The sequence below is a fragment of the Pseudopodoces humilis genome, chromosome 7, assembly GCF_049639895.1.
Source record: "Pseudopodoces humilis isolate 2021_Gansu_Grassland_sample_001 chromosome 7, ASM4963989v1, whole genome shotgun sequence".
NCBI classification, from domain to species: domain Eukaryota; kingdom Metazoa; phylum Chordata; class Aves; order Passeriformes; family Paridae; genus Pseudopodoces; species Pseudopodoces humilis.
Window position 1 is genome coordinate 35875366 of NC_142206.1, and position 121896 is coordinate 35997261.

Genomic DNA, 121896 nt, shown 5'->3' on the forward strand with positions numbered 1-121896 from the left:
CAATCTTTCTGGTTGTTCTCTGGATCAGGTTAAAGTTCCCTGCTCCCTCCAACAGTCTCCTGTGATCTCCCCCTCAGGCAGACAAACAGGCAGACAGGCACACACACAGCTCTCTGGCTGCTTCACCCCATTGCAAGCTAGTCTGGGGTGATCTTTGCTACCACTCACACACTCACCCAGCGGCTGCACATCCTCCAGTTACTGGCACCACAGACACACAGACCCTCCAACCCACAGTCTACCCACCCAGAGCCACACAGACACACATGCACACAGAATAGAGAGTCCCCCACCCAAGAAAGAGTAGGGAAAGAACCAATAAGAAGATAGGACAGACTGCATTTTTCAGGTAAAGGTGTGATCACACAAGCATACCCACAAGCAACTGTTTATGTTACAGGCCCTTTTTATCCCTTCATTCATCCTTTTTTCCCACATTTCCCACCTAAATTCTTCCCTTTTCCTGCCATTAGTTCCTTCCCTAAACATCCCATAACAAATCCTGTGCAATCCTGAAATGTTCTTCTCCTTCATCTCATATGTCCCCTACCTTTAGGCAGCAAGTATGAGGTGCTCCAGCATTAACTCTTCTTGTTGGGTTTCCCACCTGGAAAATGAGGCTCAGTCTATCCCAGAACATGTGTGATAGGATGCTTCTTCCATCCTTACTTTGCATTTCTCACCTGGTTTTGTGCCCCTGTGCTCCTCTGGTCAACTGGAAAGGGACCTTTGAGTGCGGGATGGCTTTTGGGATGGGCCTAGAACAAACATCCCCCAAAAGCCATCATTTGAGTATGCAGAGGAGCATAACATAATACATTCTACAAGTAGGCTATATAAGAAAGGATTCAGCAGACAAAATATCCTCAGAACACATCATTCTCAGAGCAGCACAGACAAGAAGTTGCTGGACCTTCAGTATGGGTTTGTGTAGTAACAGTAACTAACCCTGTAGCAGTTACAAGGACAGTTCCCCTCATATCCTGCAATACTTGGGATTGGAGCATCATCAATTGCAAAAAATGGTTCCTAAAACTTTTACCTATTATCACAAATAGAAGCAGAAGTTTCTTACAATTGCCTGAGGATTTTGAGGTAAGCCTTTAGTGCATATTTAGACTAAGGAAGCAGGACAGAACAGTCCCAGGGAATTTGCTTGCAAAGTGGAAGTCTAGTTGTGTCCTGTCTCTTTCTGATCTCTCTGATCTCTCTGGAAACATGAAATCAGGAAACTTGCTGAATTTTCCTGCTTGGCAATTTTTTTCCTGTTTAGATATTCCTTTTTCTGTGTTCATTGTAACACAGAGATAAATACTAATATTTTGTTATTGAAAGTGGAAATGTGCTGCAGAACACTTCAGTGTTTCACTTTGGTTGTTTCATGTTAGGCCTCCCCCACTCTCAACCCTTTCATAATCACCATGCTTTAAAGGAGAGAAATGTAATTTATTGTCATCAGAAACAACATTCTTGATACGGCACCATGAATGACTGTTGTTGCTGTTCAGTCATCTCTCATATTCTGAGAACTAGTTTCAATAAAAGCATCCTTTATTCCCAAGAATGAACATATAGATCAAAGTATTAGCAAGGCTACCGTAGCTGATCTCAACTATAACATTCTGTATGTCTAAAATTATTATATTTTATTTATGTAAACACCCTTTTAAAACTTACGGACAAGTGTTAACCAGTTATTATGATGTTTCACAAGACCTTTTTGAAAAGAAACTTCTCTCTGCTGCTAGATAAAGCAAGATTTTTAATATATATTATTCCTCAGCTATACTGGTGGTTTCTAAAGGAGCAGTTACCCCAAATATCACTGACAAATCACAGTCTTGGGGTAAATTGCATGGTACTATAAGATTTGTAATTCATCACATTCTTTTTTATGTTTACTAACTTTGCTGTTGATCCATGAGTAGGATATCCTTCAAAGAATGAAATCTATTTTTACGGCTGTTTCAAAATTGATTGGATTGCAGGCACACCTACTGAAATCAATCAACTAATTGAAGAAAGAGAATGAGATTTTTATTATAAGGTTTCAGATAATACCAAGTCCCTTGTGAAAAGTATGTTATTTCTTCTCTTTGTTCTGCTTTTGGAAAACTATAACTGTGAATTGGTGGTTTTTTCAATTGTATAGGTCATAGGAATTACAAAGATTTCCAAAGCAAAATCACTGAATAATCTCTGACAGAGTGGCTTACAAAGGTATTTAGTCTGCTGTATATTATCATCATCAGTGTTCTTTCACAGACATAGGAAGATGTCCTTTTGCTATCTGCTCAAAGCAATTCAAATATTTCAGTTTTGATGATTATCTAACCATAGAAAGTTTTAGCAAACATTTTAGGATGAGACTACACGATACATCACACAGCCATTAAGGATAAAAATCATTTTTGTTAATGTGATAACCAAAGCTGGTTCCATAAATACGGAATTGAAATTCTCCTGCCCTTCTAATTAAATTCCTTTGGGTCAGTCTGTTCTAGAAGAGCAGTGGGCTCAAGGGATTTCAGCATTCATATATTCATGAGCTGAAGGGGCAAAAAAATAACTATGCCATTCAAAACCAGCTGACTACAGCTGAAGAGTTGGAAAAACTTGGAATTTTTCTATCAGAAACCTTGAGGTCTATTTGGTTATAGAAGCATTATATATTATATGGCACTGAAGTTGATTTCAATGTAGGTTTTCATGTACTTTTTTTTTTTTTTTGGAGAAACTTTTCTAGTATCAAGAGATACATTAATTTAGCTGCATTTTCTTGAGCAAAGTAATGCTCATTCATCTGAAATACTTGCAGTCATTTACATTCTGTAACTTCCGTGTGTTAAAATACTTTGTTTGAATATATCTATGCTAATGCATATTTAAAATGTGTAAACTTGTCTGTATGCAAATATAATAGGAGAGTTAATTTATACTGCCCTTATAGGGCTTTCAGCACTATCCAAAAGCCAAATGAGTAAGGCAAAAGCCTATGAGTAAGCTTACTATGCAGTAAAAGAGCATTAAAGCTTAGGTGGGTGACAGAGATTGCCTTTAATCCAATTTACACAAACAGGAAGAGCAACAAAATCTCACAGACTTTTTAGAGCTCTTCAGGTTTTCTGGCACCCAGGATGCATGATCTCAGACTCCACTGTTTGAATTTCCTATTTCTTGATACTTTTTCCCTCTACTATAATCTCTCTCTCTCTCTCTCTCTCTAAAGTTACTACCATTTAATACAATTTACTAAATTAACCTTACTGGAGACCCAAGTTATATTATTTTGCATGAAGTATGTTGGAAGGTCCTTGACATGTGCGAAAGTTCACGTGGACTAATCTTGTCCACAGTAGGTGTCACTTTTTAAACACCAAGGATACAGCCCAGATTTAGCTGAATTATCACAGACTAAATCTGTATGAATGGCTGAACTGTGATTTCTATCTCTGAGGATGTTCCTAGTCTGCATAAAATTAAGGAAAATATGACACTACTAAAACTGAAGTGAGAAATTGACTAATTTACTACCATATAAATATTTACGTAGTTACCTGCAAAAGAACACAGTTTCTAAAGTATCCCCTTCAGAAAAAACACCAAAACATTGTTGAAAAAATTATGGGTATTTCACTTAATAATCACTCTTTGTATGTTTTGGTGTATGTTTTTATTTTCTGAGCTCTTTCATAAAGATAATTAGTAAAATTAGTAAACTAATTGATACTTTTGTGAAATATTTAAACGTCCCTGTGAGTAAGAAAATATGGGCATTGAAAGGAATTTAGGCAAAATCTTTTTTATTAATAGCATACTCAGTTACCATAGCTCAGCTGGCACATGCTTAGTTCCACTGTGGTCTTTTTATTTTTAGTCCAAGGCTTTACTTTCTTAAGCCAGACCTTGCAGCACTAAATGAAACAATTCAATAAAACCAATTTGGATACAATACTCAGAACTGCTACTTACTGCAATATCCAGTGCTGGTGACAGGCTGCCTGGAGTCCTGCCAATGCTGATTTAGCAGTATATGCCAGCTCAGTGAGTCAGAAACAGTTTTTACATGTGCCAGCTCAATTGTGCAAGGTTGCTCAGAAATCCCTTTCAATATCCAGGCAGAATAATTGCTGTATTTCCAATCTACTTTCCTTAGGAGAAAGGAACAAAGGAAAAGAGAAGCATCAATAGAATGGCTTTTACTATCAGTTTTGTAGCCTGCTGTGGAAGGTCACTGCTTTGAAAATATTTCACTCAAAGTGAATATTTAGGTCATGTGATAGTGGGTGCAGCTCTCTCACATTCAAGTATGCAAGAGAGAAAAACAGTAATTGAAAGGATAACTGCTTTGGAACAGTAAGAATAAAAGTTTAAAAAGTCACTTGCCTAAGAAAAAACAAGTTTAGCGAAGACTGAGGAGTGTACATGTGTAGTTTGATGTAAATTTAGCCCACATATCATAACAGAACATAAAAGAAAAATGGAGCACAGGTACGATCTTTTAAACATGCTTTTAATAAAATGATGTGGTAACAGTACAGCTGCAGGAATATTACTTTCCCTTAGTATAGAACGACTTTGTAGAAAATTTCTGTTTCAGACCAATTTCTTTAGAGTTCCTCTGTTCAGCTCGTTATGAAATATGAAAAGGAGCACTTTTAAGAGCCAAGTCAGAATACCTACTCATCATTTGCCTGGGACAGTGTCATTACTGATGAGTTGCATAAAAAGCAAATGGTAGTTTAGGAAACCAGAACCCAACTGGAACAGATAATGTCTTGTTTGATTTAAAAAATAGTAATAAAACTGTATAAGAGGATATAATTTACACTAAAATAGTCACTGAAGCCAACAACCATCACTTACTGAGTACCTATCAGAAAACTGGTTCAGTGTAAAACAAAGAAAAGTTGCCATCTCCTCAAATTTCCTTGTAATGAAAATAGAATCTTAGTTAGAGAAACATTGTCTGAACACACAAACCCTATCCCAAAATCAAGTTACAATAGCTGGACTAGGTGATTTGGAAAAAAAATCCTCCACTCCTAGGCTTTGAAACAGTAATCAACATACTTAGTAACACTGTTTTTCCCCAAGGGGTGAAGAACCTCTTTGTACTCTCACCTGTTTTTCCCTACATGACAAGTAACTCCAATGCGTTTAAGAGTCAGAAAACTCCCTACTATTTTTAACCTCTGAAAAATACCTGTCAGCATTTTTGTACCAGCCTCTCTTTCTTTTCTGCTTCCACCACCAACTCTAACAAAACTGGCTGACCTTCCCATCGGAATTCATCCTTGATGAGTTTTATATGCTAGTTTTCTTTTATTTCATGTCTCAGCTTTATACAATATCAGGCAGGCCAAGGCCTAGTTTATGCCATTCTAAACACTTGAAACACTGAAAAACCAGTTGTCTTTAATTTAGTCCTAAACATTATGTACCTTTTACCCTTCTTCAGAAGGAAGTGCTCAAGAATTCTTAACAATTTATGATGAGGTGATTATAATAACCCATTAGATAATAACATCAAAGCAGCACCCAAAAAACTTTTAAATGCTGACCCCAGTTCCTTCTTAAATGTGGTTCACAACAAATACTGAAATAAAAAGATGGGTAATTTTTTTAAGCTTACAATTATTTTCTCATTATTTGTCAAAATTAGCCTTTTAAGAAAATCATGTATTTAGATTAAATTTCAGTAGAGTATAAATTTAAAACAATGTCAGTGTAAGTAGTTGGATTGGATGGGGTTAACTCAAGATTGGATGGGGTTTGGGTTGCTTCAGCTTCTCCTTTCTAATACTGCATTGAAAGATACATTCAAAAATGCAAGTCCAAAAAGTGTTAAAAACAATAAAGTCAAATATCTTCAGGTAGAAAGAAATGGATATAAAAGCTGAATTAGCAAGTGTCTTATAATCTCTTGTCTACAGCTTTGGTTGTTCACAAACCTCATTTCCACGATGCAAAATTTAGCTCATGATAGAAATTATAATTTTCTCAGAGAAACTTTGCCATCTGAGGAATGTAGCTGGGGTGTCTGGAAAATATTGGATCATAGGAAGATATTACAAGTGTCACAGTGATGCCAGATTTGTGGTCTGGAGGTCTGTACAGATCATCTTCTGAGCTGTTCAAATACGTAAGAGAGACACAGAGCACTATGCCCTCTTTTAATGATGGAAACCAGGCTCTTCTTTGAAACAACAGAGAAAAACAACTTAGACGTCATTTCTGGATTATAAGTACTTTCACCAGGGATAGATGATGTTCAAAGGCTATAGGGATCAGTTAAATTCAGCTTTATCATGCGTAATCTCAAACCCCAATATTAAAATAACTTGTATGGTCATCTTTATTAATCAGAATTTTTCATTTTTTTTCTATGTTGAATGAAGTCTTACTACTAATGAAATATCACAAAACATTTCTGCAGAGTTGCTAATGAAAGTGAATGTGTTGGTCAAATGACTTCTGATATAAAAGATCAAACCTTCTGCAATAGCAGCTTTGAAATGACTGACATAATAGGGAAAGTTTGACCATGGGTGTCATCTGCAGTACTGGGCACAGTATGTTAATTATGTAGACTGTATAGATGGCAGGTTTTTATGAAATTTGTGCATGTTTGTGCAGTTTAAGAAAAGAATAAATGTGAGAGCGTGAAATTTTGATAGTGTTGGATCACTGAATTCCCAGGAAAGTGTGTTGGTGGTATTCTCAAGAATTCCCAACATAAACATGTGACAATCATATAAACATTCCCATGTTTTAACCTCCTCCTGCAGTAAAACAAGTGAAGAGTGGAATAAGTCCAGGAAATTAACTTGGAGGATATGAAACCATCATCCACTAAATTGAATTTTATTCCAAGAACTAAAATGTGAAAGGCTAGGTGGCCATCAACCTGTAGAGAGAACAGATATACATAGTATATGTGAGTTAATGTGCAATGATTGGACTGTGAGAGACAATCTTGTCCAGCCATTCTTTTCTCCCTATTCATATTAATGTGGTTCTAGCTGCACTGGTGCTTTTTGCTCTTTTGAGGAAAGTAACCTAGGTTATACTGGAAATCAGTCAGAGAAGAGGGAAGCTTTTCACCAATTATTATTAAAGGTGCTTGTTGAGAAGAATTAGTTGGAAGTTAGCTGTGATGGGATAAGTAAAATCAGGTTCCGGAATGTGGTTGGGAATGAGCACTGTGTTCAAGGGATGTGATACACTTTGTTAGGAAAGCCTTTGCTGTTCCTTCTTCATATGATATCTTTTTCAAAATGAAAAAATTTGTATCACACTTCAAAGAGAAGAGCACTGAGTTTGTACAAGTGAGACAATTTCTTGTAGTGGCCCTTTGGAACAACTCTCGGTGTGTATTTTTGGGTATATAAATTCAGGCACTTTTTTTCCTCCTGTTTTTCCTTATCATTATGCATTATACCTACATTATACTCTAATATCCAATAACCCCTCTGTAGACAAAAGTTGCTAGAAAAAAAAAAATCTGTAAATTGTCTTATGTAGAAATTTCAGGGCTTCATTATAGAACTGCTCTTCAAAAATGTTTATGCCAGTCTTGATTCTGCCTCTGATTTGCTATAAAATATCAAACTCAATGTTCTTCCCAGATTTTCCAGTAACAGTTTCTGTCCTTTCTAACAAGGCTCTTTTAAGATATTGGAGCCATTTTGCCTACTACTCAGAAATCAAGATCCTGTTTCTACTGATTACACTCATATAATATATTCCCACAGACCAGAAGGGGATGAGATCTGCTTGAGAGCTTTTGCAGTCACCAAAAGACCATGAGGCTTTCAGTTGCTTGTAGCTTGACTTGCCAATTTGAGCAATAGCGATATTCTCATTCAGGATAGAGAGCCATAAAGCCTAATGTTTTCAGATTGCTCAGATGTTATGAGATAGGGCACCCCTGTTGCTGATTAGAGTCAGGTAAAATAATTTGAATAAGTCAAAGTAATTATATCTGAAAGTTCTTGGCTGTAAAAATCAAGATTGAATGTATGAATGGTAAGATTGTACCTTTGGGTTGTTTTCTGACAGAGGCAAACGAGCACTATTTTATCCTTAGTGAAATCTGTTTACACTGGGTAGACTTACTTACTTATAAGGAAGCAGTAAAGTAATGGTCCTGACAAATTAATATTCAAGTTTTGATTTTAGAGTTTCAATTTGAAGTTATTGAAATATGCAAATCTGAAGGAATTATTGGAATGGAGAGAATAAACACTGAATACAAGGAATCTTCAAGTAGGATGACATCTTTATTATTTAAATGAAGAACATACAGGATTACATCACAATCAAGACTTTATGTGTTCAACTGAAATGTGTGAACCTACAAGGGCAAAAATGTATATATTAAACTGATAGAAACTTTCAAATTTACCCTCTATAATTTTTTGTTTTACAAATACATATCTGTTAAGCTCATGATTACTTAATGCAGTTCTGACACATTAAAAAAATGTCTCTGTGACAAAGATGAGATGACTGTGAACAAGGCCAATGACACAGAGCTACAGCAGGACAGAATAAAGCAGAAGGTTTGATAATGAGAGATTACACTTTCCAGCTATTCTTGAGGACCAGAGGGAGGGAATTATTTGTCTTATGCTGGCAGCAATTTCCCTAAACCATGTGAGATGGCATACCTCAAGCTGTTGTAAATGTAGGCAGAACAACCACAGGCCATGGCTCTTGGTTGGATCTAGGTTCCCCAGGGTATAAAATATATTGAAAAGGCTCCTAAATAGGGGCTGAACACTTAATTTGCCTGTTTGAATGGAAGTCCCTATATTTTTCAATCACTAACCCTTGTTCACAGCTCCCTTGAAGCTTAATAATCAATTCTGGTTATTTTTTTTAAATTAGATTAGCTGCTCATGGTTACAGTTTTACAACTGTAACATATCAGATGTGTTAAGCAGAACTTATGCACTGTCCCTTTTTTTAGGTTCTGTAAAGCTGCAATGGACAAAGGTTATTAAACTCCTGCTGTGTTTAAGTTTCCTACAGGTTAGTTTTAATAAAATGTTTGTTTCTTCAAGATTGGGGCCACATTTATCCCCACTCCTTGAAAATATGAAAGTTAAGCCTAGGTTTCCCAAAGCACATCTGAAAATAGAAATGTATTAGTATTTATTTAGAGATATTTTATTAGCCCATGATTCATCAGTTTTCTGTAAGGAAATTGTGGTTAATTGCAAAGATTGTGTTGTGCATGTTTCTGACTTGCTAATACTTAAAGCTTTTTGTCCTTTATAATATCACTGAAAAAAAAATCAAAGTTTTCAGTTTTAGTGAACAAGAAACACCTTTATCAGAATACAAAAACCATCTATTCTTACGCAAATTCATGTGAGACATCTAAAAGACCCCTTTTGTCATTCCTCTACAGGAGCTGATTGATTCATGGTACTAGTTTAAAATATACATACAAATCAGAGCACTAAGAATATTTTTTATATCATATAGTGTAAACTTCATTATAAAATGCTTCAGTATTACATATATTTATTGCAATTCAAACCCAGTCGAGTGTTCTGTAAGGATAATGTGCCTTAGACTGAAGTAAGGCATTATACTAAAAATGTATTGACTTTATGCACCTTATTCTGTGAAGGTAGATAAGAATGTAAATGTGTATATGTGTGTCTGCTTATGTGTGTATCATGCAGACCATTCATAAATTGTCATAAAGATTAGTCACCTAATTAGTTGCTACTCTATATTATTTTTTTTAAAGATCCAGATAGAAGATACATTGGCAAATGTTCAGACCATCTTTATGTTATTACATCTAATTGTAAACATCAACACATTTAATTATCATGCAAGCATGAACAATTATGCCATTACTTTGTAAACATACATGGAAGGTTATTCATCACTGCCATACATTATAAAATATTAGTAATATCATGAAAGACAACCATACCAAACTTCTTCCCAGTCTTTGGTTTACTCGTCATCTGAGAAAGTCACAATAATGTGGGTAGTGACATGGAAGATTGTCTTTTTCTGATGGAGAACATGTATCTGTTCTATCTGAAACATTGAGATTTATCTGTATTATTTTTCCCATTAATTCCATATTGAAATTACTTATACAAGTTTTTACATCCTTAGCAATATTTAGTAACATACTTGCCATCACAGGAAAGGGAAGCAAACATCCATTTCCCTTCTGAAGAGGCCTTATAAAACCTGAATTATACATGTTTCAAGGTATGGGGAGAAAAGAACATAGGATCATAGAAACCATAACGTGCTTTTTAGTTTGTTTGAAAGCAGATAAGCAGTAGGCTAACAAAAAAGTAACAGTTTTATGTTATCATTTTTACACATGCTCCTACACATAGAAGACACTAATTTTAAATAATATCTAGACTTAAGGTTGTCTAACACTTTACTATTTTAGTATTCAAATTTGACTTGCATTTAAATTTCCTAAAATTTCCAGCTCTGGACTGAAAGTCTCATGTCAGGTGTTGGCTGCTGAATATTTTTCAAATATTTCCTTATACTATAAAAATCTTTCATAAGGAGTTCTCAGCCTATGTCTGCTTTGAAGCATAGACTTGGTTTTGTCCAGCCAAATAAGGCCAAGTTTGAACTTCTAGATACTACAGTTCATCTTGTAGTAAGGAATCGTACTAGATCTTAGTAGGAAGCTTTTAGGATTGAGCAATGTCATTTCCTGCTCAATTAGCATGCATAACTCAATAGTGCATGACACTGTGCACTAGACATGCTTCAACTCTACCCAGCAGCCAACGTGCCCATACAGTCCAATGTATTGCAATTTAAATAGTCCAGAAGTGGTTTAGGCATGTCAGCTCCAAACTGCATCCATTCTAACACATAAATTCTTAAACACTTAGCCTGTGCTAAGACCACAGGCTCATTAGCTCCAGGGCTTCGGTCTGCCAACATAACTATACTATTTCCAGCTTAATTGCTCCAGAATTTTTCTGTTGTGAGAAAAATCCCTGTGAAGCATGCTGGGAATATGTCTGTCACATCAGCTTAAAAAGAATAGCCTATGACTTACCAGCTGTTTTTCCAGATAGGCTACTAAAGTTCTGTGGTGTGGATTACATGCAAGATGCAACATGGTTTCTTTGCAGCTAATTTTTGCTATTTATTTTCTGGGGAAAAAAATGAACAAACAAACCAAAAAAAACTCAAAAACTGTATGAATTGCAGTGCAAGAATATTAATTTTCTACATTCAAAACTTAGTAAACCCAAGAATTAAGGTTGCTTCAGCAATGTTAATTCAGGCCTTACATGTATACTTTAGGTGGTAGGTCCTTATTTATTTGTTCTTGGAAGAAGATTTTTCACATTTTGCTTAATTGAATAGAATACACACTGTTCTGGAAACATATCAAGGATAAACTGCGATGGAGAATAAAGATCAAAAGAAAACTGATTCATCCATCATGTAACTAGAAAAGTCTGTAGGACCAGAGAGTGTCTGGAAATGGCAGGTGAAGGATAATGGATTTGAATTGTGACAGTGAGAACTGAATCTACCACAAAGTTCTAATGTGATGGTAATTGAGACACTTAAATTAAAATTTTCATATGGCTGCTAATGGCTGCTAAAAATGGCCACATTTTCTAGGTAACTATTTGAGTCATCCTTGGCAGATCCATGCAAGTGTCAAATGATTGCAGCTGTGATTGAAATGAATTGGATCTATGATTGTTTTTTAAAATGCTCTGAAAATTTGGACCGAAATGCATTCAATTAGCAAAATATTAGTGAAAACTTGATCATTTTAATCTCTTTAAACTCTTTTAATTTCTTGTAGAGATTCCTCAATACTGGCAGATTTACTTTACAAGTTTTAATCATGTTATGATTTTAAAACAAATTTTTGTTGTTGTTTTGATGTAGCTTACATAGGCAGACTTGAATGTTCAGACTCAAATGATCTATAACCCATCAAAATGTCTGTGCCTAGTGTCAAATTCAGAAATTACATCAATGCTTGCAATACTGTTTTCCCTTGCAGCAAGCCAATTGAACCTCTGAATGAATTTAGCACTGTAATGTTAGACTGACTGTAAACCTTAGCTGGTTAAATGAAGTTTCAGACGGGCATAGCGATGCTATTTCTATTGCATTATCCAGGAAGTTCACTTTCTTGCTTGTTTTCACTGTTCCTACACCCACTGGAAATGTGGAGTGTCTTCACCATTTTCAGAAACTTACAGACAGCATCATGCAAGGACATATGTTGAAGACTGAGATAATCAAGCATACATCAAAGATTTCAGTTTCTGACCTCTGGGCTACTTCCAAGCTAGCTTTCATCTGAGATGTGTTTCTATTTTTTTAATTAATTAAATTAACTGACAGTTTATTTCCTGGTGGTAACAAGATCATATTTATAAACAGGATATATTCTGTATATCCTACTTTGCAGCAACAGAGTTTTAGCAGAAAAAATTTGGCTGTTTCTAGATAATGAAAGAAATAAGCCTGGGAGGATCACAGAATCATGGAATGGTTGAGGCTGACAGGTCATTACACCCATGCCTTACTCAGGCAGGGTGAACTAGGGCAGGTTGCTCAGGACCATGTCCAGCCAGGTGTTAAGATTATCTCTACAGATGAAGACTCCACAACCTCACCATACTAACCTACTTGTATTCAAGTTAACTTATATTTGCCTCCACTTTTTTTTCTTTCCCCTTTTTAAATTATTTGAAGTCCTCCCTACTAAATGTTTATACCATTAAAACATATTAGGGATGAACACTCAACCTCTAACCTACCTCTAGGACAACTACTTCATTAAAACAAATGCAAATTAAACACAGAAGTCAATAGTCTGATAACCAGAAGCAGATTGAAACTTTATAGAATTAAAGACACAATTAATTTGACTGAATTTAATTCCGTATTTGCAGATTTCTACTGTACAGATTTAAATAGTATAATCTGCATTTTCTACTCATGTACCAGGGCTGTAAAGGTGTAATGCATGCTTAAATTTAATTGATTTTATCTCAATTGAATCCCAAAGCATTAAAGCTTTCCATGTGGCCAAGTTTCCATGTTTCACCTGGCTGTTCTGCCATAGTAGAAGAGCTGGTGTTTGTGGTCTGAGAAACAATATTTTGTTGAATAACATCTTTTCTTCAAATTGAACTTTGAGCCCTTACAATTATGACCATTTATAAATTGATAAAGATAGTATTCTTACTGTGATAGGTTGCCTGTCGTTCTATTAGGAACGGCTGGGAAGAACGACATAGACTCTCATGGAGTCAGAACAGGAGAATTCCTTTAGTTTATTGCTTTAGCTTTGTTTTATAGACTGGTTTGTGGAAAGTACAGAAAGGAAACTCTTATTGGTTAGTAAACTGCTACATCACCATCATTGGTTAGTGGTGTACACCACCTCCTGACTTTCTCCTGCAAAGAAAACAAGAGACAGACAAACAACACCTGCAAGGGCTGTTTTCTGTCTTTGAGGATTGTTTTTAAATCCTCCCATGAATTTCTCAGGCTAGCTCTCAGACAGGACTGAGAAGCTATGAGGCCTGCAGTTTCTGCAGGCTCCCTGCAGCTTGCTCCAGAGCTAGCATCCACAGTTGCCAACTACTTTCTTTTTAAACTCTAAAATATTTTCCAAGTTATTGCTGGATAACTGTCAGGCATTCCTCTGCCATCATTGCTCTGGGTAGGTTTTCTGAATTCTTTTGTGACTGCTTGCTATCTTTTGCTAACAATGTATTGAAATATGGTATTGAAGTGGATGTTCTTCTTCTTATAAAACTCATAGTTATTGGTTCTGATTAAATATTGTTAAACATAAATATTGTGAAAGTTCAAGAGGCTATTCTCTTGGGGAGAATGAAGAGGTAGAAAAGTCTGTTTGTAGCTAACACAGGCAATCTTCCTGCATGCAAAATTCATCATTCCCTTTCAAACTATATGCTCAGACTCTTCAGTCAGTATGTGGTTGTGCAAAATAGGGTATGCATGTGTGAGATTTAGGGCTACAGTGAGGTTTGGGCTTTATTATAAAAGAAAGTGAGTTTTCAACCAAATGAAAAGCTTTGGTCTTGAAAGAGAATACAGAAAAGGAAAGAGAAAAGAGTTATAACCTAAGCCTCAAAGTGTCAGATGGAAGTTTCAGTGTTAGTCCTAAAATGATTGAACAGGAGGAAGGGAAATCATAACATGAAATGGGATATTTCTGAAGACAGAGCTTAATTTATCTTGGAGATCTTAATTATGAGTAAAAATTGTTCAATTATGTTGTCAAAACTCAGCATAGAAAAAAAAAGTAAAATAAATTGCATACAAAACTGATAGTGTGCATGTTGACGTAAGAGGACAAGGCTTGAGCTAGATGTGAATGAATGAATTTGAGAGTGAAGACAGGGAAGAGGTGACGCATCCAACCTGTCCTTACTACAAGGTGTCCCAGTTTGCTATTCTAGCACTGAAAGTAAGATGAAGAGTGCCCCCTTTTTCTCTTTTTCTTTTTTTTTTTTTTTTTTTCTGAATTCCTGGCCAACTTTCTTTTCCCTGTGCCAGAATGTTTCCCTGAGAACCCCTGAACACAACACCCCAGTTTTTCACTTTAAAAATACGATCAGTCTGCAAGAGGATAGAAAGAATCTGCAGATTGCTACTGACTTACCAGTTAGTTTGGCATCGTTTTCCACATGACCTATCTTGGGAGATACTTTAACTCACATTCTGAGTGATGCTTCCGAATGGAAACCTCGATGTTTAATGGTTGATTTTGCAGCACCAGACAGTCTCATAATTTTGATCTGAGTAACATCTTGGTCTGATGCTTTTCATATTTGCTATCTTTGCTTCCAGTTACACCAGTGTAATATGCTTTTATTGTTGAGTGTGTCAGTCTACTGACACACAATTTATGGTGAATACTGTATCAAGAAGGACAATAGAGGTTCAAAGTACACACCAAGTTTCTAGAATGTGGTTAGTCTTTTAGTAATCATCCACCTTCATTAACTGAATGAATACTTATTATATCTATCTGACAGATTTTTCAGGAAAAATGATTCCAAATATCTGTCATCACAGCTAGAAATCTAGAATCTCACTAAAAGTCTCTGGATGTAAATGTAGATTTGATGTTTTAAGGATAGAAGCAGATGGTCAGAAAGCAAAATAAAACCAATGATCTTTGACAGAAAATATAAAATAGATTCTGACTTCCTCATCCCTAGTTACCTAGGAATTACTTGGAAATTCCTTTTGACCATAAATCTAGTGGGAAGGAAAAAACACAATCTACATCCTCTTGGATCCTCAAACCTTTGCCATCCTACTAAAATGATGGTGTTTCTCACTATTTGGGCAGTGGAGGAAAAGGAAAAGAAGTTTCTTTATCTGTTTGTGTCAGACAATATATTCCACTACCATTTGAAATGCAGTTTTCCCCCATAATGAGTGAGCCATAGTATTTAGCTTCCTAAAACAGCCTCTGGATGGAAGTGCAATGTGTTCCAATACAGTTTGCTTTCATATGTGCAATTTGTTTGTGACTCATGATTTCCCATCAATATGCCTTCTGTAGAAGATGTTATAAATGCCATCAATCCTTTATTTGTATTTGAATCACATGCATAAGGCACTGAGATTTTGTAAGATACCAAGCAGATTTTGAGAGCACAGCAGTTTTCATCTTCAGAAAAACAAAAAAAAAAAACCACAAAACAAACAAACAAACAAACAAAAAATATGTGTGCAAGATTTTAGTGAAAAGTCAGTATGAAAGAGCAACAGAAATTCCTGACAAAGCCTCCTCCCCTTGAATCCCTCCCACTGCTTCTCCGTTGTCATCCTTCTTAAGTATCACCTCTCCTTTCCATCAGGACTGGCACTCAAGAATAACAGATGGCAGCCTCAAGATTGTAGCACCCTTTAATGTCTGCCCTTTACTGTCTGGCAAAAGTGTTGACATTTCTGCCTTGAATGAGAACTGAAAACATGTAAAAATATATTCAACATGAACAGTCAGTGTCTAAGATGTTGTTTACACACTGCTAATGGGCTTTGACTTTAATAGAATGATCCTTAGGTCTGCAGAACCCACAGTCAGGTGTGAACTGGATATTTTCTTCTGTTATTTCCCTTTCATTAGAGAAATAACCATCTTGCTGTCCATGGACTCAAGAGCTGTCCCTACCATTTCCATCAGCAAATATGAATGCATTGTTGTGGGTTTTCTTGCAAGCATCAACCAACCTATAATCTCCTAGAATTGCCCCAGGAAGCTCTGCCTCCTCCTCTGGTAAGAGCTGCTAAATTGGTAGGGAGAGATGAAATAAGAAGCTCAAGTGCTACTAAACATCGGAGTCTTAAGTAGTTACTGAATTTTGATATTCACCATCAAAGGTTTTTCTCTTTAATAGTGTATTGATGTTCAGAAGGTACAAATGCCTCTTCATTGCTGAAAGCAAAGTTTAGTTATTTGTTTGCTGAACTGAACACAGAAGTAATGGAGTGAATTGTTCATTTCTAAGGGTAAACTTCAGGGAAATCTCTGGAATTCTTTTTTTCTGAAGTACTCAAAATAGGTACCCAAATCCATAAGACCAGTATTTTCTGTAAAACTTGAAATAGTCTCAATGTGCAGTAGAGCAGAGTTACATCATGGTATTGGGCACTGGCTGAATGTACTCCTGGCACTTTTGAAGAAAGCACTGCAACACTTGCAACTCATTTATAGCACTGATTTACTTCTGGTGGACATTAAAAATTTCTTCCTCCTCATAAACTATTAGATAGTTCTTTCTAAAATGTTTTTGAGACAGCATTTCATGTTTTATATGTTTGTGGAGTTTTGGGTTTTGTTATTATTTATCTTCTAATTGTTCCCAGTTGTTATGAGGCAGAAAATTTCCATTAACAAAATATATGGTTCTTTAATCTTCAAATATGTGGAACAATTCAAGACAAACAGGTGACAATTTACCAACAAATCCCTCAGATTAATGTATACTGCTTAAAGATTTAGCACAGAAGGACTACATATGTCTGGGAAATGAGTACTGCTTTCTGCTTGCAAACCCTGTATTTTGACAGGCCGTATTGTCTTGAGATAGAACGTCAGAAAAAGAATGAATAATTTAATCAGAAATAAATGAGACAAATTGTATAACGGACAGTACATGGATTTCCTTCTTGAAAGCTGAAGTCTACTCATGCTTCACATGACTGGACAACCATTCCACACTAAACAGTGAGCTGATCAGAAGCAGGTTTCTTCCTGCCAGTTTTTAAACGAAATAAATAAAACATTCAGATTGCTGGCAGTTGCAGGGAAATGTTAAGGAGGCACATGGCTTTTAACACCCTTAATAAAAATCTGTAAGGTGATTTTAAAATTAAAACTATTACCGAGTTGATTTGAAAAAATGTTAAGAGTTTTTTTTTAATTCAGAAAACCAATGAAAATTATAGGTTTCACTTCTATAAAAATATTACAAGATTTACTTTTTGTATGCAAGCTTTTATCTGAAACAATATTCCATACAATTTGCTTATTTGAAAAAATTTAATACCTCTGCACTTTATTAGATATCTTCCTTCTCTTCCTCAGCAACATGAAAAGCTGTGGCACAGAATTATTTTTAGATGGAGTGAGCAGCATGAGAAAATCTGTCTTATTTTGGAAAAAAGTACACATATTAAGAATTAAATGTGAATGGTCTCTTTTGATCAAAAGAGTTGGAAAAAGCATGTGGGGCACAAATGTTGGATGTCGAGGCATGCTGTTCCCGAATTTCCTCACTGTTCTTTCACATTTCAAATGCTGTTTTATTTCATCCTCACATTAGAACATACTGAGCGATAGGGTTAGAGAGACCTGGTGGTTTTAAATTCGCACATCTAAGCCCTGTTCATTGGTATTTTGCTGACATCTTGTGGTTACAAACCGGTTAGCCAGATTTCTGTCCTGTACTGATGTAGCAGGATCATTGCTTTATGAAGAGTGCTTGTAACTGTGGGTTTAAAGCTGGAATTTCATAAGCTGAAAAAGAAAATGCTCAGCAACCATTCTCTTCTTTCATTGCCTAATCATAGGGAATTGTGAACTTCTGGTACTTTCAAATACAAAGGAACTGTTGTTCTTGTAGATTATTCTAGAATTTCGAAGTCAGGTTCCACTAGTGTTGTCAAAAGCAATAGCAAAATAGAGAACTAGAACCAGGGTTAGATGATGCCATAGTGAAACCTTGATAGCCAGCCTGTTCTTTAGTCTCCACCCACTGCCAACAAGTTAAAAATATTGTGTGCAAATTGGAAGTGTTTGCCTGCAATGAAGAAATACCTGGTGATGACAGTCGCATGGTGATTTGGGACGTGTTGAAATCAAAGAGAACAAATCTCAGCTGCCCTAGTTGTGAATATCAAACCAGTTACATATATTATATGGCTGCCTTTGTTGGAATTCACGTCCATATCTGCAAAATCAGTCTCAGGCCCAATGTATGCAATAAAATAAAAAAAGGAATCAAGCTGTGAGCATTCTCTTTTCTCTTCCTCAGAGAATTAGTGTTGAATAGAGATACTTTGGTTGAACAGCACTATTTTCTACAACACAAACGTTTTATTTTTAATAAATATTTATGAGGAGTTGGCAGGGGAGAAAGAGGTTATATTTTGATGATTAGAAAAAACAGTGATTCAGTAAATGACATTAAGCTACTGGCTTTTCTGCTTTTGTTTCAAAACTATGAATATGTAGTGAGAGAGCATGTGAGAGAGCGTGTGTGTGTGTGTCTGTGTGTGTGTGTCTGTGTGTGTGTGTGTGTGTGTGTGTGTGTGTGTGTGTGTGTGTGAAAGAGAGTGTGTGAGACAGGTGGCAGCAGGGTTGCTATAGCAATTACTTGTCACTAATGATAGGAGGGTAATTACTGCAGCAAATTCCCACATAGCTATTCAGCACACAAGTTAGACTATTTCCCATCCTAAAATATTCTTTCTGTATGTGCAAGATTACCTTTTTCACCAGATGGCTACCAGCTACATTTCTAAAATTTACAACAGTATAAAACCAGAAGTTCATTAATTATGGTCTGAATGGAATCAGAATTCAGCCACCACCATCGGTTTTGAAAGATGTGGTGTCTTTTTGGGGTATACTTTTCTCTCGATGCAAAACAAAATTTTGTTTGCCAGAATGCTTTTTGTAAATTCAATGTCAAAAACATATTGAGGTCACCTTCAATGCAACATTCAAGAAATCAAGATTAGTAAGTGATTGAGGCTGACTCATCATTTAATTGCACAAGATGTAAATCAGGTTTTTCTGCAGTGAACTAATAAAATTAAACTATTAATAACTGTACAAACAGCTACAAATCAGGCCATGTTTGAAGGAAAATAGACTCAGGCATTGAGAGAGTCATTGAGAGAGTTTCTTTGCAACATCTTCATAAGTATATTTTTAATTTTCTCTCTTTCCATGATTTGTAGCTTAACAGTGGCTTATCATCCTCTGCAAGTCAGAAAACAGTGTATATTTTATCTTTAGGCTGCTTCATTCTGCAGTGTTTGAAACATTCCTAAACTAATAAAACAGAAGCAACTTCTTTCCTAATATCTACAATGAAAATTTTTATTTTGTGTAATCAGCATTAATAGAACAGTCTCAAAGGTGTCTATCTAATTTACACAAAAATGTGATGATACCTCACCTACAGTATTCCTTAATGATTCTCTTTTCTTTAATGATTCTCTTTATCCTTTTATTTCCTTTGGAATGAAAGTATGGATTACGGACATTACCTCTTAACTGATGGCAAATATGTAGAATTACAAGCTGCTTTAGAGAGTTCATTTTTTGCCCCCCAGCTGGCTGGACTGTTATGATTTGAGAGAATGCATAATATTTTCTCTCTTTCCAAGAAGTAATGAATTTCAGAGCTAGGAGCTGGAAAGACAGCACTTGGGCTTCCTAGGTGGATGAAATTGTCATAATTAACAACTGTTTGATGCTTTCCTAAAGTGTATTTCTTTTTGATTCACTTGTTATGGAAAAAATGTGCATCTCCGGTTATTAATGTTAAAAACACTGCAAATGTGCTTAGCTGGACTTTGCTCATTTACCATCCTTCAGACAAAGTATTGATAGTTTGTATCTACAACAGCTCATTTTATTAATATTAAAAAAAGATAACTTTCATTTGGCATACTAATATCTCTAGAAGAAACACTTACAAAATGCAACTGTTTTCAGATAGTATTTAGTACTACTGAGTTATTTCAATTCCTAGATAAAAGTAGGTGAACATGCTGAAAGTTAAAATCCAGCTGGTCAGATGGTGACTTTGTACAGTAAGTAAAATAATTATTGCATAAATAGGTATTGTTTAAAGAAGGACTGTCACTATTTTTTTCTTTTGTTTATGCCACAGTTAATTTATAATCTGCTTCTGATGTGTAAATCAGTATATTTTATGAATCATTTTATCCTCAAAGACAGCACTTGAATTCCAAGAATTTAATGAAAAGCACTTCCCATTTTTCTCACTAAAAATATATAGTTTGGTGCCAATTAAAATTCAGTGCACAGTGTATCCAGTAACCCTGATAATCAGTAAAAACATGTCAGAGAGCAAAATGGTTTCTCCAACTGAATGGAAATTTCAACGAGCAGTTAAACTACAACAGGAAGAAATTCATTACTGGAATGCCTTGCTGCCTTACAGCAGCTGAAATCTGATTAAAGAAATAACGACATGAAACTATATAAAATCCTGGCAAAAGTGGCAGCGAAGACAATGACACATATTTCAGCTTGAACCAATACTTATTTTGGTGCAGAACAACAACAGAAAATATTGATCAGACTGCTATGTGTTAGATCAGTGTACAAGAATGACAATTTCTTCCCCAAAACCCCACACTGTTTTTATTGTTTCAGCTCTTTGACTCTTGCTGACTTGAGTTCAAATCCCAAATGGACTTCTGATCAGCAGGGTAGCTGATTTCAGAACACACAGAGAGAAAGAGAGAGAGAGAGAGAAAATGTGTAAACTTTGTGAAGTACCGCACAAGCTCCAGCTTGCAAACCTCACAGAGATTACAGCCCATCCAGCTCACAAGCTCTCACCTAATACAACAGGCTGTAAGTTGTGAAGAAATGTGTTTAAGTATAAATAGTCTCTACTGGCTTCAGGAAGTAAAACTGTTCCCTTAGTTTAGTCAACATATTGCTTGCTGGGGAAGCTGAGAGGCCAATGTCCTAGGCTCACCAGTGATTTCTCCCTGTAAAATAGAAGTTAGCAATAATTGTGTGTATAATATTGTCTATTAGGTGGTGCATAAGGGCTTGCATTGTATGTACATACTGTAATTCTATAGAAAACATTACAGAGTGAGCCTGCTTTTAGCTTGATGCCTCATACAGTGGTAATTGTGGAGAACAGTCTTTTGATTTGCCACTATTTGCAGTTCTGCAGGAAAACTAGGTTTAGGCTATCTTGTGCTGTGCATTGTTGCCTTGTTTAATCTTCTGATTCTCTAGGAACAATTACATGCGACACCTATAGGGAATTTAATTCCTCTGCTCCTGCCTCTATGGCAATTGTAATTATGGTGCAGTACTATTTGGGGGAGGGGGGGTGAGAGAGAAAAAAAATGTTGTGGTTTTTACAATATAGCACTGAATAATGCCAAGGTTGGATTTATGCAACAGCATAGCTCCAAGAATTTTCTTCCAGAATTAACCCTGTGCTTCTTTTCAAGATAGGCCAGACAAAATAAAAGCATTGGTTATTGCAAATATAATCATGTAAATCTTTCCATTTAAGCCTATCAAATGCTTGTATCCTCCTAACATATGTGGGAGTTATCACAGCTTCTTTTTTTCCCCCTTCTTCTCCAGCTGAGGAAACTAAGGCACAGAAATGTTCTGCCTGATTTGTCTTTATGAAAAATCCAAAGGAGAGAAAATTAGTATGTGAGAAATTTTGAATTTCTAGCATTTCCAAGCTCCTTTTTCTTTTAGTGGATGCAGCTTTGAAGGAAACATAATGGGAAAAACACATAGCTTTTTAAGCTATAAGACCTTCAAAAAGTCTGTGAAATGAAACATAATAAATGAATAAATGTTTCTGTTTGCTATTCTGTGGATAAGTCCTCTTGAGCAGAATTGAAGATGTCATTGTCTGAATCACATATGATCCAAACCAAAGGAAGTTGTAGACAAGGTTATGCTCTTGCATTCTGAAGGAAATTTTATAGAGAATCCAAAAAGCAATAGTGTATGAGAACTTCTTTTGTTCCTTATAAAAAAAAGAAAAAATTATCTCTGCTTCATTTGCAGTAAGGCCTTTTGATTTCTTTTATCATTGTGATGATTTTCAGAAATGATCTTGATAGCAATTCAGTTAGAAATTAAACTGTCATCGAGAAGTCCTCCAGTGGCTTCACAAGTTAATGCTCTTGGAGAAGTGGTGTACAGATTCTATCAGGACAAATGTTCCATGTAATAGAGCCCATTCTGGCTGAAGAACTCATTTAATAATAATGCAGAGGCTTATTTGCCTTAAATAAACACTAATCATGCAGAAGTGAAATGCACTCACAATTCTCCATGAGCTACCTGTTCACCTTCAGCACCTGCAATAGTCCCCCTGAAATGAAACACAACATGGCCAAACATGATCTATAGAAAGCTAACCCATGCCATTGCATAATTACACTGTACAAGAAATAGTGGTTTAAGATAACTACTAGGTTTTTCTCTTTGCAGTCTATCCTGCATAAGTTTAGTCATGCCAGGGAAGGTATAATGCTATAATTGCCTGTATGAATCTTGGTAGACAATGTGCTGCAGAAGTGAAGGTGCACAGCACATACCCTTGCAGATCTGCTTCTGTGATTAACCTGAGAAATTTTCATGAAAAAGAAAGTAACTAAGAGAAATGTGTTTTCTTTGGGTAATTATCAACTTCTTTTGATACTGACATCAACAGAACTGACAAGATCTCTTTGAACATCAAGATTACCTTTCTGTGCATTCTTTCTTATTAAAAGAAAAAATACCTACATTGACATTTTAAGCTTTTCCCAATTTTCCTCTTAAAAAAGCAAAGGAATTGATGGAAGATCTTTTCTAGGCCAAAGGGAATAAGTCTCAAACAAGAGACAGTTTAGTTTTTTCAACACAATCCTTTTTTTTTTCTTTCAGTTATGAAAACAGCTAGCCTTTTCACTGAATAGTAGTTCCATGTGTGAACTACCCATGTCCATTATCCCTACCATGTAAGATGTTGTAAAAGACTTCTGGACTCGTATAAGACAGGTCAAGTTTTCCACTCAGAAAACAATCTGTGTGTTCACAGCCAATGTGATGATCTCCTTGAGAAGTCAGCACATGGGAACTGTCATTTGAAGACCTGCATTTTGCCACCATCTGGCCAAACAGCATTGAATAAGTCACTTGCAGTCTTTGTTCTTTGAATTTCTCATTTATGAAGCTATTATCAGCTGGTACTTGCACAAATGTTTTGTGCTTCTGGTGTACATTTTAAGTCGTTTTTGTCTTTACGATGCCTTAAAAGAATTTTTTGGCCTTGTTTTCTCCAAATTTACATATCTAACCCTCAATCTAGCCTGAACTGCATCCCTTGTTTTGTAATATGTGTGGGCATAGTACAAAAGAGAAGAGACTCCAAACAGTGAATCTGAATGTACTTTTAAACATACTTTTCCATTGCAGATATTTACAAATGAAACCCTGTGATGCAGCATTTAATTCCCACGAGAAGTGTTATTCTCATTATATCTTCTGTCTGTATACAAGCTTCTCTGCTGTGTTACTTGTATTGCCATTTTCAGCAGGGACTCAGAAGAGAGAAAGGATAGGAACTCAGACAGAATTACTAAACTGAAACACAAAGATAATGAACTCTAATGCAACAGGACAGCAAATTAAAAGACTGGGAAGTTGTTAGCCCATGCAAAAATAGGAAGAAAAAGAGCTTTATTCCATACTTTTGAAGCATTCTTCAAAGCTCAGAGAGCCTACTAAACGAAGCAGTCCAGTTAATCTGCCTAGAGCTCCTCAGTTTGGCTCTCTTTACAAAAGAAATCCAAGCAGACATTTTTAAGAGCAATTATTTTTTTATGAAAAGGAAATAACTAAGACCTAGAAAGGCACATTAGGGGCTAGAAGACACACCAATCAGGAAATGGTTTAAGATGCCCATTCAGCTCAATTTGTTTTAAAGTTTTTCAAACCCCCTGAATACAGCAAATTCTACAAATAACCAAGTGGCTGGGAGACATAGTGTATACTGCCAAACAGATTTAAATGCAAAACCAAGACTCCTGTTTCCCAAAGCTGTGGAGGGTGATTATAACATTGTCTAGTCTTAAGGAAAAATTAGTCTCTCTGTGTCTTGGTTTGTTTCTCTGCATGTCCCTCCCAGAGTCCTAATGTTCCTCCTGTGTGCAAATATATCCACAAAAGAACAAACTTATATAGAAAATTGGTATAATATATATTTGGAGTATAAACTTATATTCCAAAAACGGTATGGATTTGGAAAAATTGTGCCCTGGTTCACAACATTATCAGAGAGATGTATACAAGCATTATAAAACACCTCCTGTCCTTTGCTTTGGGATCAAAATTTTAAATACTTAAAATTATGCATGTAATAACACATTATAGAATTTTATTTACTTTTCATTTTGAAAACCTTGTGAAAATCTATATAATATGTTCTTGGTTTTTTTAGAAACAAAGTCTATAAATTTGTCTTTTTATTTTAAAAATCCTCAGATTCCCTCTCTATCCAAAAAATTTTAGCAGCTGAAACATACAGAAACGCAGCATGTATCACAAGACAGTGAAAAAAGCTGGAAGATCACAATATTGGATCCATTGGCTGCACTTCAGTTTTATTGTTCCAGAAGTTTATGGGTACTGTCACATGAAAGGGTACAAACCTACTATAATACTGACTTTTCAAGTAACTGAAAATGTTCTGACACTTATCTGGCATCGGAAGAATTTTCTTTTTATTCTGGAAAAAAAATAAGTTCTCTAATTCTCTTAGTCTGGATAAGAACTTAAGAAGTAAAAGAAATGAAGGCAATGTTTCCAGATTTTTGTAGGGGAAAAAAAAGCACTATCACTCAGGAAATCAGATACTCAGCTGTGTCTGCCGGTTATGGAAAGCTACGATACAATCTTTCTGCAAAATGAGAGTCCTTTGCAAGGCTTGCAAGACAGAATAATACAGAATATTTCTAACAAGAGTATTGATTGCAAAAGCACATTTTCTTTCCTCTTACCCACATTTCTGATTTTAAAGGCCCACACAAAAATGGTGAAGTATATGAAGCTTAAAGCCCAGTAAAAGCTGCATAAGGAATCCCTGATGTCTGATCAAAGGCAAGCTATTTAAGAAATTTCATGAGCAACCGCAACTATCTGAAAGATAAACTAAAACCATCTATTGAGATATAACATATGAAATAATGTCTTTTAACTAAAAAATACTGAATGGGCATTAAAGCAGACTATGAATATAGTTAAATGGTAAATATCAGGTTTGTTTCTAAGGCACAGAGAAACAACTCCACAGATTTTCAGCAAAGAAGCACTGAGTGACACACAATAAAAGCAGTCAGCTTCCACGTTTCAGCACAAGTTGCACCACATAATGCAAGGAACAGCAGGATGGTATTAATAAGCATGTAACTACAAGACAGAGCTGTTGTGATGACTGCAGTTGTGCAGAAAAAGATTCTTTATTGTATTTCATAAAAATGTTCAAAAGTTATTTTTCAGATTACATATTTGTGATATTTTAAGTAAAGTAATATCAAAGACAGGTCAGGAAATAAGATGATCTAGTGGGAAAAGGTACGAATCGTGCCTCTTTTGTATGTCAGTGCCTGTTTCAAATTCACAGGGGCATTTTTCTAGAATACTGTCCATCCTTTCAATTGTGAGATAAAAGTCTCCACAAAACCCAGAGTGGGTTCTCATTATCTGAAGAAAAAGGTGTGAAAGAAAAACACCTTAACGAGCTTAATGACATCCAAAATTAGCATATGTGAAATATCTATAGTACTGAAAACCTTGTGAAATACTTGTATTACATGTAAGATTTCATAACCATTCAGACTAAGTAAAAGCTGACCATGACTGAATTCTCAATCATATGACTGGAATATCAGTGTTTACCACACTAAAGTGAACTATTCAAGAAGTGTTGTGGAGTAAGAGCTCCCAGTAGGTGAACACCTATCTTTTCACAGAATAGCTGCAACCAAAGATAAGGGAATAAACTTTCCACCCCAACAGGTAGAACACAGTTACCAGACATGGGTGTTAAAACAGAACTACAGCAACAATGATAATTACATGTAGAAGAAAAGTGGTGACTTTAACCTTTGAAAATAATGGTGAAGTGATTCATTCCATGGTCATGATAGCTATTCTTGCAGAACAGTATAGTCACATTCATTCCAGAGGATCAGTCCAGCAAAAAGCACCAAAGCTAAAGAAAACTAAAGCTAATAATGTTTACAGTTATATCAGGATAGTCAAAATACTACAGCCTATGTTCCTTCACTGACAAATTGTTACCTAATCACTAATAGAAAAAGTCATGGCATACACAGCAAATAAATGCTATGATAGGAGCCTAGATGAGTTAATTGTTTGGATTCATTATTTAAACCCTATTAACAAATGTACAATGAAACATAGAATCACTTTGGCTACAAATTCACATCTTCTGGACAGATATCAAAGTGATTTTATTGGGTATTTGTTGCTATTTTTATTTGGCATTATGTTTAGATTTCACTTGCAGTAAATGGGAAGCAGAATGAAGCTTCAACATAAATGTTCAATTAGTTTTATTTAAGCATTAAAAGAATTTCCTGGAATATACTTTCATTTGAGCCAGATTTTATATACATTTGCCATTATCTTTTCCTTTCTTTATCTATCCTTCAAATCATGTTTCAAGTAAAATGTTTATAAAACCTCATTTTGTTCTGCTAACCCTGCAAACTAAATATGTTTCATTTATTTTTAAATTAGGTGAAAATTAGCCAGGTGTGATAGATAAGTTTTCTATACACAGGTCTAAATATTGACAAAAGAAAGCGTGTCACTGGAAAAATCATCAGTCTAGCAATTATCACGTTAGCATGTTAAGTGGAAAAAGATGTGAAACTTCCAAATGTGTCAATACAGATTATTTCATTTCCACCAGCTATCAGCTATACTGTGAACATCAGTTCCTTAGTGTCTATTCAGCAACAAGTCAGTTTTTGCAAGCAAGTATCTTAATGTGACATGAAGAATTGTCAAATCTCTGGCAAAATTATACACATCCCCTTCAGAAATGGTCAGCCAAGCAAATATTACACATTTCTAGAAGGACAGACAGTACCAGGACAGAGCCAAAGGCCAGGAACTGGAACAACCAGTCAGCAAGTCTTTCTCTCAGACATAGCAATGATTTTCAGGCGCTAATGTGAGTGGACAGGGAACAGAAGAGATGGTCACCAATTTTTTCCACTGCTGCTGTCCATCAAAAAATGTTCCAAGAAGTTAAATTAAGGGGCATTGATTAATGAGCAGCAGGAAACCAAGAAAGATAGAATAATGATCCTTGTAGCAGAACAGAGTGCATTTAAAACACGTATTTTTCTTTACAATGTAAATAATTAACTTCAAGAGCCCTGAGTAGACTACTGCCTAAACCAGTGTTTAACTCTTTCTCTTGTCAATAATAGCAGTGATAATTTCATAGCAGCTTATGACAACCACAGCTCACAGAATTCATTATTTTGGAGGGAGAACTTAGAGACTCAACCCAGTGAGAAATAACAGCATGAGAAAAGGACATTTGAGATGAATAATACTTTCTTGCAAGGATCCTGCAATATTGCAAGATGTTGGATCTCAATAAACAAACTTATCTCCATTTTGGAGAGGTCTTGGAGAGGTCCCAGCTGACTGGAAGCTGGCAAATGTTACCCCAATTTTCAAGAAGGGCAAAAAGGAGGAGCCCAGAAACTTCAGGCTTGTCAGTCTCACTTCAGTGTCTGGTAAAGTTATGGAAAAATTATTCTGTAGCCATTGAAAAACACTTGAAAGAAAAACAGTCACTGGTCACAGCCAGTACAGCTTCATAAGAAGAAGGTCATGTTCATCAAACCTGATTTCCTTTTATGACAAGGTGATCCACACAGTTGATTGGGGAAAGTCAGTTGAAGTAATCCTTTTGGATCCTTTCAGTAAAGCCTTCTATACTGTCGATACAAGATACTTCTGGACAAAATATACAGCTCACAGCTAGAAAAACACATAATGGAATGGGTGAGCAACTGGCTCACAGGTCAGGCACAAAGTGTGACGGTGAATGGAGTGACATCAGACTGGGGACCTGTCACTAGTGGGGTTCTGCAGGGCTCCATCCTCATCCCTGTGCTCTTCAGCATCTTCATAGGTGACTTGGATGCAGGACTGGAAGGGATACAAAGTCTGCCACTAATACAAAACTGGGAGGTGCTGTTGAACTCCCCTGAAGGCAGGGAGGCCATGCAGAGAGACCCCAACAAATGACAGGGCTGGGCAGTCACCAATCACATGAAGTTCAGCAAGAGAAAGTGCTGGATTTTTCACCTGGGACAGGGTAATCCTGGATGTACAAACAGACTGGGGAATGAAATGCTGGAGAGCAATGCCATGGAAAGAGATCTGGAGGGTCCTGGTCAATGGCCAGTTCAATCTGAGCCAGCAGTGCCCTGGCAGCCAGGAGGGCCAACCCTGTCCTGGGGTACATCAGGCACAGCATGGCCAGCCGGGCAAGGGAGAGGATTGTCCTGCTCTGCTCTGGGCTGGGGCAACCTCACCTTGAATCCTTAGGGCAGTTTCGGGTGCCACAATATAAAAAAGACATTAAGCTGTTAGACAGTGTCCAAAGTGGGGCTATAAAGATGGTGAAGGGCCTGGAGGAGAAGCCTTAGGAGGAGTGGCTGAGGTCACTTGGTCTGTTCAGCCTGGAGGAGACTGAGGTGAGACTTCACTGCAGTTCCAGCTCCCTGTGAGGGGCAGAGGAGGGGCAGGCACTGATCACTGAGCTCTGGGATGACAGGGACAGGACCCAAAGGAATGGCCTGAACCTGAGTTGGGGCAGGTTTGGGTGGGATATCAGGAAAAGGTTTTTCTCCCAGAGGATGGCTGGGCACTGAAGACGCTCCCCAGGACAGTGCTCACAGCACCAGCCTGGCAGAGCTCAAAAAGTGTTCAGACAATGCTGCCAGGCACAGGGTGTGACTCTTGGGGCTGTCCTGTGCAGGAATAAGAGTTGGATTTGATGATCCTTGTGGGACCCTTCAAACTCAGCATATTCTGGGATTCTGTGATCTCATACAATCTAAGAATTTTTAATGCAATTTTTAAAAATTACTTTTAGAAAGCCAGTGTTACACTGATGTGTGCTGAAAACACCAGATATTCTTGGTAATGATTAATCCAAAAAGTATTAATATAAGGTAAGCAGAACGGGCAGTGCTTCAAACACAGTCTGGGGACATCTACAGAGAGAACACCAATTTAAGTGTCATTGGGCCTGACCATTACTGAATGACTCCAAGCCACAGGTTCAATTTGTATGGTTTTGTAAAGAGCCACAGTACACCACTATTCTGGTTGAATGATGTCCCTCCTTTGCAAACTCTCAAGGACATCTTCTAGAATATATGTGGGCAAGATAGAATTTGTGCTACAGTTTAATCACAGAAATTTGGCTACTGAAGTGCTGATCTTGCTTATAACCACATGCATTGTACCATGGTCTAACAGATCTTCTTAGGTGAAGAAAAACAATATATTCTTAATTTTATTTGTATTGCTTTTTCCTCTGAAAAAGCAAAATAATTCCTTATTCTAAATTTTAAGCATCTTTTGCATTAGAAGTGCATTATGCAGACTGCTGGTGTGATAGTCCAAGCATTATTCAAAGTTTAAAACTATTTTTCCAAGGAAATAAATCTGCATTTGCTGCGTTTTAATAAGCATTAACATTTTATGAAGATCTGCTACCTTCCCATTTATTTCCTTCAAAAATTTATTAATCTTTGACTTCTAAGAATTCTCAAATACATAAAACAGTGACAGATTACCTTCATACAAATATCATCATTTTTATGTAAAATGCCTCAATGACTGAATAGGTTTTTCCTAATTTTTATTGCAAACAGTTTATATGGTATTAAATTTAAGGTATTGCACTCATCCCATTCTTCTCTTTGCAAATATCCTCGGGAGTCCGTGACTCAAAATCTCATTTAGTATTGATTTTAAGATAAAATTTTAGTAGCCAAGAAGAAAGATATTTTAGTATTTCCTTTCTATTTTTTTTTTTACTCTCCCTTGGTGCTCAGCATCAAGCAAGATTTGGCCCCAAGTTGTGGAGATTTTAGGCAATAGCTTCCCCATGCTTAAATTTTAAAAGTAGTTGCCATAGCAACTGCCAGACACAGCATATGGTGTGTCTGTTACCTCCAAGATAACAGAGCAAGTTCTAAAGAATTTTCTTTACAATATGTTATGAACCTTTGTACTTTTTACAATTTTTCAGAGTGAAGTATAAGGTACTGTTGTTCCCTGACATTCTCTTCAAGTTGAATGCTCATTTTGTAATTCTCTCTTTCATATTAGGGAAACATTTCCCTCTCTCACTTGTATTTTTATTCACTCAATATTCAGCAAAACAAGAAAGAATAAGGTGGGGAAAAGGAGACATTTTTCAAGTTTTATCTAAAGATTCTACTTAGTTTCGCTATAGTGTTCCCTTTCCTTCACAGTGACAATCCAAAAGAAAAAAATACAGAAGAAGACGGAAATCTTGTTTAAAATTCTCTACTATATGGGTGCTAGGCATGCAGACATTTTGCAGAACCCTATACAGCCTTCAACCCTTTGACCCCCATATCTGTCCAGCTTCTCATCTCAAATGAAGAATTAATATCTGTGCAAAGTGGCCTCAAACAAGAGAAACTCAGAAACACACTTATGACCTCTTGTTTGGTAGGTAGTACATATCCCTTGTATAGCAAAGGCTTATGTCCAGACCACTTCCCGAAATGGTTTTTCCCTGCTGTGTGTAGCTCCTAAATAGAAAAAACACTAGAGCAGTTTGTGGGTGGAATGACACTACCTACCTTCTTCCACACACCGAGAAGATGCCTCTGTCCAGCAGAGCTCACAGAAGTTCAGCCTTTCAATGCTTGTCTTGCTTTGCAGAATGACATTCAGATGTGAGAAATAAGGCTAATAGGCCTTTATTCCTCCTTCTGCACCTCTGTGGTTGTATAGGCTGAGACAGGATTAAAAGAATAGTTACTAGGATACATAATAATGTTCTGCTCTGTAATTTTCTGTCCCCCGAGCCCTTCACTCTGACAACTTTCTGCAATTCAGGCACCTTCTGCAAAAATCTTCTAAAAAATTAAAAAATAAAACTGCACCAAAACAGGATGTAGGAGCACACATTTAATTCTCCCCCTAAGGAAAAGCTAAGAAAGGGAATGAACTATCCATTATACACTTAGCTTAATGCACAACTACAAGATGGTGACACTGCTCTGATGAAGACACAAGATAGTGTGACAACAGAGTAAAATATTTTAAAGGGAATTTTGCATGCTTGTGGGTTTTTTTCCCCCTTTATTTACTCTTCTTTTACCGTGGTTAATTCTCAAGGAAGGGGTAGTCATCCAGTAATTGGAACTGCATGTTGTTACTTTCAAGAAATACTTGGTCAAATGTCTTGCAAAGAAACACTTTTATTTATTTAACAAGTTTCATGGTTCATTATAGCAATTATTAGTGTAGATGTATTTTTTTTAAATCCTCTTTTGCTGCCTGGTCAAGGAGAGAAAGACACTAAAGAGCATAGCAGCAGGTACTATTTCTGGACATTAGCTTTCAGTGTAGCTGAATTTCAGCAAAGGCTGAATGATTCTACTGTGGAAAAAAAAAGAAAAGAAGACATTTTTGCTGCTAAAAAGAGACTAGTGGCAGCATTTTTTTTCCTTAGTAATAGCAGTTGAAATTAACTAATAACCATAGTTACAGGAAAAGCAATGGTAGGAACTTCAGGTTTTAGCTGCTAAATGGCATGTAACAGAGAAGGAAGGTCATGTGTATTTCACCTCATCTTGGTCATGCATTATCAATTTATTAGTCTGGAGCATTTAGGAAAAGAAAATTACTCCTCGTGTCCTGACGGATAGAAGGATGGTGAGAAAATGTGATAAATATGTTTAATTAAGTTTTTAATATTGTATTTATTATAGATAATGTAAAAATCATGATTAAATGAAAATTCTATAATGTAGGAAGACATCACCCACCATGCCCCAGTTTTATTTCTGCTGTAGGCAATATCAGAGTACAAAGGTAGAATATTGGTTAAAGTCATTTCAACATGAATGCCATCTTTGCCTTGAATTTCAGTTTCATAGGTTCTTATGGCTTACTTTTCCTTGCCAGCTCATGGATGGCATTATTTGTTGCATTAGACATACCTTTGATATTAAGGTCTCCACAAGTTCCTAAAGGAACAGTTAATGTCTTATTCACTTCCTTCTTCTGAAACCACTTCCTTCCACTTAATCCTGAATTTTCCTAGTTATGCTCTCAGCAACCAGCCATCTCCATGGGCACTGGTGGTGTGTACCAGCCAGCCACGGGGCCACACACTGTACAAAAAGTGGCTGAAAGAGGTGGGTTCGTTCAGTCCTACAAAGAATAAGCAAAGGGGATATCTCAATGATCTTCTTGCTGTCTTTGCTTCTAGGATGGTCTGGAAGAATTGTGCCCTTCTATGGGGCACAATAAAAGCATTGGTAGCGTGAATTGCAACATGGGAAATTTCAGCTGGATTGCTGAAAAATGCTTTCATCATGGTCAAACAGTGGAACAGGCTTCCCAGAGAAGTTGTGGCATTGCCACCACCCAAAACTCAATCAGGCAAGGCACTGAATAACCTAGTTAAGTTGATCCTGCTTTGAGTGGAGCCCAATGACCTCAAAAATTCTCTTCCAACCACCTATGTGGTGATTCTGTGATTCTATTCAGTTCAGTAAAGCTCAGCAGGCGGTGTTTACCACCAAAAAAACTATTCTAATTGAAAATGCGAGTATGCCTGACAGTTATAAGTGGAAGGGTGTGATTTATCCAAAGTAGTTTGTGGCACAGAAGGAGAGGTTGGTATTTATCACTTTTGAATGGCTTTTTTCTTTATTACCACAGAGTATGTTGAATTTAGTCAAGTTACTCACGGTGAAAACAAAAGTAGCAGAGCATCAACTCCTAAACATGAATGCACCAAAAATAAAATAGCTGATAAGTTTCCTTTCAGCATAGATTATTCTATTTCAGGAAACACAGAACCCAATAAGATACATGCAAAGTCCCTCCGTAATTAAGTATAAGTGAAGTATATCACTGCAGTGTACTAGTGACTCCTTATAAACATATTTTCCTCCTAAATGGTTATAAACAGGCACACCATAACCTCATTTTTAGCTTTTTTTTCACATTATAAATTCATTTTTCTCTTTGCAAAATGTCACTTTCTTTCCAGCAGGTTAATCCCAGGAGGTCTGGTAACTACAATTACTCCATTTAAATATTCCACAGATCTGTCAAGACTCAAAAGAATTCTGTAGTGTCAGTTTAAATATAAATATATATAATTCTAGTTAATAATCATCACTTCAAGTCTGTTATGAAAACTGTATTACTCATTCAGAGTGTGTGTGATGTTGTGTATGTATGCAGCATTTGTTGCAGCATTTTCATTGATTTAATTGTTAAAAAACCGACCATACTAATGGCAACACATCAGTGACCTCATGCAGAAAACAGCATTGCTTTTAACAAGGTTAACTGGCCTATAAGTGTCTTTTTCCTAATTACTTAGGAAAAAGCACCAGAAATTTTCTAGCTTTTCATATAGAGTATATATTATTGTAAAGGCAAGTACCAGAAAAACATATTGGATGCTTTTAATTTCTGTAACATTTCCATCTGAAGAAAATACTTTCATTTACCAGTTACCAGAACTGTTTTTTTTCTTGATGGAGGGTACAGAGGTTTGAAGAAGTTGACAATTTTCTGCTACCTTATAAATAGGCTGAAACACTACACAGTTAAAAGAAAATCTTCTAAATGGCTTCAAAACAAAAAACTGTTATGTTGATTGAAAATAGAAAACAGTGTATTTTCTTTAAGTCTAATGTGTTCATTGGCTCTTTATTAGTAAATAAAGTAAATAAATTAGTAAATTATTAAATAAATTAGTAAATATCCTGCTAGATAACTATCCCTTGTTATTCCTTGCAATACAGGTAGAAATGTAGCTCTTTTTACATCAAAAGTTTCAGAATAGCAGAATGAATATGCCCCTATGCCCCTCAAACTAATACCAATAAATAGCATTTTGAAGCTTTTAATCACCATGACAACCCACCTCAAGCTCTTCAATAAAATTACTTCAATAAAAATCATACTGACTTATGCACACCTACCATGTGTTCATAAATATCACCAGTGTTGTGCATCTTAAAAACATAAAATGCCATTGATGTCTTTCTCTTGGAAAACTCATCAATCAGCATTCCAGCTAAAACTTCATTTGTATCCTTCTATTTATATTAAGTGTTGAGTAAACAGTTCAGTTAAATAAAAAGACAAAGAGATACATACAAAATATGTCTCAAACATATAAGGACATTCCTTGAGTTTGACAATCATTGGGAAAAATACCTGATATATAAATAAAGCGGAGGAATTACTTCAAATATCTACAAAACAGAATCAGAATTCATATGGCAGAACTCTTCAAAGTACCCTTTCTGTCTCAGAAAGGAAATGGTTGACTTAAATATTATAAGCAGAGTATTCACTAAGCTGTGTGAGTAAGGATCTAATTATTGATATGAGTCACATTCTGATGTAAATGCTACTTACGCTAATACTGGAAAAAACATGACAAATGTCCAAAAAACTGCCCCAAGACCAAAATTCAATTCAAGCCACTCTGAGAAATGGGACATTACAGGCATCTACCTATGTAAAGAAAACAGATACTCACTGCCATTTACCCAGAACTCACAAAATTCACCAATTACAGTCCATTATCTTCCATATATTTCGAACCCATGGTGCCCTGGACCAGCCATGCTGCCATAGTTGTAACATACCTGCTGGGGGGAACTCAGTATTGTCACAAACCAAAGAAGAATGTATGCTAAGGCCTGCAGGCAGGCCTGCTGCCCTTGTCTATGGGATAGCTCCTGAATAGCTCCCCATATAGCTGCCACCATACCTCCTACAGCCTTGCCACCTGCCCCAGCCCTCTGGAGCCTCTGCTCCAGCACATTTTGCCAGCATTTCCACATAATCTGTTTTAACAATCTCTCATATCTATAGCAAACCCAACCACATAGACTTTATTAGTCATGATAAATTGAACATATTTCAAGTACAATGTGTATCTGTTAAGCCATTTTGCAAGGTAATAGCTGACAAACTGGGCAGATTTCTTTTTCCTCACTTCTCTCAGGGGGTGTCAAAGGGTAGCCTACCATCAGTATCAATTTTGGGAAAAGCACTTTTCTACACACACACACACACACACACACACACACCAAAAGAAAGAACCAACAAAAAAAAGAAGTCATCAGACATCAGCCTTCTCTGTGACACTCCAGGCCATCCCTCACTTTGTCATGAGTCTGCTGACCACAAGACATTTTATTCCAATTTGTATGGTCAGTCACAGCAGATGACATGAAGCACATCTCAACCTCTGTGCCAGTCAGGAAGCACAGCTGATAAACTCAGCTGAGATATCTCTGAAATGCCACCAGGTAATTTTTGGGATAGACATGAACAAAAATTCTTAGCATTCTCCTCTTCTCTGATCCTTTGTATCATCCCTGCACTGAATTCTACTACAGAACAATACCATACATCCATTTATAGAGGAACAAAGGCTACTTCAGCATACCTACATTTGCATGGTATTGCACAGGGCCTGAAGGGCTTAGGATGGACTCAGGGCATGTTGAAGACCTATGGCATACATGTGAATGTCATGGTCCCTAGAAGAGTCTCAGAAAGCATCTTGGATGGAGGCTGGTTGATTCCTGTATTTTGCTAAAAGACACAGAACTGTGCTTCAGAAAACGTGAGGGAGCAGGGCAGTAGGGGCTCTTTGCACTCAGTGCAGGTGTAACCTATCCTGCACTGTCTGGTTGCTCTGCAGACATCGTCCAGAAGTAATCTATCAGATATGTTAACTCTGCCATATTCATTTTAAGATTAGTTGTGAACTAATAATAAAAGCACCAGTTTTAATATCAGCACAAAATTCTGCTTTTGTTCTGTCCATCCAAAAATAAAAGCTTCCTGCAACCAAGTACATCCTATAATGTATCAATACTAACAGCGCTGTCTGTCCCAAAAACCCCCAATTTTTCCACCCCTCTTCCTATGACTCTATCATAGTCAAGACATACTGTGCATTCTAAGATGGCATTGCATTATACTATAAAATAAAGGTAACTTTCTTGAGTTTCATAGGTAAATGCCAAAATACATTTATTTTCAGATTTCAGTACATGAAGTCTGCAGTCCATTTCACTGCAAGTCAACAAAATTAGTCTGTCAAGATGTATTCTTCAAAATTTGTTGCTCTGCTCTGTAACTTCTTCATATAGTATTTTCCCTGCTCAAGAGACTGCAAAATGAGACAGAAACTCACCTGCCTTTTAATTAGTCATTTATTCTCAGTCTAAACCTGGAAAAGGGATAGAAGGTCTGAAAAGCCAAAATTTAATATTTTCCCTAAAGAAGACTTTCAATTTTTTCTTATACTAAAAATGTTCTGGGGTGATGGGGTTATATAAGAGTTTACAAGACTAAATGGAATGTTACTACAAAAGGATATCTTGAAATTCTTCCTCTTCTAGCCTTTGCTCACTTATGGCTGGTTGCATCACTTCAAAGTTTTCACTATCCTCCTTCCATTACAATGACAATAAAAGTTACCAAAAAGCAATGTATAATATATATAATCACCTTTTGTGTATGTTGAACGTCACATGGAGCTTCAAAATACTAATGCTAAGCTGTACTATCTGTCTAGATTGAATATCTAAATTTTATATGTAAGAGTTTCCCTGAAATGCTTTATTTCATAAGCCAGTGCTGATGTGCCAAAAGGGCTCAACTACATTATTTAGGTACTCATTACTCAAACACAACAAAAGGTAAGAGTTATGTTTTACCTGTAGACAGCCCAAGATTGGAGAGCTAGAGCCACCTCTAGAGCATGAATCTTTTTAGAGCATAAACCCATAGAGATTAACCTTATTGTTTTGTCACTATTTCTTTAAAGCACTGTTAAAAGAAAATTAGACAGTAAGCTGGACTTCTCATGGCACCTGAATATATAGCTGAGAGTAGATTAAGAAAGTCACAAGTTCAGAGACATTAACTCTCATTAATCAGTTATTTTTTACTGTATAGCAACCACATTGGTAACAACTTCATTTTAGATTTAAAATCTTTCACTTTTTAACTTTCACTTTTTCACAAAAAACTTTGAAGGAAATCTAATATAAGGACCACAGGTTTTATATGGATTCAGCAGAACTTTTGAGCTGTCAAGACTCAATCCAGGCTGTTGGAAGACTTAGCCAGGCAACTCATAGAAAAAATAACCACCTTCTTCCTACTGAATGAGTTTAAGTTTTAAGCCAATACTTCACTTTTTAAAAAAATCTGTTCATTTTATAACTACTGCATCACACAGTTGATTCTCAAGTCAAAAATACCACTTGTCTAGAATCCTAATGACATTTACAGGGCCTACAATTAAATAAACAAAAGATACTTTACCATCTCTCAGTGTCATTTCCTTGTAAAAATTACATACTGCACTTCTACAGAAATGTATCTTTTCTTCTGTTTAGTTTATTAGCTACAGAGAAGAAGTTTTAGGTATCTTTTTATGTCTTTTAGTGCTCGTCTCTAAACTATATGCAAGTACTTTCAATGAAAAGAGAAAAAACTATAGTGGGAATAGCTTTATTGTCATATTTTTACTAGTGGGTGTGAGAAGTGATTTAACTTACAGGTACTGATTATTTAATTGTATTGATATAGAGCATAGAGCCTACCATGACTAGTGAATCATTCAGACTGACAAGAGGAGGTGTAAAAACTTATTGCTTCTATTCTGCCACATCCTTCCAGCTTTACAAAAGATAAAGCTTTAATCACAAGTGGGGGTTAGTAAGCCATTAAAATTCTTGATAACAGCTATGAATGCGTAAAACAAACACGTCAAATCCATACAGTATAATTCTATAATTGATTGGATAATGATTTTTCCAAGAGATGACTATACCATCAGATGCACAATATAACTGACTCCAAGCCTACATATGTTTTAAAAATAATCTTTGTAAACTTTACAAAATTAAGCTAGTATGGTGTGTTCAATTTAATTTGTCAGTGTGTGACCTTTATTCAACACAGTTTTACAAAACAATTTAATTGTTTAGATGTGAAAAGATACCACAAACTATTAAAGTCTTTGCTACATTGTATGAAAGAAATTGTACTTTGTATTTTTAATCCTATAGCCCTGAAGCAATAGTTGATTTAAAGAACATGAATTTAGTCTGCAAAATATTTGTATTTTCAACAATACATTATCAAAAATTAATCTGAGCCAGCAGTGCCCTGGCAGCCAGGAGGGCCAACCCTGTCCTGGTGGACATCAGGCACAGCATCGCCACCAGGCAAGGGAGATGATTTTCCCCTCTGCTCTGAGCTGGGGCAGCCTCACCTCCAGTGCTGGGGGAAGTTTTGGGTGCTGCGAAATAAAAAGGATGCAAATCTGTTAGAAAGTGTCCAAAGGAGGGCAACAGAGATGGTGAAGTGTCTGAGGAGAAGCCTTAGGAGGAGCAGCTGAGGTCACTTGGTCTGTTCAGCCTGGAGGAGACTGAGGTGAGACCTCACTGCAGTTCCAGCTCCCTGTGAGGGGCAGAGGAGGGGCAGGCACTGATCACTGCGCTGTGGTGACAGGGACAGGACCCAAGGGAATGGCCTGAAGTTTTGTCAGGGGAGGCTTAGGTTGGATATTAGAAAAAGGTTCTTCCCCCAGAGGGTGGTTGGGCACTGGAAGAGGCTCCCCAGGGCAGTGGTAGCAGCACCAGCCTGACAGAGCTCAAGAAGAGTTTGAGCAGTGCTCTCAGGAACATGGTCTTGGGGCTGTGCAGGGACAGGAGTTGGACTAGATGATCCTTGTAGGTCCATTTCCACAGGATAGACTATGATTCTATGAAAAATAATTAGCAGAATTTAGATAAATTCTCAGCCCTGCTTTCAGCAAGACAAAGAGAAAAAGCTACCTATACGTAGGTTTGAATATGACTATTTGTGTCAGGTTTTAGAAATATTACAAAGCACAGGTTTGGAATCAAAAACATCTGTTTTCTTTTCTTCCTCATAATTTCTAAGTTTTTCACTAAACTCAAGATGTTGAAAAGCAAGCAAGTAGGGGATTCAGATAAATCTCTTAATTTATTTACAGTATCAATTTATGATGAGGAAAATTTTGAAAAAAATATATAAACTATCTGCTCTCTTTAAATATTTACAATTTTGATTTTTTTACAGCCAGCAATAGATTTTAAAATCACACTTTTCTCGTTTTTTCCCTATGATATTTAGGTAACAGAAACCTTTCTGTTTGTGTGGGGTTTTCACTATGTATTATACATATACAATATTTTCATCTTCATTGTTTTTTCCTTTATTGGTATAAATTAATATTCTTGGAAGTTTGGTAATAGTAGTACACATTAACTAATTTTCCTAGTAACAGGAACATTAAATGTAATGTGAAATTTTTATTCATATTACTTTTTTCCTTGCTATTATCAGAAGAAACAAAATAAGGTAAGAGCTGAATTAGATAAGATTCAGTGCTGGTAAAAGAGTTCTTAACTAGTGATCATATTCACTAAGAGGTAAAAGAGTTCCTATTAAGTACTACTGTGTATTTGCTTTGCAAGAAACTAAGTTGTTTCTTCAACAAATTACTAAAAATCTGCCTGTTACTAGTATTCTAATATTGAAGGGAAATCTTACGTCCTTTTTTCATTTGTCTGTACAACAGACAACTGCAATGAGTCTGACTGCAGGACACTAGCATCAGAAAATGAAATTGAGAATGGTTGTGTATCCTGCACAATTTCATAGATAACACACTAGTAATGTCCCATTGGAAGAAATCTGGAACATCTTGATAACTCTTTAGTGAAAACAAGTTTTATTTTACAGAACGAAAGTGAATGACATTTTTGACTGGATAGCTAACTTCAGATAAGGAAGCTAGACTGTACTAAGTAATGCAACAAGAAAAAAATATTGCAATAATCCTGGTCTAAGCTGAAGTTGCAGATCCCAACAGAATAATCTTTGTGCTTGTAAATTTAGCACAGCTTACTCTTAACACTGGCATTTCATGATTGTTGATGACATCCAAGCTGCTTTTCAGAACAATGCATAACAGTCTTTTTAGTTAGACATGAACCAAAAATTATGTCTGGCAATTCACCCTACTTATCAGCTTCTAATTAATAAAAAGGATGAAACCACTACAATTGAACTTACCCTGTGAAATGACAGGATGGAGAAGAATCATAAGAACAACTTAGAGTCATGAATAGGGAAAGTGAGCACTGATACAGGATGTTGTAAATCTAATAAAGAATTATATTAAGATATTGTTATTCAGCTTCAAATTGTAAAAAATCTTTCTACATGAAGTGAAAAATCATAGAATTGTAAAGCTCAAAGAACAGATAATGCAATTATAACAGGATACAGGTGAGCTACTTAAATTATCATATTCCACTTAACTCGGTGATCATAATAATTTTGCAACTCTATTATATTGAGCTATGAAGAATAATTTAGAAAATCATTGACTCCATCTAGTGGTAATTTTCTGTAATTTTTCACTTGCAATTGCTTCAGTAGAGAAATCAATTCCAAACTTCCATTTTAATTGGTTACAAGTCAAGAAACAATAACAGAAAACAACAATCAAGAAAATCAGCCCACATCTCTTGTGAGAACAGTGCTCAAAATATTCTGCAAAGAAAGTCACATCATTTTTCATACAGTATAGTTTAGGAAGCTAAGATGGAGGGAAATGAGACAATTTTGGCCAGCGGCAGAATATGAACAGGCTTCCCCAGCCACAGGGCTGTCCCTCAGAGAACCAGGATAATGGAGGCAATTTTTCTCCTTGGATATCTTTGCCTCAGGTTACCAGTAGACTACTGGTGACTGCTAGTCTGAATTAAATGAAATGGAATTAAATGAAATGGTATTTTTCCTTTTCATAACTTAGAGGAGGGATGTATATCACTGCAGCTGCCACCTTAGCCATTACAAGTAACCCTGCTTGCAGGCTGCTGAGACAATATAAAGAATCAGATCTCAGAACATGCTCTGCTTACTCAGCCCCCACAATGTATAATTAAATCAAAGTGGCAGCATGGCATGAAGAAATTTACTCTGCAACTCACTGATAATCTGCTTTATTTCACAAACTAAAATTCCATAAAATAATATATATATATATATATATATAAATATAAATATTGCGTAAAACAAAAAAAAATCACACACACAAAACAAAACAACAAGCAAACAAAACCATACAACAGGTCAAGTCTCCAGGGCAATAACTGCAATTTTTCACACTGTAATTTTTCAAAATTTTTTCAAAAGCATTTAATCCAGATGAAGTAATTTTGGGTAATCTTGTTATATAACTACTAAAATGTAAGTCTGAGAGGTCTGAGATGTGGAAAGCCACATGTTTATTCAGGGTCACTGAAAGAAAAATTAAGTCCATAGTGATCAGAATCTAAGGAATTATAGAGAAAAGTGATTTTAACATTGTGAAGTTTTGGGGCTTTGGGGGAATGTGGACATCAAAAATGTTAATTTTTATTCCTGTTTTTACAACAATACTTGTAAATTCAAGCAATATAGTGGACATCAAAAAGGAGACACAGTATTCATCTCCAGAGTTTCCATGACAGGGCAACAAAAATGTCACTGTTTTAGTCTATGTAAAGTCAAATACATAACACTCTTCCCCAATTAATAATTTGGAAAGCTATCAATGAATTTTGAACTGGTCCACAGCTATGAGGGAAATATCAGCTGCTGATAGGAATAAACATCATTCTATAAGCAGGATGATTGGAGTTCAACTCTAGCTTGAGCTGATTAACACTACCTTGTCAGTCACAGGCTGCACAGCAAAAAGCTATGACGCTGAGAGAAGGAATAATACTATAGTGAAATGGGCTTTCAGAGCTAAAATTTGAATGTTGAAAGCATTCACTGGTGAAATTATCCAAAGATTATTTTGAGGAAGTAAACTTGGCAAACACGGTGCTTTCCTAAAAGCAGTATAAACAGTACATGTCAATAAAGATGCTTACTTCCCCTCTGCTGGTTTCAGTCAACCACAGTTGCTTCACAGAATTTCTACAGCTAAACCCCATCCCACTCAAACCTATCTTCTCTTTGACAAGAGTACTAGTAAAAAAAATCACTGGGTTGAAGAAATTCTTAGCTACAAACACTTGTTCTCCCAAGCCATTATGTTCAGTGTTCAGTACACTGCTTCCAGGACAAAGTAGAAGTATTCTACATGCTGACCTTATCAACACCTATGGATGAAGAGAGCATCTTTAAATAATTCCCTAGCCAATTGTGACTCCATAGCTAGTCAGTTTAAAAATGCTGGAATTTCATAGAATAGTTATGTCTCAGATATGATTACCAAAACAAAAAATTAGAGGAAAAGTTCTTTTCAAATTTTCAAGTAATGGATACTGGGTAACTTCAGATCTTAGTAAGAGCTAATTTCAGCCTAGTAAGAGATTTATCAGTTAGGATATATTACATCCTCTACAGCATCTGATTAATATTTTGGTATGCATAAATAAGATGTAGATCAACAAAATAAATGCAGTACTTGAAACAAATACAGTAACTGTATTTTTCATTGTAAGTGATGCACCAAAGAGAGTTGTACGTAACATAATTAATGTATGAAAAATACCAGTCACAGGTACTGGCACTTTTCTATTTCCCTTTTAAATTTCGCCATAGAGATGATCCCCAGTGCACAATTCTAATACTGTGGTCCTCTAGCTGCACATTAGAACCTTCTCCTATTACAATCATACCTTAGAGGAAAGAAAAATGTCGGAATAGACTTTTTAATAGGAATAATTTTCCATGCCTCTAGTTTAAAAACTATCCATTTTGTAATAAAATTCTTTATTTGTAACTGTACTTTTAAAAAGAATAAAGGCTGTTTTCCCTTGATAGTCATTCAATAAAAGAATGTATTCCAGGACTTAAGTAATCACCTGCTATTTTTAATCTTTTGTCTAGCCAGTTTTCAGATCCTGGGCAATTTGCAGAATGTGGGAAGTCTGGATAATCATGGATTGTGGTAGTGAATTTCAGCTCTAAATTTCTGAAAAGACATAACACTTATGAGACAACATCTCAATCTAATTTCTGTTCTCCAAAGCAGGTCTTCCTCAACAGGACGAATTCGTAGAGGATACTAAAATAAACAGAACGCTTATGTAAGTGCACCTAAGCCTGCACAGCACAGCACTACACTGCACCTGTACAGCCTAAGACAGGTGCAGAATATATCATCATCATTAAAACCATCAAGATTTCAGGCTGTCTAGCCATTTCAGAGCTGAAGACTTAACCTCATCTCAGCACCTGAGAAGAAGCAATAAAGAGATTTATGATCAAATTTCCTGTCTTCATAAATACAAAATAAATAATTGGTAACAAATACAAAAATCAGGACTCAGACTAGTTTGTCACCAGCAAATGATGCCTCCTTAGCTGTTTTTAGTTCATCTGGTGTTTTCCTTACATCTATCATGAACTTCATAAGACCAGTGCATAGGTCTCTCCTCCCCAGACTGTTAACTGTGGCAAACAAAATGTAGATATTGTGACCTCCCTGATACCGTCCTGCTTTTTACTTGTTGTGGGTCGCCCCTGGCTGCATGCCAGGCACCCACCAAAGCTGCTCTCTCACTCTACTCCCCCTTGCAACAGGACAGGGGAGGGGAAAAAATATGTAATAAAAGGTTCATGAGTTGAGATAAGGATAGGGAAAGATCATTCACCAAACACCGTCACAGGCAAAACAGACTCGACTTGAGGATATTAATTGAATTTATTACAAATCAGAAGTAGAGAAGGATAATGAGAATAAAACAAATCTTAAGAATACCTTCCCCCTGCCCTCCCTCCTTCCTCAGGGTTCTGTCTCCTCCCCCCCTCATGCTCCCTGCCATGGCCCAGGGAGACGGGGAGTAGAGGTTGTGGTCAGTTCCTGCCACTGCTCAGGGAGAGGAGTCCTTCCCTTGCTCCAGTGTGGGGTTCCCACTGCCTCCCACGGGAAACACAAGTTCTCCACAAACTTCTCCAGTGTGAGTCCTTCCCACAGGCTACAGCTCTTCACGAACTGCCTCTGGGTGCAGTTCTTCAAGAACAGCCTACCCTAGCATGGATCCCCCACAGGGTCACAAGTCCTAACAAGAAAACTGCTCCAGCGTGGGCTCCTCTTGATCTGACATCTCAGGAGTCACCAAAATGTTAACAATTTTCCCAGAGTTACAGGGAATGAGAAGTGGTTATGAAACAGAGTCCTGCCTTGCTCTTGTAAAAGGTGGGATATGTAATAATTTTCTTAAGAAAGGATGTTTTTTGATTTTTGATCTTTGTATACTTTCAAGCCCCATCAACAACAAAGATTTAATCTGTGAAACAGATAGCCAACATGCAAGCTCTGGGTGATGTCCAGGTGTTAGAAAGGAAAATTACTTATTTGCCTTGCTAAGGCTTAGGGCTTGACACGCTGTAATGATCTTGGACCTAAAGGGAGGTTAAACAAAACTTGGGAAGAAGGGCAAACCACAAAGAATGCATAATTTACGGGCCACAAGGACATTTGGCAGAATATCCAAGATAAGGAAGAAACTAATAAAACCAACTCAGCAACCGTGCTGAATCAGCTCCAACTGAGTAAAAGGTAATTCCGGCAGGGTGAAATCCACAGACCACCAACCCAGGAAACCCACTGACTCAAGAGAAAGACTGAGTATGCAGACGAATTAGCATGAGAAGCAAGAGAACAATTAACCAATAGAAAATAGAATATTAATTAATAAGAAAACAATGTAATTTATAGCGAATAAACATCAATGCCTTAGTTTGTTAAAATATATAAATAGTAAAAAGTTTTGATAGTTTGTGCGCTTGATTTGCAGAAATCTCCACCTTGCACCCTGCACAGAATAAACAATGTCTCCTTTCTAAACCAGACTCTGTGTCTGTGTTTGGAGAGCTCCTAAAAGTGTCAACACTTCCTCCACAGGTCTGCAGATCCCTCTCAGCCTGCTGCAGTGCAGGCTTCTGAAGGATTCGGTGTTCTCTTGGGCATCCACCTGGTCCGGTGTGGGTCTCCTCCATGGGCTGCAGGAGGATCTTTGCATTCCTGTGGTCCCCCACGGGACTGTTTTCACAGCCTGACTCCTCAGAGTCTTCAACATGGGCTACAGGAGAATCTCAGCTCTGGCAGCTGGAGCATGTCCTGTCCCACCTTCTCCACCGACCTCAGTGTCTGCATAGTTGTTTCTCTCATTTTCTCACTCTGCTCCTCTCTGGACACAGAGATGAGTTACATCTGCACATTAACTTTTCTTCTTAAATATGTTATCACAGAGGGATTACTGCCACAGCTGATGGAGTCAGCTTTGGCTAGCAGCGGGTCCATCCTGGAGCCAGCTGGCATTGGCTCTGCCGGACATGGGAAATTTCTGGCAGCTTCTCACAGAAGCCAGCCCTGTGGCCACCCCCAGCCCCCAAAACCTGACCATGCAAACCCCATACATATTTAAAATACATCAGCAGAGCAATCACTGAGGCCATCACCACTTTTCTTCTGCTTTTGTCAGACTCCAGTACTAAGCTTTTGTGGTGAAATTCCTGTATTAGCATCAAAATCTTTTTAAAATAGATTAATTGTTACAAATCAACAAAGTTGCAAAGGGACACTGCATTTTGGAGCCGGGATCTTCATTCATATGTAATTCAAAGGCATTTGTGCTGCACAGGGCAATTACACCCTCAGGGTACATCAGTGGTTTCATGTGGGAGTGGATGTGTATTTCTGTCTTGTCTGGGTCTGATGAAAACAAAATGTTTGCAGGGTGCACTGAAGGATGATTCACCATTGATTGAGAAGGCAAAATTAGCATCTTGATTGTCACAGCTAAACACGAAGGTCTTAAAAAAACATGTATTTTTAAAAATCCAAACAACTCATTTTTGTTAGGGCAGATTCCTTTTCAGATTTGTTCTTGTATCTGTAAAAATTTGTGAATTTGTGAATGAAAATTCAGGGCTTCATTATGAAAGGAAAAGAAAATATGATTGACTGGATATTAGGTGGAAGGAATTTAGAGTCAATTCTGAATGATGTCAGCCCTCAATGACAATTCAGGGGTATGTCCAGACGTTACCGTGCTTTCCAAAATTTGTGTCTCTTCCTGATATTTTCATTGAGGAGCAGCATAAGCCCCAGACTATCAAGAAAGAAAAACTAGTACTAATCACCTCTTTAGAACAACTACTACTACTACTACTACTACTAATAATAATAATAATAATTAATACTAAAGTAGTACTAATCACCTCTTCAGTAAGGCTGTCCATAAGATTTTGACTGAAATAACATGCTAAGGGGAGAACAGACAGAAACCTTAAAATAATAATAATAAAAAAATTATCATTATAACATGCACCTTTGACTGATTTCAAGGTTTGAATTTTGTCTGATTTCTGTGCCCACTGCTTGCTCCCTCACCTGAGTCTTAGATTGCTTAAGGTAAACTGTTTTGCTCTGCTCTTGTTTAGTTACTACTGGAGGAATAAGCTACCTACAGTCTGTCCAACTGAAAAACTTTGGTTCATCAGATTTCAGCTAAGTTTGCTCACTCCTGCTTATTTGTAAAACATATAAGATTTTCATAGTAAATTAAACAGAAAATACCAGTCCTTAAAGGAACAACCCCTGCCCACCTTTAAAATAAATATTTATCTAAATGCTCTAAGAAAATATTTTATATTCTACTTTACCTTTATAAGTAAGAGTATTTCCTGAGGTGGATTAGGAATTTCATAAGCAAGGCTACTTACCTTACAAATTATGTCAAATACTCGTATGCTCAAACAAACATCTCAAGAAACGTTAACCTATTTTAAAGGTTTAAGAAATACTGGAAGGCATCAACATTCACAGAACTAAGTAGCAGTAGAATTTCAAAACATTTTCACAACGAGCTATTTTCCCTAAAGCTACTTACTGTGCAAAAACAGATACAATTTTCTTTTGGAATATTTTATAAGTCTCTGAATCAAAAGTACTTCTTCAGCATCACCCACAATCTACTTTACAAAATGCTTTCTGCAAGGCAAGTATTAGCTGATATTTAAATACAACTTTCAAACAGAAAACAAGATATGAACTATTGAAGTAAAACAGCACATTCATATCCACAGACTAGAGTTCACTCGTTTTGACTGGGAGAAGTGAAAGTTTTTCTTACAGGATGAAAAAGAAAAAAAATTTTAATTTTTTTTATTGAACCTAAAAATCTTAACGAACTATCAAATAAAAAAATAGAGATATATAAACTATAATTGGTCATCACATGTAGAAAGAAAATTTTAAAGTGCTTTGTCAGTTCAGAAAGAACACCTTACAGATAAGGTGTGTGCAATTACTCTCATTCAATAAATGCAGTTGTTTCCCCCCACCCCAGTCCACACATGTGTCCACATACACAAAAGAGACCTATTTATACTTTTTGCTTGGGGAGGAAAAGTCTTAAGCAATTTTGTTTATGTCCCATCTGAAAAGCCGAGGAGTGGAACGGGATTGTTGCATTATACAGGCCCATCAAGCAATGCAGATGATCTCTGCTGGGTGAAGCCCCACTGTCTCACAGCAGGAGAAACATCACCCCAATGACATCACCCCAATTGAACAACAAAAAGTTCATAAAACCCAGGAGAGTACAGAAATACATTCAAATGTTCTTCCTTTAGAGCTCTTTCTCTCTTATGGGTAGGACTACCTGAATGACTGATAAAGACTGAATGAAAACAAAAAATGTTCAGGTTTTTTTTCTGACTGAGAATAATGACAATAATAATAATAATAATAATAATAATAATAATAATAATAATAATAATAATAATAACTCTAACAGAACTTAACAGCTGAACGAAAATTAAATATTCTGTATTTGGAATCATACAGCATACATAAGAGTATACAGCAAATATATTCTGTAATATATACCAGAAATAGTGTTATATATTACAAAAAATAGAGCTAGTATAATAATAACATCCTTTATTTGGTAGGCCATTACTTGAGACAGATACTTCCAGAATGTGGCAGACTGGGATCAGACAGCATTAAGGCTTATCATTTCCATTGGCAGCATAACAATTCCTTTTATATATTAGAAGAGTCAGCAAGCCAGACAGAGTATGGACAAGAGCAATACTCTACACTTCTTGAAAATGTGCATTTGATTCCATGCAGTAGAATGGAAGCTGTTCTGGATAGCAGGTAGGTCATCGTTTATTGGATAAAATGGGACACCCACCATACTGAGGTACATTTATAATCAACATAATATTTCTTTTTTTTTAAGGGAGAAAATAATTACATAGAATTGTCTTTCTCTACCTTTCACCCTGTTTCATATCCACAGACATCCTTCTTTTCAGAAGTACAGACTGGAAGGATTAACAGCTGTTTAATATGCAAGACTTGGGCAACACACAGAAGGTAGGTCAGCCCCAGATACACAAACCCAGGAGGAAACCGAGACTGTGACAAAGACCAGGCCTCTGATAGGCCGCTGAAGCAAACATTCCATCCCATAGAGATTAAACTGGAACTTTCTAACTGATGAGGGGGAAAGATGATCACATATTTGTCAGGAAAGAACAAAGTCATTATGGGGTATTTCTGGGTGTTTATATGACTGCGCAAAAATGCTTTAGAGATGTTTAGGGAAACGGGTGTGATGAAGGTACATTATAGATGAACAAGCACAGGAAAACAGAGAGGCAGTGGGACAGTGGGGCCAGTTGTGTGAAAACAAGCTGCAGGTCACCACACCTGCCTGGCCAACTCCAGGTTCCAGATAAACTCTCTGTTCTGTCTGTGTGCCGCCAAAGAACTCTGAGCCAGGGCAACTGATCTGGGATCTAGCCTGGAGATCTGCAGAGACTCCGTGCTCAACAGCCAAGTTTCCAGGGGGAATAAAGGCCTGAAGCAGGTATTGGAGAGACCAGCGCGGGTAGGGCGGGGATGAGCGGAGGGAGCCGCTCTCGGCAGGGCTCAGCGGGTGGGTGTTGAGCTGACAGCCGCTCGGCCTTCCCACCGCCCGGGCCTCGGCACGGCCGCTCTGCTGCACAGGGAAGGAGCGCTCGCCAAACCCCAAAGCCGCTGCAATGAGCTCCCTTGTGACACGGTGCACCACCAGTGGCCTCCCAGTGGAAACACATCAGCACAAACATCAGATACAGAACTTCACTGAGAAATTCCATTATTGCAGCTGCGGGGGGGAAAGGGTCAGCACGGCTTTACACTGTTGCAGCTTAGGCCCCTTGAGAACAAGCTGCAGAAGACAGAAATTTTTAAAAAAATAATAAAGCCAAACCCTGGATTTCTTACAAAAACCGCAACTTTTTGTTTCCTTAGGTAAATTCTCCACGAGAGGCTTACGGGGCTGCTGCCCGGTGTTCCTGGGCCGCTGGGCGGGGCGGCCCGTGCTTCCGGCAGGGGGCGGATGTTGGCGTTTGAATCGGCCGTCGGTTGGCGCGCGGTGCGGCCCGGCCCGGCCCGGTGTGAGCGGTGAGTGCCGCCCTCGGGGCTACGCGGCGGAGACAGGCCAGTGCCGGCCGGCCCGGTGCGAGCGGTGAGTGCCGCGAGTGCCGCCCTCGGGGCTGCGCGGCGGGGACAGGCCAGTGCCGGCCGGCCCGGTGCGAGCGGTGAGTGCCGCCCTCGGGGCTACGCGGCGGGGACAGGCCAGTGCCGCCCGGCCCGAGGCCAGGCAGGGCGACGGGGCGCTCCAGGGGCTGTATGAACTGCCGGGACAGGGAGACGGGAGCCCCTTCCTTCGCCGCGGGCTGAGGGACGAGCCACAGCCTCCCAGCCCGTGCTTTGCGGAGCCGCCGCCGCTTGGCTCCCGCCGCTCGGGGCGGGGGGGCTCCGGGAGTAGCTAACCCAAACGTGCTCCCTCTTGCCACCACGCTAGCGGGAGACGGGCGGCGTCCTGGGGAGTGTGGCACGGGAGGCGAGCGGGCGGGCGTCGCGCACCGGACCTGCCGCGGCCCTTGTGCCGGGCGGCGGTGGCGGCTGAGCCTGCGGGGGGGACGCGGCCCTGAGCCCCCATCCTCGGCTCCGCGGGACGTGCACCTGGAGCTCCCTCCGTGGGGAATTCAGGACACACAGGCTGTACGGATGACTTCGGGAGAGTTCCTTTGTTATTGTGCTGGGGAAAACGTGTGCCTGATAGATTTGTGCGTCTTGGGGCTGGCTTTGTTTTTTTTCCTTTTCAACCTCTAGTTAAAAGACTCTTGAAATGCCTTACGTTATGGAGCAGTAAAAAATTACACAATTAACAAAATCTAAACACCCACTCAGGACTTTTCTAGCATGTTTAGTCGAAGTAGATACATTTTATTTACATCGGTTTTCTAGACACTGGGTGATAATGTGGTAGTTCCTGTCTTGCGAACAGATTGATGCGGAATTGCTTTGTTCCTGTGAAAAGCCGCAGAGGACTTATGCAGGGGGCCTCAATGGTTGATCCGGGTATCTTTTAACTTGTAAATCCCAGCTTTGGGTTTGTTTACCTGTAAGAATTTGAGAAAAGTAGAGGGAATTGCGGATGGGGGTGGTGTAGCGATTTCTTTTTTCTTTCTGTTTTGCTGGAGCTAAGGAAAGGTGGGAAGGTGATTTTCTTGTTTCCAGCTACATAGGTGCTTTGTCCACCTGTAGGGCTTTTTGCAAATAAGATCTCGGGTTGTGTGCCAGTGTGTGGGTAGTTTCTTTGTTGTATTATCGCAGGAGCTTGAGAATGGTGAAGCCATCCTGGGGAAATCCTGAAGAAAGGGAATGTGTGTGAGCTCTGTGCTTGTCTTTTGCTCCCTCTACCTGATATAGTTATTCCTTTTTAATTTGGAAAAAGGGAAGTGTGTTTCTGGGAACATGGTAGTCACCTATTTAATCTGACGGTCAGCATGGTGTGTCTTTAGGAACTTTTTCATCTAATTTAGTGGTGGTGCTTTTTGGTTTGTTTTTCTTTTAGACTGTTTTTTGGCCAAGGTCCTTTGTGTAACTATTCCAGGTCTCAGTGGCATAGGGAAGTTGCCTTGTGCCTGAGACTTCTGCCTCCCTTCCTTTTTCCTTTCTCAAGATTATTGTCTCCTTCCCTAAATCTCCAGTAAAATTGCTACAGTGCTTTCTTTGCAAAAGTTTGAATTAGCCTAAAATTTGTTCCTGAGGCTGATATCTGGTAGTCATCAGAACTGTAAATACTGGACTACAGATAGCTCAGTCTTGTCAGGTTTCTGGTTTGAACCTTGGATTTGTTACTGGCTGCTTCCCTGTTTGCTTCAGCATGCGAGAGGGAGTTGTCTGCCTACCTGAGATCTAGCCTGGAGATGCAGGCCATCACTCATGATTTTTGGTTTGCAGAACTTAGGTAATGCTTTCTTCAGCTTCCGAAGGGAAGGCAAATCAAAGATCTACAGATGTGTTCCTAGAAGGGTTCTGAGAAAGAATAATTATCTTGGTGCTGTGGTGAAGAAACTAGGAATTATTTGGTTTGGGTTGTTTTTTTCTCCAAGATGGGCTAGGATAGGATGCATGGTGTGGCACACAGTAAAGGACAGCTCACGTGATGTTTGAAAGAAATGCAAGTTAGATCAGTGTTTCTAAATAAATTACTTCCCACTTCTGAAGGTAAAATACATTGTCCTACATGGTGTAAATTAAGTTCCCTTGTATGCATGTTCTGGTTTCCTCACCTTTTTAGTTTTTTTTCCTTTGGCATTTTTGTACATCAGGATTTCTCTGATTAGGCCAGGATCCTGCATTCTCCAAACTCTAGGAACTCTATTCATAATCACATCACTACACAGTTATATTTTGTTTCCAAGTTTTTTGTATTAGTACAATCTTTATTTGAGCAGAAATTAGAGCTCTTTCCTAGGTTTTCTGTGGACGATTATTTCTGTTGCTTAAAAGAAGTAAAAACTCTTCTGTACAATTAAATTTGTAGATAACTAGGTGTTGCATTGGACTTAATTTTCTATTCTGAAAATAAAATATATTGTTTGTTAGTTTGGGGAAATAGTTAAAAGTTGTTATATCTCTCATTGGTCTATGAATTTTTTTTCTGGACAATTGCATCCTGCTTTCTGAATCCCTATCTCATAATAACAGTTGAATTATTATGTTCTTTTATCATAATCCCACTTTTAGTATATTGAGTTTGAGGGGTTTTTTTCAGTTTTAAATAAAACAAAAGAAGTGTATAATGTTTATTAATGCACTGGTTGTATTTAATACTTTGTTTCTTTTGCATGACAGACAGCCAGAAGAACTCAGGATGAGTAAAACAAATAATTTTGATGTTCAAAGCACATGTGAGTAAAGTTTTCATCAAATAATTTCAGAAAGATTTAATCTGCACATATATAATGCTAGTTAGAACTTGTTTTATTTGGGTTCAAAGAGCAGTTGAGTTTCCAGTAGTCAAGTTATTGTGTCCAGTTTGAGGCTCTTCAGTACAAGCAAGACAAGGAGGTCCTGAGAGGGTTCAGCAGAGACCACAGAGATTTAAGATATGGGGCATTTCTCTCATGAGGAGAGACTGTGGGAGCTGGACCTGTTTAGTCTGGAGAAGACTGAGAGGGGATTTTGTTAAGGCACAGAAATATCTCAGAGGCAGGTGCTAAGAGGATGGTGTCACTCTTCAGTGGTGCCCAGCGACAGGATGAGGAGGAGTGGTCATGAACTAAAACACAGGAGCTTCCCCCTCAACATGAGAAACAGCTTCTTTACTCTGAAGGTGGCAGAGCACTGGAACAGGCTGCCCAGAGAGGTCATGGACTCACCCTGTCTGGAGACATCCAAAACCCACCAGCAGGTCCTGTGTCACCTGCTCTAGGTGGCCCTGCCTTGCAAAGAAAGGGTTGGGCCAGATGATCTCCAGAGGTCACTTCCAACCCTAGCCATTCTGTGAAATTGTATTGGAACCACCACTTGTCTCAGTAAATTAAAAAGAAATAACTTACAAACTTCCTTGGGTTTGTTTGCTGTAATTATTTTAAAATAGTATTTTCTGCAGATGTTTTAAGAAGGTAACCTTGTGAATTTAGCAGCCAAATCACACAGAGCTGTGTTTGAGATGTAACTTCCAGGACTTTCTTAGGCTGAAGCAGTAACCCTATTCTGGTTACTATTGTGACTGTTCTTAATCTTAGAATATTTTAAATGTATTTTATACATCTACTGGGAATTAAAGGAAAGCTATTAAAAGGCTTAAAAGGGCCAGAAACTCCAGTAAGTGGGAAATCCTTAAAGTTTTAGTTGAATGCAGTGTTGTCTCAAATTGTTAAATGTTTTTAAAAGCAGTGGTAGCAAATGACTTGGCTTCATTCACATGCTTATCACTAAGGTTATCATATAGGTAGACAAAGAAATGGCTGATTCATGGATTCAAACATGAGGATGACTTCATGTATAGTACTTAAAACAACTAGATGGGATTTCACATGCACCTGGACATTGTTGGCCATTTCATAATTCTCTTTGGTTGTTTTGGGAAGAATATTTCAATTGGGAGGACAGTTTGCTTGTGAATTTAGCTTGGCTGATAGACCACTCCTGCATCAGCAGGCTGGTGAAGTATTTTCTTCCTGGTAACTGGAGGGGGAAGAAATAGTACATTCTTCTGTATCTATGATAAAATTCAACATTAAGGAAAGTGATATCTACTGCCTTTATCCAGAAATCTACTTGAAGATGTGTGTGATTAAAAGAGGTGAAAGCTACTGCTCTGTAGCTGATCAATAGTAATTCCAGTACACTCACTGTGGTTATAAACATGGTTCTGTATTTTAGTTTGTGTTCTCTGTGGACGGACAGATGACTGCCCTGAAAAGTATGGAGAAAAAAGGACCTATGTGGAATACAATCTCACTGTTCATTATTACTGTTTGGTAAGTGTATGGTATTGATCTTGGACTTTCCTGTTTTATCTGAAAAAAAAGGTGCAACAAGTATTTAATACTAACACGCTGTTGTAACAATTTTGTTGCTATGAAGCTTGAAATGTGGGCTTTTAACTCATAGGCTTGTACTTGTCAGGTGCAGCAGATGAAATAAGTAAATCCTAACAAGCCTTTATTCAAAGCTAAATTCTGTTCATGGTCCATTTAAAGGAATTCATTAATTCTCCCAACCTATCATAGCAAGTAGCAGTGAAGGTACATGTTAAGACAAAGGGAACAGTAATATTGTAACACTTAAGTCCTGATTTTCAGTTAAATTATAGGTACACTCTTGATCACATTAGTACAGTTTCACTAATTAGTAGAATTTTTTAATTTAAACAAAGCTGTGGATATAACCTGCAGCTTTTGTTGTCACCCATGACATTTTCCAAGATTCATATTCTTAAAGGTATACTTAAACTACCTCTCAAACTTTAAATTTTTGCAGGTCTTTAGAATAATACTACTTTACAAAAAAAGTCTTTTGTTTATTAATAAATATAGTTTGAATTGTTCTCCCCAATTTTAAAATAAGTGCCAAGTTTCAAAAGTAATATAGGGTGTACATTTTATCAAAGTTCTTTAAAGAGTGTTGATTGTAGATGGTTTAATAATTTGGATAGGGAATCCTTTAAAAACTAAGGAGAGTGGAGGTTTTCTTAAGCTACATAAAGATAGAAATATTTGTTTTTAAATAAATTTTAAGCAGCTGTAAGAAAATAGAGGCAATAACACCATGTTAGTGGTAATTTTGTTTCCTATATAAGGCCATATCAAATAATAAGAAAAAATCCTATCCTAATGAACAGCTAGGAAAAATCATGCATGCAAGACTGAGCCTTAGGACTTATAAGGTATTTTAACTCCAGGAAGCTCATCACAGTATCTTCTACATTTTTTTGTCTCTACTTCTTTTAAAAATGAGCAAAGCCCTGTGATTTTACTTAAATATAGTGTATGTTATATTAGAAAAGAGTTCTACAAAGAGGCACATTAGTGACAGTTTAATTATTCTTTTCCAAATGTCTCACAGTTGGAAGAATATATTTAATTGGTTTGGGTATATAATCTTACATTTATTTGAGTAAAATATTGATAAAACTAGTTTAAATGGTGCTATGTTGAAATTATAAAATGAGATTCTAAAGAATATAGACAGCATCAAGTTGTGAAACTCTTCAGTATTTGAAGATTGTAATGTAGCTGCCTAACTTTAAATTACCATCAGGCTCTTGTGATTTGCCTAGTTACTTGATTCTGTGTTTATTTAAATCTCCTCTAAAGTGAATTACTTTTCCTCTTAGGTGACACTTCAGTACAGTTACTTCCTACTGTGCTTCATTATCTCCACAGCACAATTGTCATTTATATTAACTAAGCTAATTTAATTTTACTTCCTCTGAAGGTTTATATGCTGAAAGTAATTGTTTGACAATTATCTGAATAGTCAGTGTATTTTGCCTTCCTTTTTGAAGTATACAATCTCAGGCCCTACAGTACTATACAATACTTTGATATATTTGTTATTAAATATTTGACATACTTATTTTTCATTTTACTGGTTATTGTCGTGTCACACAAAAATGTGCTTTGTTATATAAATATATATATATAAATACATTTATTTTATTATAAAATGTTTTTATGTCAGGTTTTTAATCATTAAAATGTTTACATGTGAGCTTTTTTAGACTAAACTCTTACTTGACAAGCACAGTGTATGTAACTTTAAATCTTCAGGTTAGGTGGATATTTTAAAATACTTAATTTGTTTTTGTAGCTGATGTCAAGTGGCATTTGGCAGAGGGGTGAAGAAGATGAAGGTGTAGATGGATTTTTAATCACTGATATTAGAAAAGAAGTAAATAGAGCTGCAAAACTGGTAAGAATGATGTCTTTGGTATTTACAAGGGGAAAAAAGCAACTTTTAAGTGCTCTTAGTAGTGCCTTTGGGGTTTGTTTTCTTCCTCCAATGGGCAATGTGCTGAGCCCACTGAAACACCTGAATTTTGTTTAAGTAACAAGTATATTTGATTTGTGGAAGCCACAAGGGAAAAAAAACCCTGCAGAAATTGTAATGATCCACCCTTAAAGGGAAGGAAGCACCTAAGGTTCATAAATGCTCATTGGGCAAAAAGAGTGACAAAAGTCAGAGGCTCCACTAGAGATCAGAAAGTTTTGTTGGTCAGTTACACATTTGGCGTGGAAACTGGCCTGGGCTTTGTTGGGGGACACCTTTTGAGGATAGGTTTCTCCACCCCAAAGGCAGATTTCTTGCCTTCTATGTAAATTAGTTATCATGAGTAGTCTGTTCTTTCAGGCCTTTCTGGAAATGGGTTGGAGGGCTTTGAGGGTCTAAATCCTACCCTATAGTCCATGCCTGCTTCCTGCCACAAGTTCCTCTGCTTGTGCTGTGTTGTGGTTCTTTCTTATAGCAAAATGAATCTGCCTGGCCCTCTGCTCCAGTAAAGTCTTGTTCTTTTTCACGGTATAGTCCTTGGTTATCACCAACAGTTCTCATGTGTTACTACCAGCAATCCCTGGTTGACTCCAGAGCCATGTGGTTATCAGTATTTGAGATATGCACATTAGCCCCTTGTCCTCTGGGAACCAAGAGCTCCAAGGGTCTCACTTTGCAACACTGTTTATGGGGTCACAAGAGAATGGGCTTTAATTACAGTAATTTTCCATCCTGCCTGCAATTTGAGTTGGTAACTTTCTCTGAAGTTTCAGTAACAAAAATACTATTCCACTTGGGTTGTTATTGAGGCAAGGAAAATAAGTTTCCAAGGCTGTCTGTTATAAAACAGGACCTCATTAGATACCTGGGAACAGACAGTGTTTCTGGTGAGCTTTAAGAAAGGCTTAGTCCAGTGCAGTTTGTTCAGGTTGAAGCCTAGTGAACGTTTCTGAGATCACAGTGTGGCCTGGATGCTTCATTTACAATCCATCCCACAACTGAAGTTAGCTTCCCTGGGCCTCTACAGTTTGCAACTATTCTGATTCCTTGGGTAAGTTGCACATAAATAAGAGTGAATTGAACCTTCATAATACCTCATGACATTGTGCTGAGCTTGAAGTTGACAATAAATAATTATAGATGCCTATATATAAGTATATATATGTCTATGTCTATTATACCTGTATAAACTATAGGTACTGGTAAAATAACTTATATTTTATCTTACATGTCACAAGGCAATATGCATATAAACCAATACATAAAGTCTGTGAAAAAACTGCATATGCTTACTCTTTGTAGCAGAGCTAAACCACATTAGTTGTGTCACAGTTTTAATCTATTAGCTACTATTCTTTCTTACACTTGTTGTAACTTTTGTATTGAATTCCTTTAATTTTACATGTATTTAAAATGTTAATATTCTGTTTCCGAAACAAATTATTTCTAGAAATGTAATATCTGTAAGAAAAAGGGAGCTTCAATTGGATGTGTAGCTCCTAAATGCAAACGAAGTTACCATTTTCCTTGTGGGCTACAAAGGGAATGCATTTTCCAGTTTATGGAAGATTTCAGGTGAGTTTTGGGACTTTGTTGCTTTTCCATTTTCAATTTATCATATTTATACAGGAGGTGACTTAGGTTTCTTTCATGGCTTGTTATTGGATAGGCTGATAGTTGCAAATGGCATCAGATTATCTAGGAAACATACCCAATTTGTGGAAGACATGAAAGTCAAACAGTTGTATTGCATACCTAATATTTATGAACTCAGTTCTCAACACTTTTAAATACATGACTTTATGCTTCTACAAGTAGTTAAGTTGTTTATAAAATTGAGCAGTAAATTCTGAACTCTGAAATAAACTGCATAATGGTCGATTTGGGTTTTTTGTTTGCCAGTCTCCTATGCCTTTGTTGAAACGGCAGATCTTTGGCTACCTGTATCTCTCAGCAGTCAAAACACAGTGTCTGCCATGTTGTTGTTTCCAAGTTATTTGGAGAAGGACTGCAGGGGAAATGGTCTTAATATAAAATGTTTTGTTTTCTTTTACTGTCATCTGTCTAGCATCTTGTCTGTAGTCAAAATACTCTCGAGTGCATTATGCTTCTTATTGTGAGCTGAGTTTGTAGGGTGGGTGGACTGAAGCCTGGCAGGCACTTAGTAAAAACAACTTGCATTACCACAAGTGCATGTAAAGATAAGGCATCTTCAGAAAGGTTTCTTCTAGAGCTGCATTTCTTGGATGTCGTGGTATGGAATATCCCTGAGGCCAGTTTGGGTTAGCCATCACAGCTGTCTCGCCTTCTAGTTGCTTGTGCATCCCTAGCCTGCTTACTAGTGGGGAGGGGTGAGAAACAGAAAAAGCCTGGACTCTGTTCAAGATCCGCTGGGCAATAGCTGAAACATCACTGTATTATCAACACTGATTTCCTCACAAATCCAAAGCATCACTGTACAAGCTATTAAGTACTGTACTATTAAGAAATTCAACTCCAGCCTAGCCACAACAAGTGTGTCTGTATTTTTTGTTTGCATAGCACTTACTCATGAAAAATGGATTAATAAATTAATTTTACTGTCTCCAAATTTTATGAAGAAGGTTCTTAAAATGTTATTTTGTTAAGGAAACTGTAAATTACTCTTTTTAGATCTTACTGTTGGGAACATAGACCAGTCCAAACATTTACGGATAAAGAATCTAGAGAAGCTTCACAGTGCACAATATGCCTGGATGCGGTTGAACATCTTCCATTGTACACTGTATTGAAAAGTCCTTGCTGTAAAAATGCTTGGTTTCATCGAGAATGCTTGCAGGTAATACATGTTCTCCATTTAATTCTTTTTGCATCCATGGAGATCACATTTCTGTTCAAAAATAATGGAAACAATTGCTTACTGTTAAGTGTACGTAGTATGTATGAAGTATACTAGGTTTGAAGAACAGTGCTAAAATTATGTTATGGACACAACAGGATTTTGAGTTTTTAACACTATTAATTTTTCTTCCCCTGTGGCCCCTCATGTTTCTGCATGTATGGTACATACTTCATGCCTTTACTACTTTTAGGAACTGAAGTTCAACCTACATAGTTGCTTTCTTGCAGGTCATTATGTGCAGAATCTGAGTGCTAAAAATGTAATTTATCCATCCTGAGTTCTCTTTGGCTAAATCCAGGACTAGAAAAAGTTACAACATTCTTTTTGTAAATTTATGCTGGATCTGGAAAGGCTGACTGAAAAGGATAGTGCTTTCATTTATGAACCTTATTCTAGCATATGAGTTGTTTCCTTTAAAGGAAGAGAAAATCCTTGCCATTTGCTTTAATGGCATGTCACATCATGATTGATATCAGCTTTAACACCCATGTCAGGACAGTATCCATTAATGTAATGCGTGTCAATATTAAGACATAATTTATTGGCATCTTAAGGATGGTAGTAACTCAATAATTGGTTTGGTTTCTTTGTTGTGTTTTTTTTTCTTGGCACAGTATCAAGCTTTGAGTGCTGGGATATTTTTCTTTAGGTGCACAGTATGTAATAACAAGGACAATTTTCAAAAAGAAATGTTGAGAATGGGCATACACATTCCAGAAAGGTAGGTAACTTTGTTCATGATTTGTTTCCTGTATAAAAACTTTGATAGACTATTACAAACATTTATTTTATTCTAGGAACTTCAGCTATTAATATAAACGTTGGTTCTACCTTCAATTGTAGAGTTATTCAGTTTGGTAAGGAGTAGCCTGTTTTCTTTTAGATATGCATAAGAACTGGCAAAGGTGAAGTTAGTTATCTCAAACATGTAACAGGAATCTCTGAAAAGTCATTTTTAATGCCATAATTCAACTTAAACTCTAAACCCAATTAGAAGAGAAAAGCACTTCTTAAATACAATAATTTTTCCTTAACAGAGATTGCTGAGAAGTGTTATTTTCTGTGCCCAAGTTTAATTATCTGAATTTCTGTCAAGACAGAATTGTAATTGACTGATTACTCAGCTGTACGACTTCTATCTTCTGCCAAGGGATTGCAAAGGTTGTTAGTATAATAACTGCTTCCAAGATTCCAAACTGTTTTTCCTGTTTCTATCACCTGATGAGGCTCAAAATATCACAGAAAGAGATCAGAATTATGTTTCTTTGTTAGAAGTATTATTCCATAATAACTATTAGTCTCTTCAGAGAGAACTATTAATTCCCTCTTGAAACAAAAGCTTAAGATTCTGGAGAGGAAGCAGACTCAAAATAATTTATGAACTTTGCCATACTGGCCTGGAACATTCTGAGTTACCATTTATGAAACCAGTTTCAGCAGTAACTTGAGTGGGCTGCCTGAACAAATCTTTTTTTTCTGTGAGAGAAAAAAGGGACAGAGACAGAACAAACATGCACTAAGGTCATGTGAAAAATAATAAATACTTGAGATCAAAGTAACTTTATGGAAGAAAAAGTACATCTGTATTTTATAGACTTTTCCCCCTCTGTTACCTAGAAACCCCTTTCTGTTACGTAGAACATGACGTGATTGAATTATATTCATATGTTTATTGCATATATCTTTTTTTGAAATACAGAGTAACCCATTGAAACAATCAGAAATAATAGTTTTGATATCCAGTCTTCTGCCTTTGTTTACAGGGATGCATCTTGGGAACTTGAAGAAAATGCATATCAAGACTTGCTGCATTGTTATCAACACTGTGATGTTAAAAGATGTCTCTGCAAGAAAGGAAGAGACTATAATGAACCTGACAGGTATGATACCTTTAGCAGGAAAGTACAACTTAGGATGAAATAGTTTTTAGACATGTGTTGCTATTTATTAATATTATTTTTATTTACTTAAATGTCTTGATATTTTTCAGCATCAGGTTTTAATGTCAAACAAACACACTGTACAGATAGTGTTTGTTTTACTTAATGTAATCATATTTAAATAGTAAATGTCTCTAACTTGATCTGGTTATAAAAGCCATGAAGACCAAATTTAAGGGATTATCAGTTACTTTGTCCTAATTTTATACAGGCTGAAGTAGAATTTGTGCATCACCATAGTATGTGTCTAAATGAATGTTGTGTATGTATCATTCAGCATTTAATTCAGCAATTTAATAAGTGTTAAAACACTTACAGCTTTTACAAGAAGTTTTGTTAAAGTAGTAGACTTAGCTTAGTAGTCAGAATGTTTCCCTAGAGAGCTCTCCTTTAAAAGAATTACCATTTGGAAAAGTTGACTGGTGGATACCCATAAAACACAGAGGATTTTGCTGACTAGCAGGATGAGAAGAAAATAGTGCCTTCAATCAGTTGACTCCAGGGCAGGGGAATACTAATAGCCTCATTCAATGCAACTGCTGGAGCATGAGTAGCTTTTTTTCTTGTTGCAGCCAGATAATGAGTACATCTTGTGTGAAAAAAGTCTCCTTGATTAGAGTCAGTACTACCAGACTGATAAAATTATGTTTTGTTGGTTTAGTGTCTGGATTGCACTTACTATTGAACAGTCTTTGTTTTAAGTAGCCTTATTCATCTGTATAATTGTAAATACCTAAGCTTTTCCTTTTAGTAAATGGGAAATAAAGCGTTGCCAGTACTGTGGTTCTCGTGGGACTCATTTGGCCTGTTCATCTCTGAGGTCATGGGAGCAAAACTGGGAGTGCATGGAATGCAGAAGTATCTTTGCAAAATCAGGTAAAATATGGGTGTGATTTCTTAAATGACAACTTTAAGTTACGTAAGCATACTTGACAACTAGCAAATTCATTAAATTAATAAAATGTAATCAATACAGGGAAGTATAGCAAACGGAAAAAGCATGCTTTGGCTACCTCTGAAAAGGCAAATGGAACAACTTGTTTGCTGGAAGAGCCACCTCCAAAGTCCCCTCGGCAGTCATCTGGATCTTCATGCAATTTTCTGCTCCAGTGTGTAATTTTCTGTTTTCTCACAGAAACTGATTATTGCATAAAATAATACTTAAACATGAGGAAATGATGGCTTATTCTGTAGGAGAATCTTATATTAGATTGCAAATCAAATCAAATTGGAATAAAGTTCAGTGATTGAAGTTTTCTGAGTAAGCCATGAACTCTGGAAATTTGTTATAGTTATTTGGATTTGGAGGCAAACCACTTTTTAGTTTGGTAAAGATAAATCCTTGTCAAAGGAATTTTAACCATTTAGTGGTAGCTTAAGAGTATACAAATGGCAAAGCTTTAAGTTTGCTTATTGGTATTTTTTCCATTTTAATACTGTTCTAGAAGTCTGACTTAAAGATGCTCATAATAATGTTTTCCATTGCTGTAATAAAACTTTTCAAGTTTGTAGAAACTAATATTTTTAGTTTTTACTTACTGTGTCAGTCAGGACTTTTATCTGATGTATGAGATGCAACTAAAAACATCCCAAGTCCACAGTGTATTAAAACACAGAATTGTTATATTTTAAATGGTAGTTCAGACACCAGTGGACTTGATGAAAATGAAGATAAAAATGAGATTCAGTACTGATTTAGGGGAAAACTATATTGCTACCTAGAAATAGGAAGTGTCCATGCATTCTTCAGTTGTATCTCTTCTTAAAATACTGTTTTGGCTTATAGATCACCAAAGATAATGTGCCAGAACTTGTCACCTTGCTCACACCTAGAATTTCCAGCATCCAACAGAGTGTCAATGTCCTTATCTCCAGTGATGTCAAACAGGAACTGGTCCCTGAGGCACAGGTATTTCTTCTATTTTTCTTATTTTGAAGAGTAATCTAGCTCATGGCTTTATACTCTATTTCCTACAGAACATGCAGGAGGGTTGGGGGATGTCTCTGTGTGTGCATTTGTGTATATACAGTATCCATAATGTATTTGTGTGCATATACGGTATCCAGATATATTTCTCTGTGTGATTATATTCAGTATGCACATATATTTGTGTGTGTACATATGTATATAGTCACTGCAAAAATGAGTATACACTTAAAGCCTGAAGTCATAGCTTGAGAAAGGCTTCTGCTAAATGCTAGAGGAGTGTGAGGAGAAAGGAATGAAACCTACTGAGAATTTTTAGGTTAGATAGTGAGAGGATCAAAACCCAGAAATGCATATTTGTCCTTACTGATGCGTGGCTAAACATTCTTTAGAAAATAGGGAATAAAGAGAATCCTAATTGCTTTCTTCTAATCAGACAGGTCCTAAATTTTAAACGTTTTTGTATTTGTACCATATGAATAGTTCATGATTGTACTAAAGCCAGTGCTAAAGCAACATGTTTTAATATAGAATATTGAGTTTAAGGACATAAAATTCCTTATCCTCTTGTGAGTAGTTAATTTATGGATTCTACCTGATGTGTTAAAAATTCTCATAAGGGAATAAGTTATTTCTAGGAGATGCAGTATTTGGGATAGTTTTGGTTGGAAGCTAGAAAACTAAGGAAACATCTTGCTTTTTTAAGTGAGAACTTTCTTCCTGCTCAAATATATTTTTTTATTATAGTGACAAAGATTGTTCTCATTTGGTTGCAAAACATCTTTAACGTAAAATAAGCTCTTCAATTTCTTACTAGTTTCAAGTTGTTTAAATGTCAGCTCATTGTGTGAGAATTATTTGGCACTGTGTTGGAGTGACTGAATTAAGAAAATCATAATTTGTTTTATGCCAGGGTAATTATTTCTACCTCCTTTTTTCAGTTCTTAGAGGTATTTTAAAACTTGCCACTACAGTGTCAAAATTTTTTAAGGCTATACTAAATGTTTTACTGATAAAATTCAGCCAATACCTGAATGTGCCACAGTGTTCAGAGAAGTGTTCTTAATAGACTACTAAAATGTTTTTTGTGTAACTTGCTAATTATGAATCATAACATTTCATCTGAAAATACATGCTATTTTCTTGTAGGCATTTAAGAAAGCAAAGATGGGAGGCTTGTAATATACTGAAGGAGTTAAAGGTACAAGTTAAAACAAAAACAACAAGACTTAACATCAATGCAGAAAATATTTGGAGTAGTGCTTTGAAAGGATTTAGGCAGCGCATTTTTAGTCCTACAAACACTATTGAAGTAAGTTTCTTAAACTGCAAAAATAGATCGAAGACAAAAACTTCTGCTGCATCAAAACATCATTTCTTCCAGTTATTAATGCATCACCTTCAGAATTCATCATTGTTTGAAGGCTCTTCTGGAAAGAATTTGTCCCTCGATTTTCAAGGTAATTAGTTGCTTTTTATTGAGAAGTGTATAGGTTAAAATATTTTTTAATCTTCAGCCAGTATGAATGTCAGTTCAAAAGTACAGTCCTGAAGGATAAAAATTGGGGGTTGATTTTTTTATTTTTTCAATTCTAAAGTGGGATGGTGTGTGGATTTGTAATTAAAATTATTTGGGTTGGTTGGAAAAGTTGATGACAACCATGGAAAAACAGCATATAACTAGATTTGGGGCTTTTTTAATTAGTGTATTTGTTCTCTTCAAGTGAATTTCTTTCTTGCTGACACACATTCTCTGCTAATTATTTTCCCTTCCTCAAATTTCTAGAACATTATTTTTCATAGCATGCTTCTTCCCAAAGACGCCAAGTTAGTTTCTTTGAATTCTTATGCTTCATAATTAAATAAGCATTGGGTGTGAAGTGGAGGAGGAAGTTACATCTCCCACACCTTGATAGTGGCTGAAGAGCTGGTGTAAAAGAACGTGGTACTCTTTTGTAAAAATACGGTTTGAACTACCAGAAGATAGCAAAAGTCATTAAGAAAAAACAGCACTATGACATTTTCTATTAAAAAATGATGATTGGAAATAATTTCTATGCGTATAAATAGAAATATTTTTCTATTTGCAGCTGTAAAAGAGAATCTTTATTTTGAAGCTGGTAAAATGATTGCAGTTTGTCTGGTTCATGGCGGTCCATCTCCTGGGTTTTTTTCCAAAACACTGTTTGATTGCCTTGTATATGGTCCAGAGAATGTGAAGCCAGTTTTGGAGGATGTTGCTGATGTTGATGTAGCACAAACAATAAAAACGGTAATATGCAATAAGTTTTATTTCTTATTTAAGACTGTATTTGGAGATAAAGAAGGACTTACAGAATACAAATTTTGTTGAAATTAAAAAGCTTATTTTTCACATATATGTATACACACATGTAGTAAACAAGTGCCTAACTTATCTTTTTATGCAGATAAAATATGCAAATAATCTGTCCAGCCTACAGTCTACACTACAGGACTGTTGTGAATTCCTTGCTGCTGCTGGATGTTTAAAACCTGTAACAGCTTTGTGTGATAAGAACATGCTGGTGAATGACCTATTGATCTATCATGTAATCAAGAGAATTACTTTACCCTTAGAAAGGTTTGTTTTGTTTGAGTTTTTGAACTTCTTGGTTCTTTTCCTCACTGCAACTCTAAAGAATATGTTGCTAAAACTAACTTTCACAAGTTCTTACTTACTCTCCATTTAAACCACTGAAGTGTACTGTAATTTTCAGTTAATTAAGTAGCAACTGTTAACTAGGTAGTTAAACCGAAAGACAAATTATTTCTCTACATACCTGCTCTGACTTCTCCTTGGTCAAGGTTCCTTTTTCAGCCTTATAATGAAGGCAGATTCACAATTTTTAAACTACAGCATCACAAAGACCTCTGCACTATAAAATTTCTCTAGCTTATGTTCAATTCTAATTCGGAATTGCTTGAATTTAGAATATTTACATTTTAGAAATGCTTAGCATATGTTTAGAATTCAGTTGCGTTTTCTTGACTGCTTTGTGTGTGCCATTAGAAGTGCAATACTATCAACAAGTTTTAAGTTGGCCTGTTTAGAACATAAGCATTGAATTGATGTTACTGTGAGTTAATGATGACCTCATTAGCTGGAAAAGTTGCAGCTCTTGACTGTTCTTTGATTGGTCTCTGGCCTTACTTCCAATTCACATTCTTCAGCTGCTCTGTAAAAATTTATTGGATGCTAATTTTTTCAACAAGCATAGCCTGATTTAAACTTCACATATAGTGTTATCTATATCATATCATTATATCCTATCTAGTGTTATCTGCATTGGACACAGCACTTCAAGTGTGGCCTGACTGAAAAAGATCACCTCCCTTGAACTGCTGGCAACACAGTTCCTAGTATGGCCCAGGATGCTGCTGCCTGCATTTGCCACAGGCAGAAATAATAGCATGTAAGCACATGCAGTCTAGCAAAAGCCAAGTGAAGGCTGTCTTTTAAGACAACTTATTTTTTCTATTGACAAGGAATTTAAGGTGTTTTCCAAAGAGCTATTTTTAAGAAAGAGAATTGCTAGATTTTCACATTAAAGTTAAAAGTATACCTTGTACATACAGTTTACTACCTGGAAATAAGGTCAGTTTCTACATATCACTGGTATTCCTTTCATTTCCCCGTAAAGCTCTAGAGAAACATTTAGATTGTTAAAATGAGAGTTAAACACATTTCCCAAGACAAAATGAGAGTAATATGTAACCTTTTTGACAAGATTTAGAGACTGGAGATGGGGAAAATTTATTTTATCCCATCTTGCAGCTTTATAAAATGCAGAGATCTGATGTGTGGTCACTCTTTCTTTTTTCCCCCTCCTAGTTTTAGGCAGGGTTTGAAAACTCTTGGTGTTCTAGAGAAAATGCAAATGCACCCGGATGTATTCTCTAGCATATTGTGCCACAAACCCGAAAGACTTTCAGCGGAAACTGTTTGTGATCTCTTTACAATCCATTCCTCATCAGATGTAAATAAAGTTGAAGGTGCTGATTTTTGGATGGGCTATTTGCAAGATGTGGAGAGTAAGTAATTTAATTTTTTAAAATTTTTTTTAGTTTTAGGGGTCAGTGGTGTAAATAAATCAAGGTTTTGTAGTCACTATCAGTTCCTAATTGTTCTTTCTTCCCCCTCTTTCTTACTAATTGGAATTTTTGAAACTGTTGCCCAAAACCTTAGTGGGGTAGGTATCTGAAAAATTTGCTCTAGGATTCCTGTGAATTAAAAAACAAAAATCCAACACACAACCTTAAGAGATACAGAAAAATCCTTTATTAGATAGAAAACTGGTCTTTAAAAATTCAGTCAATTTATCTTTTTCGTGCAGAAGAGATTCTTGTATTCACTTAAGATTTTTCAGAACTAATTTAAGTTGTTTTTTCTTGCTAAACTTTTTCTGAGGTAGCCATATTACTGCTAATTATTCAGCATATTATTGGGTTTTTTCCCACTTAGCGCTTAACATGCAGGGTAATGGTTTATATGCAATAATCAATGATAAAACTTAATCCTATTTTTTTAGGTGGTGAGTCTGTAGTGACGTTGGAGGATATTCTGCTCTTCGTAACAGGCTCCTGTTATATACCATCTATTGGTTTTGATCCTGAACCTACAATTAAATTTTTGCATATAACGTATCCCATTGGAAACAGACTTCTTAATTGCTTAGAGCTTCCCATAACAAAGACGTATCAGCAGTTCAAAAATAAAATGGAGCTCACCATCAGGAACACCCTAAGAGTTGAAAAGGAATAAGTATTTTTGCTATTAAACTGAATGTTGGACACTTGAGTTTTCTGCAGGAACATCTGCTTTTAATTCACTCCTGTATTTTTGGACAACATGCTTTTAGTAATTTTCGACCTTTCCCCCAAAATTATGCTAAAAATTACGTTATGGGGGGGAAGATAATTTCCAAATTTAAAAAAAAAAACTTTATCTCCTGAATAATTTTCCTTTTGAAGTTGACTTTAAGAGTCCTCCATCTCTTGCAGAAGTACTTTAAATGTCAGCTTTTGCTGTAGACAGATATGAAATGTTACCACACTCTGTAACAGGTAAGTATGTAGATCATATCAAATACTTAGGTAAATTATTTATCAAAAACAAACCAGGTGCGTTTTGAAGACAGCTGCTGTAGAGCATTGTCTTGTGTAAAACTCTGATGCAGTTCTTCAGTTCCATGTATATTACCTCAGTAATTGATTTGTGTATTGATTCATTTATGTTCTGATGGTTCATAGAAACCTGGGAAAGTTAAAATACTTGTAGTTTCATGGTCATTGTGGCTAGTGCATTCGAGGTCTGGAGAAAACATTGGTAAAATAGTACAGCATAAGAACAAAAACTGATTGAACTTGTGTCTCTGTTTTTAAACAAAATCTTTGACATTTGCACATTTCTGCATTCTACTGTCATGCATTAATTTTTAATTGCTCATAGAGCCAAAATAGTAAACACCAGAAGTTTGTTGAACATGCAACAATAACTGGTCTTTCAAAGTGAAATATATTAGTTAGACTTAATGTTGTTGAGTATGAAAGAATAGAAATTTCTTGCTCATTAGGACATGTAAACTTGTCTTCCATTAAAGTATTTTCATACAACCATGTACTAAAGCTTTTCTTTAAATTAAAGGCAGTCAACCATCAAGCTTGTTTGGGTCTGACACTTTTCTAGCTTTTATTCTAAATTCTTCCGACTCAGTCGTAGGCACATTCTGAGCACTGTAGAAAATATATTTTAGTGCTGCAGTACTTTGTGTAAATGGCCGGGCCATTGAGCTGTGAAAGATAAGTAGTGAAATTCCTATGCAGAAACACTTCAGTGTTACTAATGCTTCATCTATGACAGTAAAAGGACATTGAAATACATTCTTTTTAAATGTATGCTGCTCTCTGTTTTGAAATTATACTATTTCCCTCTGTTAGTTTTGACCACTTTGTACTTTGTCCTGAACAAAACTTGTGCTATAGATGTAATACAGATATACAGATACATACGTGTCTGTATGTATGCACATTCTTCAAAATACTGGGAAGTAATCATACACTTTTTTATTAATATAACTTGGTTTGAATTGAAAATATAAGCAGGATTGCATTACATTTTAATTCCTTGGCAAGGAAGTACATCCACAGTAATTGTAAAGGGATAGGTGCTTCTGAAAAAAAATGTAAGAAAGTCTAAGGAAATCATTGCAAGTCTTAGATCAGATATTTCTCATTACTGAATGCCTGAAACAATCTAATATCATCAGTCTTGTCATTATAAATTTAGGAATACTAGAAATTAAGACAGGACTGGCCATGGTTTTTGCTTGTTAGCCAAAAGCATATTCAAGTCTCCTTTAAAATAAACATGATCTCTTGGAGAATGTAATTTGACTTGTTTATATATAAGCATTTTCTCAGTGTCTTCTTTTCTCCAATAATACAGTGTTTCTGATCTTTGCATAATTATGACTCTCATTCTGCCAATAAATTCTTTGTATTCTTACCCTTCACAATGGTCTATTACCATTATAAGGAGAGTGGTTTGGCACAAATTTGTTTACATAATAAGGATTCATATTGTATGTTTGTATTTTTCAAATATGAGTTTCCTGCAGATATTATACTTTAAAAATTATTTTAAAATTATTTTCTTGCCTAGCTAAAGATATATGTGTTCTGTAATGTTAGTCTTCCAGATTTTACGAAACTGGCAAGCAGAGTGTGAGTAATTTTAAAGGACAAGGACTTCTGGTGCCTGCATTGTCAAGAGAAATTGTTCAGAACCTGGAACAAAATAAACTGCATTTTAAAACCTTTGATGGATAAAGAAATAATAAAATAATGTGAATATAAGGCTTCAAAACATTCCTGAAATTATAAAAAATAGAGTTTACACTTGTTACTGCTTTTTACTTTTGAACTCATCAGTTGAAAGGCTTTTATATAAAAGGCAGAACCTAACCTATATGCCAGGTGTAAAAAGATGTTAACTTTATAACGAGCTTTTATACAGTGCTATATTCAAACAATGAACTTGTAAAATTTCATAGTGTGTAATATTGCTTAAAAGGGTTTTTCTTGCACAGAATTTGTTTCCATTTTCTAATACTGATGTGTACCCATTCAAGACAAGTTGTGTTCTCCTTTTCTGTTGGTTTGATCAGTTCTATCTAGACACTCCAATATAATACTTCATATATTCAAGTTGTGTTCCTGAATGTTGCTATGGAAAGGAATTTTCTCATTTTCAGCATTTATTTATATAGACCAGTCATAAATTTATTTGAACTGTTCATTAGAATTCTAATGAATAAGCTAACTTCCAAGCACAGAATGGCCTCCCTTGTCTTGAAATTTTAAGAGCAATTTATATAGGTGTAAGAACCGTAGGCTTTTTACTGTTGTAGCAGATCACTGAAGTGCAATATTATGGGGTAGTTTTCATTTTACATAAATATAACCTGAGGCACACCTGGAAATTAGGGAGGCTGCTTACTTTCAGTATTTCTGTAACACAGGGAGAATAATTGTGTATGCATCAGTTGTGTATTAAATATATTCTTAGAGAAGCTGCATCTTTTATAAAATTTGTCAGCGCCACAAAAGAACTGTTGCAGTGCTTTTTTGTGTTTGGCCAAAGAACTTTATCCCACAGTTTCTGCATCAAACCCTTAGTTTTCATCTGGAATCAGCACATCAAATAAGCTATTTTCTAGAGATTAATTTTATACTAAACCATAATATATTAGTATTAGTGGGTTTAGTATGGTCTCCTTAACAATGCACGTACATTTAAAAAAAACCCTCAAATATTTTAGCTCTGTGTTTGAAAGACCAAGGAATAAGAAATTTCTGTGACTTGCTTTTTTTGCCCATTCAGAGAATGCTTGCCAGAAAACAGTTAACCTTTTTAACTTATTTAAGAGTGAAATATAGTCCAAAGGAGAAAAAAATTGTTCATGCAAATATAGAAGTCTAAACCATTGTGTGCTGTAGATTTGATTATTTTCATTAAGATGTTAAGTCCTGGAATTTGAAAACATGAGGATTTTGAGAGTATTAGTAAATCCTACTCACATTCTGCATATGCATTTTGAAAATAGTATCAAAAAATCTGATTTAAATTGAAAGAATTGCAACTTTGAATCCTACAAAACATTCTTTCAAGTTTATATTGCATCTGTTTTATATGGTGAAACATGTTTAAAGCTCAAACTTTACTGTTTCTTACCTAAGGGAATATCTAGTTGGACAAAAGAAAAATTAAAATGCAAAAACTTCTGAAGTGTCAAATCATATGTATAGAGAAAATAATTTTCAAAATGTTAATGTTTGTAAAAAACTAGTCTAACCCTCTGATTTTTGTATTACATAAACAATGTTCTCTTTAAAATTATGGTGTTTAGAATGTTATGCAAAAAAATGTAATTTTGTACATTTTTTTAGCTCTAACTTGAACTGCAGGATCAGTGCCTGAACTGTTGCATCTCCAAGCAACGTTTTGCATGACAGACGGTAGCATCAGTGAAATAATAACTGTGGGGAACACCGTGTATATGTCCAAAGTGCAATAAAAGGTTAAATATGTAGCTTCCGTGTTTTTATTTTGTTGATTTATGGGTTTTAGCTCTAGAAGTGTTAACACGATTTTTTTTAGCTTCATTCGTGTACCTGTAGATTTCTATAAGGGTGTATATGGCGTGTTTATCCCGATACCGTTGTATCCACAGCTGAGCTGGAGCAAGGGGCTCTTTCCCCGTAAGATTGATCTAAGTGCGACTTGAGGCAAAGGAAAGCAAACTTGTAACTATATTCCGCTGTGATAACTCACTAAAACTTCATGACTATTTGTAGCTAGCTCCCTGGTTTTGAAACATCAGACCTTTCATTTGGTCTTCAGGTGGTCGTATCAAAGCTGTTTCAGTTACTTCTTGAAACTTCAGTCCGAGAGCACAACCTCCCGCCTCCTCTACAGCGAAGCGGTGCAAAGGGCGGTCCCCAGGGCGGTCCCCGGCGCAGCTGCCGGCCGGGGCAGAGCCCGGGCCTGTGCTGTCCCCTCAGTGGGCGTTCCCGGCTGCCGTGGGGCCGCCCCCGGCCCGCCACGTGTCGCGGCGGCTGCGCAGGCGGGGCGGCGCGGCCGGGCCGGCGGCGCGGGAAGATGGCGGCCGGGATCAGGGAGAAGCAGACAGGTGAGCTCTGCCCGCGCTCCAGCCGCTCGGCCGGGGAGCGGGGCCGGCCGCCGCCGCGCCTGCCGCCTCCCCGCGGGGATTCGCGCCCTCTCACCCGGCTCGGGTCTCCCGGCAACGGGGTGGCGGCCCCTCTACCGCCTTCTCCTCGCCTCTGCGGCGGTGGGCTCGGGGCGGCGGGGCTCCGGAGCCTCGGGCCGCAGTTCTCGCACAGGGACCCCGGCCCCGCTTGGGGCCCCAGGCCCGGGGACGTGGCCGTAGGTGCCGCCGAGGTATGGAAGGCGCCCCCGGGGCGGGAGTTGGCCGGGCCCGGGCCGTGAGCGGTGCCTTCCCCGCGGCCGTGGGAGCGCACCCTCCGTTTCGTTGCTTTCTTCCCGTGGGAAGCATCGACGGGAAATAGCGTTTAATGGTGCAAAAATAAAGCTGCTGTTGTCACGTTCATGTTTAGACAATACAGGGGGGTCCGAGCGTGTACTGACCCTCAAGAAATTGAGAATACGATAATAACAACTAAACTAATTGTGCATGAGGGTTTCTATGAGTAAAGGGTTTCTTATTCAGTCCTTTCATAGACATTGCTGAGAGTCCTTAATTGATTCTTCTCTGCCTTGATGCTGCTTCGTAAAGCCTTGAACATACTCCAAAAGCACAGGGTATGTCAGCTCCGTAGTCCTCTACTTCCCTTGCTTGCCGAAGTTGTAGTCAGTAGTTAAGTTGTAATCATGACACTTTCTCCTTGACAGCTGCAGTATCTTTGGTGTTATAGAGGATTCTGGATGTATTTAGTTAGCATGAAATAGTTCAAATCATCTGCCTAAAAATCTCAGTTGCAGTCTCTATGGACCTTAAATATTTTGCTAGTTTGCTTCATTTTTTGGTACCAGTCTACTTCATTCCTCTGCCATCTACCATTGATAGTGCTATTTGATGTTCCTCTGAAGTCCTTTATCCATCTTCTCTTTGCTATCTGTCTAATAAAGTGTATTTTCTTTGAGCTCATATTCTGTACAGCTTTATTCTTTTCTATTCTGTTTCACCGTGTTCATAGAGTGGTTTGTATTGAAAGGGACCTTGAAGATGATCTCATTCTAACTCTCTGCCTGCTCTGGGCAGGAACACCTTTCACTACATCAGGTTTCTTAAAGCCCCATCCAGCCTGGCCTTGCACACTTCCAGGTAGGGGGTATCCACAACCTCTCTGTACAACAGTTCCAGAGCCTCACCACCCTCATAGGGAAGAATTTTTACCTTATACCTAATCTAAACCTACTCAGTTTAAGGCTATTCCCCCTTGTCCTGTCACTACATGCTCTTGTGAAAAGTCCCTCTCCAGGATTCTTGTAACTCCATTTAGGTACTGGAAGGCACTATAAGGTCTCCCTGGAACCTTCTCTTCTCCAGGTTGGAAAAACCCAATTCTCTCAGCCTTTCCTCGTAGGAGAGTTACTCCAACCCTCTGATCATCTTGGTCGTCTTCCTCTGGACTTAATCCAACAGGTTCAAGTTCTTCTTATGCTGGGCCCAGGTGTCGACACAGTACTCCAGGTGGGATCACACCAGAGGAAAACAGAGGGGCAGAATCCCTTCCCTCACCCTGCTGGCCATGCTGCTGTGGATGCAGCCCAGAGTACAGCTGGCTTTCTGGGCTGCAAGTACACACTGCCAGGTCATTTCAAGCTTCTCAAGCACCAACACCCCCAAGTCCTCAAGGTTGCTGTAAATCCGTTCTCTGCCCAGCCTGTATTTGTGCTTGGGATCGCCCTGACCTAACGCAGGAACTTGTACTTGGCCTTGTTGAATTTCCTGAGATTTACACAGGCTCACCTCTCAAACCTGTCAAGGTGCCTCTGGATGGCTCCCTTCTTTCCAACTTATTGAGGAGAAATTTCTCCATGGAAAGGGTTAAACATTGGAGTGAACTGCCTATGGATGTGGTAGAGTCACCATCCCTGCAGGTGTTCAGCTGGACATGGCACTTGGTGCTGTGGTCTGGTTGACAAGGTGGTGATCAGTCAAAGGTTGGACTCACTGATCCTAGAGTTCTTTTCCAACCTGAGTGATTCTGTGATTTGGTGGCCACACACAGCTGTATGTCATTGGCAAACTTGCTGCAGGTGCACTCAGTCTCACTGTCCATGTCACCAACAATTGTTACTTGATTATTTCAGTCAGCTTTTACAACTGAATCCGTGTTGTCTTCTGTTAAGGAGGTCTTTTCCAGGGAGCTAGATTCACCAACTAAAGTATATTCAGAAAAAGGTTTCTTATCATTTAGTTACAGTATTACCATGTATGTGCACCATCTGTTGTGACCTTTATCCTGGTTCATAACCAGAATTGTTATTTCATAACAAAAGCATATAATTGTGCAAGCACAGTAAAAACCTGATCCTTACTCTAGAGAACATTCAGCATTAATGTAAATTAAATGGCAATATGAAGATAAAAAAGGAACTCAGACACTTGCTGAACATTGACATGATTGTCACAGCACATTCAATCACAGTCTGATTACTCTTTCTTAGCAGAGAGTTTATGCCAAGTTTTACTTTAGATTATAAACTCTGCAATGCAGCTGCTTCAGCTGTATTGTACCAAATACCTGTAGTACCAAAGCATATAACCATACAGCTTTATATAAAACTGCTTATGTGGCTGAAGATGTCAACAGCAGTGTGGGGCCAAAGAATCCAGGAGCAGCCTGTAATCAGCTTTCAGGGCTGCTTCATGGTGTTTAAAAAAGTAATGAAAAAAGTATAAAGCAAGAGCAAGGCTGGAGCCCATCAAGACCCAGCAATCAGTGCTAGTTTGGATTTTCCCACATTTGTGTTTCACTGCTAGTAATGTCACTTGAAAGGACTGTACACAGGAGGAAGCAGGGCATCAGAAATACTGCCTGGCCATGGATAGATGATATTAGGAAAGCCAGAGTTCTAGTGAGGTTGAGCTATGCAGCATGTATCTCGAGAAAGGTGAAGTACTTCTGCTGCAACATTAGAAGCAAAAATGTAAATAAGAAAAAACATTGGATCTTTGCTAAATGGAGCTGGTTATTTAGTGGTGATAGACACAGATAGGACTGAGGTAACCAGTGCTGCCTTTGCCTCAGTCCTCACCTACAAAAATCTTTCAAATTGTGTATTGATTTTAGTCAGGCATAAAGGTGTTTTTTGTTTGGTGTGTATAGTGTTGTCCCTGTGGGGTAGGAAAAGCAGACCAGGGAATGAAGCAAACTAGTTCCCACTGGACAGAATGCATCTTCAAGAAGATACTGGAATTATTATTAAGGCAAACCATATTAGAATATAGCCTGTATAGCTAAGGAGAGTTAATGTTTTAGAACTTGCCTTTACCTTTTGCTGTGTCCTCTGGAACCCATAAATTCTAGCAGATGTGAGACACTTGTCAATCAAATCTACATAAAAATAATGAAAATGTGACTTGTTGCATTTATATTTTTGTTGGTTTTCCTTTCAAATGAAAGGTATAATAAAATCCTGCTAAAGTCTTTAGTCCCTGTTGTTGAAGTGTAGAGAGTAAAGCATTCTTTGGCTTTATTTTCCAGTGGCTTTGAAACGTATGCTGAACTTCAATGTTCCTCCTGTTAAAAACAGCACAGGAGAACCAGTATGGAAGGTAAGAACTTTTGGAACTGGAACAGGAGAATTTTAGAGTGTTCAGAAAAGTTCAGGTTTGCAGATTTTAACTAAATCAAGTTCATTTTTATGTTATTAACTTGTACAAAATATTTTTCATGTATTATATATTATTACAGTATTGAGTATCAGAGCTGCTGAAAAAATAGCAGTCAGAAAGAAGCCCATACAAATTGAAGAGCTATTGAAAGCTTGAAGAAGCTGAGCTTGGGCTACCTTTATTACCTTTAACGTGTAACTTGTAGGTCATGAGTTCTTGCTACTACAAAGCATATATTCTGTCTCTTCATCTGTCTTTTTTCACTAATTCCTATTCTTCTGATTTTCCTGTTGTTTTCTTCCAAATACAGTCAGGAAAACTCTGCACATACAATAAGAAATTTCTAACAGCAAACTCTTGTTTGACAAAAGACTTTCCAGGAGATGGAAGTGATGGTTCTTTTTCCTCCTTTATCACTGAGTTTCTCTTTGGTTTTTCTTTTATATTTTATTTATTTGTAAGCACAAATGGAAGTCCATGACAAATTAATGATTTATTATAAATTGGTAGGTGTCTAGATGTTGACACACTTTTGAAGTTAGGGTAGTAGTTCCCTGAACCTGAATTCCTGTATCCACTGTATTCTACGGTGTCCACTTTTTACAGCACTTTGTAAGATGATGTGTATCTGTTTCAGGTTCTCATTTATGACAGATTTGGCCAAGATATCATCTCACCTTTGCTGTCAGTGAAAGAGCTGAGAGATATGGGGATCACTTTACATCTGTAAGTACTTTTTAAAAAATCGGGAGTTTTTTTCTAAAAAGAACATTACTTAATATTCCCCAAAATAATGAACAAATTAATGAAAAATTATTGAACAAATAACTGCTAAAATAAAGATTATACAGTGACTTGTTCCTAAAATCAGATGGCATTATGCAGAATCAGGGAGTGGAGAGATAGTTCCAAACACTGTTCAGTAGGATTTCTTGCTCAAGACAGGAGGCCTTTGTTCAATAATAAAAATTATCCATTAGGTATTATTTTGGAATTTTTCTCTACAAATCCTTTTGCAATCATATCCATTAAAATTGTATTGGCACAAACTCTGTAATGGGACTGTTTATGTTCTTTGCTTATATTTTTACATATAGATTTTACTTGTCTACTGTCAAACATGAAATCTTTAGGTATTATTTTAAGAGTTTTCTCATTTCTTTTTCCCTAGATTACATTTACCTAGTCCGTTGTCATTCCTTAGCTGTGGTAATAGTTATGAAGAAACTTTGAACATATGTGTATTTTTTTACAAGTTTATTAACTTTTTCTAAGTGAAGGCTAGAAATAATAAAACAGCTTAACCTGCTGACACATTAGGAGAAACATGAGGAAAACATCTAAGCACCTTGTCTTCAAGCAGGAAAGGCAAGTTTAATAGAATGAAATACAATGGTTTTTTACCATGTCAACAGTTCATATATGAACTTCATGGATGAGGTATTTTAGCTTCCTCTGAATGGATGTTTTTGAGCATTTGTAAAGCCTTTTCTCGAGCTTTGAATAAACTTTGAACACATCTATTAATACATTCAGCCAAAAATACACAAATATAATTTCTTTTCTTGCTAGAACTCTATCTAAATATAGAAGGAAATTGTAGGAAATTACATTTGTCTGTACAAATAAAGTTTCTTTAACTTATGATTTTATATGTATCAGGGAAAAAGCACACTAGAGATGTCTTTTTTCTTCCTGTCAGGCTTTTGCATTCAGACCGGGATGCTATTCCAGATGTTCCGGCTGTGTACTTTGTAATGCCAACAGAAGAAAATATTGACAGAATGTGCCAGGTAACTTGCATGTGTAATGTTTCAAAAGAGCCCACTCAACAAGGTGTGTGAAGTAATCCTCCACTCACCAGAATGTAACTATCACATATTTGTCAGGAAAACATTACCTAAAATATTATTATGCAAAACTTCAATTTCCCAGCAAGTAGAAGGGTAAACATGCCTTCTGTGTTTCAGAGAGAGTTTGGGGAGTGAAAATACAGGAGACAGTGGGTGCAAATATTCCATATAACATTAGAATAACCTATTTTGATAAGGGTGGCTGAACACTGGAACAGATTGCCTGGAGAATTTGTGGAGTCTCCATCCTTGCAGAGGTTCAAAACCTGACTGGACACAATCCTGAACCACCTGCACCATTTGATACTCCTTTGAGTGGGAAGACTGGATTAGGCTAACTCAATTTTTCACATTCCTGGGAATGAGATGGATGGACGGTTGATGTCTTTGCCAAAGGAGAAGAGCAAAGGGTATTTTTGGTCAGCAGTAATGTGTGGAGTTGTAATTGCTGCCTTTTAGCTTAAGTGTCATTTCCTGGTTTTTTTCAGTTCTGTGTTAGGTTGTTTATGTCTGGATATGTAATCAAAACACCATTTGCAGAGCTGTATGAACAGACAGCTAAGCACTTCTGAAGGTTTAGTTTTACTGTGGATAACTGTAACATCACATAGTAAAAGTATTGTTTCTTCTTTTAATTAGTCAAAAATGTATTAGTACTTATTCAGGAAATTTTTATTCGCTTTTAGGATCTTCGAAACCAGCTTTATGAATCTTATTATTTAAACTTTATTTCTGCCATTTCAAGAAGTAAACTGGAAGATATTGCAAATGCTGCCATAGGTGCTAATGCAGTAACTCAAGTGGCTAAGGTAAGAAAGTCTCCCTGTCTCTAATATTAGCACCATTAAAAGTGTTACTGCATTCTTATTTTCAGGTATACTGGGGAAAAAACAGAACCTACAGTCATCCTAATAATGTAGCTTAGTACCATACTTCAGCTGTCAAAAGTCCCAAGTGCTGCAAGACTTTTGGGCTAAATGACAAGAGGAGAAATACAGTGGTTTCAGAGGATTCCTGATTGCATCAGCTGAATGAGTGCTTTCACGGCATATATATTTCAGTATTATCTCCAAAATACACAAAAAGAGCAGTATGAGTGCGGTTCTCATTTGAAATAATAGTTCATATGTACACACTTTTACGAGCACTCTCCAATACCTTTGTGATTTAAAGGCATATGTTAGGGATTTACTTTTATTTTTGTTGAATGGCTGTATCAAAACCTGTAAAATATTAAGTAATATACTTAAATACATTCACTTTTTCTCACTCCAGTTACTACTACTGGCATGAGAGAAAGAACTCATTGTGAAATAAAATGAACAGTACTAGTATTGTTTCAGCCTTTGGTCCTTTTGGTGTAGCACTGTAAACTAACTTTCTTAAATCTGTTTTTCAGTTATGATGTCTCATTAATAGTTTATGCTATAGAGAAGTTTAATTTTTTCCTAAATGTACAGGTGTGTTACAGAAGAGTTAAAATTCATGAGCTGTAATGTCTTATTGTTCAGATATTGCCCTCTTTCCTCTCTTCTGCCTGAAAGCTCAGTGCTGATTATGTTCTAGTCCTTCATATTCATAAAAAATGAACCTATAATATTGAAATGTCCTCTGTATGTGTTTTTTCAGTGATACTTGGCTGCTGAAACTTTGTCCACAGAAACAATTGGACAGTTCTGGCACTTTGCAGTGCTCTAATATTTTGTGTTAATCACTCAACCCTTACAGAGGCTTTTTAATTCATAAATTATATCTTGCATTTCTTTTTTAATAGATACTCTGTAAAATGTAGCAGTAAATCAGATATAGGGTTTTTTTTTTACACTTTACTCTGGACTATTCTGACCATTATTCCTTGCTTTCTAGGTATTTGATCAATATCTTAATTTTATTACTTTAGAAGATGATATGTTTGTATTGTGTAACCAAAACAAAGAGCTTGTTTCATATCGTGGTAAGTAGAATTCATATAAAAATTATACCAGGATGTCTGAAGTTGAAATTTGCTTTTGAAGTTATAGCTAATAACCAGCAATTACCTCATTTTGCTTTGATCTGCTCAGAATTCAGGATAATCTGTTAGATATGTAAAATGATGAAAGAAGCAGTTCTTAGGTGCTCATTTCAGCATCTTTTATTACATGGTGATTGTGATACTGAAAAATAAATACCTATTTTTAAATAACAAAGCAAAACTGTGGTATAAACATTTATGGATAGTAACACTTTTTATACAAGGAATAATATTGGAAAAGTTACATATTGTTTTCACATGATAGATAGATAGTCACTGTGGGTGGGGAAGGTCATTCTAGACAATAAGCAGTACTGATGGCTTCTGCAAGCATGTGAGCCAAGTATGTCAGCTTCTTCATAAAGTTTCAGAGTTGCAAGTGAAGTCAGCCTCCTGGAACCCTCTTTTTTTCTTTTTCTTGAGACTTCTGTTCAGCTTGGTTTGGAACCTAGCAAAGCAAGTGGCTGCCTTAGGTCAGGTACCTTGGTGCTATGGCAGCTCAAGTCAACATACATACTAGTTGTCGTAATTGTCCACATGATTTTTCTTCCTCCGTTGTGCTGATTCTATGTATGCCTCTGACCCATTCAATGTGCTAAATGTGCAGAGAACTACCACTCCACCATCCTGCTCCTTACTCTGGGTGTTACAGGGTATGTTGTCTGGCTGCTTCTGCTGTAGTTTCACTCTTCATCTCTTTTTACATCAGAACCAATAATTTCAGAGCTTCAGGGTGTGTTTAATTGACTCATTCCTTAGAAAATACCAACTCATTTGCGTGATGTACAAATGCAGTGTAAGGGAAGAAGCAGAAGACAAGATAATCCTCTTTTTGCAGCAGGTTCTCATTACTTAGTGTAGTTACAATGTCACACAGCTAATTCCTGGTGCATAGAATACTCCCTTGTAACCAGATAGAGATGAGAAGTCTCTGTATGTCTAATATTTAGCAGTGAGATTTTTCTCCTCTTTTGGCCCAATATCTGAAGTCGGTACCTTTCTTTAAAACTGGATCCATAATAATTGAGTTGTGTCTCACACTGGGGGTTGATTCCATTGGCAGAATGAAGGCCATTTTTGTTTGAAAAGCAGATTTTATTTTTTTTCACAAGAACCTAATGTTGAAGAATTTCAATAATAATTGTTTTGTGATGCGTTCCTATGTATGTAAAGATACTTAATTTACTGTCATAAGATTTCTTATGCTGACAAGGAATTAGAATTAAAATAACTGAAAATGTTTTGCACCCATCAGTTTATTTTCCTGTCTTGGGCCACTGAAATTTGCCAGCATGTTTAAACCAATGTAGAAATGGGTTGTTTCCAAAAGCTTATCAAACAGCAATCTGATCTCCCACAGAGAGTGATGAGTTTTCCATTAGAGCTCAGTAGCTGATCTGTCTCATTCTTCGAGTTCTAGATCTGACACAGACAGGCAGTAGGAATGCAGAGGTGAGGAAGAAGTGGGTTTTTTGCCTATGAAGAGTAACCCTAGCAAGAGACTGCCAGTTTCATAATCTATAAAAGTCAGTGTAAATCTGAGGGTACTTAAAGATGGCTGCTGTTTTTGCAGCTGCACCACTGTGTGTAACCACAAATGTATCTGAAGGGGTGAACTAAGAACAAATATAACAAAACAGGTTACTTTTCAGTTTCCTGATTCCTTGGCTGTATGAGGGCTTTTACAGAGAGGTAATGTCAGGACAAATAAGCAACATAAAATCCTTCAATTATGTGAAGGACTTTCCTAGACAGAAAGGACACCGTACATTCTCTCTGTTTAGTAATAGACAGGAAGTGATGAATTAAATGCAACAAGAAAGTTTCTTATCAGATATTAGGAGCACTTTATAACTTGAAAAATAGAATATAAAAATATTAGATTACCTGTATACGTTATGGTATTTTTATGACTGGGAAGCTCTTTGAATTGGTTTAGATACAGAAATTACATGGGTTTAACTCATCTTAAAGGAGGACCAACTAGTTAATCCCTCAGGCTCCCTCTGATTCTGTTTTTCTAAGAATGTGTAGAGGGAAGAGTAAATGAGCAATATTGATATAAAGTTGATATTTGAGACTTCCTGTTTCATGCTATTTGAGTGCTTCTTTACCATTCTTTACTATTTTGTTGAATTTTGTAGTACAACAGGACCATGTAGGAGTCGTATGCTTACTTTTCTGTAATAGATGCATTTCCCGTAAGTTTGTTAGAATGGAGAGAGAAACTTATAGAAAACATGGTAGAACATTTTACCAAAAGATTCTTAATGAAGTTTCTCAAAGGGTGATCTAAGGAGCAGTAATATTAAGTATCTGTGTTTGTTGCTATAGTACAAGAAAAGGAATGTGCTCATAAAATGTGCATGGTAGACAAAATTAGAGGGCAGTGACCATATGCAGATTACTGAAACATCAGAAATGAGTGCTTTAAACATAATAACAGGTTGGGAAATAAATTTTGAAATTGGAAAAGGCAAGAGAGTAAAAATAAGGGTTTTTTCCCCCCTGTAAACTGGGAGACCATTAGTTGGAGATAACTACAGAATGCTAACCTCAGTGAATTTCAAAGCTTTGTTATTATAGAAAAATAAAGATATTGGGAATGGTCTGCTTTTCTTGATGCTGATATTTCAGGAACTTGAAACTTCTATTGCTGCTGGTAGCCTAGTCAAAACTTTGGCTTACTGAGTATAGTTGCTGAAATATAATCCATGCCTCATAAAGTTGTTACAGGAGAAAAGCTGTGGGGGAAAAAGCACCTTTAAAGGTGGAGAATGGTTATGGCTGTCCATGCATAAATTTAGGATGCAAAGCTCATTAATGTTTAGAGCTTTGAAATTAATGTTTGAAGAAAGAGGATAAGACAGGTAATTATGTGAGAAATTTTTAAAGGTAAAGTAAAACAAACAAGGATAGGATTTATGGCATGAATCCTGAGACAGTGCTTGACTTGAGATCTGTGATAAGATTTGATTTGATGTTTCCTGTTGGCTATTATATTCTTGTCAGGGTTAGTTACTTAAGAAAAATGTTGCTGCATGTCCCCTGTTCTGACCTAAATGTGGGAGGGAAATCTCTCTTATCTGTGAAGTAAAATGTTTTATAACTTGGGAATTGCCCCTAATTTAGAGACTGATGGTAAATTTTTGATAAAAAAGAAGGAATCTCCATACAAGAGATGGGTTTTATAAATTTTAAATATCGATAACTGCATACGGTAGCTAATTATTTTACACGGGTAATTTTTGAGGATTTTCTTCCTGAAAAACATTTGCCAAGTGGATGGCCATTTCTCTTGTATAACATGATTCTTAGTAGGTTTTTGTTAATGCAATACTAACACAATCCAAAAGCTACATGTGCAGTGAGAGAGATTTGGAAATGATTGTGTAGTGTTTTACCTTACGCAGTAAACAAGTTCTGCAAATTTTTTTTCTCAGAAAAAAAGGGGGATGGAAACTAATAGATGTGCAATGAGGGACATTTCAGGATGTAATATATTCTGCAACAAAAGATGTTGACTATTAACAGCCATCACATAAGAAGAGGACTGCTCTCTCACTATTTAAGTGGCATAAACTTATTTAACCCTATTCTTTTTTCCACACTGTTTTAGCCATTAACCGACCAGATATAACAGACACAGAAATGGAAACTATAATGGACACTGTTGTTGATAGTCTCTTCTGTTTTTTTGTTACACTTGGTAAGTTTCCAAATTCTAGCATATTTTCCATGCTCAGTGAGATAACTAGAAGTCTAGTGATTTCATATAGAAAATTAGAAGCAGAATTAGATCTGTGACCAAAATCTCAGTAATTCACAGGGTGGGATAATGGTCTTGCTCAAATTACTTATTTATATCACTGCAAAGTACAATAAAGGCTGTTCTTCATGGGAGTTGAGTCGTAGTCTTCAGTATCAATGGGAGAAGAATACTGAAATGCAAAGGTTTGGACTTTGTTGTAACAAAATCCTAGTTTGCAGTGAAGATAATAGTGCTTTGAGTTTGGATTTGTCGTTCTCAAAAAAAAAAAAAACCAATCCCCTAAACCCCGCAGAACTAGAAGAAAAAAACTCCTCACACAGACTCTGCAAAGTTAGGAAGCCTAACTTTCCTAACTTTAACCCTAAAGTTAGGAAGATATAATAGGAAGATATATTAAGTTTACTTATTTTATTTGTGAGTTTCCTTGATGCTTAGCTGATACATTTCACAGTGATTACATTTAATTTAGGTAGAAAGTGAAATTGGTCCATCTCAGATAGCTTTCCTACAAGGAGAACTTGGGATTGCTATGGGCCAGTCTGTTCAAGAGAGATTCCCTTGGACCTATTCAGTTCTTTTAAATGTTTGTGTGATACAAATTAATGTATTTTCCTCAGTCACTTAAAATCTGTGGTTTCGGAATTTTCATATTTGTATAGATAAGTGAGAAACAGTAGCTAAATATTTTGGAACCTGAAAGCCAGTGGAAAATGTGCTTTTGAAAACAGCATTACCACAGATAGTCCTGGACATAGCAGTGAGTTGTAACATATACATTGTGGTGGTATAATACTTATTGTTGTGTTCAAAGGACTTCCAACATTTTGAAAATAACTTCTAATGCATCTGTATGAGATAGTTTGTCCCCTCCAACCATATTTTAGCTTTCTTTCTAGTATACACTCTATTTCTTATAAATTGTTGTATGGGATATTCACTTACTTCTGTAAAACTTCAATATTTCTATATAGTATTTTTTGTTTCATAGATAAAGAGTGCAAGAGAAAAGTTTAATGTAAGTTTGTATTTAATCTCAGAGCATTAGTAAAAGTTGTTTATGAAAAGTAATGTAATATAGAATCTGAGAATGACAATGCACGTAGAAGTCAATGTGTCTTTTATCAGGCGCTATACCTATAATCAGATGCTCAAGAGGAACTGCAGCTGAAATGGTGGCAGTGGTAAGAACTGTTTTTCTAAGCATCTATCATTGCTTTACAACTTTCCAAACATCACTTTTGCTTTTCTAGGTACTAGGTAGAGATCTTGTCATTGTATCCTTTTCGTTATGAAGGAAATTAAACTGGAAAAGAGATACATATATTTTCCTTTCTGATTTCAGTTCCACAGAACTTCTGTAGAAACTGTAATGTTAGGGAATCAGATAATGAGAAATTTAAACATAAATAATTATTCCTAATCTAGAGTTTATCAAGATCTTCTAATAGGCATTATAATTAGGCTGCATCTACACAGTTTAAAAAGTGGCTGTCAGGCCTGTGTTCTTCTGTGTGTATCAGTAAGAAATTTTTACCTTACTGGGAAACCCTCTTAAGTACAAGATATTTTTAATATAGCAAATTAAACTGACATTGAACTTGATCATCAAATAGGGATGAAATGACCAAACTAAATCACAGTTAATCTCTACAGACCTGTCTTCATTAGGAGTCACTGTGGTTCATTTCTTTCATCTTCTTCACATCTTCTTTGTCAGTAAAATGATAATACTGATTAAACCTAAGCATGCAGTGTGCATGCACTCATATTGAGGATAATCTCACTTTTATGAAACAATTGTGTGGCAGTGTCTGATAGCCCAATTTGCTGCTTCTGCTGTGGTTCCCTCTTGATGCTTCCTACTGGTATTTTCTACTTATATGTTTAGGGAAAGGGTGCTAATTGTCTGGGATATTAGTACACATAAAGGAAACATCTTCAGTGTGGTTCTGGACATAAAAGATATAAAAAGATATAAAAGCTGCAGGGACAAAATAGATAAAGATTTCTTTCTTTCCCATGTGCACCGGACCTAGTCTTCCTGCATTTAAGACATTTATAAACTACAAAAAAGGCACAATGAATCTTTTAATGTCAATTGTGTAAAGAGGTTAGGTAGCCATTGGTTTGTTAAAAGTGGTTTTGTTTCTCCCCTCCTCAGAAATTGGATAAGAAGCTCAGAGAGAATCTGAGAGATGCCAGAAACAGTCTTTTTACAGGTGACACTCTTGGAGCTGGCCAGTTCAGGTATTGTGTTAGTAATTTTATTTTTCATATTTCAATTGTCTGGATAAGTCACCACTGTACTGAAAACTGTATTTACAAGCATTTGGTTTGAATTCTATATTGAAAGAATTTACATACTTTCAAGAGAATTTTCCAATCCCACAGCATAACCTATTTATTTAATGTACATACATTATTAATCTATGGTCCTAGGACAAGGACAGTAAGTCAGAAGTTGTGTTACAAACCAATTAATTTTGTTCAACCTCTAAACCCAGCAAGAGCCAAACGTCTGCAAATACACTCTGTTAACAGGGCTATGAAATGCAGTTGGATGTCTGAACATAGCTCTGAGCAGCTCTTAGTCCTTTAAAAGAAAGACATATTCTTGCTTTAATTTAACCAGTTTAATTATATCAAAAGCAAGTGTTTCTCAGCTGATCCCTATCTTGACTAGAGGAGAACTGCTTAAGGACTACCACCTGGATAATCAGGGTCTGTTAAATCATGACCATTTGAATCTTTTGTGGATGCCTGTGAGCATCTGATGATGTGTTCTCAGTAGCATCCCTGTATACTGTTGCCTCCAGATAGCCGAATACTCCACAGGCTGCCTTCAGAAGGTGTGTGATGAGACTTTATACTGTACATGAAAAGGAGGAGATGTATTGGCAAGATTGTAGCTGAGGGAAACTTATCATCTGCTCACTGGGTATAAAACAGTCACCATACTTTTATGTCAAATTAAAATCAGATCTTGGATAAAAGGCACAAAAGCATCAAAGCTGGCAAAAGGAATGAGATTGAAAGGAGATCGGAACAGTTGTGAAATTCCAGTTTCTTCATTTTCATGGGAACTGAATTGTAAGCGCTGCTTTTCCTTCAGAGGTGTGGCTTGTTTTTCTGATAGTGTAGCTCATTGCTCTCAAAATTAAAGTACACAGTAAAGGAAACATAGGAAACTTTAACTAGTTGAATGGCTTCAGATCTGTAGTTTGGTTTTTCAGAATCAGGTGACTAAGACTCTTGAGACTATATATTTAAGTGAGTATGTTTACTGCAGGGAAATCCAGAGCATGGAATTTTAATGTTTTTACTCTGTTCAAATGCACTTTAACTGCATGTTTGTAGGAATAATGTGCTTAAGAGAAATGGTTGTTATAATGTTGTCAGCTCACAATCTTCCTGTCTTCACTATAAATTTTTCATGTAGCCATAGCCCAAGACCTATAGGCATGAATGTGTTTTTTACCACAAAATTGAGTATTGATGGAATTACCACAGTGCATGTCAGAAGTTCATAATTTATTTTTGTATGGACTTTATATACAAGTAAAGAGAAAAATTAAATTAGAAACCCTTGGAAGTGAGATTTTATATTTGAGGATCGTAATGGAGATTAAGGTCAAATATTACCCATTGAAAGCTTTCTGGAACTCAAATGTGTATCCACTCAAAGATGTATTAGTTAATACCTAAAAAGTTAGTTGATATTCAGTGTTTCGACTTCTGCTCAATATTTATATATTGATAATTTCACTTAATACAAAATAAAATAATATTTTTATCTTTACTAAGATTTGATTCATAGAATTTATCATCGTGGTCAGCCCCAGTTATTTCAGGAAGGCTGGAGGAGCTTAGCAGTAGGCAGTTTTGTTTATCTTGAAATACGATATAGAAGCTGGCTGATATCACTTAGGATGTTACTGGGGTGCTTTAACCATGTTTAAAGAAGTACTAACGCAGTGTCATCTTTTCAGCTTCCAAAGGCCCTTATTAGTCCTTGTTGACAGAAACATAGATTTAGCAACTCCTCTACATCATACTTGGACATATCAAGCTTTAGTGCATGATGTTCTGGTAAGGATAATTCCGATTTTGTTACCAAAACTATCTATTCACTCAGTTTCTTGTTAAAACTTATTACCAGATTCTCTCTTAATCCAAAATCTGTTATGTCTGTTTTACTTGGAAGTTGCTTTAGTAAAGAACAACTTGGAAGATTTTTCTCTAGAAGGTTTATTTAGCAATAATTTCCAAAATATTTTAAAAGTTGAAATGTTGTTATCATCAAAAGATCACTGTTTCAGAAATCCTGGGTTTAATTCAGTAGCTCATGATCTGTATGTTATGTAATACCCAAACTCCATTAAGTGCAACTCTATTTTGAAAAAGAAATGCTTTTAATGGTGTTTTTAAACCAGTTCTGGTTTTAGTTTGAACTTCTAAAAATTCTTTTTCCTGTTTTTCTCCACAAGGTGGTGTAGGTGTTCAGTGCAGAGTGGTATGCAGTCCTACTGTAAGGAATCTAAAATAGATTTTAAGAAAAATTCTTTGGAAATTTAGATAGCCTTAAGCTGCCTTTATTTCCTCAAGTTTATTTTATAAAACCAATAGTAGAAATGTACTTGAATGATATCTCATTCTTTTTACCTCAGATTTGTGTATTTTGTGTATAGGTGTTGAGTAAATTTAAAAAAAGAGCAAGAGTAGAATAATTAGTATCTGGAGGCTTTTTATATGCTGAGAACTATTTGTAAAAATCATTTCAGTATCTAGCTTTGGGAATTATTTTGGGTTGATTATTGAGACTATTAGAGGCATATATGAAATATGCACATGCACATATGTGTTGATACGTGAAGTTGATGGTGAACTGTATAGTCCTACGTAATGTCCAGAAACTTGTGTTGCTACCATGAAAATATTTCAGCACTACTGGAATGTTTTAAGGCACTTGTAAATTTTATTTTATGTAATTAATTTGTTATCACAAGTCCTTTCCACTTTAACTTAAGAGTGCTTTCTGTAAATAACAGTTTTTGGCCTAGTTTCTTTAGGAAAGTTGTATCTAAAAAAACACAGTTTGCACCGAGTTTTCTCCAGTAAGTGCTGAACTGGCTGGAGACTCACAGGTAGAAGTAGTGAATTTCTACAGATTTCTTCTTAAAGTAGTGTTGGGTGGCCTCAGGCATGAGTTGAGATAGTACTCCAGTTCATCAGGATGCAGAGTTATCAAAGGTGTACTGGAAGCTGAGGACAACTAGTGCTACAAATATGATGGGGTATTGGAATAACACTAGAAGACTTACTCAAAGATCATTGGATCTCTACTGCGTCAGGCTTCTGTAGTTTCTCTGGACCAACTTGTTAAATGTTGAGTCTTTAAAGTACACAGGATTAGGAATTTTTTTAGTGAAATTGTAACCAAGGGGTCTGTGGTTCCATGACAAGGGCAAAAGTTTAATTTCAAAACTAGTCAAGTTACCTTAAAGGCAAGCCACCTGCCAAACTCTTCATGTACTGAGCATAATATTTCATGAAATAACTGCAGTAGTCTTTTAAGAGGCCATAAATTGTAACCATGAAAGTGTTACCAAGCTGTTGGTTATGTGAACTATACTTTCAAACAAACTGGGTTTTGTTTAAGGTCTCAGTTATCAAAGTCCAGGAATGCTATGCAGTGTTGAACTACCCAGTTGAGTACTGCATCCATTGAGATTATAACCATGCTGTTTCTACACATAAACATGCTTGCATGAATAGATTCCTATTTCTGAATAAAAATACCTTTCATCAGTGCATACAATAAAATGGGAGGCATGATTAGAAAGCCTTGTAAGGACAAAATGGAGAGTTGAAAGGAAGAACACTAATCAATAAGAATTGTTTTAGGAAAACTTGTAAATGCCAAAGCTAACTTGAAAATGCAGGTCACTGCTGAGTTAAAATGATCCAAAACATAGATCTCCATTAAAAATTACAGCTAAATTTGCAATCAAAATAATTCTTTGCAAGTTTTTATCAAATAGGTGTACTTGAAAAATGCTAATTTTTTGCTGAAACCTTAAACACCTCTTGTAAGATGAGGTTTGCACTCATCAACTGCATGTGTTTCTATTGAGTTAACTTGGTTATGTTTCTATTCTAGCATGAGTAATTTGTAGTATTTAAGTCCCTGCCAAGGAATAACTAGAAACATTTTAAAACTTTATTTGACAGTTTCACTCACAGTGATCCATATCTATATGCTTTGATGAAAATAATAAAGTGATGTTTTATTTCTGGAAAAAATATCTATTCTAAGAGGTTCATAACAGTTTCTGTGTAGTTGAAGATTTCACTCTCTTTGTCAAGCAAAGAGGACCTCAGAAGTTTTAAATGTTCTTGATAAGGGCTAGGACAAAGTCAGGAAGTGGAATACTTGTTAATACTTTTTTGTTGAAAACCGGAGAGAATAGTTAAGCTGAAGAAAATACAGGGCAGTCTTCAGCAGTGGGGTAAAGAACTAGAAGACCCACAGGGAGCAGTGTGGTGGCGTGAGCATAGTTGTGTCCTCTAGCAAAGCATTCTATGTTCATTCATCTGTGGAAGAAGAAAAACTATATGGAAAAATAGCAGCTTTGTTGCAAAGTTTTGTTCTGTCATGCATTCACTATTTTACTAGTGCTCAAAAATAGGGAAAGAGCTGTGAAGTTGTGGCTAAATAGTTGTCAGAGAGAATAATCCTGTTGCTGATGTTATCAGCTTCTTGGCAGCTTTGATACATATGTTGTAGTTATGTAAGTAAGCAGACTTAGAAACACTTTTTGTCTGCAGCATAGAAACTTCTGCTAAAAAGTTTTGGAGAGTTGTTAGAGCACAGTCTTTGCTAAATAACTTACTTTTCTATGCAGAAAACAATGTTCAAAGTTCAGTGTCAGAAGAGTGCTTGCATATGAGATAATCAAATATCTTTGCTTACCATTTGTTGCCTTGTTTAGTATTGAACTGATCACTGTTCTGTAACTGAGTAATTTTGGAGTCCTTGTATTGCTGTTGTTATTATCTAGTTAACTAGTAAACTGTTTCCTGCCTACTTATGAAGTGCTAATAAATAGCAGTGTTCATATTTTTTTAGAAAGTAATCTAGAAGATACTTTGTTGATTATGTTCTTTATTTTGAATAAAGAATTAAACTGTCAAATATTTACATAAAATTCCTCTTTATTTTAGGATTTCCATTTGAATAGAGTTAACTTGGAAGAATCAGCAGGAACAGAGAATACTCCAGCAGGTGCTAGACCTAAGAAAAAAAATAAGAAGTCCTATGATTTAACTGCATCTGATAAATTCTGGCAAAAACATAAGGGCAGGTAAGCTATAAAGGTATACAGTTTATATTAATTTAGTCAGTATGAATTCTAAGTATTCTTCATATATAGTAGTTCTGTTTTTAAGCTTATTTGAAGATACTTTCTAGCTTGGGTTTGTTTTTTTTTTTAAGTTGTATTGGGTCTGGCTGAGATGAAGTTAATGTTCCCCACAGCAGCCCTCACTGTGCTGTGTGATGCACTGGTAGCTAGAAAGGTGTTGATAACACACCAGTGTTCTGGCTACTGCTGGGCAGTACTCCCACAGAATCAGTTCTGTCTCCCCAGAATTCCCCCTCACCAGCAGTCTGAGGGTGGGCAAAATCTTGGGAGGGGGCATAGCCAGGACAGCTGACCCAAACTGACCAAAGGGATACTCCACACCTTTCTGTACCGTTTCATTCCGTACCACTGTTCAGCAATAAAAACTAAGAGAAAGTAGGAGAAAGGTGCAGCATTCCATGGTTTTTTTTAAAATGTTTTTCTTCGGGAGCAACCACTCTGTCTACTGAAGCCCTGCTTCATGGGAAATGGCCAGACATTGCCTGCTGGTGGGAAGCAGAGAATAAAACCTGTTGTTTTCCTATGCTTTCACACAAAAGCATTCCGTTTTTCAATTGCCTGTATCTTTACCCATGACTTTGGGGGTTTTCTACCGTGCTTTCTCCCCACCGAGTCTTGCCGAGGAGAGAAGTGATAGAGTCACTTGGTGAGCACCTGGCATCCAACCAGGGTCAACCCACCACATAAGGAATGATCATTGCCATTATTCATAGTCCATGATATTTGTCTGTTAGCTATTTGTTAGAGAGCTCAAAATTGTTCTTACCAAAATTATATAAAATTATTGAAAGCAGTAGATATATCTTAGAAAGTTTAAGTAAACCTACAGGAAGATGTCATCATTTTCAGTGATTTGATTCTGCTGCATGATTTGTGTATTGTTATTTCCAAAAAGGTTTTTACTGTCTGGTTCTGGTATTTCAGTTTGTTGATTTAACTGAGGTTAATGCAGACTGTTGCATTAGTCCTTTTCCAGAGGTGGCCGAGTCTGTTCAACAAGAACTGGAATCTTACAGAGCCCAAGAAGATGAAGTCAAAAGACTTAAAAGTATCATGGTAAGTTTTATCACCTCTATGTGTTTTTACATAAAGCATAATAGGGCTTGTATAGATGCCTAGCTGACCCTGTCATCCCACAGACAAAAATTTTCAGTGCATGCTGAATTTTAGGCATGATACAATCTTTAAAGTAACACTAGAAGTACCGTATTTCAAAAGAAGCTTCAATATCTTGTTCTTTGGTGTAACAATTATATAACTTCCATACTAACTGAAAAACACAATCCAGACATTAATATCATTATGAGAAAATAAGTTCTAAATGTACTGACTTTATCTGCATGTATGATACCTGTATTTCTTATGACTGTTTTTATTCCTCTTTTCAAACCTTTCCTCAAAACCCAGGGCATTGAAGGGGAGGATGAAGGAGCAATAAGTATGCTTTCAGATAATACAGCTAAGCTAACTTCAGCTGTCAGGTAAGTAGTCAATAATGTGTTATTTTTTAATTATCTGTGAACCATTTCTAATTTCTTCTGTTGTTGTACTGTCAGTATTCTTTGAAATAAATATCTTTAAATGTAGGCTGTTCAGCTCTATAATATAGTTTAAATGCTTTATAGTTCTGATAAAGTTAAATGCAGTGTCCTAAAACAGTGCTTGCATATGTAACTTCCACAATGTGCTTGACTTTGGAGTATCTTCTCAGCAAAGACAAGTAATCTAAGTGCATCATAAATTTTCTTGCACTGTTCCACCAAAATCCCTAACCTCTGCATTCTTTCATTAAAAAAATTAGTGAAATCCTCTTCTTCAGGTATGATTGTGAGAATCATTACATCTATATGCTGTCATTTTTTATTTCCAACCCTATTCTGTAATTTTAGATTTTAAGACCCTTTAAAGGTCCTTTCCAGCCCAGACTGTTCTATAATTCCGTAAATGTTTTAATACCTACTGTGTACAGTACACAATTCAACTAACAGTGCAAATCAGCAGGTTAGTTTGTATTTAATCTCTTCAGCTCTCTTCCAGAACTTCTGGAAAAGAAGAGGCTCATTGATCTTCATACAAATGTTGCAACAGCCGTTTTGGAGCACATAAAGGTACAATTGCTCTCTAGCTTGAGTTTTCTGCCAGTAGTACTCTTTAACTGAAGGAATATATTTGAGGCAGTGAAGAGAAGAAAGTGAGCCTTCTCAATGGTGCTACTTTTTCAGAATTCACTCTGTAGCATTACTTGGCGTTGAAGGGTGAAAATAATGAATTTTGAGTGTCTCTGCAAGGAAAGCAAAGAACACCAGTTTTTTTCTTACCAGAATTTACTAGTATATTCTCATTTTTCTTAATGGTGGTCACAACTGTTATTGTGCGTTGAAGTCTTTCAAAAAATAAGTCTATGATGGGAGTGTTTCTTTTATTTTAGAGATGTGTCATGGCAATTCATTACTTCAGTCTAAGAAGTTCAGTCTTCTGTTCTGTATGTGTTTGTCAGAAGGGCACTGTCGACTGCTCACCAACAAAACTCATACCCAGAGATGTGGCAATAATGGTGCAAGTTACTGAAGTAGTCTTTCCACCAGGGTCTGTGTTAGATGTCTTGTGCATAATTTAAGAACTTCACAAGGGGGTTTGTCTTTTCTCTTTTAAGTCTGCTGCTTTTGTCAGAGACCTTGCAGAGGGATTGGTGCCAAGTGAAGGCCCTGGTTACTGCTAGGATAACTTGGAAAATGGATTTGTTTTCACAGTGGGAAAACAGAAATTGTAGATGAGGCTTTCAGAAACCCTGAAATTCTTTTCAGTTTTGGAAAGTGCTTCAAGCACCGAGTCTCGCTGAAAATCAATAATTAGAGTTTTACCCCAAGCTACTTAAAATTCATGGAAGGCCATGTGTTTTGAAGCTAGCATTAACATTTGTAAAGAATGGAAGATCTATCCTCAGTTATTATTGCTGCTGAATTTCTTTGAAGTTCTCTTCAAAGAGACAAAGGATTAATTGTTAATTTTAATTTATTCATTAATTAAATGAATAAATTAATTTTATGTATTTATAAAGTTGGAGAAGGGGTGATGAGTGTCTCTCTGTGCTTTACTTTTTCATTACTGTAGGGGGCTAATATATGGGCTTTTGCACTATTAGATATGTCAATTTTCATATCTGACAATTTAAAAGCAGTACTTTAATACCACTGAAAAAAAAATGAAGTCAACAATATTGATGTTTTGATGCCTTGTCTATAAATTCCCTTTTCTAAGAAAGATACTGGTATGATAATGGCAGGCCTAGACCAGTAGTGTTCTTTATATGGTTTCTTGGTGGGAAAACAAGTTTCAGAGCAAGATGTAGAATGGCAGTAACATCAGTTTGGCTTTCCAGTACCCTGTTGGCAATTAGCTGGAGTCAGATGCATTAGATGATAGCAACACACTTGATTACCTAGAGGTGGAAGGAATTGCCTTATCTGGGCGCCCAACCAGCCCTTGGCTTGCTGCCCTGATAGGGAGCCTGCTGTTAGGGAGTTCCCTAGGAGTGGTGGTCCGTTCCTCCATGATTCTTAATTCTGGTCCTGCAAAGTGCGCAGGCTCTTTACCTTCTTATTGTATCAATGTCAAAGAACATTGTGAGACAAATGGCCATGCAGTTTCTTCAATATGTTGATATGTACATCTCCATCATCTTTTCTTTTGATTTAGAAAACATCAGTTCATCTCCAGATATTTGGGAAACTGTCTTAAACTAATGCAGACAGACATGTTTTTTCTATTGAAATTTGCATATGGTAAAACCTTTTAACTGAATCACTGTAAAGTTTATCTCAGCTGCTTTCTCCTGATCATTTTGTCCTCTCTTTTCACCTCCAGTGTTAGAAACTATGTATCTTTCTGTCTTGATCTGTGGAATTTTAGTATGCAGGATGTTATGCTACCTAATGAATTTCTCAAAAATACTCTCAAAAAGGGCAGTGTCTCATCCAGTACTTTTAAAAGAAATTCTGATGAGACCTTGACTCTGTGGTTAATAGGTTTTATATACAGTTAAATAATGAAACCAGATTAGGATAAGACAGAAGTTTTTTTGCAAGTGCTGAGGTCAGGAGGAGCTAGTGAGGCACCATGCTCTTCTTCAGGTTGCTATATTTTCACTTCTAAAATAATCAGGGAGTGCATTCATACTTTAAAATAGACTATTTGCATTATCCATTATGGGGTTTTACTATATTAATTATTTGAGCATTTTTCTTCACTACATATATAAGGATCTATGCAAAGAATGCAACAAAACCTGCTTCAGATATACTAAGTGAATATAATTTTTCTTGTCATGTTTTAATGTTCAATTTACAGCTGCTTTCCACATTGTCTTGGATCATTTTCTAAGACACAGCAAGAGGAAAGCAGAAATTAATCACATACTTACGGGTCCTGGCAGATTTTTGGCTTAAGTTTTTAGTGAAATAATGGAAAGTATGCATCACTTTTTCATGAAGCAAACCATCAAGTATTTATGGTCAGTGCTTAGAACAAATGCATCCTTGTTTTGCATTTATTGTTTTTTCCTCTGCTGAACCTGATGACTGAAGGTCTGGACCCAACAGAGAACAGATTTAAGGCTAGACTTGCCTATGTAACTGCTTTGAAATTTCAAGTAATGCTTATCTTTGCATCTCACTCTGATATGAATAGAAATACTGATGTATGTTAAATCATTAATATAAAAAGATGCATACATATACTCGTCTAAAATGACGGTCGGGGATAGATTAGATAACCTCTTGCTAGAATTCTACAGATGTGAATTTAAGTGGCAGATTTTTATATGAATTGTTGTCTGTCTTAAATTACTTGTATTTGTTTGGTTTAGGGGTTTTTTGAATTCCTATATAGTTTTATTATGTATCTCTACTTTTGCTTGATCTCAAAGTCTGGTACTTGAATGATCTCTTAATTGGGAATCCCTTAATTGGGATTGACAATAGCCTTTCAAATTTTCAAATACATATTTTAAATACGAATATTTAATTTAAATTCAAATTCCTCTATTTTAAGTACTCTGTTTTAAATAAGGTTACATTTTTGTCTTACACCATGGGAAATGGTATGTGTTTGTGAAATATGTATGTCACAATGGGCCAGGCTGTTTTTCTGTAGTTCAGAAGTGATAATTCAGTAGCCTTCTAGCAAAACAGATTTTTCTGAGTTCAGTTACAGTGACCTTCCTGTCATCATTCTGTGCAGTTCAGTGGAAAGGAATTGGCTGTGACTGCCACTTCCAGCATTCTTCCAGAGTTTCTCTTCCTCTTGATAGCAGCACATTATTAATTACCTGACCAGCCTCCTTCGTTCTGGATGCAGTTCTTTCTGGTTGCTTTCTGTCAGCATCTTTGAAAAAGACCTCAGATAGTTTCTTAGAAAATGTCTTCTCTCTTCTGCATATTCTCTCTGACTAAAATTAAGAACTTTTGTAGTGTAAAGAGGATAGGAGATCTTCCAGCAAGTCTTTACAAAAATTACTCTCGAAGAGATTTTAATGGGTCCTGCTTCCACTTACCTGCTTGAAAAAGAAGGAATTTTGTGCTCATTTTGGAATACAGTGCTCAAGCAGACTTTCCCATGCACTTTAGTAATTTTCCCTAAAATAAGTTTTGGCTTACAAACAGCCTATTTCTAAAGATGATAAGTTGAAAGCTTTCACAAATATATTTTTTTTAAAAAAAGCAAGCTGAAGTGTGGCACTTCAACTGCAGTATAGAATCCCATTTCTGAAATGGCAGCCAGAAAGGTCTTTTGACTGAGATTGGTGTGGAACAAGATGTCATTGTAAAAAGTCAAGAGCAGGAGGCAGAAAAGGAATAACTATATGTAAATGCATCTTTATTATTTTTTATCATTATTGATTTTCTTCACATTGCTTGCCATTTTGGCACCCATAAGAACCTATTCTTTGCTGTTTTGTTTTTTTTTATTGAATCTACAGGATTGTTTAGCTCCTATTCCCCAGCTTTTCCTCTTGGCATGTCTGAGTTTGCCATTGAGTGAGCAAAATTGCACTTATTTAAGTTAAATGGGACATCTGCTTCTTATCAGCACCTCTTAGACAAGTTGGCTCTTCAAGAAGTAACTGTCTCATTGATGTGGCATATCTGGGATATCTGTCAAAAGGTAACTAGTAGTGTTTAAGGCTATTCAGTAACCCATATGAAATTTGATTTGGGGTCCACCTAATTCCTAGCAAAGCAGTTTAAGAAAAATGTTGCCCTAATTGGCATCTTTGCTAGTAACTTTTGTTAGTTATCTAGTGAAGCAGCTGAGTAGACTTACCATATTGATCTGTCTCTTTAGTTTGTCGCATCAGAAAGAGTCTCAAAAGTTTTATATTGCTGCTTACCTCTGATGTCCCTATTGTGGATAGAAAAAAAAAATAGACAGTGGATAGAAAAATATGGACTTAAAGTTTTGAGATTTTCAGTTTGGGTTTTTTTCCCCAAAAGAGTGCTGAGTTTGCACTTCAAAAGTAATTGTGCAAAATTTTTGAAGAGAGTGAGTGTATCTGTATCATTAATGTTTCAGTTTAGACTCAAAATATAGCACATATATGCAACCAGTGAATTTTCTTTGCTGCTGGTAATCTGTTTTGTTCAACAGCCATAGTCATACAGTCATAAAGTTGCACATGGCTGAGAAGAATTTTACCTAGCCTGGGCTCCAAGTAAGTTAACAATTGCCAATCTGTTCTTACAATTGAAAGTAATTGATATTTGAATTACGAAATTTTATTTAGAAGTTGATCTGTAAACAAATACAGAGACTCAGTGATGTTGTACATTTTTACATGCCATCTGAATAAATTTCTTGTAAACAGATCACCAGCTAAGATAATATGGGCTTTGCCAAATTCAACAGTAATAAATTTAACTTTATAAGATTGAGTTTCCACATTTCAAGACAATCCCTTTTTTATTGGATGCCTTTTGTCTGGGAAAAATATTTTAAACTTAAAAGCATTGAATTTAGCCTCACTTAACAAGATACAAATGTAGATAAAGCACAAAAAGCAACTGAATGTAATGGAAAGACTTAAAAAAATAGTGCAAGTTTCTTTGCAATTGCTTTATGTCTCTAGAGAGATTTAAGGAAACTATAACCCAGAAAATCTTCAAGATGCTGTAGGATTGAGTTCTCACATGGTTTGCCAGATACCAAATTGCATCTGATGTAAGGTCTTAGAAAAAGGCTGGTAGTTCAGTTCTGTTCAGACTTCATACTACTCTTTTAACATAAGCTCAAGGTAAATATAGCTTGAAAGAAGCTATAGTCTTTTTGAGTTTTTTTTCCCTCATTTCATGCACTTTCTATGTAGTCATAGTCTCTATAACAATCAACAGAACACATTCTTCTGCCCCTAAAAGGGGGTCTTTTTTGAGTGCTCTTCATGGTAATTTCCTTTATAAGCTGTAATTGCAAGCATCCATAAAAGCTTTAAATTAAGTTGCTTTGCAAGTAACTGCTCTTCTCAAGGAGTTCATGAAGTGGTAGCTGAGAAATGGAAGTGTTGTATAGCTACCTGCATCATAAGTTGATCGCCATATGCTTTCAATATAAAAATATTCTTGTAATTCATATCTTTTTTACTTTGTTTTCTCCACTCTAGCTCTTTTTTTGAGGAACTTACAGTACTGAGAAGGTGAAATATCCTGATGGCTTTATGCTAGAGAAACACCTTTTTATTTTTTTTTTTTTCGAGAGGTGGTAAAATAACTTTTTTAAAAATAATTTTTTTATTTGTGATCTCAGGAATAATTTTAGTAGAATTCAGAAATATGTGAAAGCCAAATTTTCAAAGTTTTTATGTACTGTCATTACAACAACTATTGCACTGGATTAAAGGTGCCATAGCAGTTTTAAATGCTTTAGCATTATCAGGCAAAATTTCTCAAGTCATTTAACCCAAGAAAAGCAAGGTGACTCTTGCTCACTCTGGCAGTATCATTTCAGTCTCAAGGTGGAGATGATGTGGAGCTGACACACTTCCAAAGCAGCAAGATGGAGATCCACTCTGCCAGTCTTCTGTTTGAGCCAATACATAGCTGAATGTGTTCAAACATCAGGATTTAGTTAGTTACCAGATACTAAGGTTTTGCAAGCTGAGTAGCTGTAACATTTGTTGTGATGCTACATTTTAACATTCAAACACACATAATGATCTGCATTGTAATATTTTAAAATAAGTTCTGGACTGTATTTTTCTATTTTTAGCTTGTAAGATCATGCTCAATAAGTGCAAAGCTTGTCTGTTTGTGCAGATGTGCTGCAGTGCAGTCATTACTTGCATGGTCATGAGATGTCTTCCATAAAGCTTTTGCCTCAATAATTTTGTATAGTCCCTGTGCCATCCTCCCTAAAAAGGATTTTCACAACATCTTGGTATGTCATTGTATAATGAGAGACTTCTTTTCCAATGTTAACAAGATAATCTAATAATAAACTTCTCCATCTTTGGTGTGAGTGAATTATTTCAAGCCTTTGATCTGAGGTAGTATTTCAGTACCAGCCCAAGTTGGCAGTTGCCAATGTTTCTTTGGCATGATGCCATAATGTATAAAGGATTTCCTACATTTATCTGCATTGAATAATTGTCTTGTGTTCTGAGAGCCTGGAGGTTCAGAATAAATTGGACATAATATTCACTTGACCATTATTTTTTCCTATTACAACATAGTAATGTATATGGATGGCATGTAGTTTTCAGCTGTGGCAAAGCCATAGTTGAAAACAAAGCTTCTCTTCCAGTTCAGTATTCACATCAGTCATCCCACGCTTAATTTGCTTTTTCACTTTTAGTATGATAATTAAATACACATCAACTTTCTGAGAGTTAATAAAAGCATATTATAATGCAAGCATTAGTTACTTTTATTGATAATTTATTTTAAAATAAAATTTTTTAAACTGTATTTATAACTAAAACTACATACCTTTTAAAAGAGGAAATATTCTTCCACAGTTTTAAGATGTTAACCCTAATGCTTACTCTTAAACAGAGTCGAAAGCTGGATGTGTATTTTGAATATGAGGAAAAAATAATGAGCAAATCCACTCTGGATAAATCTCTGCTGGACATGATTTCTGACCCAGATGGTGAGTACTTTAAATCTGAACTTGGTATAAAATTTGTTAAGTTACACAATAAATCTCTACCTGTTTGGATTTCAGGGTTAGTAAGGAGCAACCTGTACAAGATTTGTAAAGAAAACAGCTTCTGATTGATCTTCAGTAGCAGTCTAGAGAGTTTAATACTTTAATTGAGCAATATCCAAAATATTAGCAACTTCTGCAGCTCCATTAAAATCCTTTCCTAACCCCTTATTTTTTGAAGGTCAGCATTTTATTTTTTGTGCTTTTCCAGTATTTAGTAGTGTAGCATGGCATTCTGTGGTATGAACAACACTAATTCTTTAAAATTCTACTGCATGTTTTACAACATACATATACCTCATGAACACAATGAAAACTTCATAGAATTTGGTTAGATCAAGGGGCTGCAATGTAGGTAGCTCCTGCTTGTGTGACGGAAGAGATGAATGGGACAAGTGGAGAGAAGGGACACAAGATGTAAATTGGCCAGTTCACTGGGACTTACCTGAAGCTTTGCATGTGTTGATTCAGCTGTGGCATGTCTGTTTTCATCATGTAAGAGCTCGAGCAATGCATCCCAGCTTCTGCGTCAGGTATGGGTCATAAATATCAGAGCATTGCACACCAGGGATGCTCGGGTTCTCTATTAGCAAGAGTCACCAGAGGCCTTTCTCTGAAAGGCTGAGACCCAAATGAATTCTCAGCTTTTTGTACTATTCCAGCATCAATTCTTCTTTCAATCTATCACAGCCTGACACATGTCATAACCCTCTGACAGATGTCAGTATGATCTGATACTGGTTGGCTGGAAGAAAATAACATGCAGAGCAAAATTGTAAAACTTAAATTACGATTTCTGACTTGTCTGCATATTGGCAATTATGCTGGCAAGCCTCAAGCATTTAGAGACCCAGGGTTTCTGCTCTTTTTCCAGTGTGCTCTTTAAGAAAATGTTTTGTTACTGCATGATTATGTGTGTAACTTGCAGCTACATACTGGGCTTAATGCCTGCTTGGAGTTTGTATAATGATTCATATTTATAGAAAGAGTATAGATACATCCTGCTGACTTTTTACAAAAATCTTTTAATAGTGTCCATGCTGTATAATCAAAAAGGAGGAGATAGAGTGCACAGTTGGTAGAAATCTCAGCTAAAAATTTGAAGATCTCATAATGGGTCAAGTCTAGAAACGAATAAACTTCCAGAAAATCTAATGTCAGGTATCAATCTGTAATTCAGTTAATATATTCATTTTGTACATTAAGCTAATAAAAACATGTATAATGTGTACTTTTATTAAGCATCAATACAAACTAGTTATTTTCCATGTTCAGAATGAACATTTCATGTACTGTTTTGATTTCAGCTTTTATGTTTGCATAAACTTAGATATGAAAACAAATTTTTATGCTTGCTTATATGCTTGCTTAAAATGATCCTACTGGATCAATTACTTTTTATCTGAATCCACATATTCTATGCCTTTTTAGATTGCAGTGTAAAGCAAATTGTTTTCCAAGGCTGATATATCATACCAACATTCCTATTAGCAAGGTTCCTGAATTTTATACAAGAGAAAGATTAGATTTACAAGCTAGAGTTTTTCTTCATAAGCTAAGTATTCATGTATTCACAGTGTTATGTTAGCATTTTATAAGCATTGCCAAGGTTTTAAGTCCACATAAGAAAAAGATTTAAGTTAAATCACAGTGATTATTTCCAGGCATGCTGTCCTGTAAAACTGTCCAGCCACATATTGTGTGATTCACTGAGAAATACCAGCAGAAAACATTTTTAAGGAATAATACATCAAGTCTTCCTGTGCTTCCACTGGTGAACTACTTATTGGCATTATGTGTGGGGATATTTGTCTTGTGGACAATGAGATCTGCAGAGCTCTTCATGAAAGCACTTAGATGTGACCACTCAACAGCTTCAGGCTTCAGTAACATTTGTTACTGTGTTGTTCTAATCTACCACGTAGGACTATAAGCTGCCTCCCAGTTTAGTGGGTTTTACTCTATCCTGGAGTAGTGAGCTAAGGGCTGCCTGCTGGTTTTTCAGTTGAATATATAATTGGCCTGTTCTAGGTTTGCCAAGTTACATTTTTTTCAGAATGTTGAGCAGTTTGCCTCTCTGTGCTGCCAGATCGTAGTCTAGAAAAAAGTAGTGAATAATTTCAATTGACCTGAGTCTTACAGCTGTTTATCAGAGCATTTTTTGCCCAAGTGAATTTCAGGTGGATCTCTACCTTGAAATTTGGCTTTTGGTTTAGGTAATACAAAGTTTCTTCAGTTCTCGATCTTCAGACTTACTGGTGTTTGGTAAAGGTTAGTAAAACCTACTTTGCAGAGAAGATTGTACCAAGTCATAAATGCTCATTATGACAGTGCTTACTCTTAACTTCTGCCAGACTAAATATATGCTCACTTATAAATAAAATTTGCAGATTAGATCAGATGGTCTCCTCCTGAAATGATACACATTCCGTAGTAAGGGAAAACAACCCAAAACAAACAAAACAGAAAAAGGAAAACAAGAAAGAAAGCAATTTCTTACCCACAAGTACAAAAAAGTGCAGTCTTATAAAATATTGTACTAAACGTATCAGGCTTTTATAATGAATTTTAATTTACAATGTTTGTTTTGAGAAGTTGTTCTTCTGAAAACTTCATTTGAAGCTATTGTCTTTACTAACAGTGATTCTCTTCTAGAAAAATAAAAAAGATTCTGTCCAAAAACTGATGCAGTAGTTTATAGTCTAAATAGTGGCTACATTAACCTTTTGATCTGTAGAGATTAATTTTGATTGCATATGAATAATGCTTCCCAAGAATAGGAAGTCTTTTTCTCCAATGAAAGAGGATTTAGGAGGTGAAATCCTTTCTGAAGGCAAGTTGGAAATTTAGGGGGTTTTTTTTCTGACCAGAGGTTCATATAAATGCTTTTGCAGTCCTCAAGTATTTCAATATAGTGAATCATAGAGCTGTGTAAGCAAGTTGTAGAGCTAAAAAATAATATGCTGTGGCTTTTACTTCTGTAATTTTTTTCTTTAGTCTGCTTTTCCATGGACCTACTTCCAGATGATATTTCCAATCTCCACATAAAATAAGTCATAATTTCTGTACATAATATATTTACTATGTTATATGAAGAATAATGTTTACTACAAACAAAAGGAGAAACTTTCTGAAACTTTCTGAAAGAATGAGGACATCTAACCCAACTATTACTAAAATTGCTGTCTGGCTTTCTACCATTTTACACATTGAAGAAGGCCATGGTTATCGATAGCATTTATTGTCATAACTAATGATTTGCATGTACATATGTAATGTGTGAAGATGAAAATGCTGAAGAGCAGTTAATGTAGCAGCAAACTACAATTGTAGTTTTTAATTCTTTTTTTTATTTTTCTTATTGCAGCAGGAACTCCTGAAGACAAAATGCGATTATTTCTCATCTATTACATAAGCTCAACTCAGGCACCTTCAGAGGTACCCATGTTCTTTACAGCTTCCAACACCAGATTCTACCACAAAGATTTTTCTGTGTTGTTTCAACACTAAGTAGATATTTCTGTTCCTTTGAAAAGTGAAGTATGAAATGCCTAGGAGATTCTGAAACTTTAAATAAATTTTGTCTTACTGCCAGGAAATCTGCTCACAAAGCTTTAGCCATGATTTCAAAGGATATGAATGACTAGTAAGAAGGAATATTATATTTTGACATATTTAGATCAGAGTTACTGCAAGACACAGCATGCTATTATTCCACTCCACTGATTAAAGAAGTAGATAAAGCAAAACAAAAATATGTGTCATTTTACTCCATATATTCAAGAATGATCAAGTCAGTTGACTAGCAGGTGAATGAAGGAGAAATGCATCTGCCAATATCTGATTAATTCAGGAAATAATTTCTTCATATTTCTTTTGACCTTAGGATGATTAATTTCAAGGAAAATTTTTACTACATAGAAACATTATCTGATGGAAAAAAATGCAGGGTTAGGCAAATAGAAAGTATTTGTATTAATGTACATTAGCTCCTCTTTGTTTATTATTTACTGTTTTGGCATTCTACAGAAACCAGCATTCTGTTGATGCTAGTATAAAGACTGTTCCATGTCTGAAAATGCACAGGATTTAATTCCACAAACACTGTTCAGTTTAATGGGATCTGCTCATCGCAAATTGTATTTCAAGTTGCATTTCCATACTTTGTAGGAAATGAGATTAAGACTCATAGTAACTTTTTAGCTTGGGTCAATGCTATAACTTTGCACTACTTGTTTAATATTTAGTATATCTTGTCTTTGTAAAAGAGTTGCTTCAACCTTTTATAATTTTCCACTTTATGATTTCAGATTGATTTGGAGCAGTATAAAAAAGCATTGACGGATGCAGGTTGTAATCTCGCTCCTTTGAGCTACATAAAACAATGGAAGTAAGTAATTTCTTTTTTCTCCTATTAATGAGTAATATATATGGGTAATACAGAACCCAGCATTGTGTTCAGGAATTACGTGTTACTTCTCTTAAATTGTAAATTATCCTTAAATATTCATTTGTTATAAATTATTGTTATGGTAATACATGCAAATCTTATTTTAAAACTAAGCTGCAGTAGTGCCAGAACACTCTAGAACATGACATGTAGTTGTGCCCTTAATGATCCAGGACAGAAGCAACTTACTGAATTAATGAAAAGTTGTGCCAGTTCAGACTCCAAGGTTTTATTAGTTCATACCGAGGAGTCGTGTTGCATATCAGTTATTGTAGTTTTACATATTATCTGAATGAAATCTTTGTCTTTTGACTATAAAATCTAATTCCTATTTTATTTGTAGGCAAGAGGGATGCCTATAATAAATAATTACTTCCTGAAAGAGCTAGAAATACAGTTTTTTTCACTTTCAGATGACTAGAGTGGAACATTTTACAGAAATATGTACCTGAGATAAATATTTGTTTTCTATCCCTGCTTTCACAGGGCTTTCACTAAGATGGCTTCAGCTCCAACCAGCTATGGAAATGCTGCACCTAAGCCTTTGGGGTATGCTTTTGATTGATTTTTTTGTAAGCCTTTAGGTTTTCTTATCTTATTTTAGTAGTGCTGAAAGCATGGTCAGTGTTATATAGAGCCCAGAACAAAATATCTCCCTGTTTGCAAAATCTTTAAGTTACAACAATGACAAGCATTCATCTCCCCTTAACAGTGTGCAGTACACACAGAGAGTAAAACAAAAGGATCTGTGACTGAATTCACAAACTATCTTAATACAGTGCAGTCTGCACCTGCACATTAAACACACTCTCACATGAGGAGAATTCAGTGCCAGGAACTGGATCCATGACAGCCATCACTTTGAGCCTAAAGTAGTCAATGGCAGAGGATAAAAACAGCCCTGTATATACAAAATCATTTCTCTCCTGGGTTTGGAGACTGTCAGGGCTGCAAGAACACACTGCTATTTCATTAGAATGTCCTGGTCTGGGTGTCTGTCTGCTTGCTGAAAGGTGTAGTTATTTATTTCAAGACATGAGAAAAAAATTACTAAGCTAAGGTTACATCCCATATAATATATAGGACTTGGGTCTTTCCATTCTTCAGAGGGCTTCAGTCCTCATTATCAGCTTTACTTTCAGGAATGCCCTGTCACTGTCGTAAGGAATCTGGCACAGTATGGTTAGAGAGAATTCTGGTGCTGTTTCACTTGTAAAAATTTCTCTTTGGTTTGTTGGAGATGCTCAGCATCTCTGTTAACCCTGGTGATTGGCATACCCACTTGAAAGGAGCACTCAAATCCTTACATTACGGAAGTTGTAAAATAAACTGTTCAGTGGACTTAAGAATCCAAGATTCCCTTTGATAGGTGAGGATCTATCTGGTAGTGTATTCCTATACATTTGCTTGCCATGTGATATGAAGAATATATTTTATGACAAACTGAAATACTTGGTACTTAGGTCCTATTGACTTTATTGGGAATTGGAGGTTAGTATAAAATTTAAGAATACAAATTAAAACCAGAGATCTTACACATCATCTTGGTTTTCTTTTTCAGTCTGTTTTCACGTGTTATGAATACAGGATCACAGTTTGTAATGGAAGGAGTGAAGAACTTGGTACTGAAGCAACAGGTAAGTTTGAAAAATAGTAATTCTATCATGAGTATTGTGAACATTAGGAAAAACAAATTTCAATACCTTTGGCATACTAATAAAATTCACTGTACAGTGAAAATGTAAACATAAATCACTGCTTATGGATAGATCTATCACTTTGTAACTTCCAGATATCAGATAAGTAAGGAATAATTCACATTGTCTTTGAAGACCTCTTTGTAGCAATTAAGACAGATTTCAGCATTATGAAAAGAACAGCTGTGGAATACTCAAAGTAGACTAGACTTTCATAGACTTTCATAATTTATTTTTTTTTCATAAAAAAATATAGTTATCTGTATATCTTTACTTAGAACTACATGTATTAAGTTAAACTATTCCAGAGTGATTAAAAGGCTGAAATTTTAATTCAACCATTTGTTTTCCCATACAAATGTAATGTACAGCAACCATAATCTTGTAATGTGCATGAAAATACAAATGTATTTATAATGACATGACCACCTTCAAATATTCACTTAGCTTTATAAAATATTTCTGAGCATAACTTGCGTGTGCATGTACACCCCCCTCGACCCCACCCCAAAGAAAAGCAACAACAATAACAAAAAACAAACTGGTTGTATAACTTGTAGCTGGAATGTTGAATTGTGGTTCCCGGAAACCTGCTTCTCTGTAGAGGATACATTATTTTCCCAATATGTACTTTTGTACATATAAATAAATACTTACTTACAGTTTAAAATCTTAATTGTGCAGTATTTTCACATCAAGATTTCTGAAAAAAGGGATCATACATCACATTATAATTTAGTTGAAGAGTCAGAATTTAAATTAGAAATACAGCATATCAGAACTAAATAAAATGAAATCTTAACTAAAGGTTCATCTTTTTGACCTACTTAATCTTATCATTGTCGCTGTTTGTTTATTCAGCCTGTTATACACATAATTTATACATGAAGTTATTAGCTATCACATAAAAGTTTAAAATTGGGATCTCAGTTTTGTAGGGTAGTTAATGAAGTTAATTCTGCAGGAATTTCACTATGACTAGATGGTAAGCTGCATTGCAGAGTTACTCAGTGGTATATAATGAAATATGATTGAGGAAAATTTAAATATGCAACTTCCCTGTGTGTTGTATTTTATAGAGAACTCTTCAGGTAAACTGTTACTTGTAATAATAGAAAATAATTCTATTCTCCAGGAGACTTCCTCCTCTTCTTGTATTAAACATTTTTTAATTTCTTTAAATGTCTGGCTTTAAAGAGTTAATATTATTCTGTACAAAATGGCTTGCATTGTTTTGCATTCTGAGTGAGCAAAAAGCCAATTTTTTGGATATGCCTTTTCTGGCTTTTCATTTCTTCTCCAGGTATTTTAGGGTAGCCAGATGAGAATCCTTTCTTCCTCATATTTGTAAGCCTAATGTAGGTCTGTGTTATTTCTGTTACAGCTAACTTTTTATTTTTCCTTCAGTAATTCTGGGATTCACATTGATTATCCAGTGTAATATGTAGATCATCCTTTGGAATGTCCTCTTTTGATACATTCTGTCAACAAGACTCATTTCCAATCCTGTTGCTATGTAAACTCACTCTCAGTTTATTATAACTGAAGTAGTTTAAGTCTTCAATATTCAAATCTTTTGTCCCAGCTGACATTTCCCATGCTAAATAAGGAACAGTAATCTTGAATTTCACCTCCATTTATTCCTTTGCAGGTCATCCAGACATTTGTTGCAATGTTGATTTTTTTTACCCGTTTCTATGACAACATTAGTTCTTTTTTAGAATCACACACTTAATTATAAGCATCAGCTTTAAAATTCTTTCCCTAACTGCAACGTATTTTTTAACAAGAATTCATATTTGATCAAATCTGCATGTGTTAGTAATACCTAAATACAGCCCTGTTCCTATCTTCACACTTTTTTGCTTTGTCTTATCTTTATCCCCTAGCTATATGCATCTCAGGTGTTTACCTTTTTTTACAGAAAAGTAATTTAGTTGATAATAAATAAGCTTAACCTTTACAAAGCATAAGAGGAAAACTGTTTAAAATAGTATTTCAAATGCTCTGTAAACTCTTCCAAAAGTAATAATGTGCCTGGGAATAGTTCTTCGTAAGCTTTTCAGCATTCCATCAATTTCACATTATGTTTTATAGAATCTGCCAGTCACACGTATTTTGGACAACCTTATGGAGATGAAGTCAAACCCTGTGAGTACAATTGCCTTCACACAGAGAGGTGGAGCAGATTAAATCTTGAGGCTGTGATATGTAGTATCACATTTGCTATGGGTAATTGTTTTCATGGTAGTGCAGTTGAATCCAATCATGCTGTATTTGAAGAATAGCACCATTTTCATAATTATTCAATAAGCCCTCTCATTAAAATAGTCCTAAACAATGACAATTTACTTGTCTCATTGGAACTAGTACTTTTAGTTTTTTCCTATTCTGAGATTCTATTACACTTGTGCTATACTAAGCCTCTTTTGCTCTTAAATTTCTACATTAAGCTGTGGACTGAAATTTTCTTTGCATCAAAGTCTTTGGTTTTTTTTCTAAAGAGCACAATTTCAAAAGTGAAATGTTTGCAGAGAGTAGTATTAGAGAAAATTACATTTCCCACATCTTTAAACTTTGCTATGTAGAGGAAAATATTTTACTACTGATTTAGTCATTCTGTTTGCAAGTAGAGGTGGTTTTTGTAAGAAAATTCCTCTTCTTGTTTCTGTGAAAATCTACTCAGACTATTTTAAATTTATATGTTATGAAGTTTTGAAATGCTTACGTGTTAGCTACACAGTCAAGGCATTTGCTAGAGCTTACAACTAAAAGTAGGCCTGAGTGTTTATGCATGAAGTCATTCTTCTTGCCATGTGTTTTGCTCCTTATATACAACCAACCTGTGCACATACTTGTCCTGAAAAAATCACCTCTTAGAAATCATTTAGAAAGCTTTAATGTTTGCCATATTGTATCAGTCTTCCTCTTTTGATGCCATCAGTGTCAGTCAGAGAGATAAAATTGTAATATTTCACACTGGTTAGTATACTTCTTACTCCACTTTCACCTTCATGTATTGACTGTATGTACAGAGAGAAAAAATAATGGTAAAATATGAAAATTACCAAAAAGCAAGTAATCCTTTATTAAACTGAACTTCATAGATTATATATGTCACGATTCTTAGCAGATAATTTGCTTTCTCTTAACTAACAAAGGAATTGACACTAATGTTTCCAGTGTTAGTGGATTGTTGTTTCTGTTTGAAAGACTTGGAAAAGATGTACAGGGCTAACTTTATTTAGTCAACCAGCAGAGGTCACTCCGAACATTTACCACAGAAAGTTGAAATTAAAACTACAGATAATTTACAAGAAGGTGAAAAATTAAACACATATTTTAAAAATAAACATTAGCTTCCTCAGGCTACAAGTTTGGGAGTTGATTTAGAAAAGTTTACAAGTCATGTGAGGTTTTTTTCTGACTTGATTTTTTCACATTTTACTTAGTAGAAAACAGCTACCAGCACTTTGATAATTTGGAGAAAACATTGATCTTCTCATTTTAAAAAGCAGCGATTGAGCCAATCTGTCAGTCAGCAGCTTCCTGTTCCACTGCCATGGCAGAGACTGATACTCATGGCACAGGACAGGGAGTCCCACTTTTCAAGTCATAGGAGGCCAGGCAATCCCTAAAGACTGATTCTCCTAACCTGCAGGAAAACTGACAGCAAGTTTGGGAGTAAGTTTCAGCTAAAAGAATCAAGCCAGAGAGTCATTATGGAATGTGTTTAGATTTTCTGTACTATCAACAGAAGTGAAATTGTATCTGGAAAAGGTCAATGCATGGAAATACACCATTGTCGCTTCTGTTCATCTTCTGATGTGTGGGATCCTTTTCTATTCCCCAGAATAGAAAACAACTGCACTGCAGGCAAAACACAAAGGGAGAGGAAAAAAAGTTCAAGACTTTATTTTTTTTACTACACAGAAAAATGGTTCCTTTATAATTCAAGAAATCTGATTAACCACAGTAATCAGTGTATGAAATGTACATACAGATAAAAGGTTTAATGCAAAATTAGAGCAGATTATTAAGAAGTCAAAAAGTATTACAATGAATGTAAATAACTTATTTTCTAGATATTAACTGCAACAATAAAGGAAATACATGAAATGTACATACAACTTGTACCACAAACATTCACATATATTATGGTCAGTTAAAATCTTAAACCTATTTAGAATGATATCCTGTACAGACCTCTGTGGAGTTGTCTATAAATCACTTTGTGTGTTGCTTGTCTCTGCTGTTTCTTTTGTCTCCCTGGCAAGGATAAATAAGTGTACATGCATGCTTTCCAAGTTTTTCAGAAGCAGGAGCAGCTAGAACAGATCTTCTGGGCCATAATACTATCTTGTAACTTCTTAAATTTTTCTAGATTCTTTAACTACAGTTACACTTTTTCTTCAAAAACATATTCAGAAACATTCCTTGATGACCTTAAAAGTAATCACTTACTTGTGGGTATTTTAAATAATAATATTTCTTGTTAAAAGCACGATTTTAGGCAATTGCTTTTGAGGTTATATTTTAATTAAGGAATATTCTGTTCATAAAACTAAAACATTTAAAACAGTTGTTTTGTTTTGGTGTCATTAAATGGAGGTTGATTAAAACCTTAAATCTTCATAAACCAAAAAAAATCTTACTGTCAAGTATACACAAATTTTAATCCATCACTATGAAATTGACCACTTACTATAGAGTTATGGAGATTCTTCTAAGGCGCTTCTAGAAAATGGTTTGATTACTGAGTGAGGAAAATCTTTGAAAAGTGAACCTTTACAAAGTGGTTTAGCCTCTGTCAATACAGTGTGTGCATTTGTATTGACCTAAGAAGTAGATAGATCTTATTTGTGATATATTAATAAAACTATTTTGGTTAATACTGTCCCTTTCAGTGTATATGGTACCTTTCAGACTTAGGATATATCTTTCATGAATTACAGATAAAAATTCTGAAAGTAGGTTTCCTTAATCCAAATTAGTCCTTTTAAATTCTGCAGAAAAACAAATACAGACTGAAAGCCAATGACATTTCCATGGGTCTTTTTCCATTTTAATTTGAAATATTGAAAACTAAGTTTATACATTGGGAAGTATTTATTTTCTTCTGGAATTGCTTAGGGAAGTCGCAAATTCAGTTATGTGTAGGGAAAGCTCTATACAGTTGTTTTTATTGGCAGACTTGCTATTTCTTAAAGAAAATAAAATCTACTAGGGTTTCTTTTCCCTGCACCCTCAGCACTGATTTCAGCAGGAATAGTGTATTTAAACAGCAATGACAGAAAATCCCTAGGTTGTCACATTTCTATTGCTTTACTACTTTCCGTGTATCTACTTACACAAGCCCATAGTGAAAAAACACAGCAGTAATACATTCAGGAGTAAATATTTGTAATAAGTTTGTTAACTCTGATTTTTAGTTCTGTCATTAATCTGTAATTCAGTCTAATAAGCAGAGAAAGTGCATCTCTTTATCCCAGGTAAAGGTTTCTCAAGTACCTCTCAGTTTTAGTCTATCAATATGTGTCCATTCCCAGCTCTCTCATTACCCCAGAGGTACTATATCGCCTTTAGGTGTGAAGCTGCAAAATCATGAATGCTGGCAGACTCCAGTAGCTGAAATTCCCAATGGAGCATATAAAAGCATTTTACAGAGATTCAGTGGGAAATTAGATCTAAATTATTTTCTTTTTAAAAGCCAAACTGCAGGATAAGAGAGTTATTTTATGTAATTATATAAAAGTTTGTAATATCAAATAGATTTATTTTGTGTGTTTGTTACCACCACATGTATATTAAATACTTTTTAATATTAGATGTAGTTATGCTATGTGAGCTCTAGTAAATTCCCCAGATAATTTGTCTACTACTCAAGAAGTATTATTTCTGCTCTACAGAATCATCAGACTTCAGAGGTCTTTGCATGTAAGCACACAGATAAAATCAGCTGTAGTTCTGCATGCAGTTTATCGACAAATTAAGCTTCATAGTGCCTGGATGAAAATGTAGTATAGAAACAGGAGAAAGCCAAGAAGTTGTCAGAAGGAGTTATGAAGAAGTTTTGTTTTTCATCCATAGTAATTGGTAAAACTCCTGCTTGTTGCCAATAAAAATATTGAAAGTGCCTCAGTGTTCTCTGTGAAAAAAACTTTTTGCTGTAGTTTAGACAGTCAAACTTTTCAAATTTTTGTGGAACTCATTTCTTCTTCAAGAGCTTAATTTTGGTTTAATAGTAGTCATAAATCATGAAATGAGAAGGATAAGTTACGTAACAGTAGCAGATTTTGATCTGTCTTGTCCTTAGCACTCATTGCCACAGAAGTGTTTTGTTTTATAATGTTAAATCAATTGCAGATCTCCGTAACCTGGAAAATTTTAATGTTTATAACTAACCACTGGTGTTCCTCTAAAGCTGGTAACAACATTTTTCTTTCTGCATGCTGTCTTTCTGTTGGGATTTATTATGCAACCAATGTATTTTCTGGGAAATATGTAATAGTCAGTTTTAGGGGAACCAGAAATAAAAAGCTCAATAGCACCCTTCATAGCTTCTCACTGTTTATTCTATACTAGTTCAGTTATGTACAAGCTTTTTAAATATTAGTGGACACCACAATTAATATTGAATGATGTGATGGGAAATGATACTTGTTTGAACAATGTTTTATGCAATATATACAAGCAAAAATTCATTAGACAAAATTCCAGTCTTTTGAGATAAAAACATACTTTTAATAGGAGACAGATGACTACCGGTATTTTGACCCCAAGATGCTACGAGGCAGTGACAGGTGAGTTTTGCTTCTTTTCTTTTACTCCATGAAAATACTAACTTAAGAATCTATTTTATTTAGTTGCTGACTACAAGTAATTATTTTAATCATTAATTCTATGTTAAGACAGTTGGTCTTGAAGGAATTCACAACTGGAAACTTGGATCAATCAGATAAATTTTTATAAGACTGCAAAAAAAACCTAAAATAATAAATGCTAACGTACATTAGTTTAGCAACAGGAACATGCATTAATATTTAGCAATAATAAATGTTGGAGTTCTACATAGTTATACTACTTGGTTTCTTAGAAACTTTGAGTTTTCACTGTTAATGGTCATTGGATAGTGCACCAAAATTTCTTTGTCACTCACTTTTTAAACAGTTACAATTTTGATTTAAAGACAAACCTTCTTCAGTAATTTGTTAATAAGTTGGAAAAAAAAATAGAATTAGACTGGATTCAGTTTTGTTTAAGTAGATGCACATTTTATGTTCATGTGCATATGGGGAGGCTTGGATATAGTTTATTTTGCCAGTAAAAGAGAGGAAGAGGAATTACATCAGAAGCTTATAAATCTTTAGTTTTGCTTTGTATCTTTAACTAATAATTGTCTGAAAGACTCACCTAATCTAATATCCTAGCAACTGAGAAGATATTTAATTTTGATATTCCTCCTAAAAATAACTGTCATCAAACCTGTGGGAAAGCAATCATCTCATTTGGTTGCACCACTTTATTACAGGATCAGTGTGGAAGAAGCAGATCCAGGCTTGGTTTTAGTTATTTGCATGAAAATTCTGTCTCTGCTTTTTTCTTGAAATATGAAAAGTAAGGACATAAATTTCAGAGGATAAGTATGTTAAGTATTACAGGTTATGGAATTTCAAAGATAAGCAAACTTTGAAATTATCAAAAGAGAAAAGTACTAGTATTTTATGTTTTATTTTGATTTCAACTGTCACTGGTTTGTGATGCTTTTATAGCATTTTTGGTGGATTTTGTGCAGAAGTGCAAAGATTTGTTTTACTCAAGCCAAAGGGTTTTCTCAATTTTTTGCCCTCTCTGTATAGTTCTTACATTGCTTTAAACAATGTAGAAATACTCATTTACAGTAGTTCATAAATGTGGCATTCTGTTTAGCTATAATAGTCATCAGTGAATAGCTTTTAATTACTTGTTTGGGATTTGTACATAAGCTCAAGTTATATTCCTTAAATCATATTTGGACATGATAGCAAAACCCATATAGTGGTTTGTCTAATTCTCCCTTCAAATTTTTGTAGATAATAAAAACATGTGTTAGTTGTCTTGGCAAAATAGTGATATAAAATAGTACAATTAATGGATGTAATTACAAAGTGACTGATTTTATTTTCTAATCTTCTCCCATTCTAAGAAATACTGGCATTTCTACTTACTATGTTTTAAATAGAGTAGTAACTGCATTGCTTGTAATTCAGTGTTAGCAAAACAGTATCTTTCTATCCTGTGTACAGCCAACCTCAAGTATAAACAGGCTTTGTCCTCTGAAAAGATGACACAAAATGTATATGGATTTGTCATATTGTACTCACAAGATGAGAGAATTGGGGTAACAGTTCTGCTTATGGGAAGTCTGTAGTATTCCTGACAGACAAAGCAACACATTAGAGATAGCCATTCCATTTTCAAATCTGTTTTTCTGATACACTGGAATCTGTGTTGAGTCCATTGTTCTTGGTCACTCAAAGAAAACATCTTGAAACAGGGGAAAAGGTAGTTTGAAGGGGAGAATGCAGTGGTTTTAAGCTATGTTGGAATATAAGGTGTATTTGACTACCTGGGGCTGCAGGCCAGGACAGGGCAAGAGGGCAGTGTGTGAGCAAAAGGCAGGAGAACAGACTGACTCTTCACAGCTTTTTCTTCAATTTCCCCTTCCCTTGAAGGTGCAAAGTGATGCAGGAAAAGAGATTTCTCGCCCTCTACCTGCTACCTGCCCATGTACTCAAATGGAGAAGAAGAGTCTGTACTACCCAAACTTGTAACTTCTTTCTTCCTCCCTTAATCATTTTTATCCTACATACCTGCTGCCTATAGTAGTTTTTGAGATTTGGAAGTATCAGTAGGTGTGTGTGCAGGCATTGCAAACTGGCTGGCTTACCTACCTAGCTAAGATTCCAGGAGGTAGGATTTCTAAGTTGCATGGATTGTGCTAATGCTGATGACACGTTTTACTCATTGTGGTTGCACATAAGTAACAGCGCTACAGTTGGAGCTTTTAAACGATGGAAGGATTGTTGTCATAAAGCTTATTATTCAAACAGCAACATTAGAAATGATGAAGTAAAATTCCTATTTGTTCATGTATTCAGTCCTGTAGAATGAATAGTTTTCCGTAACAAATGGAAAGACAGTTACTGTTCTATTTCATATTTTTATCTAATACTATAGAGTACTCCATAAATGTGGTGGGTACATGATGCTTATTTTGCATATTTCTATTAATGTGTAATGAAATCTGTGTTGTATTTTTTATAGCTCAGTTCCAAGAAATAAAAATCCATTCCAGGAGGTAAGTCACACAGAAATTATTTTTCAATTCATGTGTTAAATAAATCCTGAAGTACAGTCATTTTTGACAATCATGATAAAGAAAATGAGAGGTCTTACTTGCAAAAAAGCACTTAGACTAATTATATCTAGCATTAATTATAATTAGTTGTTATTCTAAAGCTTTTCGTCTTCAAAGGGCTATGTAAGTATTAACTAATACTGGAGAAAAAAATGTAGAAAATTTTCCTGAAGGTAAATGCAGGGATTTACTAATATCACAACTGAGTGAGCTATTTAAACTGCCCATTTTTAGACCAGATTTTCAGAATGCTCTCTAGATTTCATCCTTTGTCCAGCCTTAACCAACAGTGTTGTCAATGACTATATTAAGGAGTCTCTGTAGTTAAAGGAGAAAAAAGCAAAATAATGAAAATTATCATTTCATACAAATGCCTGTAACTTTCAGTATTTTTCTACATAAATATTTACAAATAGAAAGATCTTACCTGATCTTACTACCAAGTTTCATAAGCAAAATATTTGCCTTGGCAATATATGAATGTTTCAGATTTCTCATGAAATGTCCTGATTATCCTCAGGAACAAAAGAAATACCATGTGGTATCCTGGATAGATTTTATATATATATATATATATATATATATATATATATATATATATATACGTGTGTATATATGTATATATGGCTACAGATGGTCATACCAAAAATGTCAGTAGTAAGATAAATTCTATGTAAAATCCATATAATCCATATCGTATGCTCAAACTATTTTGGATAATGAATGTTAACAATAATACAACTATTAAGTCTCCTTGCTCTAGTCATTATTTGTTATCTTTTAAACACAGCCCAGAAAATACTGATGGGCTTTACATGTAATATAAATTATTACCGGTAGTATGTGGGAAGGGAAAAAATGATGAAAAAGTGTATTTCTTTATGATAGAAGTATTTTATTTATGGCCCAAATGAATTCTTAAACATCCATGGTGATATTTTAACTCTTCCTGTGGTCACTGGAGACATCTCTGGACAAAAAAAGAAACATGTTGAAACTTTATATGTATTGAGTATGTCTTAATAGAAGAGAATGATGTGTTAAAAGCTCTCAGCTTGCTATTTTGCATCCTACCAAAGCTTCAAATATCTTCTTTCAGACAGGAAGCAGTGCTTCCATATCCAGTTGATTGTGATGATTTTTGTTGTAGGTTTAATTATCTGGTATATCACTACTGAAATTTTAAGAACTTGAATGCGTACTCTAGTAATATGTCTGTTGTCTTTTAGGCCATAGTGTTTGTAGTTGGAGGAGGCAACTATATTGAATATCAGAATCTTATTGACTACATAAAGGTATGTGTACTTCTGTCAATTGTAGTCCTTAACTTACTGATAGAAACCAGATAGAGCATGTTTTCTGTAATATTTAGTATTTAGAAGACGAAGTCTTATAAAATTAGCCTTAACATCCTTATTCTATACAGAGTTTGAGAAAAAATGAATGTAAGAAATCAGTAAAAATTGTGGATTATTAATTCAGGCCAACAAAGACTTACTGTTTCTGGTATTTTGCTCATGTTCTTTGGAGTTGAGTAAATAAACTACATTCTCTTTCATTTTGTATTCATACACACCAACGTTGTGTAGGAATATTCAACAGGTTGAAAACTGTCAGCAGATGTAGCAAACTGAATTAACCTGTTTTAGAGTCCTGTTAGTAGTTTTCATGTGCTGGTGTTAAATAAAGCAGCTGTAGCATATCATAACCTTGAAAGTAAGGAACTGCTCAGAATTCTCTAGTTTTCATAAATCTTGCAAAAGAGGTACCCCAGTGCTTTTTTGTATGCAACTGCAATATGGAGTCAGTTCAAACTCAGACCTGCAGATAACATCATTTTATTGTATGACAGTCTTACCTGAGCATAAAGTATGTAGTTTCAGAAACCAACATAATGCAAATACTATGCTATCTGCTAAAGGAAATACCAGATTGGCACCAATATCTAAGCATTTGTTACTTACCCACAGTTAGAAGTTTTCTCTAGTGAGTTAATAGAAACTTATTCTTGTTAAACTGCATTATTTCATTCCATGTAGAAATCATACAAGGTGTCATATGTGCAAGTAAGAAAATATGTAACCAGCTATGTAATGCTGGTGTAGCAGATTTAATTTCTCTCGTTCTAACTGGCCAGACTAGCTGAACACATGTATACCAAAAATCAGCGGATGGAGAAAAATAGCTAAATTGTTACAGTTCCTGGGAGGCAGGAGTCATATTCAAGCGCTTTCCAGGAATTAAAAAAAATGCCAAAGTAACCTTAGTAAAATTCTGAAGAAGGTAATAAATTATTTATCAGCAGCACTGTACCATTCTTTCTTCCTGATCTTAACCTTGTTCATGGTACAGTTGTCTGTCTTCTGGTACACTGCACTGAGGCTTTTCACACAAAAGAATAAATATGGAACATTAGTCATTGAAAAACAGTTATTCTACAAAGCACAGGAGAGATTTATGTCCAGATAAATTTTGAAGAATGCAAAGTCAGAGCATGTGTGCTGAGTTTCTGCCTCTAACAGGCATCCATTTCAGAACAGAGATGGCCTAGATAGAGGAAAGGATAGGAAGAGGAATGTAAATTAAAGAAATCATTTAGATTTGGCTTAGCATTTGTCACTATCCTCGATAACTAATTCAGTGAGGCATCTACCTGTGGCAGAATGTGTTGTCAAACATTTAGGTTGCTCCTTTGTATACCCAAAGCCACTTTAGCTACTGTATTGATCCAAAAGATGCCTAAGAGGATGAGTATTTGTTACTTCCTACTAAAAACAAAATCTCTGGATTCCCTAGAGGTTAGTTCACTTCCCTGATTGTAGCTGCATGCTGACAGAGCTGAGGTTTGCTGTGTGTGTGTATATACAGGGCACTTGTGTGATGACAAGTTAAACACTCAGCACTTCGTACAAAGTGGCAGGAAGCTGAAGTTTCAGAGGAGTAAGAGGGCAAACAGGAGGTCATTTGTCAAACAGAAGGAACTGAAAACTATGGAAATGGTAATGTTAGATCTTATGGAGAGTCAGAAGTTGAGCATACTCCTTCTGGAACCTGTGAACAGAGGTTTTTCATCACAGTTGTCACAGCTGAAGGGTGCTGTATGTTTCTCCACTCAGACTGTGTACTTGAGCAGTGGGAGATGACCTTCCAAGGGGGAACGCTCCCTCACCTTCACTCCACTTAGCCCTTTGCTCTTGAAAAAACAAGGTTAATGAAAACCTTTATTCTCCCTCCCACCACCTGGAAACCTCTCCCAGGTGACACAGTCTTATCCAACAAAATTCTCTTTTCCACGTGGTAGACTTCTGGCATCTATTGTTTCCACAGATGTAGCTTATTAATTATTCTCAAATTCAATCAGTCTTCCTCCAGAATAAAAAAGAGAAAAATCAACAGCTCTGTTCTTGCAAACAGATACCACAGAGATTTTATTCACGGCTTTATTTTTCTAAGCACGATCAGTTTTGCCAGTTTGCTTCTGAAAGCACAGAGAAAGTATTTTAAAACTTTCTAAAACAGGAAGCAATGTTCATTCAGCTTTGACGTTCTGGGTTTTTTTTGTAGAGGAATTAAGAGAAACTTTCAAATCTAATTATTTGTAGTTCTGTGCTAGAATAGACTATCTCTCAATGTCAAAAAGTAAATATACTGTCATTAAGGTAGACTGTGCCTTAAAATAAATGTATTTTCCAAGTTCAATTCAACATGCTGAAAACATTTCATCAAAATGGCAAGCCATAGGCAGCTTCCAAAAGGAGGCTAGCATACTGTTGTGTGCAAAAGAATTCAGTACATTGTTTAATTTCCCTTTGTAGGTGCTTTAAAAATACTGCTTGTTAATCTTCTACCGCTCTGTTCAACAACTAATTTCCTATGGACTTTTCTTTTTTAGGGTAAACAAGGCAAACATGTCCTGTATGGCTGCAGCGAACTTTTTAATGCTACACAGTTTATAAAACAGGTAGATAACTTTGATAACCTCTATAATATTTATTACTTCTTTATCTGTAAGTTGACTTATATAACTCTATGTCTCCATGGATTTTTTACTGAAAAAAACTCAAATTAATCTGTGAAAGATGAATGCATGCTACCTGTTTTTATGTGCTTGAAGTGGGGTTTTGAAGTCATTATTTTTAATTAGTTATTGAAGGTCTGTTATCAATGTGAGTTCACAGGTAATGCAGGTAAACAAGTTCCTAATAATTGTCTTTACATTAATCCTACTGAAAAAAATTAAGTCAGTTCTTGGAACTTCCACAAACAGCATCTCTTTCCAGGGCTTTCTTGCAACTTTTTCAAGTTACAAGATGTTTAAACCTTTGTCCTGGTTTATAAATATCTACAGATATATAGATATAAAAGTACTGGCCTAGTGGGAGCTTGATGTCCATACCTATACTAAACTCTGTCTTTTAGTGCTATTAAGAACATTATTATTTCTCTATGCCTCATTCCAATGCAAATACAAATAAAAATTATTTGTGGTCAGCAAATAGCAGCCCTTCAGTAGCTGTCACCACCCATGGTTTTATGTCCTACTAAGATGAGAGTAAGTTGTTATTCAAAACTGCATTTTAAATAACTAAATTAATTCTTGTTGCACTTCAAGGAGACAAATAGTACTTACTAGCTTTTAACTCTTCAGTCATCTTAATTCACTTTTTTTTTTGGTCTTGGCTATGTACACTGTATCTTTACCTCATGAGATACATTCAAGTCTGAAAATTTGAAGCTCGGGTCTTCTCCTCTGAGGTTATGTGTTAAATATTCTATCACCAGAAGACATTTGGTTCTCAGAGACAAACAAAGCATGTAAGACAGAAATATTTGCTATATGAACTGGATATTAGTTTGACTGAAAGAATAAGATTAGCAGTCTAATGACTTTTCTTTCTTCGTGTTTAGCTGTCCCAGCTTGGCCAGAAATAAGACTGAAACACTATTACTTGGATGGAAACATGACAACAGAGAATTGTTACAACATTCAGCTATCTTCTTATCTTTAATTTTGTCATTGTATTAAAATTTAAACCCATTTCATGAATATGATAACTTTTTAAAAAAAATCTGTAATTAATAACGGTGTATATCAGCATTTCAGAAATAAAACTTAAAACCTGCTGTGTTTTTGGTGGAGGTCAGTTTCACTATTATTGCATTTTACTTGCAGTACTAGCTATGGTATATGACAGAACTGGCTGATAAGTATGGCATTTTCAAGTTCTTATATGTATATAAGTTTCTGATACAGTAGGCAGGGCAATAGCTCTAAGAAAAGGTCAAGTCTGTCTTTAGGAGTTATGTTCTTCTTGAAAGCCAGAGTATCATTATCTAACAAAATTCAAAAGAGCAGAACTGCTTTTCAGGACCACAGACAAAGAGCCTTAGTGTAAGAGAACTAGTTCTTACCCTTTTATTTTACCAGTCATTTGATATGTGCAGTCTTTGCATTATGCAGTACATTGAAAGATGCACTGGAAGATACCTTCAGTACAAGTTTCTAGTACAGGAATTTTGCTTTTCTCTTAAGGTTAAGAGGAAATTGCTTGCCAACACAGTCAGTTTCAAACTGTAAAACTGAAATCTTTAATAATTTTCATCTGCACTTTTTATTGTAACTACATTGACTGTTACATTTGGGAAGAGCCCGAGTCATACAAAACAGCTCTTAAATTGTGTAAGCACATATTTAAAATACAATTTTTAACAATTCCATTAGGTAGAGGCAGTTTAGTAGTTTAAAGAATCCAGTAATGATAATTCCGGAGAACGCGTACAGGAACTCAGAGAACGTAACAAATTCTGTTTTCTAGATGGAGGTCTCTGCCTTTAGAAACCTCCTCTATGGAA

General features: G+C 36.0%; 2 protein-coding genes across 8 annotated transcripts; both read left to right on the forward strand.

Annotated features, from left to right (window-relative positions):
* Positions 1-50024: 50024 nt before the first annotated feature.
* Positions 50025-71916, forward strand: G2E3 (G2/M-phase specific E3 ubiquitin protein ligase). 6 transcript variants are annotated; one of them, XR_015772982.1, is made up of 17 exons: positions 50170-50329; positions 52938-52993; positions 54474-54571; positions 56406-56507; positions 58036-58160; positions 59238-59403; positions 60081-60187; positions 61230-61346; positions 62158-62282; positions 62383-62515; positions 63193-63315; positions 64483-64793; positions 65424-65605; positions 65763-65935; positions 67187-67386; positions 67884-68418; positions 70045-71916. XR_015772982.1 is itself a non-coding variant. In XM_088058148.1 (16 exons), the coding sequence occupies exons 2-16, from the start codon at positions 52957-52959 to the stop codon at positions 68114-68116; spliced, it is 2232 nt and encodes a 743-aa protein (XP_087914274.1). In that variant the 5' UTR covers positions 50025-50039; positions 52938-52956; the 3' UTR covers positions 68117-71916. The 6 variants fall into 6 exon arrangements, 5 of the variants coding, with proteins under 5 accessions (XP_087914274.1, XP_014105510.2, XP_014105512.2 ...); XM_088058148.1 differs by lacking the exon at positions 50170-50329 and adding an exon at positions 50025-50039 and having other exon boundaries at positions 67884-71916; XM_014250035.2 differs by having other exon boundaries at positions 50131-50192; positions 67884-71916.
* A 536-nt stretch (positions 71917-72452) lies between these two features.
* On the forward strand, positions 72453-121167 carry SCFD1 (sec1 family domain containing 1). 2 transcript variants are annotated; one of them, XM_005520315.3, is made up of 25 exons: positions 72453-72545; positions 76108-76178; positions 76876-76964; positions 77941-78031; positions 78778-78900; positions 79958-80045; positions 83725-83814; positions 85003-85058; positions 86039-86124; positions 87867-87966; positions 91102-91241; positions 92267-92357; positions 92709-92782; positions 93328-93409; positions 100343-100439; positions 103864-103934; positions 104807-104886; positions 105433-105495; positions 106508-106583; positions 108741-108794; positions 113394-113446; positions 115950-115983; positions 117273-117338; positions 119936-120004; positions 120952-121167. In XM_005520315.3, exons 1-25 carry the CDS (start codon positions 72515-72517, stop codon positions 120973-120975), a joined length of 1899 nt encoding a protein of 632 aa, XP_005520372.1. In that variant the 5' UTR covers positions 72453-72514; the 3' UTR covers positions 120976-121167. The 2 variants fall into 2 exon arrangements, with proteins under 2 accessions (XP_005520372.1, XP_014105166.1); XM_014249691.2 differs by having other exon boundaries at positions 103867-103934.
* The last annotated feature ends 729 nt before the right edge of the window (positions 121168-121896 follow it).

Coding starts and splice junctions, on each gene's coding strand:
- G2E3 (XM_088058148.1), top strand. CDS start 52,957: ATGAGTAAAACAAATAATTTTGATGTTCAAAGCACAT. Junction 64,794..65,423: donor TTTGTCCCTCGATTTTCAAG/GTAATTAGTTGC, acceptor TTCTATTTGCAG/CTGTAAAAGAGAATCTTTAT. Junction 67,387..67,883: donor CTATTTGCAAGATGTGGAGA/GTAAGTAATTTA, acceptor CTATTTTTTTAG/GTGGTGAGTCTGTAGTGACG.
- SCFD1 (XM_005520315.3), top strand. CDS start 72,515: ATGGCGGCCGGGATCAGGGAGAAGCAGACAG. Junction 78,032..78,777: donor ATATTGACAGAATGTGCCAG/GTAACTTGCATG, acceptor ATTCGCTTTTAG/GATCTTCGAAACCAGCTTTA. Junction 117,339..119,935: donor ATCTTATTGACTACATAAAG/GTATGTGTACTT, acceptor TTTCTTTTTTAG/GGTAAACAAGGCAAACATGT.